Source organism: Osmerus eperlanus, chromosome 2 (genome assembly GCF_963692335.1).
Source record: "Osmerus eperlanus chromosome 2, fOsmEpe2.1, whole genome shotgun sequence".
Lineage (NCBI taxonomy): Eukaryota > Metazoa > Chordata > Actinopteri > Osmeriformes > Osmeridae > Osmerus > Osmerus eperlanus.
Genome location: NC_085019.1, coordinates 17,049,242 through 17,193,420, shown reverse-complemented (window position 1 = coordinate 17,193,420; position 144,179 = coordinate 17,049,242). Strand labels below are relative to the sequence as shown.

Genomic DNA, 144,179 nt, shown 5'->3' with positions numbered 1-144,179 from the left:
TTTTTGTGCTAAGTAGAATTTATTTTTATTTGAAAGGTTAAACTGCTAGCTAAACATGAGCCTTAACACATCTTTTTTGCGATTTCTCTGAATACATTTGGAGTGGTTGTTGTAAACTTGCACATATTGTAAAATACATACAATCAAATGACATTATAATGTACTAATAGGCGATATATTCCAATAAACTGCTATTCCAGACTGTCTATGAAAGTCATTTCTTACAACAATTCTCAGCCCTTAAATCTACAGTACTTTAGGGAAGTGGACAAGTGTGAGAAGTAAACAGTATTTTCAAGCTGGTGCTGGTGAGCGATCTCACTCTGAAAATAACCTGAGGACAATGCCGTCCTGTCACAGTGGACTGAATGAGGAATGCATGATGGGAACACCCGGCTGAGTATTGGGACATACTGCGCTTGATGTGTTCGGGACTTTTCGGAAAAGACAGGATTGTTACCTGTACAACAGTCTGAGTTTGCAGAAGGCGCTGCACAGTAGAAGACAAGGCCAGGAGAGTACAATTGTGTGGCTGGTGAGATGGCAGAATGGCTATGCAGTTGGTTGGTCCCTATAGACCATGTTTTTGTCAATGAAGCTTTAGACCGCAAGTTGATTTCACAGAAGTTGTGTATTTCTTACTTGCCAGTGTGCTGTGTCCCTCCAGCTTCTGCTTCCCATCTAGTGAGCTTGGGAGCAGGTAATGCATGTTTTTCCACCCATCTGCAGTCTGGTGCCTGGGCACAGATCCAGATGCAGAACATTTTATGAGAAGGCAGTACAAAGGGGTAATCCAGAATTGTGGTCAGAAACAGGTGAGGGTCAGTCTACGTACAACAGGTCTATAGGGGCCAGAAGAGTGGGGTTAGGGACAGGAGATGGAGTCATGGATGGAGATGGTATCAGACACGTGCAAATGTGAGTATAAGGGTAAGACAATGGTTGGGGTACACAGAAACAGTGTCAGAAACTGGAACACAGGGAGAAAGGACAGGGTATACACAGGAGGGAAAAGCAAGACTTCACAAGGTGGTAAGAAGGGATCTGTTAACATGGGATGATTGGAACTCAAAACGGGTGTGTGGAAAGTCCTTTAATAAACTATATAAGGTGTGGCTAGAGTTAAGGGAAGAGGGACCTCTGGTGGTGAACTGGGGAAGGGTCATGTGGTGCAGGTGTTCCAGACTAAGGGCCTCATTGGGGGACAAGCAGCAAAGCAACCTATTTTGTTTCTACCTTTTCTTATTAGGGTCCCTCCGATAGGAGGAAATCTATTGTTTTTGATGGTATTATTATTATTAGGGGTTCTCCAATAGGAGGACCCTATTGTTATTGCTAGCAGGGGCGCCGTATAGGGGGGAAAAGTTAGGACGATTCTAAGGGCCCCTGACTAACCCTAACCCCAAAAAATAGGCAAAAAGTAATATAAAATTATTTATTAAATATAAAATTATATAAACCATCATCGAGTATATAATACATTTAACATATAATAATACAATGAATGATCTTTGTTTTTACTTGTGTTTGGCAATAAAGGTTAAATATCCCTATTGACCAAAAAGTAAACATCCATATTGACCGACCATCCCCCTGTATCTGCATGAAATGGTTTGATCCTGCCTTAGCGCACTTATCGGTGACGGTGTTTAGTTGCAGTCAGTAGATGCGCTAGTCGCTAGAATGTCGGGTCGTAAACACAAATCAGGGTTTCGGAAAAGATCAGAGAAAAAAGAGAGGATAGACAATAGAGAGGGTTTCAATCAGTGACCCAGTTTTTTAACCTTTTCATGTTCCTGTTAAATTTGCCTGAAAACGCCTAAACAGCATACCCAAAGTAAATTGGAAGCTGTTCTTGAACCATTTGGAGTACATGCATGTAAATGATCTCTTTTGAAAGCTGACACTCTGAAGTTATGTCCCCTGTTGTCAGGACCCCTGTCAGTCCTTCTAGTGTTGAGTAATAGAAGCTTGAACACAAGGAAAGTGAAAATTTCTATTTCCGCCTAGATTTTGTTTTGAAAACAGAGGCCTGAAGAGGCCTAGAGGTGGTAGGTATTATCTGGAAGACTAAATTGGACCACAGGTTGAAGCCTTACCCAATTCAAATCAAAAGTCAAACATAATACCACAATATATTCATATTTGACACATGTTTTTATAAGAGTACATCCAAGAATTTTCTAAAAGGGTCTTTTGGAGACTCCAAAATGACCCTTTGTAACCAAGGTCAAGGTCAAATAAAAAGGTATTATTTTTCATAATTGTTATCTCTAATGAAAGGTGGTACTTAGAACTATCATATATAATAGCTAAATCCCTAATTAGTAATACTGAAACAAAAAAACTGAAGCATGAACACATTGGAGTGCTTTAACTGATTCCAAGGATTGGCGCACAAAGAACACTGATTCTGTCAACCATATTGCGCAATCGACTGTTATTTTGAAGGCTCCACAGACGCATACAAATGAGGTATTGGAATTTTCAGCTAGCTGTCAGCTACAAGGCTAACGAGCTAATTTCAGAGCCAGTCGAAGCCAGTTCGAGAAATTTGTTTAGAACGAGTGTGTGTGTGGGGGGGGGGGGGGGCAGGACGCACAGACCTAGTTGGCTTTAGAGGGCTGTCAACGGGGCATGGAAGCTCCTATTGGGTCGAACAAGGTGTCAATCAAAAGGGGAGGGTTCAACGGACATTTTGATACCTTCATGTTGTAAATACTCCGTTGCTAACAGACTTAACAACAGATGAGTCAGCAGCACCCCAATCTCCCCATAACAGCACCCCTCCTCCCTGTCCCATCATTATGAAATAAAAGTTTTTAAAAATATATACTGTCTGTACTGGATGCTGGACAGTTGGAAACAGTGAGTAGCTTACCTCAGCTATAATATTCAATATTAATATTCAAATAATTGGGTCAATGTTCTGTAGTGTTAATTAACCCTCCCGCACTACCAGCAGAGGGCGCCAACTGCGACACGTCATATGTCCGATTTGCGCCGCGCGCGTGGGGGGGGGGGGCACTTTGAATTGTTGCCATGGGGCCCGAAATTCCTGGCGGTGCCCCTGATTGTTAGTATTCCTATTATTAGGGTTCCTCTGGTAGGAGGCAGCCTATTGTTTTTTGTTAGTATTCCTATTATTTTTGATGGTATTCTTATTCTTATTATTTATCTTCTCCTTGCGCACCGATATCTCAAAAAGTCCCTGGTCATATATGTTCTAATTTGGCACATTTATACTACAGGCCAGTGAATAACCCCACACCAAATATGGGAGACGCACACACATCCAAAGCTTTCTGAAAAGGGTGGGCTGACAAAGCCCCCGCCCTCCCTCCTTGGCTTTTAGCAGAGCCCCTTGTGGATCTTGGTGTTATTGCAGTTTCCGATTTTGTATGCAATGGTAAAAAGTTCTCAAAATCCTGAAACATTTATAGTATAGGCCAGAAGAACACCACAAATGGCCCACCATTCCTCACAGGCCACGCCCCAATTGTCCATTTTCAAAGTGATGGAATTTCCACCCCATGAGTCTAAAATGTCTGAAACTTGGTCTACATGCCTTATATCTCATGGGAAAAAAGAATAGCTGTTAGAGCCATAAACAAGATGTGTATCATTTCTGGAATAATATTATTTTGTATCACCTTGTTATTATAATGAATATCTCTGTAAAGTAGAGACTTATTTTGACACGTTGTTTTGACCATGTGAAGAGAACACACTTAGTTGGAAGGAACAGAGAGGCACGGAGGTTCACAGTTATCTGACCGTGCTAGCTTAATTGAAATACGAATCATTTATTTAAAGACAGGGTTACTTGAACATTTATGAAGATAAAGAAATGTAAACTTTTAAGTTTTGCATGCGTCCATTACTTTCCCCGAGTGCTTCAAAGAATGTCACAGATATTGGATCTGCTGCCATAACAATAGCCATTGGTGTCCCATACAGTCCGGCATGTACGGTGAACATTTTGAAAGGCGTACAAATATCTTCTTAGGAATCATGACTCCAATTTACTTGAAATTTTGTATGTATGTGTAGGACACATATGTAGTTTTGCTAGTTTGAGACCACAATAGCTATGGAAATGCAATTTTCTTGTTGTTTGTTTATAATTTGAATATAAATGTGTAAACAACAGTTAGTTCCAACCAAGTAGGCCTACTTTGATTGGACAAGAGGCATTCTATGAGTGCTGACATTTGACGGCCTCAGACAGCTTGATTCTGCCACTGGGCTTTAAGAAAAGGCTCTTGTTTTAATTATTAATGCAGCTAGTGGAGGTTCTAGACCATGGGGGGCTAAGCTGGCGCCAGTTGTACTGTTAGAAAGGCCAGTTACATTAAACACGAGTGGCGAAAAAGAGAAGCAGAAAAGTGCAACACCCTCCCATTACCATTATCTCTAATTCACTCTCCTGAGTCTCATCTGTGTTGTATGTCTGCAAACTGCTATAGTATGTAAGTATAGTATAGTAAGTTATAAAGTCATTGTACTTGTGTGGGGAGGGTTCGACAAGTGTGTTGACTGTATTCCTCCACAGATACCATGGCCTTGGACCAGTTACTATTCACTTTAACTTGATGGGTGTGATCTTTGAAGAATGAATGGTACCATGCAATGGTGAAGGGCTATAACCCAGGGTTGATTGTAACTGGTGTTATATAGGATATTTACAATTGTAGTAGGCCAATAGATAGATAAAAAATTTGAGGGGTGTAATTAACACCAAACTTGGTATGTCACGTGGAAGACACTACAACATGTTACCATGTGCAAAGGCAACTTCATACCTCTAAAAATGATTGATATAAAGCAAATCGAATTTATCGCTAATGCTAAAATAATGCTTTACACATCCGCCGGCCAAAAACTGATACTCTGATCCAATCACAAGTTCATATGAAGACTCTTGAGAATGTTTAGTATACAAATCTGAGAAAAAGTTGACTGTAAGATGAAAAGTCGATTTTTAGTGAATATTTGAAACATGCATGCTTGGCTAATTGCTCGCCGCGCGTGCTCCAAATTCTCACACACTCAGCCTTCCCTTGACACACACAAGCTTTCTTGAAATTGTGTGCTGACCAAGCCCCCACCCTCGTTTTTTAGCCCCTGTTTCATTTCGCTTCCAATCGCAGCTCGCCGTTACGAATATAAATTCTTTTTCGGCGGCCATTGTTGTTTTCAACTGGAATCGCATGATAGCCGTGTTGGAGGCAGCCACTTTCGGTAAGTCCTATTTTTACACATTTTAAGCTAGAATTAATGATTGGGTTTGTGAAAGTACACTACTCTTGAATTATGGTGAAGGTTTGAGCACTTTTAGACCTTTTAGATCGTGAGTCTGAAGTGACGGAAAACCGAACTCGAATCATTTTGCATCTCGGCGAATTGTTCATCAAAAAGGTCGAGGAGGGCAGCCTTTAGGAGAAAAAGCAATTCCCCACAGACCTGTCGGCTCAGAATTTTGATTTGGGGCGTGAAAGTCTTTGTAATAAGCCTATGCGCCAGGGAGACCGCATAGGCGCTTACGGTGCGTTTACACTGCAGCGACGCAATGCGAGCGACAACATGTTTTCCATTCATTTTCAATGGAGCCAGGCGAATCGCTTGCGTGGTGCATTGTGGGTAGCGACGCGACGCGATCGAGTTGAGATTTTCTCAACTTTATGCAAATGAGGAGCGATTTTCGCTAGCGATGGCCAATGGCAGTGTTTTCTTGTTTCTCGTAACATAGCAACCATGGTAAACATTTCTAGCTTTCAGTTTTTAAGATGGAGGAGAAACTAATCACCTGTGTGGCTGCATATCCAGTCCTGTACGATACGTCTCTGTATTTGTACAAAGACATTAATAAAAATAATGAGGCCAGGCGCAGGTTTGCCGACGTTGTCGGTGCTCCTGGTGTTTTTTTTGTACTTTGTACTCTCGAACAAAGTTACGTTCCAGGGAGTTCCAGCCGGGCTACTACTATAAGCCCGGCTGGAACTCCCTGGTCGTATCGACAGATTAGCAGAGACTTTGAGTACTATAATAAAACGTTTTTACACATGTCAACGTGTATGTCTATTAAACAGTTTTGTATTTTGTATACAAGTTGTATTTTGATCGATGTTGCGAGTACGTAAACCCAAGTCTGCACACTTGGCCATGACAACTACAACAGTGACTTTAGAGAACTACAATTCTACATTAATCTGTTTGATACGCCCCCGCGCGTGGTGAACTGTGGGAAGGCGAGCGATGGCAAGCGATTCGCGTCGCTGCAGTGTAAACGCACTGTTAGGCGGCAGCCATGTTTTGGTCGCGTCATGTTCATAAGTTCACCATTTTACAGTTAGGTCTACACGAAAAATGTCGAGGAGGGAAGGCTTTAGGAGATGTGGGAATTGTGCTTTTAGCCAGATGCTCCGATTATTTTTGTGTTTTGTGGACTTGCAATTGGAGTGATACTGCGTCCCAGGGGTACATTGTTTTGACGTTAGCCTCAGTCAGGCTCGGCTCGCCCACTGGCGGTGTGTAAACAATTTTGTATTTCACTCAATTCTACTCCAAAAACGTCAGGGAGGACTGCTTTTTGTAGACAAGGGCCTGCTAAAGATAGCCAGTATATTTGATTTTTCAAGGCGAGCCTGTTTCATTCGTCATATGCCCTGAGAAAGCGACCTACGTTAGCCAGGCTAGTTTTGCCAATTTCAGTAAGTCAGGCTATTTAAAGGTCTCTGACAGTCAGAATCACTGTTTACAGGCAAAGGTCGAGCTGGTCTTTTGTCAGATGTGTATATATTGACCAGTTTAGAGGTAAATACTCTTGCCAGAGCCTGGAATCGAACCCGTGTTTTGAGTGACTTTGCATGGGTCTCCATGAGGTCAACACATTTGGATTCAAGTTCAAGTAATGCCACTGCATTTCACAGTCAAAACTGAAGTCTGTATCAAGTGTAGATGGGAAAAGCTTCATTTTTCACAACTGACATGCACCCTTTCTTCCCTTTGACAGGTCTGGAGGGTCATGCAGAGGCCTGCTCAACAGAGTTCAACAGGATGCTCAGCGTAACAGAGGATGCAACAGAGCAGTGGTTGTCAACCCTGGTCCTCAAGCACCCCCTGTCCTGCATGTTTTAGATATTTCCCTGTTCCAACACACCTGATTCAAATGAATGGTCGTTAACAGGCTTCTGCATAACTAGATAACGACCCATTCATTTGAATCAGGTGTGTTGGAGCAGGGAAACATCTAAAACATGCAGGACAGGGGGTACTTGAGGACCAGGGTTGACAACCACTGCAACAAAGGATGGTGAGATCCACACAGACCCCTTGCTGGACTACCCCTCTCTAGCTGGACAGCTTCTCTTCAGCCCTGACCCCAGGACAGCTTCATCCAGCTGGCCTGCCTGCAGGCCCTGCTTGCCCCTGCCTGCCAGCCCTCCAGAGACAGTCACCCCACAGACACAGTAACTCTGCAGCCTGCTTTTTTGAGGACATTGATGAAAAAGGACAAGCCAGCATTTTTTACTTTGATGAAAGTCTAAATGTTTAATCCTTTCCATGTCCCAGTATGCCAAGCTGCTGACTTTAAATGTCTTAAGTGATGAAACCAGTTCAAGTGATAGACTTTTAACCTGAATCCAATGATTATTCATCTGAATAAAAAGCACTCAAGAGAAGTACTGCTTCTTGGATCATTGCAGTGCTCCACATCAGTACATCTCACACATTTGCCTTTGTTTCCATGGGATTCGTGGAATTGTTAGTTTCTGCTCCACCATTTCCACCCTAGTGTAATAATAAGTCTAATTTAGGACAGCAATTACATTTTTGTGTTATCCTTTCGCATTACACACATTTAGTCAATGTTCTTAAACTCAACCGATTATTGTCATTTTACCATACTGTTCATATTGAACAGACATCAGTGTTTACTTGGAAAGATTACTGTATATTTCCACTTTTGATTTGTATTTCCATCGTAAGTTTGGTCTTTAATTTCATTTGGAAGTGGTATTAAAAGGTCTTACATTTAACTTGTTTATACCTGTAGACACCCTGTGAAGCCCCCACCCCCCACTCCAGAGACAGTTGGTGACAGAGAGGTGCAGACATTAAGTTAAACATGCCTTAAGAGTAGAGTAACAAATAGACTAAATGTGTAAATGGCTGTTGAAACTCAGTTCTCTGAGTTGGTGCATGTCAGTTTAGGCAAATGTAGCCTTTTAAACCTCTAGGTTTAAAACAAATTCAGATTTGATTGGAACTCTCTTTTATACATTTATAGTTGGATTTGACATTTAACAGACATTTCATTCATTTAGCAAGTTGTTTAACTCAAACAACCATAACACGGTACATATGGTATACAAAGCTGCAGTCAGATTTGGCGAAATTGTTAGCTTGGATGTTATCTTTACATATAGATGGGGTCTTGATGATGCGCACGCAGCTTCAAGGCAGAAAGACGCGTTCCATTTCACTTTTACTGTACCTACACCTTTAATGTTCCCGCCATCCCCCCATTTATGAATAAAGTTCGACTGATCTGATTTGTTGATTTCTGCTGCTATGAAAACCAGTTTTGCCAAGCTAACTAACATTGTTTTTAGCTAGCTTGCATTACCATTCAATTGCTAACAAAACATTAGTAAAAATAGCTTGCTAATCGGGCAGAACTTGAACTCGGGCAGGAGACTCTGAGACCTTAGCGCGCCACTAGCATCTCGTCATATCACACAGTCGGAGCACAGCTAGATAATCAGCGTCAGCGCTCTTGGGTACCCAGCATGCAGTGCGGCATGTAAAAAAACAACAGCTACGCAAGGGATTTCAGTTGTTGTGTTCGTTCAGTTAGATGTTTGTAATGTTATTGTTTGTTAGTTAATATAATCTTGTTGGTCACCTTGAGTGTGCATGCTGTGTAGTTTAATGGGAACAGAGTCGGACAATTTAACTATCACAGGCTATACTTGCAAGGAGCTGAACGTGGGCTATGCCCTAGACCAGACCAATTGCCTATGAGGCTAATCTTGATTCTGGATTGACTGAGATTCTGGAAAGAGATCTACTCAAGAAGAGAGTCAATATCTGTGGTTTTCAAGCCATCTTTGAGAAAGTTTGAAAACGGTTAATATGTTTTGATTGTGGGAGGCAACTTTTGGACTACACCTAAACCTCATGCGGCCACCGCACCACCTGCACTGGGAAAGAGGGAAACAGCATTGATGGGGAAAGTGTGTGGGCAGAGCAAGCAGTAGTAGTACATAACCTACACACTTCCTTTAGTGAAGTGTATCCTCACTTTCATAAAGTTATTGTTGTAATCAAAGCTTTTAAAGAATGGATCTCTGCTTGATGGGCCTGACCAGAGCACAGGTGGCCTGACAGAACACACTTTAAAGTTGTCACTTTCAAAAGGGTGGCATTTTGACCCCATCAGTCCAAGATGTCAGAAAGTTGGTATGCATGCCTTATTGCCAATGGGGAACAAAAAAGTCTCAAGAACCCATAATGTCAACAGCATGGCTATTTCTCGCGCGCAGCCACCTCAAGTGTTTCTACCTTTTCTTATAATTATTATTATTATTGGGTGTGCTTTGCCTTCGGCAAGGGCACAACCTTTGTTCTCTCACATATATATTATTATTTTTATTATTCTTTTTGCCCCCCTAAAACTCAGTCAATATTTGGCCTACATAGACAACCTAGGTGTCAAAAGTTTCGTCTTGGTAGCGATTGAGTTGCTTCTATTGGGATTTACGTTCCGATGCATGGTTTAAGTGGAAATTAAGTTTTTGTGGCGAAAAGTGAAGCTAACGGTGGCTAACTTGCTAGCCACAGTCAATGACGCTACTTACGTCACTAACGTCACGAAAACTCGCGTGACTACCTCTAGCAGAACATTAGTTTAGCAGCTCGTTAACTTCTGGGAGATAGCTAAGCTAACTGCTTTACTGCAAGGCAGCTGCAGAAACGCCAAAAGCAAAGACGCCAGGGTGATAACTATTTACTAATTTTACTTTGTGATATGACACACAATTGTGACGTGTAATGTACAATATAAGCTGATTTTATTAAGGAAGTACATCTACTTTCGGAAACAGTAGTCTACTATGTCACTGAAGTATTAGCATCATGACATTAGCCTCTGTTGCCCGGGCAACACATACTACAGTGGTCTATGATGCATCTGTTTTCAATCGTTAAAATAAACATTCCGCGAGACACTACAAAAACATCTACACAGCTGTAGGAAGTCAAACGGCGACAGAACATGTTCGGCACTCCCCTTACTTAAATCAAAAATCTATCTAACTACTAACCTTAACTTCATTGCCACAGCCTAAACTTTGTCAATCTGTTCATGAAAATAATTAATTTCAGCCTAAACCGTACAACGGAACGTTAAATCAAATTCAACCAACGCAATCGCTACCAAGACGAACACAGCAGCCCAGCTAACACATGACGTTGCGGCAACGTTGCCAGTAAGTGCTCAGTTGGTAACCCGCGACGTTACCTTCTGGCAACGTCGTAGCAACGTTATAAAGGGAATGTTGCCAGTTGGTCCCATGGACAACGTTGCCACGACGTCGTACCTTGGTTGGCTGGTTACGTTATTTTTAGACCCGTGGACAACGTTGCCGCGACGTCGTACCTTGGTCGGCTGGTTACGTAATTTTTTGGTCCCCTGGACAACGTTGCCGCGACATCGTACTTTGGTCGGCTGGTTACGTTATTTTTTGGTGCCATGGACAACGTTGCCGCGACGTCGTACCTTGGTCGGCTGGTTACGTATTTTTTTGGTCCCATGGACAACGTTGCCGCGACGTCGTACCTTGGTCGGCTGGTTACGTTATTTTTAGACCCGTGGACAACGTTGCCGCGACGTCGTACCTTGGTCGGCTGGTTACGTTATTTTTTGGTCCCATGGACAACGTTGCCGCGACGTTGTACCTTGGTCGGCTGGTTACCTTATTTTTAGACCCATGGACAACGTTGCCACGACGTCGTACCTTGGTCGGCTGGTTACGTTATTTTTAGACCCGTGGACAACGTTGCCGCGACGTCGTACCTTGGTCGGCTGGTTACGTTATTTTTTGGTCCCCTGGACAACGTTGCCGCGACATCGTACCTTGGTCGGCTGGTTACGTTTTTTTTTGGTGCCATGGACAACGTTGCCGCGACGTCGTACCTTGGTCGGCTGGTTACGTTTTTTTTTGGTCCCATGGACAACGTTGCCGCGACGTCGTACCTTGGTCGGCTGGTTACGTTATTTTTAGACCCGTGGACAACGTTGCCGCGACGTCATACCTTGGTCGGCTGGTTACGTTATTTTTTGGTCCCATGGACAACGTTGCCGCGACGTTGTACCTTGGTCGGCTGGTTACCTTATTTTTAGACCCGTGGACAACGTTGCCGCAACGTCGTACCTTGGTCGGCTGGTTACGTTATTTTTTGGTCCCGTGGACAACGTTGCCGTGACGTTGTACTTTGGTCGGCTGGATAGATTAATTTTGGTACCATGGGTTAAGTTGCGGTTAAGTCGCTCTTTGGTCGCAGGACAACGGATCTGGAGTGCATTATAAGTGGTTGTATATGTATAATGTATATGCATGCTTCATTGTTGCTGTTGGAACTTACTTGTTGGAATAATCTTCTTCACAAGGTAACTACGACTACTCTTACTTGTGTTATTGTCGTGTTGTGGTTTAATTGATCTGTGTTTGATTTAGTTTACAAATGATTTAACCTAACTTGTTAGGATTCCGGTTACCGGTAGCTAGTTAGCTAGCTTTAGTTAGCTTCCGGGCTAAGTTAGCTACCATGCTACTTGTTCGCCTTCTCCTAAGTACATTTTGAAGCCATACTAAAGCGTTTGTCGCAGTTTTTGTCTATTGAAAAATATTCAGTTGGAATGTTCGAAATAACATAATATATGCGACGTTACGCTGTGAGACTCGCATTCGAACAATCACATGTGCGACGCTACTCTTTAAAATCCAAGAAAAACGTGGGATTATTTTTCATTGATCAAACTTTTAATTAATTCAGTATATAGATTCTCTTAACAGAAGGAGTGAAGAGAAGCGAGCACGAGCAACTCAGTACATGCGATCATGGAGGTCAGCTAAACGTATCATAAAGACGATATCTGAGAGCAAGAAAGACCACTTGAATGATACCAGTGACTTTAGGGATCAAATTCCACTGTCTGGTGGTCCATTGTATGCCAATGTGGATGACCTCATGGAGGTAGAATTCGAAGATGACCAGGACTGCTTAGACAAAGACACCTTAGAAAATTACCTGGAAGACTCGTTGGGGGATGACCTGGAAGACTCCTTGGAGGATGACCTGGAGAAATCTGAACAGGAAGTCACCATGTGCAAATCACTCCCATCGGATCTGGCAACCTGGGCATCTCAGTTTCAGATCAAACACAACGCTATTGATGGCTTGTTAAACATTCTGAAAAGCTACGGCCATACTGAACTGCCATCCTCCTCTAGAACACTCTTAAAAACACCAAGGGAGGTGAAGACTGCACAGAAATCCGGCATGGAGTATTTGCATTTCCCTCTCAAAGAGAGATTGAGGGACAACCTGCTCAAGTACCCCTCAGAACAAGTTTCTGACTGTAACACCATTGACCTATCCTTTAACATTGATGGCCTGCCTTTATTTAAGAGCTCAAAGACAGCAATGTGGCCCGTCCTGTGTGCTGTCCACCTGAAGCCCACCTCAGTCTTTCCTATCACACTGACATATGGAGGTTCAAAGCCAGATGATCTTCACTTCCTGGATGATATGGTCACAGACATCAACAACCTGCTGTCCAGTGGTCTGCAATACAGAGACAAAACTGTGAACTTTAATATTCTCTGCATTGTGTGTGATGCTCCAGCAAAAGCTTTCGTGAAAAATGTGAAGTTGTGCTCGGGGTACTATGGATGTGATAGGTGTGACCAAAAGGGAGAATGGTACAATAGGGTCACCTATCAAGAAACAGAGGAACTCACCTTGCGTACAGACTCCTCCTTCAGACAGCAAGGGCAGAAAGAGCACCATCATGGCAGCACTCCACTGTTGGATTTGCCTATCGACATGGTCACAGCTTTCCCAGTGGACTACATGCACCAGGCATGCTTGGGGGTCATGAAGAAGCTACTCTTCATTTGGAGCAGAGGAGAAAAGGGTTGCAGAATGTCAGCATCACAAATCGATGAGGTCAGCAGTAGGCTTGCTAATCTCAAGCCATACATCCCCTCCATTTTTGCCAGAAAGCCAAGAGGTCTTCAGGAGCTGGAGAGGTGAAAAGCCACAGAGTTCAGGCAATTCATGCTATACACAGGCAAAATTGTCCTGAAGGGGATTCTAAGAGATGATCTCTATGGCCACTTTATGGCTTTCAGTGTGGCAATGTGTACTCTCATTAGTCCAATGCTTCTTAAGCGGTACTCACAGTATGCAGCTGACCTGCTGAAGTTCTTTGTTGAGAGAGGTAGGGAGCTGTATGGACACCATTTTCTGGTGTACAACACTCATTCAATGCTGCACATTGTGGAGGATGCTGTGTCTTTCAATGGCCTGGATAACTGCAGTGCTTTCAAGTTCGAAAACCACCTGAAAACAGTCAAAAGGATGGTGAGGAGTGGTAGATGCCCACTATCTCAAGTTGTATGTCGAATTGAGGAGCAGCGACTACAGCCGATAAAAATGTCAAGGCAAAACGCAACCCTCAAGAACTTCATTCTGAACAGCCAGGACTGTTGTGAGGTCATTGAGGACAAGGACGGAAGCCATCTGTGCCGTCTGTATCAATACCCAGAACCTCATTTTCTGGAGCCTTGTGACTCCACATTAATTGGAGTGCTTAACCCTTGTGTTATCTTCAGGTCATTCTGACCCATCAGTCATTGTGACCCACCGTCGTATTGCGACAATTTTACCGCATACAAAAACAAAGTGAAGCATTTCCTTTTAACCGTTGGGCTGTCTCAGACTCCCCACATTGCAAAGGTTAAAATACAATTTTTTTTATTTGTTTTTGTATTGGGTAAAATTGGGTAAACACAACGATGGTTTGTTATGAACCTTTGGGTCATGTGACCCGAAGGCAGCACAAGGGTTAAGTTTAAAAACACAGCGTTGAGATGGATCCCAAGCCAAAACTTGCACAGAGGTGCAATTCGAATTCCCATGGGTGGAAAAACTGTTTTCATGGCCATTCTTCATGAAATATGAGACATTTTTTGAGGAATACTGTTTACACCAGACCTGGGCATTGTACGGAAAAACAAAAGGTTGATACAGTTATCTGTTTTTAACATTTCCGGAGTTTTAATAAGGATCATTGGACTGACTGTGCGCTTCACTAGCGTGAACGTTCCACCTCCACTATTCCCTGTTTTTATTGTATCGTTGTAGCCTATGTATTATTGGCACTTGCAGGTGTACGGCCAGGGCCCTGATTGGATAGTTTGCATGTATGTCCAGCTATGCTTAGACCAGAGTGATTAATTGCCGTGAACCTCACTGCCGTTTTGGGTGTGTGTGCTCACTTATTGCATCGTCTTGACATTTTGTGTGTAATTGCAGTGCCTATTTCACCGCGTTGTTATTAGCTGTTATTACAACTGGCCTCCTTCTCTCACTGAGAAGAACTGAACTGAAACAACTAAATGAACCAGAACAAACATGTATTGCTTTTTGTATAAAGTTGATCAATTGCATATCTTTAACATACTGCAAAACAACTATTCATTGTTTGAAGATTAACTAGTTACAAATAAAATGAAACACTTATGGAATTGTTTTTGTTTTTACTGTTTATTACTTCTATGGTCTTTTACTATTTGACCTACACCACAATTTGATATATTTACAGAATATCCTTATTCTTCTGAACCTGTAGCAGCTAATCAACATATATACTTTTACAATGGGAGAAAATGAATAGTGAGCAGAATTAAATTCAAGTTATTGTTGATGTCGCCCTCCAACACATTTCAGGTTTCTCATGTGGCCCCTTGTAAAAATGAATTGCCCACCGCCGGTTTACACCGATGCAATACCAATTTACTGTAATAGCTTTACTTGCCTCTTATAACAGGATGTATAATATTGTGGAGTTTACTGAGGAAGGGCTGGTTGGGATTGTAGCCCAATCCTGGACATTTACAGACAATGGGGTATGTATACTTTAAATATGTAAGAGTATCATGTCACTAATTCTTCCAAGTTGTGCATGACATCTGTTTTTGGATTAAGTTTATTAGTTTTTATTTCAGGAGACATACAGTTATTGGCCCCCGGCCCATCCAACCAAGAGGGCCAGACATAATGAAATGCCCGATACGGCATTATGGATCTCCAGAAAAGTGCGGGTGTTTGCAACTACAGGTACATGATAACAGGCAATGTACTCACAAACAAAACAGAACACTAGAATGTATATTCAAATCTCTGAAAACGTTCACGACTAAATGTTAGTCTTATTTTGATTGAACCTATTTGCTATTATCATTTCGTACGTAGGAGACTTTGAGAAAGCCTTGTGGTGGAGCAAGACGGCTGAATATCAATCCACCGTTGAGACGGAAGACGAAGCTCCACAAAAACGAGTAGTCAAACGTCCGCACAAATATGTGGACAGTAGTGGAGGTATGTCAGAACCACCGTGTGTTGTATTTTGTGGTACATAAATGTGTGTAGCACTAAAACATCTACGTTAATAATTAAGTTTGTTTTAGTATAATATACAAATTAAATAATGGGCCTGTGCAACAAAGTGTTTCATCATTTGAGTTCTGTTTAGATGAGGAGCAGCCATGGGTCATGGAGAAGAGGCAAAAGAAAATTAAAGGTACATTTGTTATTGTCTACAAGACAGCTACAAAAAAACACACTAAGTGGCCAGCCGCTGTAATATAACATCATGTATTCTCTATACAAGGCCCGGTTCCAAATGTCCATGCCATGGTGGGCAACCAAAAGACCCATAAAGATTGGATCTTTTTTTAAATGTTTATGTCAAAGACTGTACTAGTATAAATGCCATAATTTCATCACAATGTCACTCATCGTAAACTGTGCAGAGATTACCTTACCTACTCCACCACAACCTACTTCACCACAACCAGCAACATCCCATTGTAGGTTGTTCAAGAATCTCAATAATCAACAGTAATTAAAGATTTTAACACAGTTGTACTATCAATATGCTAATACTTTGTACATAAACTACATTACACTTTCATTTCTCTATAGATTATCCTACCACCGTCACACGGCCTGGCGACGTGTCCCTGTTAAATAATGGTAAGGTGATGAATGACCGTATAATCGTATGAGCCATGGCAACCCTAAAGGCTATGTTTTGAAGCAAAAGCATGAACTTTTGCATCACCAGATGCCATACACCCAGGAGTGGTAGAGGAGAACCCATTGGAGGCCCAAGAAAACAGCTGGCAGCCCGGCAAGTTCAAATATAAGACACTCTAAAAAATACTAAAAGCTGTTCAATAGCATTGCCAACTCATTAAAAGGCATACCTAAGTTGTTCTGATCGTGGCGGGGGGAAACATATTTGTCAAACAACACGTTGTCATACTAATGCTTTTTATACCCCATTCAGCTGTACCATCTTGGGAGAAAACATTTCAGAAAATTCAAGGTAACATTTGTTAAATATATCAATGTTACAGCTAATCTAGAAGAATCACAGTGTATGCCAATCATGTAAAATCATTTACATGTCCTTGAGTAGACACGTTACAGGTTATTTTACAAAAAATGGAGACCTTGGAGGAGAACCAGAGAGAGGCTCTCCTCTTCAGGCGGTCACAGGGCGGACAGGACAGGACTGTTTTAGACATTCAGGTGTCCCAAACTTTGGCCGAACTCCAAGACCTGGAGGAGCGCCTTACAGTGCTGGAGTTCCGAAAGAGAGTGGTAGGTGTTTGGAGATGCCAGGAACTATGACTTACACGCAGAGTTCAACATCATTTGAATTCTAGTAAACAATTCAGCAATGTCTTGTAATATTGTACCTACCTTGTTGATATCCTAGATCCACCATCTGAGCCTTGTCAGTGGGTCCAGCCCTGGAGAGTGCGTGAGGAGGGTGATGCGGGCATTGGCCACCAATGCCGTATGGAGCAGCTACAGCCTCAGGGGAAAGAAGGGGAAGCTGCCACTCCTCGGCACAGCCCTGAGCACGACAATTAAACGTGAGTCTGACCACTCGTTTCTAAAAAGGATCTTTGTGATATCACATGTCCCATAACCACAAGCTACGTAAAAGTAATTAGATCACAGGCAAATAACTATCACGTCCATTACCAACTTGAATTCCGATTAGATTTGCTAGTGGTGAAGTAGGCCCGCAGTAGTTAACTACCTGTAATGTAGCTAGTTGGCTAGCTAATGCTGGTTGGTTATTGATGAAATCCATTTGTCATATTAGAATTGCAAAAAAGAATAGAAAATATGTATCTTACCTGGCTGGCAACAGCGTTCAACGTTCAAATTGGTGCTGACAATAAGTTCATGACTTCTAATTGCAGATGCTGTGATGAAGTGGCAGACCGGACTGGGGGAGAAGGCGGTAGAGCTCCTCATAGGGGACATGCTCAAACATGCCCCGGCAGCCCATTTGAAACGAGCCAGGTGAATGACTCATGATTGTAGCTTCCATATCCAACCTGTCACATGGCTATGTGACAAACTAGAATCACATATCTTTCTGAAGATGTATGTTATTTTAGATGTGATTTTTTAATGACTTGTGTAGCCCCTTTCACGTGTGCAATTATGTTGATGGGACACTAACTTATTTTGTGCTTCATTGTCGGGGCCAACAGACAGGACCTGTAGCGGATTGGGAGAAGATTTTAGTTTTGCACTTTGTTTGTTTTGCACTTTTGTTTTGCTGTGTTTGTTTGGCACTTTTGTTTTGCAGTGTTTGCACTTTTTATATCAAGTATGTATATATTTTGGCCATTTTAGTTTTTATTCTAAATGTTACATACTTAAGCCCCTTAGGGGTGAGAGTTTGTACATTGTCATTTTAGCAGACGCTCTTATCCAGAGCAACTTACAGTAAGTACAGGGACATTCCCTGGAGGCAAGTAGGGTGAAGTGCCTTGCCCAAGGATACAACATCATTTGGCAACCTTCTGATTAATAGCCTGATTCCGCTCAGCCATCTGACTCCCCTTTAGTATAGGTAGACCACATATTTAAGATTCCTATATGTTGAATGTATATACCTTCCTGCCAAAGTAAATTCCTTGTCTGTGCAAACTTTCATGGCGATTAAAACACTCTGATTCTGAAATGCTGCCTCGTTTATGATTTACCTCAAGTTAGGCTACACATCACACAAACATAGTCCTCCTAACGTTGGCTACCATGTAGCCTATTATACCAAAACAAGTAGCCTTTTGGGCAAATGAGGTCTGCATATGAAATATAGGTTACTTAATTAACGTCGCGGTTACGGACTGGCAACGTCACAAAACAACGTTGCAAGGAGGTCGCAGTTACGGACTAGCAACGTCACAAAATTACGTTGCTAGGAGGTCGCGGTTACGGACTGGCAACGTCACAAAACAACGTTGCTAGGAGGTCGCGGTTACAGACTGGCAACGTCGGAAAATAACGTTGCCACGACGTCGCGGTTACGGACTGGCAACGTCACAAAACAACGTTGCTAGGAGGTCGCGGTTACAGACTGGCAACGTCGGAAAATAACGTTGCCACGACGTCGCGGTTACGGACTGGCAACGTCACAAGATTACGTTCTGGCGTCCCACAGATGCACGGTCCCGCAACGTCGCCAAAGACGTTGCGGCAACGTATGTTTGGTCATCGAGTGACGTTGCGGCAACGTAAGGGCAACGTAACTGTGTTAGCTGGGAGTAGTCTAGTACTGTACCGTAGTAGTACAATTTACCGGGGCAGCTTCTCCACACAGGGCTATATCGCACTTGGCGTTGTTACTGACAATGATCGCTACCAGTGAGCTTTTTATGAAAGCGATTTTCCACTAAATAAATGTCAAGCTTATTTACGTTTTTGGGGGCATATTTTCAGTTAGCAGATGGTACTGTTTGAATCGCGATTCCATCTTCTACTGCCAGTAACGTCGTACAATAATCTTCAAAGGGGGTTCTTTATTCATGAATGAATGCAATGAGTAGGCTAAATTCCTTAAAATATCACGAGAAGGGAAAAACTTAAAAGGACGTTTAAGTCATAGAGATTAGGTCAATTTTTACACCGGTCTGCCAAATGTATTCGTTTTGATTCAACGATGAGGCTGCCTCTTGCAGGTGAAATGAGAAGACATCTATTTCATTCTACACTTCACTCGTATTTTCAGTTGTAAATGAGCAGCAAAAAAAAATGCTTTTAAATCTATGTAATCTTTATAAATAATAAGTATGCATTTTTATATAAAATATACAGAAATATCAGTTATAAAAATGTCATTCAAAAACGGACCCCTGTGCAACCGACGCAAGCAAGCACACCCTACAATTTCCCCAGAAATTGTACCCTCTCTAGTTGGGTGTGCTCAAGCCTTCGGCGAGAGCACAACCTTTGTTCTCTCACATATATATTTATTTATTATTATAATTTATTTTCGCCCCCCTAAGGATCAGTCAATATTTGGACTACATACACAACGGTGGTGTCAAAAGGTTCGTCTTGGTAGCGATTGCGTTGGTTGTATTTTTATTTACGTTCCGTTGCATGGTTTAAGTAGAAATTGCGTTTTTGTGGTGAAAAGTGAAGCTAACGGTGGCTAATTTGCTAGCCACAGTCACTGACGTTACTAACGTCACTACGTCACGAAAACACCCGTGACTACCTGTAGCAGAACATTCGTTTCACATCTGTTAACTTGGGGGATAGCTAGGCTAACTATAGCTTTACTGCAAGGCAGCTGCAGGAACGCCACAAGCAAAGAGGCCAGGGTGATAACTATTTACTCATTTTACTTTGTGATGTGAAACACAATTATGAAATGTAATGTACAATATTAGCTGATATTATTAAGGAAGTAGGACCACATCTACTTTTGGAAACGGTAGTCTACTATTTCACTGAAGCATTAGCATCATGACATTAGCCTCTGTTGCCCGGGCAACACATACTACAGTGGTCTATGATGCATCTGTTTTCAATCTTTAAAATAAACATTCCTCACAAATACATTTTCGTTGTAGGATTTATTATGACATTACATTACAAGTAAACGATTTGTGGGTGAAATTATCATTACCTGTGGTTTCAAACCAGTGTTGCTCACTGCAACGCTGTAGCCTACGCGAGACACTACAAAAACATCTACACAGATGTAGGAAGTCAAACGGCGACAGAACGTGTTTGGCACTCCCCTTACTTAAATCAAAAGTCTATCTAACTGCTAACCTTAACTTCATTGCCACAGCCTAAACTTTGTCAATCTGTTCATGAAAATGATTAATTTCAGCCTAAACCGTACAACGGAACGTTAAATCCAATTCAACCAACGCAATCGCTACCAAGACGAACACAGCAGTAGTCTACTGTACCGTAGTAGTACAATTTACCGGGGCAGCTTCTCCACACAGGGATAGCACACTTTGCGTTGTTACTGTTGTTACTTAATGATCGCTACCAGTGAGCTTTTCATGAAAGCGATTTTCCACTCTCTAGTTATTATTATTTATTTATTTTTTCTTTTTGCCCCCCTAAAACTCAATCAATATTTGGCCTACATAGACAACCTAGGTGTCAAAAGTTTCGTCTTGGTAGCGATTGAGTTGCTTCTATTGGGATTTACGATCCGTTGCATGGTTTAGGCTCAAGTTAAGTTTTTGTGGCGAAAAGTGAAGCTAACGGTGGCTAATTTGCTAGCCACAGTCACTGACGTTACTTACGTCACTAATGTCACGAAAACACGCGTGACTATCTTTGGCAGAACATTCGTTTTGCATCTGTTAACTTGGGGGATAGCTAGGCTAACTATAGCTTTACTGCAAGGCAGCTGCAGAAACGCCACAAGCAAAGAGGCCAAGGTGATAACTATTTACTCATTTTACTTTGTGATATGACACACAATTGTGATGTGTAATGTACAATATAAGCTTATATTATTAAGGAAGTACATCTACTTTCGGAAACAGTAGTCTACTATTTCACTGAAGTATTAGCATCATGACATTAGCCTGTGTTGCCCAGGCAACACATACTACAGTGGTCTATGATGTATCTGTTTTCAATCGTTAAAATAAACATTCCTCACATATACATTTTCGTTGTAGGATTTATTATGACATTAGATTACAAGTAAACGATTTGTGGGTGAAATTATCATTACCTGTGGTTTCAATCCAGTGTATCACTGCAACGCTGTAGCCTACGCGAGACACTACAAGCTACACAGCTGTTTAGGAAGTCAAACGGCGACAGAACATGTTCGGCACTCCCCTTACTTAAATCAAAAGTCTATCTAACTACTAACCTGAACTTCATTGCCACAGCCTAAACTTTGTCAATCTGTTCATGAAAATAATTAATTTCAGCCTAAACCGTACAACGGAACGTTAAATCCAATTCAACCAACGCAATCGCTACCAAGACGAACACAGCAGTAGTCTAGTACTGTACCGTAGTAGTACAATTTACCGGGGCAGCTTCTCCACACAGGGCTATATCGCATTTTGCGTTGTTACTGACAATGATCTCTACCAGCGAGCTTTTTATGAATGAGCGATTTTCCACTAAATAAATGTCAAGCTTATTTACGTTTTGGGGGGCATATTTTCAGTTAGCAGATGGTACTGTTTGAATCGCGATTCCATCTTCTACTGCCGGTAATGTCGTAGAATAATCTTCAAAGGGGGTTCTTTATTAATGAATGAATGCAATGAGTAGGCTAAATGCATGAAAATATCACGAGAAGGGAAAAACTTAAAAGGACGTTTAAGTCATAGAGATTAGGTCAATTTTTACACCGGTCTGCCAAATTTATTTGTTGATTCAACGATGAGGCTGACTCTTGCAGGGGAAATGAGAAGACATCTATTTCATTCTACGCTTCACTCGTATTTCCAGTTGTAAATGAGCAGCAAAAAAAAAAGCTTTTAAATCTATGTAATCTTTATAAATAATAAGTATGCATTTTTATATAAAATACAGAAATATCAGTTGTAAAAATGTCATTAAAAAACGGACCCCATGTGCAACCGACGCAAGCACACCCTACAATTTCCCCAGAAATTGTACCCTCTCTAGTTATTGGTGGCCAAGCCGCGAAGCGGCGAAGCCACCATCAGGGTTTCTACCTTTTCTTATAATTGGTGGCCAAGCCGCGAAGCGGCGAAGCCACCACAAGGGTTTCTACCTTTTCTTATAATTATTATTATTATTATACATCTGCCATGGGAGTCTATGGCAGCCCCTAGAACCACATGCTCAGAAGTTGTGAAATTTGGCACACTCTTTGGGACCTGTCCCCTCATCACTTTCACCAAGTTTCATGTCTCCCATTTCAACCCTCTAGCGCCACCAATGGGTCAAAGTTGAAGGTGTGTTTACACACGTTACCTTTGAACCATATGCCGCATTTTCCAAAATGAGGTATCATTGGATTCCCTGGATCAAGACAAGTTCAACGCACTCTATGACGTCATACCCAGTCATATAGAATCAGCAGAAGAGCCACCAAACAGGAAGTGAAGTCATATCTCAGCAGTTGTTTGAGGCAGTGAAACTAAATTTGGTACGCCGCCTCGGAAACTTATTCTGAGTTTACCAAGTACCAAATTTGGCAAAGATGATCTTTAGACCCAGTTTCACAAAAGCAATCAGAAGAATTTTCAATTTTCAAAAACGTTTGTTCGGTAGAGACGATCAAAAGCGGTGGCGAAGCCGCCAAACGAGGCGCAAGAGCATATCTCAGCAACCATTTGCGCGATTGTCACCAAACTTGGGTTCCATCGTTCCCATGAGGAGCAGAGGAGGCCTGCAGTGTTATACCAGAAAAATAACTTTGAACTATCAGTACTCTTGAACGCAAACATATATTTCAAGCAAACTTGGTGTGTTGCATGAGTGCAACAGGTTGTTGTGACTTAATTGTTGCACAAGTGCTATGGAGGCCATGTCCTGCTCTGGACTGCTTGGCCCCTCCATTGCTGCTTGCAGCTATATTTATTATTATACTTCTTAAGACTGGGTGTCTATGGCAGGCCCTAGAAGCGCTTGGTCGAAAGTTGTGAAATTTGGCACACTCATTGGGGACAGTCCCCTGGTCCAATTCACAAAGTTTCATGTCCCATACTCGGGCACTCTAGCGCCACCAATGGGTCAAAGTTGGACTTGTGTTTACACACGCAACTTTTGAACCGTATGACCCATTTTCAAAAATGAGGTACCATTGGATTCCCTGGACGAAGAAGAGTTCAACGCACCCTATGGGGTCAATTTCCGGTTATATAGATTTTCCGCTATTTCCGGTTTTATCAAAAACCTTTGAAAGCCTACTCCTCCTACAATCTTTGTCAAATCTTCTTCAAAATTACCAGATATGCTCTTCAGACCAAGCCGCACAAAAGTTATGGTAGAGCATTTTGATCCCCACAACCGTTTGTCCGTGACAGCCAATTAAAATCAGCAGAAAAGCCACCAAACAGGAAGTGAAGTCATATCTCAGCAGTTGTTTGAGGCAGTGAAACTAAATTTGGTACGCCGCCTCGGAACCTTATTCTGAGGATGTCCTCCAAAGATTGTGTCATGTGACTAAAAGGGGGCGTGGCCGGAAGCATAAACGTGTTTACGCTAATAACTGTTGAAGTGTTTACCTTAATAAAGTAATTTCTTTGTCTGTTGATGTCTTGTGAGATATCAAGCCTGACTATTAATAACTTTTCATAAAATTCGAACGGACGTGGCCGCCATTTTGGATTTCATGGAAAAGTGTAAAAACCTTTTGCACGCCACAATTTTTGTCCAATGTTTACCAAATTTGGCAAAGATGATCTTTAGACCCAGTTTCACAAAAGCAATCAGATGAATTTTCAATTTTCAAAAACGTTTGTTCGGTAGAGACGATCAAAAGCGGTGGCAAAGCCGCCAAACGAGGCGCAAGAGCATATCTCAGCAACCATTTGCGCGATTGTCACCAAACTTGGGTTTCATCGTTCCCATGAGGAGCAGAGGAGGCCTGCAGTGTTATACCAGAAAAATAACTTTGAACTCTCAGTACTCTTGAACACAAACATATATTTCAACCAAACTTGGTGTGTTGCATGAGTGCAACAGGTTGTTGTGACTTAATTGTTGCACAAGTGCTATGGAGGCCATGTCCTGCTCTGGACTGCTTGGCCCCTCCATTGCTGCTTGCAGCTATATTTAGGGTTCCTCCGGTAGGAGAACCCTATTGTTATTGGTGGTATTATTATTTTTTACCCATGGGAGTCAATGGCAGCCCCTAGACCAGTACCGTAAAAAGTTGTGAAATTTGGCATGTTGAAACTGCAGACCATTAGTAACTACCATACCAAACATGGGCCATGTGAGACAATAGGTGGCGCTACAGGCCACGCCCCAATATGTCAATTTTCAAATTGATGCCATTTGCAGGCCATAAGTCCCAAAATTCTGAAATTCATTACATATGCCTTATTTCTCATGAGGAATAAAAAAGCCTCAAGAAGCTATAACGGCCACCATATTGGATTTGTCTGTACAATAAAGATTAAGGAAACGCGTTTTTTCCCTACTCCTCCTACATTTTTGGTCGAATTTTCTTCAAAATTGCCATAGATGATATCCAGACTGAGCCTCACAAAAGTTATCGTAGGGATTTCTGATTTTCAAAACCGTTTGTCCGGTAGAGCCAATCAAAATCTGCAACAAAGCAACCAAACAGGACGTTTGGTCAAATCTCAGCAAATCTTTGAGATATCAACACCAAACTTGGTATGTCACGTGGAAGACACTACAACATGTTACCATGTGCAAAGGCAACTTCATACCTCTAAAAATGATTGATATAAAGCAAATTGAATTTATTGCTAATGCTAAAATAATGCTTTACACATCCGCCGGCCAAAAACTGATACTCTGATTCAATCACTAGTTCATATGAAGACTCTTGAGAATGTTGAGTACACAAATCTGAGAAAAAGTTGACTGTAACATGAAAACTCGATTTTTAGTGAATATTTGAAACATGCATGCTTGGCTAATTTCTAGGGCTGTTTCCCCAAATCCTCTCTCCCTTTGCTCCTGTGCGCGCGTGCTCCACATTCTCTCACACACAAGGGGCCAGAGCCCCTTGACACACGCATGCTTTCTTGAAAATGTGTGCTGACCAAGCCCCCACCCTCGTTTTTTAGCCCCTGTTTCATTTCGCTTCCAATCGCAGCTCGCTGTTACGAATACAAATTATTTTTCGGCGGCCATTGTTGTTTCCCGTGTCCCGTGAAAGTCGTCTCCCGTGAAAGCCGTGTTGGAGGCAGCCACTTTCGGTAAGTCCTGGTTTTACACATTTTAAGCTAGAATTAATGATTGGGTTTGTGAAAGTACACTACTCTTGAATTATGGTGAAGGTTTAGCACTTTTAGACCTTATAGATCGTGATTCTGAAGTGACGGAAAACCAAACTCGAAAAGTAGCTACTGTAGCTCTAGCTTTTTTCCTCTGTGTTTTTAATTAGTGAGTCATTTTGCATCTCGGCGAATTGTTCATCAAAAAGGTCGAGGAGAGCAGCCTTTAGGAGAAAAAGCAATTCCCCACAGACCTGTCAGCTCATAATGGTGATTTTTGGCGTGAAAGTCTTTGTAATAAGCCTATGCGGCAGGGAGACTTTTTCAAGGCGAGCCTGTTTCATTCGTCATATGCCCTGAGAAAGCGACCTACGTTAGCCAGGCTAGTTTTGCCAATTTCGGTAAGTCAGGCTATTTAAAGGTCTCTTACAGTCAGAATCACTGTTTACAAGCAAAGGTCGAGCTGGTCTTTTGTCAGATGTGTATATATTGACCAGTTTAGAGGTAAATACTCTTGCCAGAGCCTGGAATCGAACCTGTGTTTTGAGTGACTGCATGGGTCTCCATGACGTCAACACATTTGGATTCAAGTTCAAGTAATGACACTGCATTTCACAGTCAAAACTGAAGTCTGTATCAAGTGTAGATGGGAAAAGCTTCATTTTTCACAACTGACATGGACCCTTTCTTCACTTTGACAGGTCTGGAGGGTCATGCAGAGGCCTGCTCAACAGAGTTCAACAGAGGATGCAACAGACTCGAGGATGGTGAGATCCACACAGACCCCTTGCTGGACTACCCCTCTCTAGCTGGACAGCTTCTCTTCAGCCCTGACCCCAGAACAGCTTGATCCAGCTGGCCTGCCTGCCTGCCTGCCTGCAGGCCCTGCTTGCCCCTGCCTGCCAGCCCTCCAGAGACAGTCACCCCACAGACACAGTAGCTCTGCAGCCTGCTTTTTTGAGGACATTGATGAAAAAGGACAAGCCAGCATTACTTTGATGAAAGTCTAAATGTTTAATCCTTTCCATGTGCCAGTATGCCAAGCTGCTGACTTTGTGTCTTAAGTGATGAAACTAGTTCAAGTGATAGACTTTTGACCTGAATCCAATGATTATTCATCTGAATAAAAACCACTCAAGAGAAGTACTGCTTCTTGGAGCATTTGTGCTCCACATCAGTACATCTCACACATTTGCCTTTGTTTCCATGGGATTCATGGAATTGTTAGTTTCTGCTCCACCATTTCCACCCTAGTGTAATAATAAGTCTAATTTAGGACAGCAATTACATTTTTGTGTTATCCTTCCGCATTACACACATTTAGTCAATGTTCTTAAACTCAACCGATTATTGTCATTTTACCATACTGTTCATATTGAACAGACATCAGTGTTTACTTGGAAAGATGACTGTATATTTCCACTTTTGATTTGTATTTCCATCGTAAGTTTGGTCTTTAATTTCATTTGGAAGTGGTATTAAAAGGTCTTACATTTAACTTGTTTATACCTGTAGACACCCTGTGAAGCCCCCACTGCAGAGACAGTTGGTGACAGAGAGGTGCAGACATTAAGTTAAACATGCCTTAAGAATAGAGTAACAAATAGAGACTAAATGTGTAAATGGCTGTTGAAACTGAGTTGGTGCATGTCAGTTTAGGCAAAGGTAACCTTTTAAACCTCTAGGTTTAAAACAAATTCAGATTTGATTGGAACTCTCTTTTATACATTTATAGTTGGATTTGACATTTAATTCATTTAGCAAGTTGTTTAACTCAAACAACCATAACACGGTACATATGGTATACAATGCTGCAGTCAGATTTGGCGAAATTGTTAGCTTGGATGTTATCTTTACATATAGATGGGGTCTTGTTGATGCGCACGCAGCTTCAAGGCAGAAAGACGCGTTCCATTTCACTTTTACTGTACCTACACCTTTAATGTTCCCGCCATCCCCCCATTTCTGAATAAAGTTCGACTGATCTGATTTGTTGATTTCTGTTGCTATGAAAACCAGTTTAGCCAAGCTAACTAACATTGTTTTTAGCTAGCTTGCATTACCATTCAATTGCTAACAAAACATTAGTAAAAATAGCTTGCTAATCGGGCAGAACTTGAACTCGGGCAGGAGACTCTGAGACCTCAGCGCACCACTAGCATCTCGTCATATCACGCAGTCGGAGCACAGCTAGATAATCAGCGTCAGCGCTCTTGGGTACCAGCCATTGTTTGTTAGTTAATATAATCTTGTTGGTCACCTTGAGTGTGCATGCTGTGTAGTTTAATGGGAACAGAGAGTCGGACATTTTACTATCACAGGCTATACTTGCAAGGAGCTGAACGTGGGCTGTGCCCTAGACCAGACCAATTGCCTATGAGGCTAATCTTGATTCTGGATTGACTGAGATTCTGGAAAGAGATCTACTCAAGAAGAGAGTCAATATCTGTGGTTTTCAAGCCATCTTTGAGAAAGTTTGAAAACAATGTTGCGGTTAATATGTTTTGATTGTGGGAGGCAACTTTTGGACTACACCTAAACCTCATGCGGCCACCGCACCACCCGCACTGGCAAAGAGGGAAACAGCATGGATGGGGAAAGTGTGTGGGCAGAGCAAGCAGTAGTAGTACATAAACTACACACGTCCTTTACTAAAGTGTATTCTGACTTTCATAAAGTTATTGTTGTAATCAAAGCTTTTAAAGAATGGATCTCTGCATGATGGGCCTGACCAGAGCACAGGTGGCCTGACAGAACACGCTTCAAAGTTGTCACTTTCAAAAGGGTGGCATTTTAACCCTGTCAGTCCAAAATGTCTAAAAGTTGGTACGCATGCCTTATTGCCAATGGGGAACAAAGAAGTCTCAAGAACCCATAATGTCGGCAGCATGGATATTTCTCTACAGTGACAATTTGTGAAGAATTTCAAAAAATGACTTCAAATCAGCCATTGATCCAATTGTATTGAAATGTTGTGTACATGTATGAAATACATGTCTGTGTCATGTCAATTTTGTAATGGTTTGCAATGCTGAGGAGGAACCCGCCATTGCTGCCTGCAGCTATATTTATTATTATTATACTTCTTAAGACTGGGTGTCTATGGCAGGCCCTAGAAGCGCTTGGTCGAAAGTTGTGAAATTTGGCACACTCATTGGGGACAGTCCCCTGGTCCAATTCACAAAGTTTCATGTCCCATAATCGGGCACTCTAGAGCCACCAATGGGTCAAAGTTGGACTTGTGTTTACACACGCAACTTTTGAACCGTATGACCCATTTTGAAAAATTAGGTACCATTGGATTCCCTGGACCAAGTCGAGTACAACACACCCTATGGGGTCAATTTCCGGTTATATAGATTTTCCGCTATTTCCGGTTTTATCAAAAACCTTTGAAAGCCTACTTCTCCTACAATTCTTCTTTAATCTTCCCCAGAATTGGCACACATCATCGTCAGAGCAACCCTCACAGAAGTTATCCAAAGATTTTTGATTTTCAAAACCGTTTGTCCGGTACAGCCAATCAAAATCGGCAGCAAAGACACCAAACAGGAAGTTGGGTCATATCTCAGCCAATCCTTGAGAAATCAACACCAAACTTGGTATGATGACTCGGAACCCTCATCTGAGGATGTCCAAACAATTTGGTGTCATGTGATCACTGGGCGTGGCCGCAGGATGCAAAAATGTGTTTTGGCCAATAACTGTTGATTCGTTTGCCTTTATTAAGTGATTCCTTTGTCTCATGATATCTTGGGACATCCCGTGTGTGACACATGATAACTTGTGATAACAGCCGAATTGATGCGGCCGCCATTTTGAATTACTGAAAAAACGTTTTTTCTGTACTCCTCCTACAAATGTTTTCCAATCTTCACCAAATTTGGCAGAGATCATCTTCAGACCAAGCTTCACAAAAGCCATCATATGTTTTTGGGATTTTCAAAACCGTTTGCCCGGTACGGCCAATCAAAATGTGCCGTTAAGCCAGCAAACAGGAAGTTGGGTCGTATCTCAGCAAATCTTTGATGGATTCGCACCAAACTTGTTGCGTGTACTCGTAACCCTCTTCTGAGGATGTACAACATGTTTTATGGGTCATTCGATTGCTTGGCCACCTCATTGCTGCTTGCAGCTGTATTTGTATTTCCATTTTTGTATTTTGAAAAAAGTACGAATAATTGTAATGATACTATGACAATAGATGTAATGACTTCAACTGTTTCACCTGCAACGTTCCAGATGTTGAAAAGTGATGAGAGAGAAGTTGTAGATGAAATGGAATCGGAGATGAAGTTTAATTCTTGGTATAAGTTAGCTACATATTCTGTAAAACTAATTTTAGGCGAAGAACACCCACCATGTGTGTATTGCCAGCCACTTAAGGATGTTCCATTGATTATGCCAGCACCATTTAATTCAACTAGTTGTTATGATTTTACAGCGGTGCGTCCTATGCTTACTGGACCAATTGAGAACGAGGGGAAGGAAGATGTTCTGATTAATTTTGTTACAGTTCCAGGGCAGAAGTTTGAATGTTTTGAGAAAAGTTCCGATATTATTAAAACAGTATTCGTGGGGAACTTTAGTGAAGGGAAAGTAAAGATTGGAATTTGTGCCTCTGTGCCTTGAGCCTTGTTGCCCAGGGCACAGAAAATTGTTAATCCGGCCCTGGTGGTCTGCAAAAAGGTTCTGGCTAATGATAGCATGAGACCCTGCAAATTCCGCAGGCATCTGCCTATGTTGATCCCGTTTGCTCGACAACAGAAGTGGAAACAACTAACGTTATCATTTCAAATGATGTCTCGTCAATTTGTTGAAAACAGTGTTGTGCAGACACAATACGTTTATTTGTACGTTTTTATTTCAAGTCTCCACCTTCGATGTTTCAGTGAGTACTGTTGGCCATGTTGCGCTTTGCTCCGCAGCTTCACTCGTTGTAAACCAACCAATCAGCGCGCAGCTCATCTATATATTCATGAGCATACCATAGAAAGAAGAAACCCTCTCGTTTTATTCCAGGGCTATTTCACAGGGTGCATTAGGGCGCATAGAACAGCACCCGGGACATTTTCAGCCCAACCAATGTTACATACCCTATTCGGAGACCTTAAGGAACAGTGTGAAATACCCCCAAAAAAATCATTCTATGACCCCGTTAAAATGGGGGAGGCCCCGGTGACTTGATGTTCTCTCAAGGGAGGCTCACTGTCTTACACTTTGAAAACCCCTGCCTTAGAGGATTCTGACTGGGTTCCACCATTTCAGGATGAAGAGGCTAATGTGAGCGATATGTGATTCTCTTTTTATTTTGGGGGTTATGTTTTGATTAAAGGGGGTTATGTTATTTTCTTGCTTCCACATCTGTGTGGATGTTTTATATTACTTTTTGCATGATTATGTTGTTTTTAAAAAACAAAAGTGAGGAATGTGATGGCATTTTTTGACATAGTTACTAAGAGTGTATTTTTAATAGACTGAGGTTGTGTTTAAACAAATGGTAAGCTAAGGTATTTATGACTGATCTAATCAACAGCCAGCAAAGGCACTAAATTAGGGGAGGGGAGTTAGGATTAGGCAAGTTGACCCCTATGCCCTGAAGTTTTGTTTCCCTGAACCTTTTGGCCGAGGAGATTGTGTCCTGTGTCCTGTTTGTGTTTTATTAAAGATCCTGTAAAGTAAATTCCATGTTTTGCTTCTGAGTACATTATATACGTGTGAAATGAGTTCCTGAAAGCATGTTCAAAGCGCTAAAACTTTGTCGCACTGAAATGTGGAGTTAGACCGAAGAACAGTTTGTCTTCCGTTTTCAGATCAGGTTTTAATGGGCGGAGCCAAAAAATGCCCTATCTACGTCATTTCGACCCATCTACGTCAGATCACTGAATGGCTCCTCCTGCTGTACTGTTATTGTAGCTTACATCAGCTAGCTAGCTAGCTTCAGGATGTGAAGATTTTGTGAAGAGCCACACTCATGGAAAGCTTCGGATAGACTCCAACAGCCGCCTCTGCGCCACTGACCATTCCACAGCGGACAGTTTTAACATGGACCAGAGACAGACGGGGTTCACCAACACACGGATTCTCTTGCAGCGCGGAGCCATACCGAGCATCGCCCCCCCCGACCGTTCATCCTCCGGTCGCACCTGGACCATCCACCGCCGCCAGCAGTTCATCACTCAGTTCTGTGTGCTTGTTATAATTGTACTAGATAACTTTTCCAGAGGTATCTCTGCTATAATTATTGCAAACCGCTAACTTGATATTAGGCTACTCGATGTAGAATGATGTTATTTTGGTGAAATGGTAGCTAATGTGCTAGAAGTAGTTGGAGAGCTCACTGTCTGCTGTCTCTGCTGTAAATGTTTACTCCTGTGTTACAGCTCAGGGGAACATTTCATTTATATGCATCTGTATGTTTCACTCATTGAACAAATACATTCTAATTCTATACTGTTTTGTTCGGCTTGACATAGTGCCCATTATCTGGGTTGTAGGTAGCTTACTTGAGAGAGGCGGCGGCGCCTTCCAGCGAGGGGGCCGAGCTTCAGCTCCTTCAGGCGACACGCCCCCCTAGTCTCGAACAGAGAAGACTGCTGATTTTCTTACGATTTCAAAGCCTAATTGAACATACTTGTCGGGGGGGTTTTTTCATTCGAATTTGGATGGGTAGTTAATAACACATTATTCCGTGGTGTGGTGAACTTGAAACTCGTTTTTAATTCCACTTTACAGGCTCTTTAAGGGTATCTTTACTATCCTCATTTAGAGAAATAGCTGTGACATCAAAATACTTTGGTCACTTGACCTGGGGGGTTATATTGTCTTACACTGACCAGTGTTAGCCAATCACATAGACCACTGCATTGAGGAATTTATCATTTATTAGGACATTTGTTTTAAGTGTATAAAAAGCACAAGTTTATGATTGTTCTTCATCACTCTTGCGAACGATCTGTGGCTAGCACGTCGTTCGTAATGACTGATCACAAAGTACTTTGTTAAATCTTATGCTATTGTACAAGCTAAATAAATTGTATTTGAAAATATAGCTGCAAGCAGCAATGCGGGTTCCTCCACAAAATGGCAAAATATTACAAAAATGTACATTGTAGAAGGTCAAGAGTTGGACCACAAGAGAGCAAAACTACTTCATGTTTGGCCAACAACAATAGGCTGAATGGGGATTTGAACTCATGAACATGAGATTACAAGTCAGTCTCTCTATCCTCTCTGCCACACACCTACTGTTGAGATTTTATGAATAGAAAGGGCAGAGTATTAGCTTTGGTCAGCTTTGGGACAAGGGTTAAGAAACGGTTGACATTTCAAGGTAAAATTGCATAAAATTGCGCATGGTACATCAGAATGATGTCACCTGAAGCCAATAAGGTTTGAAAAACCATCAGTCAAAATTATATTTGATTTATTGACACAAAGATATTGAGGCAATGTGGACACTTACATAAATACACCCCTTTCAGACATTTTGTATTGCATTTCTCATTCCATTTCACCCTATATAAAGACACATCTGCCCGCACACTATCCCCATCCATGCTGTTTCCCTCTCTCCCAGCGCAGGTCAAAATGCCAAAAGCAGAAATGCTGCAGCAGCCGCATGAGGTTTAGATTCGTCCAAAAATTTCCTCCCACAATCAAAACAAATCAACCGCAACATTGATTTCTAACTTTCTCAAAGATGGCTTAAAAACCATGGATACTAAATTTCTTCTTGAGTAGATCTCAAGAATAGCCGACTGCGTGATATGACGAGATGCTAGTGACGCGCTACGGTCTCTGAGTCTCCTGCATTAACAAGTTCTGCTCGATTAATATAAGCTAGCTAAAAACAATATTACATCTAATATTTTCTGCCCATTCTGCACAGTTTTTGGGGACTTTCCACACCAGCACCCTTTGCCCAGTCCCTCTATTCTGCCATACTACATGTGTTTTCCAACACCAGTTACAATCAACCCTGGGCAGGGACGGCGCCAGAGAATTTTTAATACAGGTTCTGAGGAGGTGCTAGATCATTGACAGGGGGAGCTGTGCAATTATATATACATAAATACAATTAATAAAGAAGCAGTACTTCTCTTGAGTGGTTTTTATTCAGATGAATAATCATTGGATTCAGGTCAAAAGTCTATCACTTGAACTGGTTTCATCACTTCCCACTTCACTTTCAAGACACTCAAAGTCAGCAGCTTGGCATACTGGGACATGGAAAGGATTAAACATTTAGACTTTCATCAAAGCAAAAAATGCTGGTTTGTCCTTTTTCATCAATGTCCTCAAAAAAACAGTCTGCAGAGCTACTGTGTCTGTGGGGTGACTGTCTGTGTCTCTGGAGGGCGGGCAGGCAGGCAGGCAGGCAGGCAGGCAGGCAGGCCAGCTGAATGAAGCTCTCCAGCTAGAGAGGGATAGTCCAGCAAGGGGTCTGTGATGCTCTCAGCATTCTCTGTTGTTGCTCTCAGCATCCTCTATTGAACTCTGTTGAGCAGGCCTCTGCATAACCCTCCAGACCTGTAAAAGTGAATAAAGGATCCATTTCAGTTCAGTTACATCCATCTACACTTGACATAAACTACAGTTTTGACTGTGGAATGCAGTGGCATTACTTGAACTTGAATCCAAATGTGTTGACCTGATAGAGACCCATGCAAAGTCACTCAAAACACAGGTTCGATTCCAGGCTCTGGCAAGAGTATTTAGCTCTAAACTTGTCAATATATACACATCTGACAAAAGACCAGCTCGACCCTTGCCGGTTGTAACGGTAGACTCGTTCAGGGTACCGTCACATAATGAGGGACAAGACACAAGATGTTTCAATTTCAGAACTAGTGTTTATTTGTACCAGTATTGTCGAACGATCGTGTGGGGACTCGAGGGCGCTGACCAGGGTGCTGATCCCCCGCAAATATATATATATGTATATATTGTTACGCCTCGCTACGCCACCCAACTCACGCCCGGGGTCTCACGAATTTGCATAGGCTACGTGTGCGGAGAACACACGCTTGGCTACGAGTTAGTCGGAGGCTCCCTCTCGGGAAGGAATCTCCGCACCCAACCAAACCACGATGTCACAGACGTTCACCGGGCCTCCAAACACAACCTCAAGAGATCTTTTATAGCAGCAAATGTTTATAGGCCCTTTTTTGGGCAACACATCATAGTTTATCGATCACTTATTCCTTGGCTACGTTTCCCTCCCGGTTAAACGCCCTTCCCACCCGATAACAAAAAACGTTCAAGGGCTCTCGCCCGCCCTTATTCCCCCCCGTTAGTTTATCTGTGAGAAGCAACACCGCACCTATCGAGAGAGTATATGTGTCTGAACAGACGAACACTTCAAGACCCTGTTTCGCGTAAACACCAGCTGGGCAGTATTCGTGCCTAAATGACTGGTCGTGATTCCCGGGGAACTCACCTGAGTCTAGGCGTGGGGCGCTGAGTGGATCTCTTGGTCTCGAGCGAGGGGCGCACAGATGGGCGGTAGGGCAACGACTGTCTTTTCAAATTTTTATTTTTATTTTTAAAGAAAATAAGAAAACGCGGACCCTGGGTCACTAGTAAAACAGCAAGTAACAGATGGTCAGTACAACTGACAAAAAGAAACTCAGGCACAGGTGGACACTCAACAAAAAACAGACTCAGAAAAAAAAAACTTTGACTGCTCGACTCACGACTCAAGAAGTACAGACAGTGTTTCTTTTTTCACCCATAACTTTCATTCTTATATCTTTCAATACGGGATGGCCCTGTCTAGACTTTGGGCCATACATGACGCAGCTATCTGTCTATTACACACGTTTCCTGTATTCTCCAAAAAGTCAAATGTGGTTTTATCTATGCAAGCATTTCCTAACCACATCCTCTGCATCTGTCATACTGAAACATTCTGCCTTAAACTTCTACACATTAGCAATTCTACATATCTATTTTAAGATGCACATCTACAAAGTATTTAAAATTCAAAAAAGGTGAAAAAAGGTTCCAAAACATTTGCAAGCTATTTCTTAACATTCTTTAAAACATATGCAAGCACTTTCTTAAAAAACATTTGCCAATGCACATTCTTTCTAATAAAACACATGCGTATGCTAGAGATCAAAACTTCTCTTGAAAACACCAAACTTGGTATATGTATGCACGGAAAAATGCAAAACCTTTATATATGTATGCAAGCATCTACAACTTTTTAATGCACAACTTGGATATACGTATGCACAAAGTCAAACACATTTGCCAAATGCACACTTTTCATTAATAAGCAGTATTCTTTTTTTTTTTTTCAAAATTGTTTCTCCAAAGTCCATCAAAACGAAGGCTCCTTTAGGGGCGTTCGACAGTATCAATCAAACAAATAGGGGTATGAAAGAGGAATGTTCAAAGTCTAAATGGATGCATTCACAGTGGGTGAATGGATGCATCTAGATAAAGTCAAAGTGCATGTGTGCGCTTTTGGGGAGTCAGGTGGCTGAGCGGTGAGGGAGTCGGGCTAGTAATCTGAAGGTTGCCGGTTCGATTCCCCGGCCGTGCAAAATGACGTTGTGTCCTTGGGCAAGGCACTTCACCCTACTTGCTTCGGGGGGAATGTCCCTGTATTTACTGTAAGTCGCTCTGGATAAGAGCATCTGCTAAATGACTAAATGTAATGTGTGGGAGAACCTCAAGATATTCCCCCTGAGAGAGAGAGAGAAAAGCCCCTTTTATAGTCCCACCCTGAATACAGGTGCAGACAATAAAGCACTTAGGCTCAGGTTCCGCCCCTGCCCGTGCACTGGCAGGGCGAAGCCTGAAGGGGCACAGGTGGGTGTCACACCTCCCTCCCTAAGAGGTCTGCTGTAGGTAAACCTCAAACAAACAAACAGAATAAAAAAGAAAGACCCAAAAACACAAATAGTACACAGAGCATCCGTACCACAATGCATGACAACTAACCACAGCGAAGACAGGAAATAAAAACATTACTAAATCCTGGACAATGCATCTGCCACAATGTTGTCCTTGCCTTTGATATGCTTAATCCTCAAAGGGTACTGCTGAAGAATTAAGCTCCAACGCATAATGCGTTGATTTTGGTTTCGCATACGATCAATAAAGACCAATGGGTTGTGGTCAGTGAAAAGGTCTATTGGACACGGAGAGGAGCCCAAGTAGACCTCAAAATGCAGTACTTCCAGGATTAAGGCTAGCGCCTCTCTCTCCACTGTGGAGTAGACTTGCTGATGGCGATTGAATTTCCTTGAAAAGTATGCTACTGGGTACTCTACTCCATCTGATCCTTCCTATAACAGAACCGCTCCAGCACCACTCTCACTGGCATCTACAGCAACACTGAAAGGACGGTCAAAGTCCGGAGCAGATAGAACAGGGGAAGAAGCAAGCAACAGCTTAACATTGTCAAACGCTTCTTGACATCCAGGAGACCATTGGAATTGAACCTTAGGACTTAAGGTTTGTTAAAGGCGTAACCACAGAAGAAAAGTTCTTACAAAAAGCCCTATAGTAACCGGCCATACCAAGAAACCTCCGGAGTTCCCGGCGGTTCTCAGGTGTGGTGAAGTTACATATGGCTTCAATCTTTGCTCTTACAGGCCGAACTTGTCCTCCACCAACTATCTTGCCAAGATAAGCAACACTAGCTTTACCGAACTCACACTTGGCAAGGTTTATAGTTAGGTTAGCGTTAGCCAAAGAGTTCGTAGATCTGCTGTAAGTGATGAGTCCAGTTGGTACTATAAAGAACCACATCATCAAGGTATGCATCACAACCCTTCATACCTGCCAAGACCAGGTTGACGAGCCTCTGAAAGGTCGTGGGAGCATTTCTGACCCCAAACGGCATAACACGGTACTGCAGGAAATTATCAGATGTTACAAATGCAGATAACTCCTTAGCCCTGGCTGTCAAAGGAACCTGCCAGTACCCTTTTAGAAGGTCAAACTTACTCACGAATTTGGCTGAGCCAACACGGTCTATGCAGTCATCACATCGGGGTAATGGATAACAGTCTGGCTTGGTAACTGAATTCAGTCGACGATAGTCCGTGCAGAAACAAAAGGTCCCATCTGGTTTGTTCACTAGCAAACAGGGGGAACTCCATGCACTAAAACTAGGTTCAGCCACTTTATGGACTAACAGATAGTCCACCTCTTTTTGCAGCAATTCCTTCTTCCTAGGATTGACACAATAGGCGTGTTGTTTAATCGGTAAAGCTCCCCCAACGTCAATATCATGTTCAATCACAGATGTACATGTAGGAACATCAGGAAACAGAGCAGGAAAAGACTCAATCAAACCAATGATATCTGTCTTCTCCATATCACTCAAATGGGAAAGATGTACAGGTAACTCTGCTAGGAACTCAGAATTACGCAGACGACCTTCCACAATCGCCTGTGATGGACCTCTCACGCCCTCACTGGACTCCTGACTGACAAGATCCTGACCTACAGAACCGTTACCCACCCAAGAGACCACACAGTCTGGATCACCAGAGCCCCCTAGAGGTGCAGTGGCGATTAATCCAACAGGGGCAGCTGGTAAAGGTGAAAAATAAGGTTTCAAAAGGTTAATATGACAGACCTGAACCTTTTTCCGACGATCTGGCGTACTGATGACATAATTGTGATCATTGTAGCATTTCACGATTTCGTACGGGCCACTGAATCTAGCCTGGAAGGGATTACTCAGAATAGGCAACAAAGCCAAGACTTTATCCCCAAGTTGAAAACTACGTTGTTTCGCCCTGCGGTTGTAAAGACGTTGCATCTTAGACTGGGCTTTACCCAGCTTACGTCTAGCAGCAGCTCTAGCTTCGTACAAACGGTAGCGAAACCCGCTAACATAATCCAACACGTTAACAGGTGTCTCAGCAGTACACCACTCATCAGCTAAGACAGCGGTTGGCCCTCTCACAGCATGTCCAAAAACCAGTTCATTAGGGCTAAAGCCCGTGCTCTCCTGAACGACCTCCCTGATTGCTAGGAGAAGCCAAGGGAGACCCTCCTCCCAATCAGACCCAAGTTCTACACAGTAGGACTGTAACAGAGACTTGAGTGTCTGGTGGAAACGTTCGAGGGCACCCTGACTTTGGGGATGGTAAGCACTTGAGATGTTATGTTTGGTTTTAAGCTGACGTAAAGCCCTAGCAAACTGTTTTGACGTGAAATTAGTCCCTTGGTCACTTTGAAGGACTTTCAGAATACCAAAGGTTGACATGACATTGGTAAGAGCCTTCAACACAGACCTAGTTGTAATGGACCTAAGTGGATATGCCACAGGATAGCGCGTAGATTGACACATCGCCGTCAATAGATACAGATGTCCAGCCTTAGAGCGAGGCAATGGACCCACACAATCCACTATGAGGTGTTCAAAAGGATTGGACACTGCAGGAATGGGCTGCAATGGCGCGACAGGAATATGTTGGTTAGGTTTGCCGGTTAACTGGCACACATGGCATGATTTCAGATAGGAGGAAACATCCTTCCTTAACTTAGGCCAACAAAACCGACGCGCAATCCTGTCATATGTCTTCCGCACCCCAGTGTGTCCTGCTACTTCGTTGTGAGCTAGGTCTAGCACCGCTTTCCTGAACCTACAAGGAACTACTACCTGTACAAAAGAATTGGTAAAGGTCTCCTTCCGGAACACGTACCTTCTACACAACAAGCCATCTTGTACAAAGTAGGAGGACTCATCCTCAGGTTTCTCCTGAGATGCCAAAACAAATAAGGGTTTAAGAGAAGAGTCAACCAATTGCTCTTTGATCAATTCCTCACGTGAAACTCAATCCTGGTCCGAAGTCGCTGAATTAACTTCTGTCAGGGGCACGCTTCGTGAAGCTTGTCTGTGACGAGTTCAGCGTTATCCAGTCGCCGCAAGGCCGGCACGTCTCAGAAGAGCTAGCTAGGTTAGTTAGCTTCTTTGGGGAGGTTAGGACGCCAGTGGACTGCATCATTAGATACACCTTGTCAGTGGGACATAGCGCCGGCAATCACAACATTGGTAACGGACGATTCCACCTGGATGCATGGGAGTATTCTGGTTCGTGCTTGCGGTGGTGGTGAGTGTATGTTGCTTGTTTGAACTCTAACGTTCTTGGTGTTTAGCTAGTCCTAAATATTGCTAAACAGTTATTTGTTTGTGTGTACTGTGGAAGAAATTGCGATTTCCGGTGTGCTTACATTATTCACTAATCAATATAACTAGTCATTGGATACTAGTTAGTATGTTCTCATGTAAGCTTGCTATTAGTAAGAGTAGATGGTGTCTATGTGTCAGGGTTAATAGATGTTCGTGATCAGGAGAAAGTACTGGGTAAACGTCCTTGGTCATGACTACAAGGAGAGCGCCAACTATGATCTCTCTAGTCTGAGTGGTCATGTGTTGGGAGCTGTGAATCTCTTCCTCTGAGACTGTTGTAACGTCATTACTGCCTGACTGTCACTATGTATGTTTACATTCCTGTGCCCTATAAAAGATGGTCCTCCGGCTTTCAGAGCTGAGAGAGACATGATTGAGACCTAAGCCTGGTGTTGTGTGGTCATTTATTGTCAGAGGTCTGGTTTTCTCTCCCAATCTGCAGATTGATAATACTTATTAAAATCCAGAACTCAACTGAACTTAGTCACTCCGTTTATGAAGAGACGGACAAAACACTTTCTTCATCAATTGGCGTTGTCGAGCAGCAGGATTGCAGAACCAGATCCAGGAGAGACCCACGGCAGCACTAGTATAAAGCAGAACCCGTGGTGCACAAAACTAAATGGTAAGGGGATCCTTTTCCAAAACCCCATTCACGGACTGCTTTATGCTTGGTGCGCCTGCTGTCCCTCTGCGATGCTGGTAACGTAAACAATTTAAGAACCTTTTATTGTGACGTTCAGTTGGGAGCCTGGTCTTAGCAGACCAGAGTCTGCTAGGCCTCAACAGGAGGAAGATAATATTAGAGTTTTGGTTTAGTAAATTTGGGTCATTAATTGACTTGCTATTTTTACTTTGTCTTGGTCAGAGTTGGCAAACTCTGATAGCGTACAAGAACTCTGGTCGTGTGAAGTATTGAAAAAGTATGTAAAACAATCTGTGTTCTTGATCTGAGGCAAAGGATCTGTTAAGAGAATACGTCCCATACTCTTGATCTGGGGAAAAGGATCTGATAACAGAGAGTATGGTTTTACAGATGCAGACCAGGGGTGAACCAAACAAGGAAAGGTATGTCTTTCTTTTAAAATGCACGTTTACAGCTGAAAACTTTAGTTGAACAGACATCTTATGTTGGTTTGAATTGTATTAAGTTGAATTGTAACTGTATTAAGTTTTGTGTTGGGCTTTTCTCTTTTGAACAGAGATCTTAGTGGGACTTTTATTTTGGTTTGAATTGTAACTGTATTAAGTTTTGTTTTGGGCTTTTCTTAAGACCAAGCACAGTAGGTGGGCGGTCATAATGTATCAGGGTCACAGGCTTTATGCGAGAGACCAACTTTTAAGGGTAAAGTGGTTTTAAACAAGTTAGGGATACTTTGACAATGTAAAGGGGCAGTTAGGCTTTTAACTGACAAGCTTGGCATTTAATTATCAGCGAGGGACACAATCAAATACTAAGGGAAAGATATAGACTGGCAGTTTATGAATTAACTCGTCCCTTTTAAGCACGAATTGTGGTTATTTTGTTACTTATGGAGTTGAGGAAATTATTGTACGCGCGTTCCCAAAGAGTTGGGTCTTTGTAGGCGCGTCCCATGATCGAGCGCCGGAGGGCGAGGATAGTTTGGCTTGAAAAAGGCCATATTTGTAGTTCACTACCACATGATATTGTAGTTCTTTTATTCTTCAATATTGTGACCGTTTTACAGTGCTATGAGATTGTGCGACTGTTTTATAGTGCCATGTGATTTTGTGACTATATTCTAAAGTGCTGTGTGATTCTTGCTGCAGTAAATCATAAGAGCCTACCGTTATGAGATTTGTTACAGATACTTTATAATTCAGTATGGGTAATCTAGCTTTCAGTACAGGAGCGATAGAGACGTTGTTAGTCCAGCCCGATATATGATTTGATTTACATGGAATTCAAGCAGTGTCAAGCATTGAGAGATGGCATGCGTGGATTAATCATGACCCGAGACATTGTTTTCCGCTGGAGTGAACGTTTGATAAAAAATATATATAGGAGAGTTTAAAAGCGGTTTTGAAAGACAAGGAAACAAGTCGGACGTGTAAACAATTTGTCAGCTGGCCAATGTTTATGATATGGTTAACTGAAGCTACGAGACGACGTGGCATTGTCTATCTTGAGAAAATACAATCAGATCAAGCTAAAACGGATTCTGATAGAGAAGCAAGAAATGACCCGGAGCGTCTTGAGACAGAGAAAAGATGATCAGACTGAACAAAGTCATAAAGTGAGGGAACTCAAGACATTGCTCGAACATGTTAACATGAAGTTGCTTGAACAGACTAACAGTGCCAAAACTAATTGTGAGAAGTCAGTAGTTGTGAAACAGGCTGAAGGTAGCGCTAATTCTCAAGGGAAACAAGAGAGTCTACCAAAGATTTGTAGCCTATTTACCTACAATGAAGATGATGTTGTTGCTATAGCTGTGGCTATGCAGAGGAGAGCCAGAGACAGGGAAAATGCATTATTAGGGGAAGCAGCGGGTCAGGTGCAGCCAGAACAGAACCTAAAAGAGAAGGTTTATATCACAGCAAAACATGATGGGTGAGGTTAACCAGGAAGGCCTGTCAGTTGAACCCCCAGGTATCAATGAACCCTATGTGTGCATATCCAGGTCCTGATGTATGACAGCCTATGTACCTTTATCGCCCATGGTCAGTGACTGAGCTGAGGGAGCTAGGAAAGAGATTTCCTGACATGAGAGGACTCAGCAACATTTCTAAGAGATTTGCAAATATAGCTATCAATGCCAACATACCTACTTTTATTGATTTGAATCAAGGCTTAGAGGGTGAACTCCAGACCGGTATGTTGAGAAAACTTAAAGCATAGGTTTCTGATGGTGTTTAATGGCAGTACTACTGGAGGGGTGTTGCTTGACTGGAGCAAAGTGTATGATCGCAAACAGAAAAGATGAGGATCCTACAGATTATCTGGAAAGACTTACTAGGATTTTTGAAAAACATTCTGGTTTTACAGCAGCTGCATCCCCATGCCACTTTGTCATGTGTTCATATGTGGATTGCTTTCTGAACTCCAGGTAGAAGTTAAGAAACAGGTTCTACATTGGGAGAACAAAACTGTTGATATGATTATGGATTATGTCAAACATAATTGTACATTGATGCAGGAGAATGCAGAAAAGAAAGTTGAGAAATTAATGACATTGCAAATGAATGTCTTACAGAAAGAAAATAATATGTTTAAAGGAAAAAGGAGAGCCAGGGGCAGGCAGCAAGGGGAGTAAGAGATAGACAGGGATATGTGCATACTCTGTAAACAGATACGCCACAGGGCAGGCTATTGTCACAGTATACAGAAATAGTCAGTACCCTTCAGTCATATACTCCATACTACTGCACTCAACCCCTCCCGTTTTCTTCAGAACGAAGAGCTTGCTGTGGCCTGCTCAAGGACACTCAGACAGTAAACAGCCACCATCAAAAATAATAATAATCAAGAATAGGGGAGGCAGAGAGCTCCTCTTTTTTTCAAGTAAGACACAGAGCTACTAGGTTAGCCAGTTCAACAGTACACAGTACCCAAATCAATGAGATGATAGTGGTAGTTTCTGGGGTTCCTGTGGACACAACTGTCAGTTAGCTCTTATGGGTGGATAGATGGATCTTTGAAAGAGGAACATGTATTTCTTTCAACTATGTAAAAGTAAGTAACAAGTAAATCTGTTGGAAAGGAATTTGTTGTGCAAACTGAACCGAAATGAAATGCACTACTGACTTTTTCTTATCTATTCCTTAGGATAAAGAACACTTGGCCTAGCAATCCCATACACATCCCCCAGCAGTGGAATGCAGAGATTTTAGCGACCGCAGATGTGGCCTTGCTAGAAGCTGGGCCTGAGCTACTGTGGTCCACACACGCTTATCATATTGGGCGCATTAAGAATGCTACCCCAGTTGTTATCATTGTTTGTAGTACGACTCTTGAGAACCGTACCTCAGTATGCTAGTAATAGAGAAGTAGGGAAAGGTATTGTCCCAGTTATTAATGCTTTGTTGAAACAAGGAGTCATAGGTAGACTTTAGGTCAATTTGATCCTTTAATGCTAATAAAATACTTGGAAGTTTATTATGGGTTTATAAGCAGGTAATGCCTGTGTTATACATCCTGTTGTGCCTAACCCTGTTACTTAGCAAGTAACCCTGTTACTTTCTAGCTCTGTGAATGACTATTGTTTGCTTTCTTTTCTGTTACCATTGCAGAAGAGAGCCAGTATCTGTTTGCATTCACGTTTCGCCAGGTCCACTATACATTTCAGTTCTACCACAGGGGTACACCGAATCACCTACGTTGTTTAGTCAAGCATTACGAGAGGACCTCCAGGATGTCACCTTAGCAGCCGGCTCTACTCTGGTGCAGTATATTAATGACCTTTTTGATATGTTCTAAGAATCTTGCCTCCTGCCAACAGGACACTATTGCTGTGCTACAGGCACTGGCTGAGAAGGGCCACAGGGCCTCAAAGGCAAAACTGCAGTTATGGTCTTAGGAGGTCAAGTATCTGGGCCATACACTCAAAGGTACAGAGCATCTATTGACGCCTGATAGAGTGGAGGCCATCCGATGGATACTGAAGCCTAGAACACCAAAACAACTCAAGTCTTTTTCTAGGTTCAGCCGGGTATTGTCGTTAGTAGATCCTTGATTATGCTGTGTTGGCTAGACCTATCCTTGACTTAAGGAAGGAGACTGATACTCATTTGTTGTGGAAAACTGAAGCTGATAAATCATTTGTATCTCTCAAGCAGGCCTGGGCCCAGGCGCCAGCTCTCGGTCTGCCAGACTACACCAGGGTGTACTGACCCAGCAGTATGGTAATCTTAAGAGGCCTATTGCCTATGTGAGTTCTTCTTTAGATACTGTGGCAGCAGGTTTCCCCCCGTGCTTACGAGCAGTCTGTGCTGCGGCAACATGTGTGTAAGCAACTTCAGATATAGTGCTGGGGTCGCCCTTGGCAGTGATGGTTCCTCATGCAGTAAGTGCTTTTCTGTTACGCACCAAAACTCAACACCTGTCAGCCACTAGAGCTACAAAGTATGAACTGTAATTGTTGACTAAAAGTAACATTACAATCCATAGATGCTCCCCATTGAATCCAGCTTCATTGTTGCCCAACCCTGATGATGGTGAACCACATGACTGTGAGATGGTTGTCGATAAAGTGCTAACACCCAGACCTGATATGTTTGACAAACCTATGGATAATGCTGAACTTGTGTTGTACGTAGATGGATCTTTGTCCCGAGAATGGGATGGCTCTCTAAACTCCGGATATGCGGTCTGCACGGACAGGGAGACATTCAAATCTGGTAAACTGTCTCCACAATGCACTGCACAGCAGGCAGAGTTTTGCTTTGACAAGAGCATGTTGTTTGTCAGAAGGCAAGGTCGTAAATATTCACACTGACTCAAGGTATGGATTTGGAGTTACTTACGATTTTGGTGCCATATGGCGAAAAAGAGGTTTCATTAACTCCTCAGGTGGAGCAATCAAGAATGGAAAGATGATTGATAATTTGTTGTCTGCAATACTACTACAGAGAAAGCTAGCTATTGTTACTAAGTGTGAGGCTCATACTAACAATACAGATGATGTTTCAAGAGGAAATGCTAGAGCTGATTTAGCAGCAAAGGCTGCGGCCAACTCCTCTGATGTGTCCCAGGTCTCTATTTGTTTGTGTCTCAGCAACCGGAAACACGCACTCCCTCTCTTCATGTTGTGGCGGACCTTTGAGCCGCTGCTGATAACACTGAGAGGGATGATTGGTTATCTGTTGGCTGTGCGAAAGATTCCATGTGCATTGTTCCCTTGGTTGGCTTGCATGGCGCACGGATGTGCCCATACGAGGAAGGGGGGTATGGTCTCAATAGTAAATACAGATTGGTTTGCACCTGTTTTTTTTCCACAAAGGCTTAGCAACATTGTGCTCAGTGTCATATTTACCAGCAGCATAATCCCGAAAAGGGACCAAAGAGAAGATCCCACCCACCACCAAGTGGTCCTTTTATTAATTTACAAAATGTTGTACAACAACAAGTGTTGTAATTTTGAGTATGTACTTGTAATTGTTGACATGATCTCGAAATGGGTAGAAGCCTACCCATGTCGGAAAGTTGATGCTACCACGATAGCCAAGATTCTTATTATTAGAGATGTGATCTGTAGATATGGGATCCTCACAAGACTGTCCAGTGATAGAAGTTCACATTTCACGGGTCAAATTGTTCAGGAACTTTGTAAAGCGCTCCAGATCAACCAGCATTTTCACTGTCCCTACCACCCACAGTCTGCAGGGGCAGTGGAGAGGCAAAATGGAACTTTGAAAAACAAACTAGCCAAGATATGTGAAGAGACTGGCCTAAAATGGCCTGATGCACTCCCACTAGCTCATATGGCCATGAGCCCAGAGGAGGAATGGACTTTCCCCACACAAGATAGTTTTAGGGAGACCAATGAAATTGCCTGTCTCTCCCCCACTATCATTGAAACAGATGGATATCCACCAGATGGATGATACAATGTTAAACTTTTGTTTTGCCCTAACTAGAGCAACCAGGGTTGTGCATTCACAGGTGAAAGCTGCCCGCTGGGGAGCCATGTCATCCCTATCAACCGGGAGACTATGTGAAAGTGCACAAACGGAGGACTGCCCTCTCACCAAGATGGACCGGTCCATACCTGGTTTTCTCTTGGTGACTCACACAGCTGTAATTGGCGTTGTCGGCAGGATTGTGGTTTGCGCTTGGAAGATGTGTACTGCCTGCTGTGTACAGTGCTGTGCAGTAGGTTTTCGTAAGGCTGCCAGTAAGATTATGGTAGCCCAAATCAAGCCACAGACAAAAGCAAGCAAGACTGATGATAACTTTATTGCCCTGGGAATGACTGAAATGTCTGATATGTAATCTCAAGTACCAAGTGACTATTTTGCCAATGTAATAAAGATGGCCATTTGCCTCCTTCTATTTTCCAACTGATATACAATGCTGTATGCAATATGAATAGATCTGTCCTTGACCACAGATCAGTTAACAATAATTAAAGATGGTTACTTTATTACTTTTTATACTGTTTGAAATACTCTGAATTTAATGAACAGTGTTTGACCTATACCCTGATGTGTTGAGCTCACGAGAGCATGACCAGTGGGTATGTCCAGCAGAGAAATATGCCTATGTTTCTAGAACTATTGATAAACTAAGCAAAAAGCTATTCACTTCAATGACTTTGTACCTTTTCACCTGTGATTGGGTACTACCTAATATTTCTTCAAATCCTATAATCATGTATGCTGTGCTGAGTAGTTACAGATACTGTATTGTTTGATTGTTAAGGTTTTTAAATGGTATGAAACTTGTGAAATGTAAGGCACTACAGCAGGCCCCAGATAAACAGTTGATGAATGGTTGTTGTGTTGACGTTAAACGTCAAAAGGGGGGACTGTGGAAGAAATTGCGATTTCCGGTGTGCTTACATTATTCACTAATCAATATAACTAGTCATTGGATACTAGTTAGTATGTTCTCATGTAAGCTTGCTATTAGTAAGAGTAGATGGTGTCTATGTGTCAGGGTTAATAGATGTTCGTGATCAGGAGAAAGTACTGGGTAAACGTCCTTGGTCATGACTACAAGGAGAGCGCCAACTATGATCTCTCTAGTCTGAGTGGTCATGTGTTGGGAGCTGTGAATCTCTTCCTCTGAGACTAATGTAACGTCATTACTGCCTGACTGTCACTATCTATGTTTACATTCCTGTGCCCTATAAAAGATGGTCCTCCGGCTTTCAGAGCTGAGAGAGACATGATTGAGACCTAAGCCTGGTGTTGTGTGGTCATTTATTGTCAGAGGTCTGGTTTTCTCTCCCAATCTGCAGATTGATAATACTTATTAAAATCCAGAACTCAACTGAACTTAGTCACTCCGTTTATGAAGAGACGGACAAAACACTTTCTTCATCAGTACTTGGTTCTGGTTGTTGGTTACCAGTTCATTTGGGTGGTGCACTGCTTTGTGTATCACAGTGTTAGCCATTGAGTGTAGTTTACACGTGTGAAAGAGAACCAGTGGCTTAGTCTGTAATTTTCTTTGTGCCTCAAGTCCCGTTGCTGTGCACGGTAGCAGTGTGTGGACCTCAGCACCTAACTATACGTTTGTTTGTGGCTTTGAGTGGGTTAAAATGGCAACTCCTGAGGGTTTTATTGCCGAGCCGTCTGAGGAAGTGTTGTCTAGTCTAACCAAGGTGCAACTCTGTGCAGTGGCTGACCATTATCAACTTTTTTTAACTACTCCAGAGAAAAGCCTGAAGGAGACGTTGTTTACGTCTATAAAGAGCCAGCTTATACTCAAAGGAGTGTTGGAACCAGAGGCTGCTCCTTCAGACCAGTTTATGGTTCTTAGAGAGAAAGAGATGGACTCTAAAAGGGTCTTAGAGGTTCGCATACTCGAGTACGAGCTCGAGCTGAAGCAGATGGAGATGGAGGAGCGTGAGCATGAGCGAGAGCATGCTTTGAAGAGGCTTGAGCTGGAATTGAAACAATTGCCACCTCTGTCCACTTCCCCTGCCCATCCACAACCCGGTTTTTATGTCACAAAGAATATTCGCCTTGTTCCACCGACGTCGAGAAATACTTCTCCCACTTTGAGAGAGTAGCGACCACACTTGAATGGCCCGAGAATGTGTGGCCTTTGTTGCTTCAATGTGTTTTTACAGGAAAGGCACAGGAAGTGTTTTCTGCTCTAGGCTTGGAACAGGCTATGAGGTATGGGGATTTGAAAACGGCCATCCTTCAAGCTTACAAGCTTGTCCCTGAGGCTTATCGCCAAAAGTTTAGGAAGATCAGGAAGTCAGAACAGCAAACCTTTGTGGAATTCGCACGTGAGAAGGAGCGTCTGTTTGACAGGTGGTGCTGTTCACAGAACACAGATTCCAGGGAAGACCTACGACAACTTGTCCTCGTAGAGGATTTTATGAATTGTCTCCCTGAGGCTGTGGCTGTTCATCTGTCTGAACAGGGGGAGCAGAAGCTGAACGAGGCTGCTCTTCTTGCCGATAAGTTTGTGCTTACGCATAAGCGTGTACCTGGTAGCGGCTGGGTAAGCCATCAGGATGGAACACGACCCCATCTTAGGAGTCAACAACAGTATGGGGGTGGAAGTAATGCTCCGCGCTCATCTCCCCCTGCTAATGCTAGGCGTACTCCTTCTACCAACGCAGAAGTCACTTGCCACTATTGCAAGAAGGTGGGCCACATGAAATACGACTGTGTAGAACTTCGTAGAAGGAAGGGTATGGAGAAGGCCAAGGGTTTTGGCCTAGTGGCTTCCTGTGGAAGTGCCCTGTATTCTTTGAATGATACCTTGAGTAAGCCAAGGCCAACAGGACATAATGACTACAGACCCGTCGCCCTGACCTCTGTGGTAATGAAGTCTTTTGAGCGCCTTGTGCTGGCATACCTCAAAGCCATCACAGACCCTTTCCTGGACCCACTGCAGTTTGCCTACAGAGCCAACAGATCTGTGGATGACGCTGTTAACATGGCCCTCCACTTCACCCTACAGCACCTGGACTCCCCAGCATCCTATGCCAGGATCCTGTTTGTGGACTTCAGCTCTGCCTTCAACACCATCATCCCTGCCCTGCTTCAGGACAAGCTCTCCCAGCTGAACGTGCCTGACTCCACCTGCAGATGGATCACAGACTTCCTGTCTGACAGGAAGCAGTGCGTCAAGCTGGGAACACAAGTCTCTGACTCCCGGTCCATCAGCACCGGATCTCCTCAGGGCTGCGTCCTTTCCCCTCGCTCTTCTCCCTGTACACCAACAGCTGCACCTCCAGTCATCCGTCTGCCAAACTTCTGAAGTTTGCGGACGACACCACCCTCATTGGGCTCATCTCTGACGGGGATGAGTCTGACTATAGGTGGGAAGCTGACAACCTGGTGACCTGGTGCAGCCAGAACAACTTAGAGCTCAATGCTCTTAAGACAGTGGAGATGGTTGTGAACTTCAGGAAGAATACAGCCCCACTCACCCCCATCACCCTGTGCGACTCCCCAGTCAACACTGTTGAGTCCTTCCGCTTCCTGGGCACCATCCTCTCCCAGGACCTCAAGTGGGAACTGAACATCAGCTACCTCACCAAAAAAGCACAACAGAGGATGTACTTCCTACGGCAGCTGAAGAAATTCAACCTGCCAAAGACAATGATGGTGCACTTCTACACAGCCATCATTGAGTCCATCTTCACCTCTTCCATCACCATCTGGTACGCTGCTGCCACTGCCAAGGACAAGAGCAGACTGCAGCGTATCATCCGCACTGCTGAGAAGGTGATCGGCTGCAATCTGCCTACCCTCGAGGACCTGCACACCTCGAGGACCCTGAGGCGTGCAAGGAAGATTGTGGCCGACCCCTCCCACCCTGGTCACTCCCTGTTCCAGCTACTCCCCTCTGGCAGAAGGCTGCGGTCCATCAGGACCAAAACCTCACGCCATAAGAAAAGTTTCTTTCCATCTGCTACTGGTCTCTTCAACAAGGCCAAGGACTCCCATTGACATTCATTCACTTATTTAACTATTGCAAGTCCATCTAATGGCAATTACAGTATGCACAAGCCACCTTAACTCAGTATCCGTTTGCACTATGTTGACCACTCACGCTGCTCATTCTTATTGTTATATATATTTTATTTTATATTTAAATTGTTGTATTCTTAGATTGTTTAGTTCTTAGAAATAGTTAAACTTTTGTACTTTTACTTAATTTAAGATTTGTATATGTTTAGTGTTTTGCACCTCCCTGCCACAGTAAATTCCGTGTTTGTATAACATACATGGCGAATAAACCGAATTCTGATTCTGAACCTGTGGATGCTCCTAAGCAAGTTGGATGTGAAGTTGAGGCAGAGTACACTCCCTTTGTCACCAAAGGCTCTGTGTCTTTGCCTGATGGGCATTGTAGTGTGCCAGTACGCATAGAGATACTGGGGCAGCTCAGTCTTTTATGCCGTCTGGTGTTTTGCCTTTGTCTGACAGCACCTCCACTGGAACACATGTTCTGGTCAGGGGTTTTGAAATGACTCCTGTCCAGGTGCCGTTGCATCGAGTTCGTCTCGCCTCGAAACTGGTCAAAGGTGATGTGGTGGTGGGAGTTCGTCAATGTCTCCCTGTGCCAGGTATTTCATTTATCTTGGGCAATGATTTGGCAGGGGGGAAGGTTTGGGGTAACACCAAGGTCGTCTCGCCACTTGTTGTCTCTGAGTCGGTGCCTGAGGTACCTCCAAGGCCTGATCAGTGCACGCGGCGGCATCCTGATGTGTTCCGCTGTAGGTGGTGATGACTCAGATGGTGAGAGTACCGTTTAATGGTGATTCGGAAGTCACAAAGGCGGACGTCACGAATGAGCTTGAGCGCTGTTCTTTGCCTGACTTGTTTCGGGTTTTAAACAAACAAAGAGAAAACAATAACCAGTGCTCCGAAGGAAAGGCAAGGCCCAGCTGGAGCACTCTTCCTTAGCCAGACTGCACGAGATAATAGCGAATGCCAAGGCAACAACAGACGTTCTCACCTGGACGCACGGAAGTCTATGATCCGGATATTTCGACAGGAGATCCCCAAATTATGTAACGGTAGACTCGTTCAGGGTACCGTCACATAATGAGGGACAAGACACAAGATGTTTCAATTTCAGAAATAGTGTTTATTCGTACCAGTATCAATCAAACAAATAGGGGTATGAAAGAGGAATGTTCAAAGTCGTGCATGAGTTGGTGAATGGATGCATCTAGATAAAGTCAAAGCGCATGTGCGCGGGAGAACCTCAAGATAGTTCCCCTGAGAGAGAGAGAAAAGCCCCTTTTATAGTCCCACCCTGAATACAGGTGCAGACAATAAAGCACTTAGGCTCAGGTTCCGCCCCTGCCCGTGCACTGGCAGGGCGAAGCCTGAAGGGGCACAGGTGGGCGTCACACTGTAAACACTGATTCTGACTGTCAGAGCCTGACTTACTGAAATTGGCAAAACTAGCCTGGCTAACGTAGGTCGCTTTCTCAGGGCATATGACGAATGAAACAGGCTCGCCTTGAAAAATCAGATATACTGGCTATCTCTTACTGGCATGCCCTTGTCTACAAAAAGCAGTCCTCCCTGACGTTTTTGGAGTAGAATTGGGTGAAATACAAAATTGTTTACACACTGCCAGTGGGCGAACCAAGCCTGACTCTGAGGCTAACGTCAAAACAATGTACCCCCGGGACGCAGTATCACTCCAATTGCAAGTCCACAAATCACAAAAACAATCGGAGCATCTGGCTAAAAGCACAATTCCCACATCTCCTAAAGGCTGCCCTCCTCGACCTTTTTCGTGTAGACCTAACTGTAAAATGGTGAACTTATGAACATGACGCGACCAAAACATGGCTGCCGCCTAAGCCTATGCGGTCTCCCTGCCGCATAGGCTTAATACAAAGACTTTTCGCTTTTTCTCCTAAAGGCTGCCCTCCTCGACCTTTTTGATGAACAATTCGCCGAGATGCAAAATGGCTCACTAATTAAAAACACAGAGGAAAAAAGCTAGAGCTAGCTACTTTTCGAGTTCGGTTTACCGTCACTTCAGACTCAAGATCTAAAACTTGATCTAAAACTTGAATCCAAATGTGTTGACCTGATGGAGACCCATGCAAAGTCACTCAAAACACGGGTTCGATTCCAGGCTCTGGCAAGAGTATTTAGCTCTAAACTGGTCAATATATACACATCTGACCAAAGACCAGCTCGACCTTTGCCTGTAATCAGTGATTCTGACTGCCAGAGACCTTTAAATAGGCTGACCGAGTGAAACTAGCCTGGCTAACGTAGGTCGCTTTCTCGGGCAAATGACGAAGGAAACAGGATTGCTTTGAACAATCCTAGATACTGGCTATCTTCAACAGGCTCTTGTCTACTAAAAGCAGTCCTCCCTGACTTGGAGTAGAATTGAGTGAAATACAGTCACTGCCAGTGAGCGAACCAAGTCTAACTCTGAGGCTAACGTCAGAACAATGCACTCTCACTCAAATTTCAAGTTTTCCACAAATCACAAAAATAATAGGACTATCTGGCTAAAAGCACAATAACCACATCTCTTGAGGCTGCCCTGCCCTTTTCGGGGGTAGAATTTACAGAACTGTAAATAAAATGGTGAACATGATGCAACCAAAACATGGCTGCCGCCAAAGCCTATGCGGTCTCCCTCGCTTCCGAACTCACTCCAGTTACAAAGACTTTCACGACCCAAATCAAAATTCTGAGCCTACAGGTCCGTGGGGAATCGCCTTTGCTCCGGAAGGCTGCCCTCCTCAACCTTTTGGGTGAAGAATTCTCCAAGATGCAAAATGATTTACTAATTAAAAACACAGAGGAAAAAAGCTAGAGCTACAGTAGCTACTTTTCGAGTTCGGTTTTCCGTCACTTCAAACTCACGATATAAAGGTCTAAAAGTGCTCAGACCTTCACCATAATTCAAGGGTACTGTACTTTCACAAACCCAATCATTGATTCTATCTTAGAATGTGTAAAAATAGGACTTACCGAACGTGGCTGCCTCCAACACGGCTATCAGGCGACTCCATTTGAAAACAACAATGGCCGCCGAAAAAGAATTTATATTCGTAATGGCGAGATGCGATTTGAAGCAAAATGAAACAGGAGCTAAAAACCGAGGGTGGGGGCTTGGTCAGCACACAATTATCAGAAAGCATGTGTGTGTGTGTATCGCCATGCTCGCTCGTGTGTCAAGGGGCAGGATGAGTGTGCGTGTGCTGTGGAGCCATTCAATTGAATTCAATCATATATTGACATATCAAGGTGAAATTGCGTATGGTATTTCAGAATGATGTCAACTTGAAGGCACTAACGTTTGAAAAACCAGCAGTCAAAATGATATTTGATTTATTAACACACAGATATTTTGGCAATGTGGACATTTACATAAATACACTTCTTTCAGCCATTTTGTATTGCATTCCTTATTCAATTTGACCCTATAGAAAGACATGTATTCTACAAATCTGTAACAAATTTCAAGTCGATTGGATGTTCATGAGGAGAAGGGTTTTGAAGGTTGTACCAAATTTGGACAGTACAGCAAAATCTATCATGGCGGACCTTATGGGTCCTTGATGCTTTTTTGTTCCCCATGAGAAATAAGGCAAGTATACCAATTTTCAGCCATTTTGGAGTAATGGGGCGTTGGGGAAATCACGTAGACTTTGGGCGTGGCTTATAGCGCCACCTATGGGCATACATGGGCCACTAGCCGTCTGGGAGTAGTGAGTGACCTGTTGTATCATTGGGCCAAATTTGAAAAAATCGGGTCAAGGACTTTTTGAGCTATTGAGCCATTTACATTTACATTTAGCAGACGCTCTTATCCAGAGCGACTTACAGTAAGTACAGGGCCATCCCCCCCGAGGCAAGTAGGGTGAAGTGCCTTGCCCAAGGACACGTCGTTTTGCACGGCCGGGAATCGAACTGGCAACCTTCAGATTACTAGCCCGATTCCCAAACCGCTCAGCCACCTGACTCCCAGTTAGCGGAGAAGAGGAAAAATAATAATAATAGGAATACTAACAAAATCAATAGGTTCCCTCCTACCGGAGGAACCCTAATAATAAGAATACTAACAAAAACAATAGGTTTACTCCTACCGGAGGAACCCTAACTACATCTTTTGACTATTCAAATCTACACAGTGCCACTTGAATTCTTCCATTACAGTGCCAGCCAAATTTAGCCCCGCCCACAAAATCTTTTGGTCGAGAAGTTCGGTCTGGAGCCGCTTGGTTGGGGAAAAACTAAACCCGAACAAGAGCTGTTCGGACCAATCAAATTGTCAGGGCAGGCTTTATACGATGATGGACAGATGATCAACAGTAACGTAATCAACCACGTCACCAAAGAGCGCTTGGGTTGAATTTGTTTTCAACAAACATTGCTGCCGCTGGAGAGCTGAGATGTGTAGATTCTGCCATCGAGTCTGTTTTAGAAGACATCGACAGCGCATTAATTTTGAAAGGAACAGAGAAACGCGATCAAGGCATTTGTCGATCAAAAATATGTTTTTGCCGTCCTTCCTACGGGATTCGTCACATACTACGTTGCTCTGATTGGTTGTAGGTCTATCTAATTGAGCGAAGAGGCATTTTTTGTCCGGGTTCGGTTGAAACATGCCCCATACTCACAGCCCAACGGAGCGGTATCAGACTCATATTCTGACTAGAATTATGAGTATGACAACGTCATGCTAGCTAAAGAGTAGTAGGCCAACGTTACGTTTTGAGTGGATGGTGAGTGCGAGACGCCGAAATGGATGCCAAGAAGATTCTGAATGGAAAGTTTACTTTCAAAAAGTTGCCAAATGGTTCCATTGACAAGACCAAAGTGATCTGTGAGTTTTGTCGTTGTGAACTGAGCTATCATCGCAGCACATCCAGTCTGAAATACAACTTGATGGCCAAGCATACAGCTGATGCGAATTTTCCGCCCCCTCGTCAAAGCCAGGCGATTGCAATGTTTTTTTCAATTTAAAAAAACATTTGCACCAAGACTAAGCAATCCGATCCACTTTTCCATGTTGATAAGAGCATTAAAATGCCCCAAAAATTATGGGACAAAAATAATTTTTTAGGACATTTAGAATAGATAAAAATGTGCGATTAATTGCAATTAATCGCAAGTTAACTATGACATTAATGCAATTAATCTCGATTAAATATTTTAATCGTTTGACTGCACTAGTTATTAGTGGTGTAATGGATAAGATGCATGTATTCAAGTCAGAAAGTTGTAGGTTTGGTCCCTGGGTCTGCCATGTATTTTTTGTGTTTATACATTTATTATAAATAAAATGTATACCTTTAAACATGCATACAAGAGCAACTGACAACTGTTTTGACAACAACATCAATGTAATGTTAACTGTATGTACTTGGTATGTGCAACACTAAAAGAACACTACAGCAACAACACAGTAGCGGAGACACTTGGTTCCCAGTATGCCTTGCTGCAGGACTAAAAGGATACAGTTGGGGGATTTATGTAGTTTGAAAAAGCATTCTTTAATTGTGTATTGCTGAGATTGTGTTTATTTAGATTTGTGTGTTGGTGGTAGCTGTTAGCTTGGGTAAAGTTAGTCACTCTAAAGATGTAAGCTAGCAAACTAAATGGATTGCAAAATTGTTTTCTAAAACCTCAAAAGCTGATGCTGTTGGTACATTTATAAGAGCAGCTTTGCTTCTGCTCTGCTGGTTGCACTACAACTTAACATGTAAAAGAGAAATGTCAGGTACACCTAGAGATTGCTTCTGCCTGAACTTCTATGTGCAGAATCATTTTGGTGTATCGAATGATATATTTGGCCAAAACTAAGAAGCTAATAAAGTTACTGCATGTTGTAACTGCAGGACACAAGTAACTCCCACACCACAAATAGCGCAAATTCAACCATAGGTGGCGCTACAGGTCACAGCCAAATGTTTTTTTTTAATACTTTATTTTTTTATGATGGCATTTCCTGAACACAAATATATATATATATTTCAACCAAACTTGGTGTGTTGCAAGAGTACAATAGCGTGCTGTGATCTGCTGCTGCCAAACAGGAAGTTGGGTCGTATGTCAGCAAATCTTTGATGGATTCACACCAAACTTAAATCTAACATACCGTATCAAATATTCACATATCCCTGTGATCACCCAGATGGTTAAACATTAAGTTGTTGGTAACTTTAAAGTGTACTAATGACTCATAATTGTATGCTAATTTAGTTACTTGGTGTTTGGTAAAGAAGGGCCTACTTTGCATCAGTGACAAACAAGTAATTCATAAGAAGACAATTGATGGCACCATTATTATAAGCAACTCGTATCTGGCATCTTATTCTCCGACTGTATAACGGGCACTGTGATTTTTTTACTCATCTTTCCTAGGGGTGACAATAGTTCCGGAGGTGACTGTATACACACATATACATGTGTTTTTGCCTCTTATTTGTGGAGTTAATCGGCCTGAACCTCTGGAGACCAAATATGATAACCTTTAATCCTTGAACTAGCACAGATGCAATGATCACTTACATACTTATTATGTTTATATTGGACATTAAAGTGGCATGTATTAAAGTTCTACATCTAGCCTGTTAATATCAGATATTTAGGGTATATTGAAGAAGCAGGAACCCCTTTATTAATTACAATATAGACAGAGTACCTATCATGTCTGTTCACATGAGAAAACACAAAAACAAAACTTTAGGAGATGATGTGGGAGTTGCTTTTGAATCCTTTGAATCTATTCATCCGGCTTTTCTTCTTCTCCTCCTTTCCTTGTTCTTCTCCCCTTACTTGCCTTGGCCCTGCAGAGCTCCCAGCAAGCCATTGGCTGTGGTGAAGAGGTTGATGGGGGAGGAGCCATCTGTGATCAGCGTGGACTGGAGTCCCAGTGATTGCAGGAGTTTGACCTTGTGGAAGGAGAGAAGGGAAAGAGGAGAGTGTTCTCTTCAGCCATGACAGTCTAGCAATGTTGTGGTTCAGTTTCATTATTTTGGTTTAAGTAATAACATCAAGGTCACCACAATATTTGGGTGTGCTTTGCCTTCGGCAAGGGCACAACCTTTGTTCTCTCACATATATATTATTATTATTTATTTTCCCACCTCTAAATCTTCGTCAATATTTGGACTAAATAGACAACCTAGGTGTCAAAAGTTTCGTCTTGGTAGCGATTGAGTTGCTTGTATTTTTATTTACGTTCCGTTGCATGGTTTAGGCTCAAGTTAAGTTTTTGTGGTGAAAAGTGAAGCTAACGGTGGCTAATTTGCTAGCCACAGTCACTGACATTACTAACGTCACTACGTCACTAACGTCACGAAAACACGCGTGACTACCTGTAGCAGAACATTTGTTTCACATCTGTTAACTTTGGGGATAGCTAGGCTAACTATAGCTTTACTGCAAGGCAACTGCAGAAACACTGGTTTCAAACCAGTGTTGCTCACTGCAACGCTGTAGCCTACGCGAGACACACTACAAAAACATCTACACAGCTGTTTAGGAAGTCAAACAGCGACAGAACATGTTCGGCACTCCCCTTACTTAAATCAAAAGTCTTTCAATAGGTGAAACTATCTGACTACTAACCTAATCTTCATTGCAACTGTGGCGAAATTTTTGGGCATTCATTTGAGTGCAAAATAGTTTTTTGAGCTCTATGTAAAATAAACCGCCGCCGTTTCCAATTGGTAAAAACCTTGTCTATGAAGGTGATGTCTTTATCATTTCTGGCTCCAAATTGTCGACAGGGGAAGCAGAAACATGCATGTAGCTTGGCTGAGTTCTCTAACCAAGTTTGAGAGCGATGCCTAGGACCTTGGCTGAAAATGCGCATGGGGTACGTTTGCAGAACAGGCTGCATTGGATTGCTTTCATTCAAACCATGCTCGCCTTCACACACAGCAGCAGTAATGTTGGTACCGAAAGACAGGGAAGTGCTTCCACTAGGACCAGCACGCTCTGCCTGCTCTGGAGTATGAGTTTAATATCCCTTGTTGCAGGGGAAGTAGATGGTTTGGGGATCAGAAATCGATGCATGATAAAAGGTTTTTCTTTGTAGGTACAAACATGCACGCAAAGAACAATTGATGGCTAACGCTAAAAGACTACCGTCTTTAACCCGTGTATCTTCTATGAAAACAAATAAAGATTACAACTGAAACAGAAGTATGAAATTCCAGGGTCTAACATTAAACACCAATGCTACACTTTACTATTCGTCAAAAGCCCTCCACAAAAGACCGATATACAATAACTTCGAGAACAAGTGCGTGAGTGGCAAGAGATTCGAGGTTGATGTCACTTTTATCGGTAAACGTGGATGCGGAGCTCTAACCTACGTTGTAGTGATGTGTCGTTCGTGAACGATTCGTTCATTTTGAACGAATCCTTACAAGGACTCGAGAGTAACGAGTCCTCTCAAAGAGTGATTCGTTCATTTTCTCGTGGCCGCGCATCGGGACTGTTGCATAGGCTCGTCCAAGTAAACATAAATGATTCGTTAATTTCCCGACTCGGTCTTCGGGTACGAGTATTTGGATCATTTTTCACGTGACCTGCATAGGCTCTGTAGTGGTAGTTAGAGGAAACGCTAGAGGGAACGATTCGTTCATTTCCAGACTCGGTCTTTCTACGAGTCTTTGGATAATTTTTCACGTGACCTGCATAGGCTCTGTAGTGGTAGCTAGAGGAAACGAACGATTCGTTCATTTCCCGACTCGGTCTTTCTACGAGTCTTTGGATCATTTTTCATGTGACCTGCATAGGCTCTGTAGTGGTAGCTAGAGGAAACGAACGATTCGTTCATTTCCCGACTCGGTCTTTCTACGAGTCTTTGGATCATTTGTCACGTGACCTGCATAGGCTCTGTACTGGAGGAAACGAACGATTCGTTCATTTCCCGACTCGGTCTTTCTACGAGTCTTTGGATCCTTTTTTCACGTGACCCGCATTGTATTTTTTAGTAGAGGAAACATTTTCCTCATTCCCTTTCGTGTGGCCGCTGTTTTAGTAAGACGTGAATGATATTCGCTCCAGTCACCATACTGACTGGTTTTGTTATTTTCACTTTACATTTACACTTACAGTTTAGTGCAGTGTAATTGTTTGCCGTGATAATAAAATGCTAGTGTGATAATAAATGACCAAATCATACAAACTGTCATGATACATTATTTTAATGCAGCAATTTCTTTCAAAATAGTATCTGCTGGTGCACATGTCATGCACTAACCTACATTAAAATATGATACGTGTTTGCAGTGGACAGATAGCGCCCCCCCCCCTTTGAAATGAACGAATGACTCTAAAAATGATTCGTTCATTTTACTGAACGAGATTCAAAGAACCGAATCAGTAAAATTATCCGAACTTCCCATCACTACTACGTTGCCCATTATCAATGGGGGGGGGGGGGGGGGGGCGGCAGAAATCTGGGGGGGCGCGGCAGAAATCTGGGGGCCGACCCCAGCCCCCCCCCCTGGATCCGGCCCTGTTGCCACAGCCTAAACTTTGTCAATCTGTTCATGAAAATTATTAATTTCAGCCTAAACCGTACAACGGAACGTTGAATCGAATTCAACCAACGCAATCACTACCAAGACGAACACAGCAGTAGTCTTGTACTGTACTGTAGTAGTAGAATTTACCGGGGCAGCTTTTCCACACAGGGTTATATCGCATTTTGCGTTGTTACTCTCAATGATTGCTACCAGTGAGCTTTTAATGAATGAGCGATTTTCCACTAAATAAATGTCAAGCTTATTTATGTTTTTGGGGGCATATTTTCAGTTAGCAGATGGTGCTGTTTGAATCGCAATTCCATCTTCTACTGCCGGTAACGTCGTAGAATAATCTTCAAAGGGGGTTCTTTATTAATGAATGAATGCAATATGAGTAGGCTAAATGCCTGAAAATATCACGAGAAGGGAAAACTTAAAAGGACGTTTAAGTCATAGAGATTAGGTCAATTTTTACACCAGTCTGCCAAATGTATTCGTTTTGATTCAGCTATGAGGCTGCCTCTTGCAGGGGAAATGAGAAGACATCATATTTCATTCTACACTTCACTCGTATTTGGAGTTGTAAATGAGCAGCAAAAAAAAGATGCTTTTAAATCTATGTAATCTTTATAAATAATAAGTAGGCCCTATGCATTTTATATAAAATATACAGAAATATCAGTTGTAAAAATGTCATTAAAAAACGGATCCCTGTGCAACCGACGCAAGCAAGCACACCCTACAATTTCAGAAATTGTACCCTCTCTAGTTAGGATTCCTCCATCAGGGAGAAAGCTATTGTTATTATTAATTTGATTAGGATTCCTCAGTCAGGAGGATACCTATTGTTATTGTTAGTTTTATTATTATTATTAGGTTCCGCTAACACTTAAATAATGCTTTACATATTCACTCTCAAACACAATTGCCACACTTGCGTGAGCTTGAGGCTTTCTGGCAAGAGTGTCCTGTCTGTCTGTTAAGAAGACGTTCTGTTAATGCCACTGCTGAAACAAGTATTCTTCTCCAGAACCATGAAGTTGAATCAACCAAACACAGCTTGGTCTTTTTTTCTTCAGCTTTGGCACACAGATACTAAACGTTAGACTTACACTTATAAGAAAGCATGGGCCTGATAAGAGCATAGGTGGCGCTACATACCACACCTCAAAGTTGTCATTTTCTAAATGATGGCATTTTGACCCCATAAGGCCAAAAAATAAATCAAGTTGGTATGCATGCCTCATTGCTCATGAGAAACAAAAAAGTCTCAAGAACTCAATGTCCGCGTGATGTATTGTTCTGTACAATGATCATTTGTAAAAATAATTTTGAAATGGCCCACAATCTGGAGGAGGAATCCGCCATTGCTGCTATATTTGTAATTGGTATTGTGCTTTACTGATGGTTGTTTAACATGTGTCACCTGTAGCTCTGGCCCTGCTCTGGCCATGTCCGTGAGTGTGTCGCTTCCTATGCTCTCCACCAGCTGTTTGAAACGGAGGCTTTCAATCTCTGCTATCTTCTGCTGGCGTTCCACATCCAGGCGGTCTGTCTCCTTCTTATACTGCAGCTCCTGCTCACGCGCCTTAGCCAGCCGCAGCAGCTCCGCCTCCTACACATACACACATCAGTGGATGTGAAAACGCTACACACCTTTACAACACACAGCACTGTGTTGTAGAGCACACAAACAGAAGCATCCGCACAGATAGCTAAACACACACGCACACACTCAGGAGGGGTATATTACGGACAGCCTCAATACGTTGAGCTTCTGCCTTCAGTTTGGCTTCGCTGACGGCTGCCTCTCCCTGGATACGAGCGGCCTCGGCTCTCGACTGGGCCTCGGCCTTCGCTGCCCCAGTGCTCTCCACCGCCGCACTACATATTAGAGAACCACAAGTCAGTACTCAATGTCAAGTAGTACAAATAGTACAGGAACATCTTGTCAGCCTGGATAGTTTTGGTAGCACTAACATACGTATAATATATGATGTTTATACTAACCGAACGCACATACTGTGTTATACTAACCTGACATAGGTACTGTATGACAAGCTGTCATGTCTTGACGCTAATCTATGCTGACAGTCATAGTTCCAGTTGTGCAGTAGCATGTCTATAAGATCATTGCTTGAAGGCCATGACATTAGTAAGCCTATCCTCCTGCTCTTGGTCACCTGAGGGCTTCCAACTCTAGCAACTCCTTCCTGGCTTTCTCAGCCTCGGCCTGGTCCGTGATCTTCTGTCTCTCCAGGCGGCCCCGTGCCTCCTGCTCCAAACGCTCCGCCTCGTGGCTGCAGTCCATGAAAACACCTCCAGTGACTGATTTATTAGTCAAAATTACTTGATTACACAGACTTCTCAGGCCTGATGTTGTAGCTCTTACATTGTAAATCAGAGGAATTATAATTTATAGAGAATATCAAATAACTATTAAGATAGAATGCCAAATGTTTGAAATAATAGGGAGAACTAGAGAGGATACAATTTCCCCAGAAATTACGAGGTTGTGTTTGCGGCCGCTGCAGTGGGACAATTTATTTAACTATATCACCTCCAAACCTATTAATTAAACTAATATCAAACATCCAAACATTTGGAGAAGGACAAGAGTTTTCATAAGTTTACTTACATGTCTGTATATATATAAAAATACAAATAAAGTATGCATACTTACTATCGAAGATTGCATAGATTAAAAAGCATACATTTGTTGCTGCTTATTTACTCTTCAAAATACAAAGCGTGAAAGTGTTGAATGAAACAGTTATTTTGGGTACTCTATGTAGAAGCCTCACATAGCCTACTTGCAACAGTTGCATCAAAACTAATCTCTAGTGCACAGTGGAGACAAATACAATAAAATAATACATATCCGACAGAGCAAACCACCAAAGCTAAAGATATATGACTCTCTGACCGTGCAGCTGCCTCCTGAGAGTTGGTAGTGATCTCAATGGCCAGCTGGACACTCTTCTGCAGGGCATCACGGGTACGCTGGTCCACAGGCTCTACTGACTGAATGTCCACACTGCTGATCACCAGACCGTTCTGGCTGAAGCGGAGACTGGAGCGTACAGTCAGTTTGTCATCGAAGCCGAACACCGCCGAGCAGATGATGCGGTTAGAATTCTGTGTACACAGGAGCAGAATGTATTTTTTGGATTGCTGGATTTTTTTATTGACAGCCAATAACTGAGAGAAAGACTACGGCAGCATATTGCTGCCACACCATCAATATGGTGTGGCGTTATAACGGGATATTGATCCAAGCTGGGTATGTTGTGACCCAAAGTACAGTGAGGCATTTGTTAAAGTTTCTAGAACCCTGTGGTGTTGAGCAAAGACGGAGAAATCCCCGAAGGGGACGCATACAGTGAGGAAAATAATTATTTGATCCCCTGCTGATTTTGTACATTTGCCCACTGACAAAGAAATTATCAGTCTATAATTTTAATGGTTGGTTTATTTTAACAATGAGAGACAGAACAACAACAATAAAATCCAGAAAAACACGTCAACATTTTAATAAATTGATTTATAACATATAAAATTGATTTTAATGAGTGAAATAAGTATTTGACCCCTCTGCAAAACATGATTTACACTGTAAAAAAAAACTAGTAAAAAAACAGGAACAATCTGGCAGCTGGGACGCCAGATTAAACCCATTAAATTACAGTAAAAAAAAAAAATATATACATTAATTAACCGTAAAATGATTGTAATTTTCCTGTACCAAATTTACAAGATATATCTGTAATATTACATTACAGGCTGTTCTTTGCCGGTAAATATGACTTTTATTAATTGAACTTCTCTGTAAAAAAACAGCATTTCTAATTTTAAATGTGTACTATTATCCTGAATAAACCATATTTGCGGGGGGACAAACATATGTACGTTGTGTACGTTCACATTATAAACCCACAATATGACACGTTTCTTTTTTACTTCAATGTAAAAATACAGTATTTTCAATAAATAAAAATATTCAATAAAGGCAAAACAAGATATAACTAGAGAGGGTACAATTTCTGGGGAAATTGTAGGGTGTGCTTGCTTGCGTCGGTTGCACAGGGGTCCGTTTTTGAATGACATTTTTACAACTGATATTTCTGTATATTTTATATAAAAATGCATACTTATTATTTATAAAGATGACATAGATTTAAAAGCATTTTTTTTTGCTGCTCATTTACAACTGAAAATACGAGTGAAGTGTAGAATGAAATAGATGTCTTCTCATTTCCCCTGCAAAAGGCAGCCTCATCGTTGAAACAAAACGAATAAATTGGGCAGACCGGTGTAAAAATTGACCTAATCTCTATGATTTAAACGTCATTTTAAGTTTTTCCCTTCTCATGATATTTTCAGGCATTTAGCCTACTCATTGCATTCATTCATTAATAAAGAACCCCCTTTGAAGATTATTCTACGACGTTACCCGGCAGTAGAAGATGGAATCGCGATTCAAACAGTACCATCTGCTAACTGAAAATGTGCCCCCCAAAACGTAAATAAGCTTGACATTTATTTAGTGGAAAATCGCTCATTCATAAAAAGCTCACTGGTAGCGATCATTGTCAGTAACAACGCAAAATGCGATATAGCCCTGTGTGGAGAAGCTGCCCGGTAAATTGTACTACTACGGTACAGTACTAGACTACTGCTGTGTTCGTCTTGGTAGCGATTGCGTTGGTTGAATTGGATTTAACGTTCCGTTGTACGGTTTAAGCTGAAATTAATTATTTTCATGAACAGATTGACAACGTTTAGGCTGTGGCAATGAAGTTCAGGTTAGTAGTTAGATAGACTTTTGATTTAAGTAAGGGGAGTGCCGAACATGTTCTGTCGCCGTTTGACTTCCTACAGTTGTGTAAGCTAGATGTTTTTGTAGTGTGTCTCACGTAAGCTACAGCGTTGCAGTGAGCCACACTGGTTTGAAACCACAGGTAATGGTAATTTCACCAACAAATCGTTTACTAAAGTCAGAATAAACCCTACAACGAAAATGTATATGTGAGGAATGTTTATTTTAACGATTGAAAACAGATAACGCTACATCATAGACCACTGTAGTATGTGTTGCCCGGGCAACACAGGCTAATGTCATGATGCTAATACTTCAGTGAAATAGTAGACTACTGTTTCCGAAAGTAGATGTACTTCCTTAATAATATCAGCTTATATTGTACATTACACATCACAATTGTGTGTCATATCACAAAGTAAAATTAGTAAATAGTTATCACCTGGCCTCTTTGCTTGTGGGGTTTCTGCAGCTGCCTTGCAGTAAAGCTATAGTTAGCCTAGCTATCTCCCAGAAGTTATGGAGCTGCTAAACTAATATTCTGCTAGAGGTAGTCACGCGAGTTTTCGTGACGTTAGTGACGTAAGTAGCGTCATTGACTGTGGTTAGCAAGTTAGCCACCGTTAGCTTCACTTTTCGACACAAAAACGTAATTTCTACTTAAACCGTGCAACGGAACGTAAATCCCAATACAAGCAACTCAATCGCTACCAAGACGAAACTTTTGACACCTACGTTGTCTATGTAGGCCAAATATTGACTGAGTTTTAGGGGGGCAAAAAGAAATAAAAATAATAATAATAATAAATATAGCTGCAAGCAGCAATGAGGTGGCCAAGCAGTCGAATGACCCATAAAATATGTTGTAAATCCTCAGAAGAGGGTTACGAGTACACGCAACAAGTTTGGTGCGAATCCATCAAAGATTTGCTGAGATACGACCCAACTTCCTGTTTGCTGGCTTAACGGCACATTTTGATTGGCCGTACCGGGCAAACGGTTTTGAAAATCCAAAAAACATATGATGGCTTTTGTGAGGCTTGGTCTGAAGATGATCTCTGCCAAATTTGGTGAAGATTGGAAAACATTTGTAGGAGGAGTACAGAAAAAACGTTTTTTCAGTAATTCAAAATGGCGGCCGCATCAATTCGGCTGTTATCACAAGTTATCATGTGTCACACACGGGATGTCCCAAGATATCATGAGACAAAGGAATCACTTAATAAAGGCAAACGAATCAACAGTTATTGGCCAAAACACATTTTTGCATCCTGCGGCCACGCCCAGTGATCACATGACACCAAATTGTTTGGACATCCTCAGATGAGGGTTCCGAGTCATCATACCAAGTTTGGTGTTGATTTCTCAAGGATTGGCTGAGATATGACCCAACTTCCTGTTTGGTGTCTTTGCTGCCGATTTTGATTGGCTGTACCGGACAAACGGTTTTGAAAATCAAAAATCTTTGGATAACTTCTGTGAGGGTTGCTCTGACGATGATGTGTTCCAATTCTGGGGAAGATTGAAGAAAAATTGTAGGAGGAGTAGGCTTTCAAAGGTTTTTGCTAAAACCGGAAATGGCGGAAAATCTATATAACCGGAAATTGACGTCATAGGGTGTGTTGAACTCGTCTCGATCCAGGGAATCCAACGGTACCTCATTTTTGAAAATCGGTCATACGGTTCAAAAGTTACGTGTGTAAACACAAGTCCAACTTTGACCAGTTGGTGGCGCTAGAGTGCTCCAATGAGAGACATAAAACTTGGTGAATATAAAGAGGGGACTGTGCTTAATGAGTGTGCCAAAATTCACAACTTTTTACCATACGGTTCTAGGGGCTGCCATAGACTCCAATGGCAGAAGAAGTGTAATAATAAATATAGCTGCAAGCAGCAATGGAGGGGCCAAGCAGTCCAGAGCAGGACATGGCCTCCATAGCACTTGTGCAACAATTAAGTCACAACAACCTGTTGCACTCATGCAACACACCAAGTTTGGTTGAAATGTATGTTTGCGTTCAAGAGTACTGATAGTTCAAAGTTATTTTTCTGGTATAACACTGCAGGCCTCCTCTGCTCCTCATGTGAACGATGGAACCCAAGTTTGGTGACAATCGCGCAAATGGTTGCTGAGATATGCTCTTGCGCCTCGTTTGGCGGCTTCGCCACCGCTTTTGATCGTCTCTACCGAACAAACGTTTTTGAAAATTGAAAATTCTTCTGATTGCTTTTGTGAAACTGGGTCTAAAGATCATCTTTGCCAAATTTGGTAAACATTGGACAAAAATTGGGGCGTGCAAAAGGTTTTTATACTTTTCCATGAAATCCAAAATGGCGGCCACGTCCGTTCGAATTTTATGAAAAGTTATTAATAGTCAGGCTTGATATCTCACAAGACATCAACAGACAAAGAAATTACTTTATTAAGGTAAACACTTCAACAGTTATTAGCGTAAACACGTTTATGCTTCCGGCCACGCCCCCTTTTAGTCACATGACACAATCTTTGGAGGACATCCTCAGAATAAGCTTCCGAGGCGGCCTACCAAATTTAGTTTCACTGCCTCAAACAACTGCTGAGATATGACTTCACTTCCTGTTTGGTGGCTTTTCTGCTGATTTTGATTGGCTGTCACGGACAAACGGTTGTGGGTATCAAAAAGCTCTACCATAAATTTTGTGAGGCTTGGTCTGAAGAGCATATCTGGTAATTTTGAAGAAGATTTGACAAAGATTGTAGGAGGAGTAGGCTTTCAAAGGTTTTTGATAAAACCGGAAATAGCGGAAAATCTATAAACCGGAAATTGACGCCATGGTGTGCATTGAATTCGGCTTGATCCAGGGAATCCAATGGTACCTCATTTTTGAAAATGGGTCATACGGTTTAAAAGTTGCGTGTGTAAACACAACTCCAACTTTGACCCATTGGTGGCGCTAGAGTGCCCGAGTATGGGACATGAAACTTTGTGAATTGGACCAGGGGACTGTCCCCAATGAGTGTGCCAAATTTCACAACTTTCGACCAAGCGCTTCTAGGGCCTGCCATAGACACCCAATCTTAAGAAGTATAATAATAATAATAATAATAATAATAATAATAATAATACTAACAATAACAATAGGTGCCTCGCAGCTTCGCTGCTTGGCCCCTAATAAGAAAAGGTAGAAACACTTAAGTGGCTTCGCCGCTTCGCGGCTTGGCCACCAAATATAGCTGCAAGCAGCAATGAGGTGGCCAAGCAATCGAATGACCCATAAAACATGTTGTACATCCTCAGAAGAGGGTTACGAGTACACGCAACAAGTTTGGTGCGAATCCATCAAAGATTTGCTGAGATACGACCCAACTTCCTGTTTGCTGTCTTAACGGCACATTTTGATTGGCCGTACCGGGCAAACGGTTTTGAAAATCCAAAAAACATATGATGGCTTTTTTGAGGCTTGGTCTGAAGATGATCTCTGCCAAATTTGGTGAAGATTGGAAAACATTTGTAGGAGGAGTACAGAAAAAACGTTTTTTCAGTAATTCAAAATGGCGGCCGCATCAATTCGGCTGTTATCACAAGTTATCATGTGTCACACACGGGATGTCCCAAGATATCATGAGACAAAGGAATCACTTAATAAAGGCAAACGAATCAACAGTTATTGGCCAAAACACATTTTTGCATCCTGCGGCCACGCCCAGTGATCACATGACACCAAATTGTTTGGACATCCTCAGATGAGGGTTCCGAGTCATCATACCAAGTTTGGTGTTGATTTCTCAAGGATTGGCTGAGATATGACCCAACTTCCTGTTTGGTGTCTTTGCTGCCGATTTTGATTGGCTGTACCGGACAAACGGTTTTGAAAATCAAAAATCTTTGGATAACTTCTGTGAGGGTTGCTCTGACGATGATGTGTGCCAATTCTGGGGAAGATTAAAGAAAAATTGTAGGAGGAGTAGGCTTTCAAAGGTTTTCGATAAAACCGGAAATGGCGGAAAATCTATATAACCGGAAATTGACGTCATAGGGTGTGTTGAACTCGTCTTGACCCAGGGAATCCAATGGTACCTCATTTTTGAAAATCGGTCATACGGTTCCAAAGTTACGTGTGTAAACACAAGTCCAACTTTGACCCGTTGGTGGCGCTAGAGTGCTCCAATGGGAGACATGAAATTTGGTGAATATAAAGAGGGGACTGTGCTTAATGAGTGTGCCAAATTTCACAACTTTTTACCATACGGTTCTAGGGGCTGCCATAGACTCCAATGGCAGAAGAAGTGTAATAATAAATATAGCTGCAAGCAGCAATGAGGTGGCCAAGCAGTCGAATGACCCATAAAACATGTTGTACATCCTCAGAAGAGGGTTACGAGTACACGCAACAAGTTTGGTGTGAATACATCAAAGATTTGCTGAGATACGACCCAACTTCCTGTTTGCTGGCTTAACGGCACATTTTGATTGGCCGTACCGGGCAAACGGTTTCGAAAATCCCAAAAAAATATGATGGCTTTTGTGAGGCCTGGTCTGAAGATGATCTCTGCCAAATTTGGTGAAGATTGGAAAACATTTGTAGGAGGAGTACAGAAAAAACGTTTTTTTCAGTAATTCAAAATGGCGGCCGCATCAATTCGGCTGTTATCACAAGTTATCATGTGTCACACACGGAATGTCCCAAGATATCATGAGACAAAGGAATCACTTAATAAAGGCAAACGAATCAACAGTTATTGGCCAAAACACATTTTTGCATCCTGCGGCCACGCCCAGTGATCACATGACACCAAATTGTTTGGACATCCTCAGATGAGGGTTCCGAGTCATCATAGCAAGTTTGGTGTTGATTTCTCAAGGATTGGCTGAGATATGACCCAACTTCCTGTTTGGTGTCTTTGCTGCCGATTTTGATTGGCTGTACCGGACAAACGGTTTTGAAAATCAAAAATCTTTGGATAACTTCTGTGAGGGTTGCTCTGACGATGATGTGTTCCAATTATGGGGAAGATTGAAGAAAAATTGTAGGAGGAGTAGGCTTTCAAAGGTTTTTGCTAAAACCGGAAATGGCGGAAAATCTATATAACCGGAAATTGACCCCATAGGGTGTGTTGAACTCGTCTTGGTCCAGGGAATCCAATGGTACCTCATCTTTTAAAATTGGTTATACGGTTCAAAAGTTGCGTGTGTAAACACAAGTCCAACTTTGACCCATTGGTGGCGCTAGAGTGCCCGAGTATGGGACATGAAACTTTGTGAATTGGACCAGGGGACTGTCCCCAATGAGTGTGCCAAATTTCACAACTTTCGACCAAGCGCTTCTAGGGCCTGCCATAGACACCCAGTCTTAAGAAGTATAATAATAATAATAATAATACTAACAATAACAATAGGTGCCTCGCAGCTTCGCTGCTTGGCCCCTAATAATAATAATACTAACAATAACAATAGGTGCCTCGCAGCTTCGCTGCTTGGCCCCTAATAAGAAAAGGTAGAAACACTTAAGTGGCTTCGCCGCTTCGCGGCTTGGCCACCAATAAGAAAAGGTAGAAACACTTAAGTGGCTTCGCCGCTTCGCGGCTTGGCCACCAATAAGAAAAGGTAGAAACACTTAAGTGGCTTCGCCGCTTCGCGGCTTGGCCACCAATAAGAAAAGGTAGAAACACTTAAGTGGCTTCGCCGCTTCGCGGCCAATAATAATATATATGTGAGAGAACAAAGGTTGTGCTCTCGCCGAAGGCTTGAGCACACCCAATGATTTAACATGTTCATTCAAAACAAGTCATTTGCACAACATACATAACCAGTATCCAGATATTTACAACTGTAGCGTCAGCTAGCTGTATGAATGGGAGAGGAATATTGCTCGCCGCACGTTTATTTTATAAGACAGGTTAGATCGCAATCTAACTGGACAACAGTCACACCCAGGGTGAACACTTAATTTATCCAAACTACAGATCACATTACACATATCAAAACAGAACGAACACAACAACAAAACTCCAAACAATGCTTATCTAACTAAACTTAAACCTTTAACTACACAACTATCTAATAAACTTCCCTTCATCCTACTCTGGAGTCTTTACAATTATTCATTTAGCAGACACTTTTATCCAAAGCGACTTCCAAGAGAGAGTTTTACTAAAAGTGCATTGGTCAATAATCATAAACAACGAGATAGCCCCAAAAAGGCTTTTGCAGGCTTTTGTAGTCTTTGATATTGACTGGTGCATGCTGGGATTGCATGACGTCAACTACCTGAGCTCAGTTCACAATTCAAGGTTCCTATGTCTAAACCAAAAACTATGTTATTAAGAAGTTATTTGTCCGTGGGATTAAAGTAAATATCTGCAAAATAACTGTTAAAATAGCTAGTTTTGAAAATGTTATTATCATGAAATTATGTGTTTTAACAGAACATTTCCACCAAATTGTTCTGTTAATGTTCCTTGTGTAGGTCTACAATCTTGTCCCTGACATCCTTGGACAGCTCTTTTTTCCTGGCCATGGTGGAGGGATTGGAATCTGATTGCACCCGACTACATCATGTCAGCTTTTTTGGACTCCTTGGGTACATTGAGGGTCCTTGTTCCCCCTCCTCTGCGTTTTCTTACTTGTTTACCTTAATGAATCCACCCACCTCAACTTTTCTAGTCTTTTTTTCAGCCCATTTATAGTTTTTTGCTTAACTTTTCTTTTTTGAAGCAGAAGCTTCCTCATGATCAGATTTACTATCATCATTCTCATCGATACCCATCTATCTTTTTCTTAAGTTTTTCAAACAGTGAATGTTTTTTTGATTGTTTTGCACTTGGACCTTGTTTTTCCAAACAGAAGCGTCTTGCTGCTATTCGATCGCCATATGCAGTCATCGTCCAAACAGTCAATGATGGTCTCATCAATCTGTGAAGACAGACAATATTATTACAACTCAAGACAAAGCTGGGAACACCTGGGACACCCTCCCCCACCACACTATGCACACGCTCATGCACACACACCGAAAGGAAAGACAGAGGGGTAGGTGGTGTTCTGGCAGGGTTTGGCTGACTGTAATAACTTTACTGGAGCCTTGAGTTTCTGTGCACTTTGTAACTTCTTTTGATGATTATTATTTATCCGCAATGCAAAGCGACTCCCAATAGTCATGTATGGGAACAATAAATACAACTCTGCCTTCAGCGATTTGTGTGTTTGAAGCACCGGCTTATTTTCACTCTGGTGATGGCAGTACCCTAACCAACACTACGCAGCTGATCCAACTTAATTACATAGCCTATACTATAGGCTATGTAACCTTCTGCGTGACCTTCTCATTGAGCCAGCGCCAAGAAAAGAAAAAAGTGGACTGTGCCACTCAGGCTGGCTGGCTAGCTAACTTATGCTAACCATGCACAACATAACATTGGAATAAAATACAGGTTTTTACAAGAACTGGCCTAAGTAAAAATGTACTTACATGTTCTTGTTCCATGCGTGAGAGGTACTCTTCTGGTACACCGCGATTACGTAGAAATCTCAACAGTGGTGTGTCCGTATTTTGGGCCATGGTAATAGTAGTTCATTGCAAAAGGCCAATTAAGTGCCTATAATTAGTGCACAGTTCACAACCGGATACTGGGGGAAGGGATCTACCTCCCAGCACTTCTCGTTATAACATTAAACTATTCATGTTATTTCCAGTTGTTATTTTGTTATAATGTTCACGTTTGCAGCACGTTATAACATGAAAATAACTTGTTATAACGTGATGAACATCTTGTTATAACAAGAAACATGTAAGGGATAATGCCCGACGAGGTGTCCAATATCACCTGATAATGGACGATGCGGAGGCGTGAACGGTTGCTTCCGCGGAGTCCATTATCAGGTGATATTGGACACCTCGAAGGGCATTATCCCGCTTATACCATGGTCACTTGCCAACGATTTTTTTTTTACAAACATTAATTTATGTTTTCAGGCGTTTTGCAAAAGAAATCTAACGTTTTTTTACGTTAGCCAACTCTGATATTTTATAGTCCGCTCAGCTCATAGAACCAACACCGGGCTTTCCCTTGGCTGAGCTATTAGCCCGAAAGCTAACGTTATGCTAGCAAGATTCAGAGGCAATAACATTGTGTACGGTTGACAAACAGTAAATATAATTTTACAGTATGTTTGACAATAAGATTTGCTAGCTAACCAGCCATGTCACTGTCCCAAAATCAATATCAAGATTTTCACGAATAAAGTATCGGCCATACTAGTACTAGGCTACAGTACGGCCGCAGCCTGTGGAGCGAGTTGAATAGCAAATGGATGTGAGATGACCACATCAAAGTTTACATTTTCTCCAAACAGTCATTATAATTTGACAATATGTTTAACAACATGACTAGCCAGCTATCGAGCCATGTCATTGTCCCCAAATAAAATCAAGATTTTTAAGAAGAAAATAATCGGCCATGTGTAGAGTTGCTGCTACTGTCGTGTTGGCCGCAGCCTGTCTGCAGTAGATTGACTAGCGAGGTGAATAGCGAATGGGATGTGAGATGAGCGGTTATGTGACACTGACACACTACATTCAGAAAAGTAACATTTTTCAAATAGGTTAAAATAAATATTGAAGTCACTCTTTGTTGTAAATACAAGTTAGCTTGTTAAAGTCTTTCAAAATTGTAAATGGAGGCTTTGACTCCGTCCCTGTTATGGTTACTTATTTCAGAAACTTTGTACAGGCTCATATACCATGTAGCCAGCGGAATAATTTAGAACGGTGAAAATACAGTTTTGCTGCAATTACGTAGTGGGTGTCCGTTATCACCTGATAATGGACACCCCTGCAGCCAATCATAATCGAGTATTCACCCAGACCATGGTATAAATCACGTTATAACGTGATACTGATCCGATTTTTTCTTTTCTGGTGTGGCAGCAATACGCTGCCGTAAAAGACAGACCTAGAAAACAACCTAAATAAATTGTCAAGAAGGACTCGTTTAAACTGGCAACTATTAACTGTCAGACCTTGTGGAAGTCGTCAAACTGCACGGAGGCAACAGCCCCTCTGACACGGGAGGCGATTGCTTTGGATGCGTCACCAACAAAATCTGGCACAGAGAAAAGAGCAGCAGCCACCACCAGATCCTCTCGAGATTTGATATCAAAATGCCTGAAAGAGATTGAAAGAAAGGACAACATATATTTATAAGATGAACAGTTGTCTAAACAGTTGTCTACTTTCATGGGAAGGATATTAATTGGGTGAGCTGATGGGTCTAAAGCCTTTATATTGCCTACGGTGATTACAGTAATAGCCTTCCACGGCAGGCCGGCAGATTTTTAAGTACTAAAGCACTAAATATTGTTTGACTGCTACACATGTCATATATCGTTGGAAAGCTACAATTCTTGTGATTCTACTGATGTAAACCACCGACAAGATTGAGTCACAACAGCACAATCAACGTATTTGTTCGACCACGAACATGTAAACAAAGTGAAAGCAAACAGAGACTACTCACCTAACAAGGAGTTGTCGAATTATGCAAAACATCCCAACAAAAATGGTCTGGTTACATTCCCAAAGGTCAAAACAACCCAACCAAGTAAAGTATTTCCTCCAAAACAATGTATTACATCCATAAACAGCCATAAACTCTTTTTGCAACATTCTAAATTTGCAGACTGAAGCGTCCAGTCACTCACGTACACTTGGTCATAACTTTGATATTCCTGATATCTTGGTGTCAAAATGGCCACTGTACACTGACCTTTCGATTTGACCCAATAAAAGCTTCCATGTCCTGTCCATAGCCTTCTACAGCCAACCAGGTGGCTCCCAAAATCTGTGCGTTCTGCTCCCCCCTCCTCTAGCTCTTTCTTGGTTAACAAAATATACTGGTGTTGTTCACAGATGTTAAAAGTGTTCATATAAAATATGCACATACTGATACAGTATGTACACATTAAAATACACACACACAAATATAGGCTAAACACACACTTTCCCTCTGTTACCATAGATTAACACTCTTTTACCAGTTATATGAGAGCTGCAGCTGTAGGCGGGCATGGTCTGCTGTCTCAATGGTGATGATGTCCGTGAAGAAGTCAGGCCCCAGGAGCAGACAGATGGTCTTGATGACGTTAGCCCTCTTGGGCTTATCCCCCGACAGGGACAGCACTGTAAACTGCTCGTCTGGTCCCAGCATCACCATCTCTGGGCCAAACACCACCCTGACAGGAAATAGTTGGGCACATATTGGGAGGGAGTTTTGCAAGTGGCTTCATGGGTGTTCAGTCAAGCACTAGACCATTAATTAGGTGCATCTGTAGAATAACCCATATATAAGGTGAATCATCATACATGCCTAGTCTTTGACATGGATGGAAATGTTAGCAGTTTCAAGTTACATAACATGTAAGTACTAAGAACATAGACTACATCTTTGATAAGCTAAAATAGAATATAAATGAAATAATAATAAACTTCCTAAATATACAAAATAGTATGCAATATAAAATACAATATACTAGACCTCTAATACACATAATGACCTATACTGACCTTATAGACCTAACTAACCTAAGACAAGACCTATACTAACCTAAGACAAGTGGGGTAAGTTAGTGAAATCATGAACTGCAAGTGACAGTGTGTAAAGTGACTAGTGAGAAATGTATCAACGTAAAGTGACCAGTGAGTTCAATCTTGCACTTGTTTACTGTCTGTACAGCCCTGTAATGTGACAAATAGAAATACTTGAAATCCAGCCTCTACTCTGATTTATTTTGGTTATCCGTATAAAATTACAAACACAAGTGCACAGTGCCCTTGATGGAGTCAGTTATGTCAGTGAGATACACACACACACACACACAGATTTCTGGAATTATAAATAGATAGTACAGTGCCTGTGATGCAGTGGGTGATGACAGTTTTTTTTCATTGGCTTTGGAACCACAAAACATTTACCACAATTGAAATGCTTAAAAGTACTTTTTCAACCTCCAAATCATCGAGTCACTTATGCACATCATGAAAGCAATTCCTCATTCATTTAAAAAAAAAACACTAATGCTCTGGTACATTCATGCAAATGATTATTCAGACAACAAGGTCAGGCCGTCACTGTAAATAATAATTTGTTCTTAATGATCTTGCCTGGGCGAATAAAGGTTAAATAAAATAAAATACAAAAACAATTGTCTGCTGTTTCCTACATTATCAATCGCTTATGACATATTGATCAAAATGTATTATATATGCTCTTTGTCCAATTGTCTTACCCCCACAAACATAATAGCAGGCCTAATTCACCATACATGATGGATGGATAATAGTAGGCCTAATTCACCGCACAATGGTTTTTCCTGTACAGTGAACATTTGGGAAAACCTAAAGAATTCTTCTTCTCTCAAACCGTAAATCCAATTGACTTGAACTTAAGTACACAGGTGTAGACTTGATGTCTTTCCATTTTTTACTTAGGAAAAATGAATAAAACGCAAAATGGCTGAAAGGGGTGTATTTATGTCATTGTCCACATTGCCTCCAAATCTACGTGTCAATAAATCTAATGTCATTTTGACTGATGGTTTTTCAAACCAACAGGCTTCAAGATGGAGTACCATCTTCACTAGTATCACTCGGAAGTACCGTGCAACATTTCACCTTGATATTTCAAAAGATGACTGAATCATAGCTATTTGAACTTGGGACAAATCTAACAATGCCTGCCACAACAAACTTATTTGTTTAAACAGTCACTGAACGTAGCGGTTTCCGACACTGTGAATAGCTCACTAGGATAAAAGTTTTTGCTAATAAGCTACAGGTCTATGTCTAACATGCACTCTGAACATAAAACGTGACAATAACCGACAAATGACAAACACAAACTCACTCCTTAAATACATAAACATAATTGGCTACAGCCGAGGACAAACGGGTAAACAGGTGCGCGTCGTTACGCATCCCTAATATTCAGGAGAGAGGGAGCGTCGTGGCCCGGGTCTCCCAGTAGGCGTAACATAAATAGATAAATACATAAATATGGCTATGAAATAAACCCTGAAAAAAAAGATGGAAATAAATATATAAATATAGCATCATATAAATATATAGCTGAATCCATTTACCAAAATAAATAAATAAATTTACATATTTCAAAATTACGTTTTTGTACAGACGATGCCACATATATTTCCGAACACATTTATTTCTGTGCTGTATTTATTTCCAATCCCACATGCAAGCGAGAGGGGCGTGGTTATCTTCAGACCAAAGCAGCTGCACAAGATCAAAGGCAGATAGGGACACCTGGATTCGAGAGATGATGGAAGAAATAAGTGGTGTCAGAGATGGCATGCTGGCCTTACTAGATCAAATTGATCAGCATGGCTTGTCAGGGGACATAATTTTGGCACACACTGAAGATTTTGTAGAGGTACTTGGGCGGATAAGTGCAGAACCTAGACATTGATCACAAAGTCTTAAATAGTTTGAGACTTATCGAGCACCGTGTTTAAGTGCAAGATGTACAGGTAGTACAGGTAATATGGGTGGTGATTAGTGCCAGGTAATGTTAAAAAAGCTAGCAACTGTCGCTACACCTAACAAAGATCACATGGCCAATCACTGAAACCGATACGTCTGCAAAGCAGACAATCACTGCCACCGCTACGTCGCTACATCTGCCATTATGTGGATAGTTAGGTCGATAAGAAGGCAGCTAGCTATAACTATCTAGCCTCACCATTTGGCCATGCCGGTATTATCATCTAGTGAGACCGGAAGTGAAGCCAGACCATTCAAGACATTACCCATACCTTTGGATTTAATGCTTCAAATTGAAAAGTGAGGCAATCCTTAAGTTTCTTAACGCATTGTCAATATTGGCAATTTAAAGTTGCAACTAACCAAGACGTTTCCAGATCAAGACCCATTCAACACGGTACACAGTACCCAAACCCAGATATTTTAATTTATGTAATTCTTCAATATTAAATCAAACCACTATAACCAGTCAACTCATTTTAATGACCAGTCCGTGACAAAACGGGTTTGGCTGTTCAGGTCTCTGCCAATACAGCCCAACACTAGCTAAATGAAATAGCCACACTGATGATGTCCTTTTATATTTACCCATTGATAGTTAGCCAGCCATTTAGCCTACAGTTGCCGACTTGAGACCGGTTATAGCTAACATACCATCTAATGGAAGACTTAGCGACGTATCGGTGGCAGTGATTGTCTGCTTTGCAAACTGGTTACACGTTACACGAGCTAATGCAATGTTTACAAAGGTAACTTTAGTGCTACGTCGCAGCTATAAAAAGTCCCCACACGTACTATGTCACCGCCATCACTCCCATTGGGAACCAATGATAAAAAGGCAGAGACGACACAGACATTGTGGGCAAAGCTTGTCTACATTGTATGCTTTTTGGCCGTGTGAGGGTACTTGTCACCCCCATACAGGTAGCTCCCTGTAGCACAGGTGTGCGTTCACCTAACAGCAGCAGCTGCCATCTGCCTCTATCACCAGATTCGTCACAAATTCGCAAACATTGCTGGCGATTTCAAGTCGCATCTAATATATTTGCTGCTGTAGGCTAAGAAAATAAAACCTTTGCAAGCTTGCATGTAGTGGGATTCGATCGCACTAGAGCAAAAACACATAAAATCGTTAGTCCGCTGCTTTACAATGTGAGCTCATGGATCAAATATTCTTTCAGTCATGTATTTATTAACTACCTTGGCATTCAGGCAACATTTTGTTTTGGGTTCATCGAAAACAACTGGTTACCGTGGGCACACCAGACAATACCCGAATGTAGGCTAATCACGTATTTTGGGTTGTCTCGAGGCAATAGCCATATTTACCACAGTATTACATCCCCTTATGACATTACATATTACAAATTAATACTTAGATAGTTGCAGTTAACCCAGACAATGCGATCAAAATACGCTTAACCCTTTGATACACAGCAGCAAAAGGAATAATCTCTTTAGCCCCATGGTGGCTTTCTACACTTGCCGTCTACCCTTGCAAACTATTTAAGACGTCGTGATCAATGTCTATGTTCTGTAGAGCACTGTAGAGCCAAGTACCTCTACAAAATCTTCAATGTGTGCCAAAATTATGTCCCGTCTAGCCATGCTGATCAATTTGATCTAGTAAGGCCAGCATGCCATCTCTGACACCACTTATGTTTTTAATCATCTCTTGAATCCAGATGTCCCCATCTGCCTTCGATCTTGAGCAGCTGCTTTGGTCTGAAGATAACCATGCCCTTCTCGCTTGCATGAAGGATTGGAAATAAATACAGCACAGAAATAAATGTGGTGTTCAGAAATATATGTGGCATTAGGAAATAAAAGTCTCAATAAATAAATGTAGCATTCGGAAATAAAAGTCCCATGAAATAAATGTAATCTTTACAAAAATGTCATTTTGAAATAAGTAAATGTATTTATTTAGGTAAATGGATTGTTATATATTTATATGATGCTATATTTATATATTGATTGCCATCTTTTTTTTATTTCAGGGTTTATTTCATAGCCATATTTATTGATGTATTTATCTATTTATTTACCTATTTATTTAATTTTGACTAAAGGGTCTGAGATTCAAATTCAGCCACAACCTTAAATTATTGTGTTTTGGATTCTGACAAAGATCGGTTTCTGGACTTCAGGGCACTGTACTATGAAGCAAGTAAAACAACCCGGGACCAATTCTCGTTATCTTGCTTCACTAAGCCTAACAACCACAGTTCAACTCATTAACACAAGAAGATTTTGACCCAGTGAAGATATATATATTTTTGTATCTTTGCACTTGGTCAAATTCCAGGACCCTGCTTTCTTGACTTTTCATTGATGTGTGTTTTATCACACATCAATTTTTATTAAAATCTAAATCCCACCGGGAAAAGCAAATTTAAGGCTATTTCACTCCTGCTTACTGTTAAATAGCTGCCAGGTGCGCATTCAGACAATTTTTTTTCCTGCATTCCAAGTCTGCGATTCTCTTTCCTATCAGCAGATGTCGCAAGGGCTCCCGTATGCAAGTCTTCTGTTATTCAGACAAAGTTTAATATATAGTGTATAAATATACCTAATATGTAATTGCTACATATATATACTGTATATATATATATATGTGAAAAATGATAACAATAATTTAATTATACAAATTGCATTTGTTTCACATACATTTGTGTGTAGACAATGGTATAAGTGCTATTCTTACGGTGCATGTCTACTACAGCGACGCAAATCGCTTGCCTTCCCACAGTACACCATGCTTGGGGGCATGTCAGACAGATTAATGCAGAGTGGTAGTTCTCTAAAGTCACTGTTGTAGTTAGTATAACGTCATGGCAAAGTGTGCAGACTTGGGTTTACCCACTCGCAATATTGATCAAAATGCAACTTTTACAAACATTAAGCAAAAATCTGATACACTGGCTAAATGTAGCATGATGTTATCTACTATACACACTAGTTATGGCTCTTTTTTGCTTTTTAGTTGGAACTGACAAAATACAGCGAGCTACCGGAACCACGTGAAAAAAAGCTCTAGCTTTTTTCCTCTGTGGTTCACTGGCAGTGAGTGTTCACAATGTTGTATTTCACTCCATTCTACACCAAAAACGTCAGGGAGGACTGCTTTTTGTAGATACGAGTCTGCTGAATCTCGGATTTCTTTAACTGAGCCTGTTTCATTCGTCATTTGCCGTGTCGGCGAGATCAAAGCGTGTCGCAACTCTCTTTTTCTATGGCTCTGGGCAGGCCTATCAGAATGGAATGGTTGGAATGTTGGGTAACTGGAAATTGAGTAAGCTAGAGCTACACCGTTGAAAGGAACTGTAGAGACCAAATTCATTAGGGGGATGGGATCGCATCTTTGAAAGATGCATCCACGGGCTACCAGCTCAACAAAAAAAATAAGTCCTGTGCACAATGCAGTACCCAAGATTAGCCTATTTATTCTATTGTATCCATAGATGTAAAGGGAACAAAACGTAGGCTATTCTAAATCATCTGTCAGGCTAGTTGTAGTATATAGGCCGCCTACTTGATTTATAAAATGCAACTTTTGTTTTACATGCGCTACTACCCTTGCGTAACCCGCCATCTACACTTGAAACTGGAGTCCCATGGTACAGTAATAGTCTACTGTATTTTTTGGAAATAAAGCTGCGGTTTGTACCACGATTTTAAATTTTTCTTGTGGTGGTGCGGTTTATATTTCTATGTGGCTTATAAAACGTTTTTATAATAAAACAACAGTAGAAACACTTTTTTCGTGAATGCTATTTAACCCGTTAAGGAGTAGTGTGCACATGTGATTGTTCGAATGCGGGTCTCACAGCGTCACGTCGCATATATGCGATTTTGAACATTCCAACTGAATATTTTCTGATGGACAAAAACTATGCCACAAACGCTTTAGTATAGCTTCAAAATGTACTAATGAGAAGGCTACCAAGTAACACTAGCATGGTAGTAGCATTGCTACGAGTATTATGCTAGCTAACTTAGCCCGGAAGCTAACTAAAGGTAGCTAGCTACCGTTTCGGAAAAATAACTTACACTTTGGGGACTGTCTGAAATATTTAGAACTCACGCGTCTAAAGGTTAATTCCCGGGCAATAGAAAACATACATTACGCACTTACTTTCGTTTTCGAAGTGTGTTACACAACGGCATGCTGTAAAATAGCCTATAGTAGTGCATTGCTTGGTATCATTGTTCCTGTATCAAGTGTGGCATATATAGATTTATAAACACAAAGCTCCCATTCTGGTGGGGTGCGGTTTATAGAAAATGCAGCTTATTTTCTGAAAAATACGGTATATAAAACTAACGAATATATTGTGCTTAGTAAAGTTATGAATTGTGCTTATTAAAGTTCTGTCTTATGAACTGAGAAGTGTGCTCAGGCTTAAACATTGAGTTTCGACCACAGAGTGTGGGAAAAAGGCTGTATTTTGTGTCTATCTCTTCATTTTCAGAAACAACCTTGAAACCGGGTGGACCCGAGCAGGTGGGACGCGTAGGCAAGAACAACTCTGTGATGCACGAGAGAACAAGCTCAACCCTCTTTTCATCTTAGTGTTTTAATTGCCCTGTATAATATATGCTGGGGAGGGAAAGATAGCCAGTTGGACTTCGTGAACCAGCCCAAACTCTGTTGCGGGAAGGGAAACGTAGACAACCCCAGAGCTCTGTACTTGTTGATTTCCAACTGCTGCATTAAAGCTGATATTATGGGACCTCTGCGACTCCAGACCACTCTATCTAGAACACAGATTTGTGTCATTGAATACCATCATTACATATTAGAATAGACACAACAAAATTAAAATCCTTCAAATGGTGACCCCGACGTTGAAAAGAGGGAGTCCAGAGGGTTCCGGTCCGACCGACAGATCGGGAGAGAGACCCATACACCGGTACGAGGAGGCAGACGTAATCGTCGGGCGCGCCTCAATATAAAAAAGGTAAGCAGACACCTGTTAAAAAAGTACTGCTATTCGGAACTGAGAACCAAATTTAGACGATTACTATGTTTCATCGTACCTAATCAAACAGTGGTGGGAAATCAACCGTTTTTATGTTTCAAAAGGGTTAGAGTCCCTGAGGTTAAGTTTTCTCAAAATAATTAAAGTCCCTGAGGTTAAGTGTCCTCAAAAAGGTTACAGTCCCTGAAGTTAAGTGTCTTCAAAAAGGTTAAAGTCCCTGAGGTTAAGTGTCCTCAAAAGGGTTACAGTCCCTGAGGTTAAGTGTCCTCAAAAGGGTTAGAGTCCCTGAGGTTAAGTGTCCTCAAAAAGGGTTAAAGTCCCTGAGGTCAAGTGTCCTCAAAAAGGTTACAGTCCCTGAAGTTAAGTGTCCTCAAAAAGGTTAGAGTCCCTGAGGTTAAGTGTCCTCAAAAGGGTTAGAGTCCCTGAGGTTAAGTGTCCTCAAAAGGGTTAGAGTCCCTGAGGTTAAGTGTCCTCAAAAGGGTTAGAGTCCCTGAGGTTAAGTGTTTTCAAAATAGTTAAGGCCGATTTATACTTCTCCGTTTTTACGGAGACGGACACAGGGAACGCCCTCTCCGACCAGGAATTCCCTCGGAGAGCCCCTCGGAGAGCTCTACGTGCACCTCCTGATTTTCCTGACTATCCGTCTGTCCGTCCGTCATTTTACGGATACCCCATGGCTGTGATTGGTCCGTATTAAGAACCGCTTGCGTCAGGGGCGGGGGCGGGGTTGCCGTGATAAACAGGACGAACAGAATCCTTTGACCGCCATTGCTGTAAGTTTTTACAATTCATATTTCAGCTAAACAGTACATGTAAATCAGCATCTGAATTAAAATGTGACGAGAAATGGGCAGTGTAGTTGCTGAAAATGTGCGTATTTTATTGATGAAACGGCTAATTTGCTCCGACTTCTCGATAACCTAGGTAAATAAACACTCGACGACGACTTACAAAAAACCGTTGCGCCACCTACTCTTCTGGCGGTGAATTGTTTTGAGCACCCACAGCCTTCGGAGTACTATAAATTCAACCAATCCGTCCGACTCCGTCCGTCCGTCTGTCCGTAACGGAGTCGGAGAAGTATAATTCGGCCTTAAGAGTCGCGTTACGTTGAGATCTTACAAAGGCGATCCCAGAGGGTATACCCCTGGTTTATAAATTGGTTCTAATACAATTGGAAGAGTTATACTAGAGCAAAATTAAGTGAATAGACGGTAAACGCTAACCAGCTGTGTTGGTCAAAGAATGGTTTGAGGAAATGTATGTGAAAAATTATGAGGAAGCAATTGGAAAGTTACATAAAAGATTGGTTTAGAGAGGATCATGGAAGGTTATGAAATGAAACAAGAACGTTTTGTGTATGTGAAGAGATGATTGGTTTAAACACTGATGTTTTGAAGAGGAAACTATGAATATACTTTGAAGGTATATGGGATAACATTTCAAAATAGTAAATAGAAAAATTTAAAATAAAATAGAAAATAAAATCTACGGTTTTTAAGAGTTTTGATAAAGGTATTAGATGTAATTTGGTTAAAAATGAGCAAGAGAAAAAACTAAATGCATTTTTATTTGGAGTTTAATTGTAATTTGGTTTTAAGTTTTATTTGAGAGTTTTATCAGAGCCTGGCATACTGTTTGGGATAAACAGTTAGGCTGTGATAATGTTGTATTAATAAATGGTATTAGTGCATGAAGAGGGTTATTATAACATTCAGTTCTGAAATAATTTGGGAAGACTCATCAAGTCTGATAAATTGTGGTTATGATGGTTTGAGCTAATTGGCTCGTTTTGAACTGCAGCAAAACGAGTTATGAAGTTCTAGCTATCTGACCTTTATAGAAAATATAATAATGCTAATGGCCCATGTACGCCCATAGGTGGTGCTATAAGCCACGCCCAAAGTCTACGTGATTTCCCCAGCGCCCCATTATTCCAAAATGCCTGAAAATTGGTATACATGCCTTATTTCTCATGGGGAACAAAAAAGCCTCAAGAACCCATAAGGTCCGCCATGATAGATTTTGCTGTACTGTCCAAATTTGGTACAACCTTCAAAACCCTTCTCCTCATGAACCATAGATCCAATCGACTTGAAAATTGTTACAGATTTGTAGAATACATGTCTTTCTATAGGGTGAAATTGAATAAGGAATGCAATACAAAATGGCTGAAAGAAGTGTATTTATGTAAATGTCCACATTGCCACAATATCTTTGTGTTAATAAATCAAATATTATTTTGACTGATGGTTTTTCAAACCTTTGTGCATTCAAGATGACATCATTCTGAAGTACCATACGCAATTTCACCTTGATATGTCAATATATGATTGAATTCAATTGAATTGCTCCACAGCGCGCGTGCTCCAAATTCTCAGACTCATCCTGCCCCTTGACACTAGGGTGACCACCTGTCGCGCTTTGCGTTGTGTCGCACAGCATTTTCACCCCTTGTCCCGCACGTCCCATATTGAAAATGATGTGCCATACAGCGCAAAGCGGGACAGGTGGACACCCTACTTGACACACGCGCGAGCTTGGCGAGACGCACACACATCCTTTCTGGAAATTGTGTGCTGACCAAGCCCCCACCCTCTGTTTTTAGCTCCTGTTTCATTTCGCTTCCAATCGCAGCTCGCCGTTACGAATATAAATTATTTTTCGGCGGCCATTGTTGTTTTCAACTGAAATCGCCTGATAGTGTTGGAGGCAGCCACGTTCAGTAAGTCCTATTTTTACACATTTTAAGCTAGAATCAATGATTGGTTTCGTGAAACTACTATTGAATTATGGTGAAGGTTTTAGCACTTTTAGACCTTTAGATCGTGAGTCTGAAGTGACGGAAAACCGAATTCGAAAAGTAGCTATTGTAGCTCTAGCTTTTTTCCTCTGTGTTTTTAATTAGTGAGTCATTTTGCATCTGTTTCATTCGTCATATGCCCTGAGAAAGCGACCTACGTTAGCCAGGCTAGTTTTGCCAATTTCAGCAAGTCAGGCTATTTAAAGGTCTCTGCCAGTCAGAATCACTGTTTACAGGCAAGGGTCGACCTGGTCTTTTGTCAGATGTGTATATATTGACCAGTTTAGAGCTAAATACTCTTGCCAGAGCCTGGAATCGAACCCGTGTTTTGAGTGACTTTGCATGGGTCTCCATCGGGTCAACACATTTGGAATCAAGCTCAAGTAATGCCACTGCATTTCACAGTTTAAACTGTAGTTTATGTCAAGTGTAGATGGAAAAAGCTTAGTTTTGACTAAGTGAACTGACATGGATCCTTTCACTTTTACAGGTCTGGAGGGTCATGCAGAGGCCTGCTCAACAGAGTTCAATAGAGGATGCTGAGATTAACAACAGAGAATGCTGAGAGCATCACAGACCCCTTGCTGGACTATCCCTCTCTAGCTGGACAGCTTCATTCAGCTTGCCTGCCCTGCCTGTCTGCCTGCAGGCCCTACTTGCCCCTGCCTGCCAGCGCAGCCCGTTATCAGGCTTGGATAACGACCATTCATTTGAATCAGGTGTGTAACGACCATTCATTTGAATCAGGTGTGTTGGAGCAGTGAAACATCTAAAACATGCAGGGCAGGGGGTCCCGAGGACCAGGATTGAGAACCACTGCTCTAGAGCCCTGCATGGTGTTTAAGTTTGTTAATATGTCCAGCCTTACCTGGCCCTCTTCTCCCGGTAATCGTAGACTTGTACGGCTGCGTTGTGGGGTACCCTGTAGGAGACCACCATGGTCTTGTCCCTGACCTTCCTGTCTTCCACCTCATGGCGGTCCGATCGGTTGGCCAGGGGGTCCTTGCTGGAGCACAGCAGGGCCTCCACGTTTTGAGGCAGCTCCTTGGGCCACAGCTCCTCGTCCTGCGTCAGCATGTAGGTGTGGCCAATAACGGCACGAACCTGGGATCAAAGAAGCTTGATGTACGTGCTGGAGGAGTGATGACACACTCTTATTGCTACTGTGAACCACTGTCAAACTATCAGTGGATGGTCTACATACGCATAGGTACTTTATCAGTGTGAATAAATACATTCCCAATGAACAATGATCATGGAAACAGGGATTTGAAACACCAGTCACTCACCTTTCCAGTCTTAATGTCCCTGACATAGATTCCCTCGTTTTCATCCAATGGAATGGCCTGTCGCCGTAGGAACACTTCCACAGTTGCTGGAGGCACATACTCAACTGGGCCACGCAGCATCCAGCGGTCGCCCGGGCGACGGATGATCCCGGTCTTTCTTACCGGCATGGCCCTCTGCTCTCCCAGTCCATCTTCATCTTCTTCTTCCTCTTCCTCAAGCTGGCAGAGAGAATCAAGGATAAATAAAGAGGGAAAGCGGAAGGTGATACATTGAACTAAGGGGTGGGCTAAGCATGGATGCAAATGGGCAATGCACTGACAGAGGAAGAAAGAAAAAAGGGGATAAACAAGGCAGAATTGAATGGAAAACAGAAAGAAAGAAAGAGCGCACGCTGCAGATCTGGTTCAGTGAGTATGTAAGGGGAGTATGATGTAGAGCAGTGCTTCTCAATCTTTTTTCAATAATGTACCCCCTATCACATTTTTTCTCAGCCATACCCCCTGACCCAGTGGTGTAGTGGTAAAAATAGAGGTGGGTAAACTATGAATGTTATTATTTATTTATTTACCCCCCCCCACATGCATTGACCGGACCGTGAGACACACGCATTTCAGCCCCTTCACAGAGGCTTGACAACCCTGTTTATTTATTCATTTTTACGTTTCATTAGGCCTATTTGGATGGAACCGGTAAGGTTGGCTTGTATCTGCATCATCGTAATTAAAAGAACGTTAATAATAGTAGGCTAGCCGTTTGTCCCTGTCTTAATGCGATGTTGTGCAAACCAAAACAACGTTTACAAACGTGAATTGATCACTCTGTACTTGAGGCCTTTTGCGGGCATCTGTGGGAGTAGGAGCACTCGATGGTCTCTTCAAAAATCGCCTTATATCCATGGCTAATTAATCCATTCCGAACAGGTAAACTAATCCACAACGTGTGTGTACATACTTTGTGGATCCTGATTGGTGTCGCCGCCGCAGCTGCAACGCATTGATTGGAGGGTCACAGACCCTACAGCGCAGATGAAATGATTCAGACTACAGCGTTTATATGTTAAACAATATGAAATTTAGTCTTTGGTGTTTTAAAATTACACAAAATTTATTTTCGGATTATTCCAACAGCAGAATACGAGGCGCAGGGAACTTAGATGTGCGTAAACGTGCATAAACGCTATTTAGAGGTGGATAAACGCAATTTCGGCAATTTAGAGGTGGATAAACGCTATTTCCGAATTTCGGGAGGTGCGTAAACAGCGTTTACATGCGTTCAGCCCCCACTACATCCCTGACCTGACCGGCCCCAAACATTTGAGATAGAAATAAAGCCTATGACTAGTGATGTGCCATCAGTATGAGATTTATTAACCCTTGTGCTGCCTTCCGGTCACATGACCCAAAGGTTCATAACGAACCATCGTTGTGTTTACTCAATTTTACCCAATACAAAAACAAATACAAATAATTTTCTTTTAACCTTTGCAATGTGGGGGGTCTGAGACAGCCCAACGGTTAAAAGAAAATGATTCATTTTGTTTTTGTATGCGGTAAAGTTGTCGCAATACGACGGTGGGTCACATTGACTGATGGGTCAGAATGACCCGAAGATAACACAAGGGTTAAACATTGTAAATGAAAAACGTTAAATGTAATAACCGATCATGCAGTTCAAGTACCCCTCGACTGGCCCCGAACATGTTTGGTAAAAAAAAACGATATAAATTATATATAGTGATGCTTTTTTGCTTTAGCCACGAGCAGTGACACCGCATATGACGCCTGCAGTGCTTTGGCTGATGTTGTGAAGACTTTTCGCATTGTTTCCTGCGATGATCTAAACTGAGCAAGTTTTCTCCTGAAAAATTATGGTGGCTTACCAACATAACACTGATGTTATGCTGGTTTCATCGAGCTGTTAGCTAATTTCTCCCCACAGAAAAAACACAATGCCTGGGGAGGGTTGCTGTTTGTTGCCGTGAATCCCATCAAAACATACCCCTCCTGACATTGATGGTATTTTATTGGCTCCATTTTTGCTTTCTTTTTTCTCCATCCTCCCTGTTGTCCGCTGTAGTATTGCTACGTTTTAACCAGGATTTTATTTAAATGTCTGTTTGTTTCCAGTAAAGCAACTGGCTGCTTCCCGCTCTGCATGATTCATCATAAATCAAATTCTTCTTCTCTGATTTAGGTAGTTTACAATCACATTTAAAATAGAAACATTTTATATAAAATGTAGTTTACATAAACATTTTATTAAACTTATTGTAGTATAATTTTAGTAATCATGGATGATTTTGTATGTATTTTTAAATATATATATATATATATATATTTTTTTTTTATCAATCTCACTTACCCCCTACAGTACCGCAACGTACCCCTAGGGCATATGTGTCAAATTCAAGGCCCGCGGTACACATCTGGCCAGGCGTACAATTATATCTGGCCTGCGAGATCATTTTATCTATATTTTTTTAATGGCCCAGCGATATGAAGCACCAATAACACACAAACTACAAATCCCACAATGCAGCGCAACAGCTGCCTTATGATGCGCGCTGTGTGCGCTCGCATTAAAGATCCTGTAAAGCAAATTCCATGATTTGCTTCTCAGTAGTATATACATGTGAAATGAGTTCCTGAAAGCATGTGCAAAGCGCCAAAACTTTGTCGAACTGAAATGTGGAGTTATACCGTAGAACAGTTTCTCTTCTGTTTTCAGATCAGGTTTTAATGGGCGGAGCCAAAAAATTACTTATCTACGTAATTTTGACCCATCTACGTCAGATCACTGAATGGCTCCTCCTGCTGTACTGTCATTGTAGCCTACATCAGCTAGCTAGCTAGCTTCAGGATGTCTCCCTCCACCCGCAACTGCATCTTCCCTGGATGCAAGAACTTCAGCTGCGGTGCAACACTATTTAATTTCCCTATTGATGAGGAAAGGAAAAATAGGAGGATTGATTTGGTGAAGAGCCACGCTGATGGAAAGCTTCGGATAAACTCCAACAGCCGCCTCTGCAGTGACCATTTCACGGCGGATAATTTTAACATGGACCAGAGACAGACAGGGTTCAGGGATGCACGGCTTCTCTTGCAGCGCGAAGCCGTACCGAGCATCGCCCCCCCGGCCGTTCCTCCTCCGGTCGCACCTGGACCATCCACCGCCGCCAGCAGTTCATCACTCAGTTCTGTGTGCTTGTTATAATTGTACTAGATAACTTTTCCAGAGGTATCTCTGCTATAATTATTGCAAACCGCTAACTTGATATTAGGCTACTCGATGTAGAATGATGTTATTTTGGTGAAATGGTAGCTAATGTGCTAGAAGTAGTTGGAGAGCTCACTGTCTGCTGTCTCTGCTGTAAATGTTTACTCCTGTGTTACAGCTCAGGGGAACATTTCATTTATATGCATCTGTATGTTTCACTTATTGAACAAATAAATTCTAATTCTATACTGTTTTGTTCGGCTTGACGTGGCGTCCATTATCTGGGTCGTAGGTAGGCAGCGAGGGGCGGAGCTTCAGCTCCTTCAGGCGACACGCCCCCCCCAGTCTCAAGCAGAGAAGAGTGCTGATTTTCTCACGATTTCAAAGCTTAATTTAACATGTCTGTGTTTTTTTTCTCATTCGAATTTGGATGGGTAGTTAATAACAAATTCCTCTGTGGTGTGGTGAACTTAACTTTTTTTCAATTCCACTTTACAGGATCTTTAACTGTGGAAGTCACTATCTAGCATCACATCAAACCCAGAATACGTCCTAAATTTGGGCTAATCCCCGAATGTTTACAACGTCTGGCTCCACGCCTGATTAACACTTGGATCGATAAGCAGTCTTGAAAATTGTATCAATATAAAAAATGATACGATCCCTTTCCGTAATCATGATACCCCCAAAAATGTTCACTGCACCCCCATTCAAAGCAGGCTGCAATCTGGCCCTGGACAGGCTCGCCCATAAGGGGGAAAGGGGGGAGAACTTTCTGGGGCCCAGCCGCGGTGCCAGCAATAATCATGTTCATCCTAAATATTTCGCGAGCGCAGAATTCTGACAAAAACCCACTGAATTTCAAATAGAATGCATTGGTCTGAGGCAAAATGTAAATAATCTTGTCAACTCATATTACGTCTCTAATCTTTCTAAATATTTTACCTGTAAACAGAGCCCATTGCCATCAGTGTAGGTAGGTCTGTGATAGCAATCGAAGGAAGTCTGTCAAGCCATAAACTGATACAGTAACGTTCACGTTAGACTAGCTACTGTAGCCAATATTAAAATGTTAGTCAAAACCCGAAGATTCAGCCCTGAAGATAATTGACACAGAAACACTTATCAACCAAAATTACGGCAATAGACAGGGCCAGGGAGTTTTCAGGCGATCTTTATGAGGATAGATCAATACTTTTTTGCAAAGTCTGTCAACATTCAATCGACAATATTCTGTGTCAAACTGTTGTGGAACATCTTAGGTCGCTCCGACATAACAGGAAGGCTAGTGGAATTCTGCAGATGATGTGAAAACAATCTGCAGATTTTGTTTGGGCTTGCTCACTGCATCACTGAGTAAGTCTCTCTCGGTTAACATAATTTTTTATGTAGGAGAGAGAGAGCACACACGCACATGCGTCAATATAAGTAAAGCCCTATTTGGGGTGGGCCCATTCACTGGACCTTTTCAGGGTCCCAACAATTTCTATGGGCGGGCCCTGGATGGAAGGCAGTTTCAAGAAAGATGGGAAAGCGAATACATGTTTTCAAGGAGAAAAAACGGTATGTATTTTGTGTTATGAGGCGATGCCGGTCGTTAAAGAGTACAATCTCCGTCTGCATTTTGACACCAAACACAGAGATATGTAACCAACTTTAGCCTCCAAAAAAACAGCAGATTGTCCAAGAATTAAAAGGCGGACTGCAATCGCAGAATGTTAACAAAAGCTTAGTGTTAAAAAAAAAAAAAAAAAGCTTAAAGCATGAAGCATGAAGTGTTTACTGTTACCTACTGTTTTTTTATGGCAGCAAGAGTTGTGCATAAATGTTAAATTATGTGTAGTACTGTAGTTCATTCAGTAGGAGTGGTTTATCTGGGGTAGAGCCTATAAAAGCAGGGGCATGTCTAGAACATTTTGAACAGGGTGGCCAGGCAGGGGCACAGCCTCAGAGCAGGTTGGCCATCAACCACTTATGACTCAAGGTCACATTTTTTTATCTACCCTTTTTGTTGTTGGTAACACTGCGTGTTATCTCAATAAACTAATCATTTTCTATTAAACATCCTGTAAAGTGGAATTGAAAACGAGTTTCAAGTTCACCACACCACCGAATAATGTGTTATTAACTACCCATCCAAATTAGAATGAAAAAAAAAAACACCGACAAGTATGTTAAATTAGGCTTTGAAATCGTAAGAAAATTATCAGTCTTCTCTGTTCGAGACTGGGGGGGCGTGTCGCCTGAAGGAGCTGAAGCTCGGCCACCTCGCTGGAAGGCGCCGCCTCTCTCAAGTAAGCTACCTACGACCCAGATAATGGACGCTACGTCAAGCCGAACAAAACAGTATATAATTAGAATGTAGCATATTTCTTCAATGAGTGAAACATACATATGCATATGAAAATTAAATATTCCCCTGAGCTGTAACACAGGAGTAAACATTTACATGTATTCATTTAGCAGACGCTTTTATCCAAAGCGACTTCCAAGAGAGAGCTTTACAAAGTGCATAGGTCACTGATCATAACAACAAGATAGCCACAAATACATTGCGAGTAGCCAAAACATGAAGCACACATTGTGAACAACCAAAGTAAGTGCCAAAGGGAAGAACCATAAGAGCATGTAGTTAAACAAGTTACAATTAAACAACATGAACCGCTATAAGTGCAAGTGTACCTGTGGAAAAAACAAGCAACAATAATAAAAACAATATATCACAGCGAGTAATTTTTTTTAAAATCAGTTACCACTAACCACAAGAGCAACAAGACTCTAAGCAAGAGTCATTGTGATCCTTGAGGAAACTAACATCAGGTCAAGCGAACCATTCCTAAGTACCGTTGTACTCCCGGAACAAGTGCGTCTTGAGCCTTTTCTTGAAGGTGGAGAGACATTTACAGTAGAGACAGCAGACAGTGAGCTCTCCAACTACTTCTAGCACATTAGCTACCATTTCACCAAAATACCATCATTCTATACCGAGTAGTAGCGGTTTGCACTAATTATAGCAGAGATACCTCTGGAAAAGTTATCTAGTATAATTATAACAAGCACACAGAACTGAGTGATGATCTGCTGGCGGCGGTGGATGGTCCAGGTGCGACCGGAGGATGAACGGCCGGGGGGGGCGATGCTCGGTACGGCTCCGCGCTGCAAGAGAAGCCGTGTGTTGGTGAACCCCGTCTGTCTGGTCCATGTTAAAACTGTCCATCGTGAAATGGTCAGTGGCGCAGAGGCGGCTGTTGGAGTTTATCCGAAGCTTTCCATGAGCGTGGCTCTTCATAACATCTATCCACCTATTTTTCCTTTCATTATCAACAGGGAACTTAAATGGCGTTGCAGCGCAGCTGGAGTTCTTGCATCCAGGGAAGAGGCAGTTGCGGGTGGTGGGAGACATCCTGAAGCTAGCTAGCTAGCTAATGTAAGCTACAATAACAGTACAGCAGGAGGAGACATTCAGTGATCTGACGTAGATGGGGCAAAATGACGTAGATAGGGCATTTTTTGGCTCCACCCATTAAAACCTGATCTGAAAACGTAAGAGAAACTGTTCTTCGGTCTAACTCCACATTTCAGTGCGACAAAGTTTTAGCGCTTTGCACATGCTTTCAGGAACTCATTTCACACATATATAATGTACTTAGAAGCAAAACATTTAACATTTTCCTCCTGTGTGTAGTTGTTAGTAAATGGTCACATCCTTGATCTAAATTGAGCATCCCGCATATGGGATTTCCCTATTGCAAATTATGTTTATTCTAATAATTTTCAACAGTCTAGAAATTAGTCTACAGTTTCTTTGATGGATTCCGTAAGTTCTACCAGTCATACACGTCAGAAACATTCAAACTGCAAACTTGAAATGACAGACTTATTATTTGTAGGCCTACTCATACATTTAGAACCATTTATTCAGTAATTTTACCATTATTTATAGATTCCTAGAGTAATAAAAAACAAACAATATAACTGATATCATACCTTTACTGTATTACGTACTTATTCAATCTTACTGATGTTCAGAGGACATACCTTGATGAGCAGACACTGCATCAGGCACTGTTGAGGCCTGTGTCAGTCATTTCTTTGTTCTTCAGAAAGTTCACATTGTTCAATAATATTATGTTCACCTCACGTCAGCCGTATGTAGAATTCCAATTATCTTTTCTTTTGTATTGTATGTGGAAGTAGGCCAGACATTATTAGAATAATTTGGTGTATATTTGAGATTGTTTGACACAATTTTGAAAGTTATTAAGATTTGTGAGGATTAAGCTATTTTCAGACCCACCTGCAACCGACGCAAGCACACCCTACAATTTCCCCAGAATTTGAAACTTAATTGAAAAAGTAAAGGCTGAGGAAGTACACCAGACATTGTTAGAATACTCTGATGTCCGTTTTAGGTTTTATATTCATAAAAATATTATGTCATAATTTTTCAAAATTGTATGGTTAGTTTTTACCCGGTCCCTAACGCGACGCTGCAAAGTAGCGTCTTCCGAATGTGACTGTGAAACGAATGTCAAATGTCGAATATGAAACTAACTTCACCTCGGTCATTTTATGACAGAAGTAAGCCGGGATCATGATTTCCACTTAATATAGTAAGCTTGGCAGAATAACAATACAATGCATTGCATTACTTATGTTAACTACTCTTCAAACCAATTATCATGTGAAACACTTACAGACAAATGGCATGGGTATTTAACATCTTATAAATAAAATGTCTCAGATATCGTGAATGCTTGCTAGCTAGCCTTTCTACAGTCTGTAGAAACTTTACATCAGGCTATTTTTGGAATACCAACTGTATTCCATACACCGAAAGTAAAGGGGCTGCATGGTATTGAATAACGTCATACAAATTTCTAGCTCATGTTTAGTTTCTGAATGTTTATATCCTTACGAATATCTCCCAGCACACATGGAAAAATCGATGTTAGTATCATCAGCGTCTTCTCTCATGCTTCTCCAGTGTAGTTGTTGAACATGCCGCTCAGCCTGAACTCAAGCCCCTCATATTTCAGATTATTTTCCATTGGCCAGTATTCATGCATATGAACAAGTCAGCAAATAGCCGATCGCATGGTCACCCCTGGCCACTCCCTGGACACTCGGTCGGCCAACGCTGGACCTGGTCGCGAGTCTCCCGGTCCTGTCCTACAGCTATAAAGTTGAACAATGGATTTTGGTGTTTCAAAACCCATTGACACTGTATGACTATGTTTAGCCTGTGTTCTGCTCATCTCTCTCACCAACCGTCTCTGGAGGAGGGGATCCCTCTCTGAATTGCTCCTCCCAAGGTTTATTCCATTTTTTCTCCTGTTGGGAGTTTTTCCTTGTCTTCCTTGAGGGTTTAGGTTGGTTGAGGGGCAGTTCTATGGGCGTATGTGAAGCCCTCTGTGACATGCTTGCGTGTAAAAAGGGCTATACAAATACATTTGATTTGGACACGCCCCTGTATAAAAGGAGGGCACACTTCAGTTGGGGAACTGTATGAGCGTGAGCCATCCAGATTATGTCTGTCATCGATGCAGACTCATGTCAGTTCAACGTGTCTATGCATGTAATGTGTTTTGTCTCCATGTCCACGGGCTGCAGCCTACATTAAAGAGCACCTTTTGCATTTTTTATACTCTTTCATTCTAAATCTCATCTCTACTGGACCCTATGGTACATTACCCTACGACCATGCAAGGTGGTGTGGAGAGGCTCCGTCAAAAAGTCTAACTTTTATAAATTACCGAACTTCCAATGGTGTGCTTTTATTTTGAAAGGTGTGTAGGCTCACACCATGCCGCTCACATTCTAGAACACAAATGTCAAAGTATCAATCAAAACTGCAGCGCTGTTTGTTTCATGTTTTGAACATTACATATAGACATTGTGCTTATTGTACAAATTGTTTTGTGAAATAAATTATAATGTTTCAGAAATGAAATCATTTTTGGGTCGTGAGTTAATGAACAAGGACAAATGTGGGTCCTGAAGTTAGACCAGTTGAGAACCACCGCCCTACAACACACCAAAAAAAGACCCCTCCGGTTTTCACCTTCTCAGTGTCGTTGAAGGCCTCCACAGCCCTTAACACCAGCCCCTCCTCCTCTGAGAGCACATAGATGTCCTGGATGCCTGTCTCCAGATGCTCCCCTGGCTGTAGGAAGAAGGAGCGTTCACCCTGAGAGAGAAAGGAAGAGACAATGCAAAAAAGATGAGAAGATAGGTGTCGCACAATAAATGGCTGTATTTATAGTCAGTTTGGTCCCTTCTTGTCTTGAGAAGAGGGGCACGAGGTCTCACCTTGACAACCCTCTTCTGCCCCAGTTGGGGCTTGCCATCTGGTCCGACCGGGTCAAGGATTACACAGTACTGTCTACTGCTCAGAGTGGTCACGCCAACCACACCTACTACCTCCTCAGCCACGGAGGGAATATGTGCCTCCCGGTCTGCCATGGTCACCAGCCACTCCTCCCCTGTGCGTCGGTCTCGACCACCTGCATCCCGGAAGGCGCGAAGTGCACGCACATGCAGCGCTTTCTGAGAGAGGCATGGAAAAGAGAGCGTGTGATGGTTATTAACTTTCAGTATCATATTAAATAACATCCCATATCCAGTGCACTAGACATGACCAACGTTACAGTAATAAATAAGGAACAATTATTAAATCATTGACTAAATCATGTTTATCATGTTCAAGTTGAAAAAAGGGTATAGAAGTTTTAATGAACAACAGTGAGAGTTTTACGATGACAAGCTCATTTAAACACTCCTCCAGTCCAAGCATTTTTGTGCCATAAATGAATCATACGTAAAAATATATATTTGGTTTTGGCAGACTAGCTGGCCTACACAAAATAAAAACTTTTATAATGCTAATTTTATCTATGGTAAGAATAACACATGATCTTAATCCTAAAATAATTTGAGCCATAACCATATCATGTGTTGTAATTCTGCCACAACAGAGGCAGAAAGATGGATTACCTTGTCAGTGAGGATGAAAGCATTGACAATGTCCAGGACCTCCTCATGAACCCCAGGTAGATAAGCTCCCACCTTGCTCACCTGCCACTCCTCACCTGGGGAAAACAACACACAAACACACCCACTCATCCCTCATGTTTGTGTTTGGCGTGTGTTTGTACTGTATGTGTGGAGCATACCCTGTAGCAAACATTTGGAAGATCAAATCAGTATAATAACTCCTTCAGGACAAACTAAATACAAAATAAATGTCTCCTGTCTCCATTTATATTGTCCTAGATCTGGATTATTTATCAAACCTGGCATATATTTCATACTTTATAGTGGCATACATTGAAATAATGTATATACATGGCGAATGCTGCATGTTTGGGATTATTAATACAAAGTGTGATGGAACAATTTCATATATGACATTAGGTTTAATGTTAAACTTTGTGAAATGTCAAATGTATTCTGTGAAAAGGGTGTTAGCTAATGAGGGGGTTGTAAGTGAGGACTCTGTTAAGATAAAAGAATGTTTAGAACAGATGTGACCTTTGACTTGGAGATTGTGGAGAAGGTGTTTAGATTAGGAGAATCTTGTCTTTTCAGTGAAGAGTTCATTTGGAGGTTTCTGTTGGTCACACGCTGTCTAATGTGATCGATAATGCCTGAGACCAGGGGTCAAATGTATCAAAGTCATTGGTGGCCAAGCAGCGAAGCTGCGGAGCCACTGAAGTGTTTCTACCTTTTCTTATTATTGGGTGTGCTTTGCCTTCGGCAAGGGCACAACCTTTGTTCTCTCACATATATATTTATTGGGTGTGCTCAAGCCTTCGGCGAGAGCACAACCTTTGTTCTCTCACATATATATATATTTTCTTATTATTTTTATTTATTTTCCCCCTAATGATCTGTCAATATTTGGACTACATAGACAACGTCGGTGTCAAAAGTTTCATCTTGTTAGCGATTGAGTTTCTTGTATTGTCATTCATGTTCCGTTGCACGGTTTAGGAAGTTACAACGTTTTTGTGGCAAAAAGTGCCTTTTTTCAACAAAGGGAACTCAGTGCTAGCCTACGTCACAACGTCAGCATACGTTAGCAACAACGCATGGATACAACGTGCATAGATGTGCTGTTGCACAGCGAGTATCGTATTGTGCCGTGGTGAACTAGCAGCAAATGTACATTTAAGCAAATCAAGACTTGCATGTACAGTAAGTAATGTCACATTTAATAATGTATTTAAACTCAAGCTTGTGTGGTGCGTCGCTGTCTTCAATGCCACAGCCTAAACTTTATGTCAAAAGAAACATTCTAATTTCCGGCGCTTTAGCCATTTCCCCCTCAATAAATGTCAAGCTTATTTAAGTTTTTGCGGGCATATTTTCAGTTAGCAGATGGTACTGTTTGAATCGCGATTCCATCTGAAATACTGCCGGTGAAAACATTGTTACAGTAGCTTGTTTCAAAGGGGGTTCTTAATTATGCAATATGAGTAGGCTAAATGCTTGAAAAATGTCACTAGAAGGGAAAAACGTAAGGGGACGGACCCACCTGCAACCGACGCAAGCACACCCTACAATTTCCCAAGAAATTGTACCCTCTCTAGTTATTCTTAATGTTTCTTTTCCCAACCCTAAGCATCCGTCAATATTTAGACTACATAGAAAGCGTCGATGTCAAAAGTTTTGTCTTGGTAGCGATTGCGTTGCTTGTATTTTTATTTACGTTCCGTTGCATGTATTTTTATTTACGTTCCGTTGCATGGTTTAAGTTTAAATTACGTTTTTGTGGCGAAAAGTGAAGCTAACGGTGGCTAACTTGCTAGCCACAGTCACTGACGTGACGTTACTAACGTCATAATGTCACGAAAACACAAGCATTAGCATCATGACATTAGCCTCTGTTGCCCGGGCAACACATACTACGGCGGTCTATGATCCATCTGATCCATTCCTCACAAATACATTTTCGTTGTAGGATTTATTATGACATTAGATTACAAGTAAACGATTTGTTGGTGAAATTATCATTGTGGTTTCAAACCAGTGTAGCTCACTGCAACGCTGTAGCCTATGCAAGACACACTAGTACAGTAGCTAACAAAAACATCTCCACAGCTGTTTAAGAAGTCAAACGGCGACAGAACAGGGCACTCCCCTTCCTTAGCTTAAATAAAAAAGTATTTCAATAGGTGAAACTATCTGACTACTAACCTGAACTTCATTGCCACAGCAATAACTTTGTCAATCTGTCATGAAAATAATTAATATCAGCCTAAACCGTACAACGGAACGTTAAATCGAATTCAATCAACGCAATCGCTACCAAGACGAACACAACAGTAGTTTAGTACTGTACTCTGTAGTAGTACAATTTACTGGGGCAGCTTCTCCACACAGGACTACATCGCATTTTGCGTTGTTACTGACAATGATCGCTACCAGTGAGCTTTTTATGAATGAACGATTTTACACTAAATAAATGTCAAGCTTATTTACGTTTACGTTTTAGGCATATTTTCAGTTAGCAGATGGTACTGTTTGAATCGCGATTCCATCTGAGATAGCTACTGCCGGTAACGTCGTTGTTGGAATAGTCTTCAAAGGGGGTTCTTTATTAATGAATGAATGCAATATGACTAGGCCTAGGCTAAATGCCTGAAAATATCACGAGAAGGGAAAAACTTAAAAGGACGTTTAAGTCGCTGTGAAATATTTTTTACTGTTGATTGTTTTTCTACAGTTACACTTGCACTTTTGAGTTTCATGTTGTTTAATTGTAACTTGTTTAACTGCATGCTCTTATGGTTCTTCCCTTTGGCACATATTTGGTTTTCACAATGTATGCTTCATGTTTTGGCTGCTCGCAATGTTCGGGGCTATCTCATTGTTATGATCAGTGACCTATGCACTTTTGTAAAGCTCTATCTTGGAAGTCGCTTTGGATAAAAGCATCTGCTGAATGCATAAATGTAAATTCGTTTTGATTCAACTATGAATTAAAATGCTTGAAAATCTATGTAATCTTTATAAATAACTTATGCATTTTTATATAAAATATACTGAAATATCAGTTGTAAAAATGTCATTAAAAAACGGACCCCTCGAAAACCGTTTGTCCGGTACAGCCAATCAAAATCGTCAACATAGCAACCAAACAGGAAGTTTGATCAAATCTCAGGAATATCAACACCAAACTTGGTGTGTCACGTGGAAGACATTACAACATGTTACCATGTGCAAAGGCAACTTAATATCTTCAAAAATTATTGAAATAAAGGAAATCAAATTTTTCGCTAGCACTAAAATAATGCTTTACACATTCGCCGGTGCAAAACTGATACTCTGATACAATCACAAGTTTATATGAAGACTCTTGAGAATGTTTAGTACACAAATCTGAGAAAAAGTTGACTAAGATGAAAAATAGATTTTTAGTGAATATTTGAAAAATGCATGCTTGGCTAATTGCTAGGGATATTTCCAATGTAATGTCTCCCCTTGCTCCTCAGCGCGCGCGCTCAACATTCTCACACACTCTGCCTTTCCCTTGACACGCACGAGCTTGGCAAGATGCACACACAACATTTCGAGAGATTGTGGGCTGACCAAGCCCCCACTCATTCCTTGGCTTGAAGCAAAGGCCCTTGTGGATCTTGATGGTATTGCATTTCAGATTTGGTATCCCATTGGTAAGTCTGCAACATGGATTTTTCTATACAGTGACAATTTGTGAAGAATATACATTTTTCAATGGTTCGCAATGTTAGGAGGAATCCGCCATTGCTGCTTGCAGCTATATTTAGGGTTCATCCGGTAGGAGAACCCTATTGTTATTGGTGGTATTATTGGATGTGCTCACGCCTTCGACGTCAGCACACGTTAGCAACGACGCATAAATACGACGTGCATAGATGTAGTAAACCTGTTGCGCACAGTACTGGCAGCATCATACATTTAAGTAATTCAAGACTTGCACGTACAGTACAGTAAGTAATTTCACATTAAATAATGTATTTAAACTCAAGCTTGTGTGGTGTGTCGCTGTCTTCAATGCCACAGCCTAAACTTGATGTCAAAAGAAACGTTTTTCATTTCCTGCGCATTCAAACAATCCCCTTACTGTACTTTGGCTAGCAACAGCAGCTAGGCTAGCTTGCTCGTAGCACAATTTACCGAGGTCAGCTTTTCCACCGTGCAGGGCTCTCGTCTAAGATCAAATGGTCGTATTTGGCATTGTTACTGACAATGATCGCTTCCAGCAAACTTCTTTTGAATGAGCCTTTTCCCCCTTAATAAATGTCAAGCTTATTTACGTTTTTTGTGGGCATATTTTCTGTTAGCAGATGGTACTGTTTCAATCGTGATTCCAGTGCGTGTCCACTGCAGCGACGCGAATCGCTTGCCATCGCTTGCCTTCCCACAGTGCAACACGCTCGGGGGCGTGTCAGATAGATGAATATAGAGTTGTAGTTCTCTAGAGTCACTGTTGTAGTTCGTATAACGTCATGGCAAAGTGTGCAGACTTGGGTTTACGACGTACTCGCAATATCGATCAAAATACAACTTTTACACACGTTAAGCAAAAATCAGATACACTGGCTAGCTGTTGCACGATTTTGTCTACTGCACACAATACCGATATCATTTTTTCCCAGTAAGATTGTAAATAATTGTATGCATAGGCCTAGCTGGATTTTGATAACCACACCCTGTATTCAGAACCAACAAATTACATTCCCTCCCGCTCTTTTATATATTTTTGGAGGGAATACATTGGTATAAATATAGACGCAGTCCGATACTCTATCATTCATCATGAATAACATTCAGAGGATTGCTTTCATCGCCCTGCTCTACTGCCGGAGAGCTTATCACCGGCTGGTTCAGGAGCTGCGACTGGACGATGACATGTTTCAGCGGTATTTCAGGCCGAGTTCGATGACCTGCTGACCAGAGTGGGACCCCGGATAGCGAGGCTAAACACCTCGTTCCGCGAGGCGATCAGCCCAGCTGAACGCCTCGCTATTTGTCTACGGTAAGCTTTAATAGCATTTATAGTAAACAGTTAATATATCAGTGTTCTCGGACATAAATATAGTGTACTTATTTTCTATGCATTATTTTCTGTCTTTGTAGATACCTTGCCACGGGGGATTCGTTTATGTCAATCAGTTTCAACTATCGGGTGGGCTCATGCACTGTGGCACTGCCTGGTGGAGGAGTTCATGCCTGTGCCGACCAAGGACTGGAGGGACATTGCTGAAGGCTTCCTTCAGAGGTGGAACTTCCCAAACTGCATGGGCTCCATCGATGGCAACATTATTGTCATCCAGGCCCCTCACAACTAGGGGTCACTGTATCACAACTATAAGGGGACATTCTCCATCGTCCTCCTTGCGGTTGTGGACGCCGACTACATGTTCCGGGTCATCGATGTCGGTGGCTATGGACGGAACAGTGACGGTGGGACCCTGGGGAACTCTGCATTTGGTGAGGCCCTGAAGTATGGGACCCTGGACCTCCCAGAGAACTGCATCCTCCCTGGAGCAGAGCCACGTGGACCACTGCCACACGTCTTTGTGGGTGATGAGGCCTTTCCTCTGCGGAGCGACCTCATTGCGCCCCTTCCCTGGGACAAACCTCGCCAGGGAGAAGAGGATGTTCAACTACCGCCTCAGCCGTGCCAGGTTGACAGTAGAGTGTGCCTTTGGCATACTCTCCAGCCAGTGGAGAATGTATCGGCGCGTCATTGGTGTCAACCCGGCAAAAGCGGAGGCGTGTGTGAAGGCCACCTGCATCCTCCACAACTACATCCGGAGGTCCAGGAGAGGTGCCAGGGGATGTCCAGCAGCCAGTCCTGGCCAGGAGGGGTCAGCAGGTCTCCAGGAGGCTCCACGAGCGGGCAGCAACAACGCTGCACGTGCAGCAATTCGTGTGAGGGACGCATTCACTGCATATTTCAATGCAGAAGGTGCAGTGCCCTGGCAGCAATCTGTTGTATAGCCCGTCTCATTAAGAAACAAAGGCTCTTTTAAGAGCCACCCACATTAATCACAAAAAAGCATACAGTTCCAGAATGTTCTTTTCATAAAATATGAGCTTAAATCATTGTTTTTCTTATCATTATTAATTTTCACAACCAACAATTTATAGTAAATACCTAACAGCCCATTCAATAAAAGAAACACAAAGTTTTGTCAGTGACATTTTTTTAATTACATGTCACTCTGTGTGGCCTGCCTCTCTGCCTCAAAAAACATGCGGTGAATGTTGAACTTCAATTCAGACCGCGTAGCTGGTGGCAGTCTTTTGAGTGCAGGGAGAAGGCTTTTAAAAAAAGCTCATCCTCTGCTTGAGGTGGTGGAAGAGGAGCAGGTGTCTGGGCCTGCTCCATAGCACCAAGCATCCTCTCCTCGAATTCGGTCAGCCTCTGTTTGCGCACCCTCTTTCGGCCAGAGGATGCTGGGGGCTGGCTAGTGGTTGCAGCTGGGGAAGCTCTGGCCTCACTGGCAGGGGTTTCTGGCTCGCTGTCTGGCTGTGTGGCACTGGCTGCTGTCTGCTCTGCATCTTCACTGGCCTGGCTGACTGGGGATGTGGTGGCAGGCCTCTGGAAGTTGCTACTGGAGTCCCTGTACTCCATAAATGGAGCCAGGTACCCCATCACAGCAGCATACTTCCAAGTTTTGTGATTGGAAAGACCTGCTCCACTCCTGCTCAACTCTTTCTCCCTGTTCTTCTCCCTCTTGTAGCTGTCCCTCAAATTCTTCCACTTTTTTTTGCAAACCTCAGCTAGAAATAAATTATTTGAAAACTGTTTAATAGACCTACACGTTGACGTGTAAAAACGTTGTATTATTACTCGAAGTCTCTGCTAGTCTGTCGATACAACTAGCCGGGCTAACTAGGCTAGCTAGCTCTAGTTACCACAGAACGAAGTTACGTAATTTGACTAGACTGAATTTGAAAGTACAAAATACCCACCAGGAGCACCAACACCTTCGGCAACCTTGCGCCAAGCATCGTTTTTTTTTATTTACATCTCTGTACGGATACAGAGATGTGTCGTACAACACCGGGTAAGCAGCTACACAAGCAATTATTTTCTCCTCCATTCTGAAACTGAGAGCTAGAAATGTTTACCATGGTTGCTACGTTACGAGAAACAGGAAAACAATCCGATTGGCCATCGCTAGCGAAAATCGCTCCTCATTTGCATAAAGTTGAGAAAATCTCAACTCGAATCGCTTGAATTGCGTCGCGTCGCTACCCACAATGCACCACGCAAGCGATTCGCCCTGCTCCATTGAAAATGAATGGAAAACATGTTGTCGCTCGCATCGCGTCGCTGCAGTGGACACGCACTGTTATACTGACGGTGACAACGTTTTTACTTAGAATAGCTTGTTTCAAGGGGGTTCAGCTTGTTTCAAAGGGGGTTCTTAATGAATGAATGCAATATTATGAGTGGGCTAAATGCTTGAAAATATCACTACTGTAGAAGGGAAAAACTTAAGGTGACGTTTAAGTCATATAGGTTAGGTTCATTCTACATTTACATTGTCATTTAGAAGACGCCCGTATCCAGAGCGACTTACAGTAAGTACAGGGACATGCTACACTTCACTTTTTGTATTTTGAATTGTAGCTACATGAGCAGCAACAAATGTAGGCTATGCTTTTAAATCTATGCAATCTTCATAAATAATAAGTAGGCATTTTTATATAAAATATACAGAATTTACAGTTAATAAACGGACCCATCTGCAACCAACGCAAGCAAGCACACCCTACAATTTCCTCAGAAATTGTACCCTCTAGTTTAATTTGTAATTAATACATTTTGTTTGTCAATTAGGCATTAAATTATAAAATTAGTCATTTATTTAAGCTTTGTATTATATAATTATTTATTTATTCAAGTATTTAACCATTCAATTATTTATTTATTTCGTTTTGGCCCCTATAATCCTCCATAAATATGTATAGTTTATATATATATATATAGCCAGTGTTGTGCACGTTCATACCTCTCATGAACTAGTTCAAAGTTCAGTTCATACAAGTAAATATGAATCGTTCACGTTCATAGTTCACCATTTAAATTCTGAACTAGTTCATAGTTCAGTTCATTTCATAGTTTTAAGGTGTGTTTACTGTGTGTAAAAATCCCGCAAAAAATAAGGTGCATCAGATCAGATGTATTCACTGAGTCTGCGTCTCTGCTTTCACTTGGTGCAATTTGGACATGGTGCAAGCATTCGATTTAAACAGCGTCTCTCCTCAGGAGAAGGAAAACATTCCGTAACATTTTAGCTAGACCTCAAATAATATGAACGTGTTGTACCGTTCAAATTCATTATTTTTCATTAAGTTGTCTTATAAAAATGAACGGGTTCTTTTGAACTCGTTCATGCACAACACTGTATATAGCCTATATATAATTATGTGCAAAATGATTAATTATAGTAAGTGCATTTGTTTCACATACATTTGTGTGCAGACAATGGCATAAGCACAATTCTTATGTCCCATTATTTTAGAGCGACAACAATAATTTATGATTGCAAATAAGATATGTTTTGTAAAGCAGATAAACATAACTAATATTTTTTTGCAGGTATGCAAACATGGGTCAAATGAATCATTAGCCGATAAAATCTATGTATTTAAGGCGAATTACCGTATTTTTCGGAAATAAAACCGAGGTTTATAACCCGATTTAAAAATTCTCGTGGTGGTGCGGTTTATATTTCGAAGCGGCTTATAGAACGTTTTTATAACAAAACAACAGTATAAACACTTTTTTTGTGAAAGCTATTTAACCCGTTAAGGAGTAGCGTTGCACATATGTGATGCTTCGAATGTGGGTCTCACAGAGTAACGTCGCATATATGCGTAGCCGGTGAAGCCATCTCCCTCAAATTAGTTTTTGCAGGTTGGGATGTCTGCTAGCATGGGAGTACCCTTGCTACGAGTATTATGCTAGCTAACTTAGCCCGGAAGCTAACTAAAGCTAGCTAGCTACTGTTTCTGAAAAATAACTTAGCTACGCATTGGGGACCGTCGGATATATTTAGAACTCACGCTTCTCAAGCTAAATATTAGTTAATTCCCGGGCAGTAGAACACATACATTACACAGTGTTTCCTCTGGGGTTTTCTTTTAGCACCCGGACCCCTCGAAGAATACAAACAACGAAAATCACCAGTTAACTTAATTAAAATTTGCAAGAACTATAGACTAATACAAAAACAGGCTTAAAGGTCACATGACATGAAAACTTTACTTTAGGAAGTTTTTTAACATTAATATGAGTTCCCCTAGCCTGCCTTTGGTCCGCCAGTGGCTAGAATTTTTGATAGGTGTAAACCAAGCCCTGGGTGTTCTTCTCCGCCTTTGAGAAAATGAAGGCTCAATTGCTCTGTTTGAAAATCTCCTTGTGATATCACAAGGAGGAAGGTTACCTCCCCTCTCTCTGCTTTGCCCACCCAGATAATCTGGCCCGCCCATAAGAAACTGAGCTACGACCGTGCAAGGGCGAGTGCGCTATCGGTTTTTCCTGGAGAGACATCATGGCGAGCAAACGAACAAAGCATAACAGTTGCTCAGTGCTTGGATGTACAAATGAAGAAAAAAAATATTTTGTTAGTTCCTTCATCCGAGCCTCTGCACAACCAGTATCTGAATTTTATTTTCGCTGGAAATGCGCCGACACAACTTCCCAAAGTTTTGCATGTCTGCGCCAAACATTTCAGCGACAACTTTTTCCACAACTCGGGACAATACAAAGCTGGCCTTGCTGAAATTAAATTCTGGATCAGTACTAACTCTCCTTGGTCTAGCTACAAACCTCGGTAGTTAACTAAAAAAAGTAGTTAACTAACGCTATATCATTTTGTTTTTTTACTGTATATGGTTATCTAGCTTGCTACCCTTAGAATGTGGCTGTAACATTAGCTCTGCAGCTAACAGCTGAGTTACTGTCGCTAATGTAAAGGTAGATAGCATCAAGTATGTGTGTGAATACACATGCTGTAACACGAGTGTTGTACACTTCTTTGTTATTTGGATAACCGTTCTGCTTTTGGTGTTATGGCGCGCGCGATATCCGCCTTTCCCCTCATTGAAATGACTGAGTGTGCACCTCTGCAAACCAGGGTGATCAGATGAGAATGGGCAAATTCGAGGCATCTTACAGCAAAGGGGCTATGATACATCCATTGTAAACATTAGCGCATGGTGCCGCCCCTCTCCTTCTCATTAGCATTTAAAGCTACAGACACAGAAACGGCGCATCTTGAGGAAAGCTCATTGTGGGACTGCTCGTAGTGGCAGTAATTATGCACCAAGGCTTAATTTCGGGAAAGAGACTTCAGATACAGTATTAGGGGACCACTAAGGCCTATATAAAAGCATCCAAAAACAGCATGTCATGTGACCTTTAAATGAACTGATAACAAGTTATATGACTTACAGTTCTCAAGGACGCACACACGCAATCTCAACTGCGGTGTGAAGCACGTGCCCGTGCTATTCTCCGACATGCACTCTAACAATCACTGCTGATAGACGGCCTAACATTTTTTACAGCCCTATTCCTGATACCGTGGCGGCAGAAATGTAGCCGTGGCGGGCCGCTGTTACGCACACAACGGTGTGACACAACGGCATGCTGTACTGCCTATACTCGTCCATTGCTTGGGATCATTGTTCCCGTATAAAGTGCGGGATATATTCCAGTGCGGTTTATACTCAGATTTACAAACACAAAGCTCCCTTCTGGTGAGGTGCGGTTTCTAGAAAATGTGGCTTATTTTCCAAAAAATCTGTAGTCAATACTCAAACTATAGTTTGTGATCAGTAGGTCTATAGAAGGAGTTATTGAAATAGTCTCATAAACATTCAAGGGTCTGATAGATCCAGTTGTCCTGGCAAAACAGTTATTGTTCTTTATTTATTGTCAGGGCACGGTCCAAGTATTGCAAAAATGAGAGAAGTGTATGTTTGGAACTTCTAAGCTAGAAGCTACGATCTCTGCTTTCTCTCCCGTTTATCCTGCTCTCAAATGTTTGCTTCTGAACAATACATTATAATGTGGCTTGTGTGTTTATATCAACACAAAATGGTGCAAAAATGATATGCTAGTTTCTAATTAGGCTACTGCTTATTGCTGGTGGTGTTTAGTAGATTGTAGTAACTGGATTTGAGTAGACCATTGAATGTTTATGATGTCCCTGTGTTTGTTTATATTTTTGACTGGGGACAACAACGCAATCTTGTCAGCCAACTATAAAATGTTGATATGTCTGGTTACTATAGACCAACCGCAGTCTAGCCTAACCCGCAATGTGTTTGACATTCTTTAGCCAATAAATTACATTTTGATAAATGATTGATAATCACCGACTAACAACACGGAAATGAATGACAGATTGATGAAGGCACATTCATTTTAAGACCGTGCCTTTGCTCCGTGCAACAAGCGCCATCTAGCGATCATTACATGTCAGTAAACACCCGTCTGTAGACTCGTGGGTCAATTTGACCCCTAGCGGCGCTATAAGTAGGGGAAAATGGCTTGGCGCTCTATAATAATAATAACTAGAGAGGGTACAATTTCTGGGGAAATTGTGGAGTGTGCTCCTGTATTTTTGTACGCCCTTCGACTGGTTAGCACCTGCGATTCTCACGCATCAGAAGTCTAGTAGACTGGTTAGCTCCTGTGATTCCCACACAGCTGAAGTCTAGTAGTTAGCTAGCTCTACAATTTACCTGGGGCTAGGTCTGAATCTGGGAGCAAAATGGAGCACATCTGCCAGCTGTAGGTATATGCAGATAGCAACGCTAGTGCTAAATAACTATTGATATGGTTGGCTCCATGACGCCGGGTAAGTAGGGTTCGCGAGACTGCTCACCAAAAGAACTAAGGGAAACCTACTTGTCTAGCAGATTAAAATATTAAGAAGGTACCTAGCGAAAAGTACAAAGCGTGGCTCAAAAACTACCATGAAGAAAACTAACAATGGTGCTAACTTCTGTGCTAGACACGGCTTGTCCATAACGAACACCATGTTCAAGCATAAGGGTGTTCATATGTGCACTTGGCACCAGGACACCCGAGGTCTCAGTTCGATGATAGACTTTGTAGTCGTGTCGTCGGATCTGAGGCCGAATGTCTTGGACACTCGGGTGAGGAGAGGGGCGGAGCTGTCAACTGATCACCACCTGGTGGTGAGTTGGCTACGATGGTGGGGGAAGACGCCGGTCAGGCCTGGCAGGCCCAAACGTAATGTGAGGGTCTGCTGGGAACGGCTGGCAAAATCCCCTGTCAGAAGGAGCTTCAACTCCCACCTCCGGGAGAGCTTCGACCATGTCTCGGGGGAGTCCGGGGACATTGAGTCCGAATGGGCCATGTTCCGGGCCTCCATTGTTGAGGCGGCTGACCGGAGCTGCGGACGCAAGGCGGTCGGTGCATGTCGCGGCGGTAACCCTCGGACTCGGTGGTGGACGCCGGAGGTGAGGGAAGCCGTCAAGCTGAAGAAGGAGGCCTATCGGACTTTGTTGGCTGGTAGGACTCCAGAGGCAGCTGATGTGTACCGGCAGGCCAAGCGGAATGCGGCTTTGGCGGTCGCGGAGGCAAAAACCCGGGCGTGGGAGGAGTTCGGCGAGGCCATGGAGAATGACTTCCGAACGGCTTCGAAAAGGTTCTGGACCACCATCCGGCGACTCAGGAGGGGGAAGCAGTGCATTGTCAACGCTGTATATGGTGGGGATGGTGCGCTGCTGACCTCGATGGGGGACGTCCTGGATCGGTGGAAGGAATACTTTGAAGAACTCCTTAATCCCACCAACACGCGTTCCGACGTGGAGGCAGAGTCTGGGGACATTGGGGGGGGCCCTTCTATCTCTGGGGCTGAGGTCGCCGAGGTGGTTGAAAAGCTCCGCGGTGGCAAGGCCCCTGGGGTGGATGAGGTCCGCCCGGAGTTCCTTAAGGCTCTGGATGTTGTAGGGCTGTCTTGGTTGGCACGACTCTGCAACATCGCGTGGACATCAGGGACAGTGCCTCTGGACTGGCAGACCGGGGTGGTGGTTCCCCTCTTTAAAAAGGGGGACCGGAGGGTGTGCTCCAACTTTAGGGGGATCACACTCCTCAGCCTCCCTGGGAAAGTCTATTCAGGGGTGCTGGAGAGGAGGGTCCGTCGGATTGTCGAACCTTGGATTCAGGAGGAGCAATGTGGTTTTCGTCCTGGCCGTGGAACTGTGGACCAGCTCTATACCCTCGGCAGGGTTCTGGAGGGTGCATGGGAGTTCGCCCAACCAGTCTACACATGTTTTGTGGATTTGGAAAAGGCGTTCGACCGTGTCCCTCGGGGGCTCATGTGGGGGGTGCTCCGGGAGTACGGGGTACCGGACTCCCTGATCGGGGCTGTTCGGTCCCTGTACGACCGGTGCCAGAGTTTGGTCCGCATTGCCGGTAGTAAGTCGAACTTGTTCCCGGTGAGGGTTGGACTCCGCCAGGGCTGCCCTTTGTCACCGATTCTGTTCATAACTTATATGGACAGAATTTCTAGGCGCAGCCAGGGCGTTGAGGGGGTCCGGTTTGGGGACCTCAGGATCGGGTCGCTGCTTTTTGCGGATGATGTGGTCCTGTTGGCTTCATCGGGCCGTGACCTCCAGCTCTCACTGGAGCGGTTCGCAACCGAATGCGAAGCGGCTGGGATGGGAATCAGCACCTTCAAATCTGAGGCCATGGTTATCGACCGGAAAAAGGTGGAGTGCAATCTCCGGGTCGGGGAGGAGATCTTGACCCAAGCGGAGGAGTTCAAGTATCTCGGGGTCTTGTTCACGAGTGAGGGAAGGATGGAGCGCGAGATCGACAGGCGGATCGGTGCGGCGTCCGCAGTGATGCGGGCTCTGCATCGGCCCGTTGTGGTGAAGAAGGAGCTGAGTCGAAAGGCGAAGCTCTCTATTTACCAGTCGATCTACGTTCCTACCCTCACCTATGGTCACGAACTGTGGGTAGTGACCGAAAGAACGAGATCGCGAATACAAGCGGCCGAAATGAGTTTTCTCCGCAGGGTGTCCGGGCTCTCCCTTAGAGATAGGGTGAGAAGCTCGGTCATCCGGGAGGGGCTCAGAGTAGAACCGCTGCTCCTCCGCGTCGAGAGGGGCCAGTTGAGGTGGCTCGGGCATCTGATCAGGATGCCTCCTGGACGCCTCCCTGGTGAGGTGTTCTGGGCACGTCCCACTGGGAAGAGGCCCCGGGGAAGACCCAGGACACGCTGGAGGGACTATGTCTCTCGGCTGGCCTGGGAACGCCTCGGGGTCCCCCAGGAAGAGCTGGTGGAAGTGGCTGGGGAGAGGAAAGTCTGGGCCTCCCTGCTTAGGTTGCTGCCCCCGCGACCCGACCCCCGGACAAGCGGAAGATGATGGATGGACTAATGCTGAGGGCTTGCTGATATCGCTGTCTGTCTTACTAGAACGTCGTATCTATGCGTCCTTGCTAACGTCTGATGACGTTGTGACGTTAGGCTAGCACTTTTTGCCGCAAAAACGTTGTAAGCTCCTAAACCGTGCAACGGAACGTAAATAAAAATACAAGCAATGCAATCGCTAACAAGACAAACCTTTTGACACCAATGTAGTCCAAATATTGAGGGATTCTTAGGGATGGGAAAATCAATAATAAATAAAGAAATATATATGAGAGAGAACAATGGTTGTGCTCGCCGAAGGGCTTGAGCACACCCAATAATAATAAGACTTTATTTATATAGCACATTTCATACAAGAATTGCAGCTCAAGGTGCTTTACATAAAATCAATAAAAACAATATTAAGCGTTCTTAATACAGGCCGCAGTCTTTGCGGTAATCCAGTTATCCCAATATAAAATTTTGATAAAATGTAACAAAAACACAGGCCGCTTCTAGTGTTAAATATCAAAACTGAAGATAGGTTGGTCATCAGAATTTGGTGAGGTTCTTCTTTTAGGTGCATCATGATCATCATCTGATTCATGGCCAGATGGTTTTGTGTTATTGTCTGATGTATCAAGTGCGGGAGACAGGCGTAGACACTCTCCATGTAAGATACAATCTGCAGTTTGTCATGTGCTTATTGTCCAATGTTTGTGTTAAAGATGGATGTTTCTGTGTTAAATTGTTGTTAATAAATAAGTATTTGATAGAGATTTAAACGTTTTATTAAGATTGATTCTCAACATTTCCACCACAGAACTGATTAAAAAATATTGCTTATGGAAACAGGATTAGTGATCTTGCCCGTTAAACACTGAAGAGGTCTATCATCAACAACTGATAAATTTATAATAATTAAAGATTACAACTAAATTATTACTTTACTCTTATACAGTTTTGAATGTTCTGAATATAATAAACAATGTTTGATCTATACCCTGCTATATTAGCTAATGAGAACATGACCTTTGGTCATCTCCAGGAGAGAAATGTGGGATCTATGAATTAAGTTGCTTGTATCCTTGATAAACTGTCATTATGCTGTTTGCTAAAGCTTGCTAATGCCTGCATAGTCATAAGTTAGTTATTTGTAAGATGCAACTAGGGAATGTTTGAGACACTAGGTCACAATGTTACCATTTCTATGAACCATCTAAAGACTAAACAAACGCTATCTAGCACCATTAATGCAGCGCCTTCTGTCTGTGCTGTAACTTTATTCTGTATAAAATTATACTGTGTTCAGCATTCCTTGTGTGCAGAGAGGCCTACCCCCAAATCTGAACTCTGGGTAAACATACAAGCCCCTTATCTTGGGGCTAAGGACTAAGAAGACGGGGGTTTGTTTGTTTATTTAAAGGAGATACTGTTTGACAGAGCTAGAAGGAAGACTGAGGTCTGGTGACCATTAGCTTGTCACCTAGTGGGGGTAGGGTTGATGTTGTAAATGTCCATTGCAAGGGACGCACACGCGTAAACATGCACGCACACACGCGCGCCAGGTCTATGCAAGGGAGCCAATGAAGGGAGAGCCATGGGACATTTGCATGCATTGTTTTAACCAATGACTGTCATGAGCGGGTCTGTTTAAATAGGTAGCTAGCACAACATGCTAGCGAACAAACTTTGTAGCACAATGGCGTGTGATGTTTTGTCTCCTTGCGGCTGCAAGCAATAAAGCTGTCTTAACGTGTTCACCGACAGACTGTGCAATGCTTGATAGATTAATATTTCTGACAGCTTGCGAAGGCTATGTTGATGTCACCCCCTAATGTTTCTTGAGAGTAAAACTTCCCACATTGTGATACTATTTAACTGCCCTTCATTCCTGTATTCATTGTCCAGTCCTCTGAGATCCTCAACTTGAGCGTATCAGACAACTGCACCTTACAAATCTGTAATAAATACAGGGTTCGTATAGATACTGTACGAAGGACTTTTCAAGCACTATTTGTTTTTTTTTCAAGGACTACAATCAGAGATCTCATTTATCAAACATATACTTTACTTACCTTAAATTAATTCTTATTAAAGCTACAAATGTTATTCAATCAAGAGCAGCGAGAGATTTTCTTTTCTTTTGTTCTTTGATTAACATTAATGAGACGGACAGCAGTGGGTTTATTAGACGGCTGTCTCTTTAAGACCTGACGCACATGTCGTGGATCTGATAGAAATCGTTTTCTTCCAGCTCTTCACCTTCATTTAAGACTTTTAAAACTCATTTAAGACTGTGTTTACGAGGATACTCGCCAACATTTTTTATTTTGACAATTTTCTGTTTCGTCCTCAAGTAGGCCTAATCAATACGGTACTGGCGCGCACTGTCTGAGAAGAAGCAGATTTTCTCTCGGTGTGTGTGTGTGAGTCGGGTGTGTGTGCAAAGAATACTGCTTCAGACAGCGCTTCTTCAGAACCTAATTGATTTCTACTTTGGCTCTTATCGCGCTTGAAAAATACTTAAAGGAATTGAGAGTATGATCATATGCTATAACGCAAACCAAAGAATGCCAAAAAATTAAATTAAATTAGCAGGAGGGGGGGATGGGCTGAGGCATTCATTTTGAGCGAAAAGACTGTATTTATGTTTTATAATAAAAAGATTATCACTTCTAAATTACTTTGTAAATTCATATATATCGTCTTTAAATAATTCAAGCACTTTTCAAGTACCTCGTCATAATATGACTGTTTTAAAAGGTTTTCCAGGACTTAAATGTCAAAAAGTCAAATTTAAGTACTTCAAGAACCTTGTACGAACCCTGTAAATACTTAGATTTTGTCTTAAACTTGTACTTGGCAACTAACTTCATTGACTTGGTACTTGGAAATCTGGTTTCCACAAATGCCAGCTTGTGCATGGAAAGTTTACGGTTTATAAATGATGTCCCTGGTGTGCAGTAAATGTCTCTCACCAGTAACCCTGCGCACTCCTCCTCTGTCCACGCCTTCCTTGCGGGCGCGCAGGCGGATGGCTTGGTTCTCCCGAATGACTGTGGCCTTGATGGTCTCTAACACTGCCACCTCCTTCCTGGGAATGTAGGTCCCTGATAGAAGGGGTGGGGGGTTCAAACAAGCTTCATTTTGGCAGATGTTTCCAATGAACATTTAACTTATTTTAGAATATAAACTGTGACAAGGGTAATAATTAAGATGTGTTATGTCCTTATCAAGTTAGCTTTTGACAGAGTGTGAAAAGTTGTGGCTTACCAGGCCCTTCAAAGAGCCATTCATCTCCAGCCACCCTCTTCTCTCCTTCCTCAAAGTCCAGCAGTGCCTGCAGACGCAGCGCGGTGTCTGGATACACAATCTGCAATTCTGTCACGTCCTATGAAAGAGAGAGGCAGAGGTAGAAAGGAAGAAGGAGGTTGAGGTAGAGGCAGTGGGAGAGGTGGAGGTAAAATGAGAGATAGAGATAGGAGGTAGAGGTGTAGGTAGAGGGAGTGCGAACGATAGCGAGAGGAAAAAAGCAATGTAGTGTTCTGTATACTGTATTGTATGTATTAGGGAGGGGCAATTCCATATTCAAAAACTCTGAGATACAGTATGAGGAAATGTGGACAATCATTGAAAGATGCTTTTAGATTAGCCTAATTTGAATGTAAACTGTAAAATCTATACTATAGTAGAACGTTTAAATTGAATAACTGGCCCACATAAACCTATTTGCTACCACAGCTAAAAAGGGCCAACTGAGTGCCAAGAGTTTCAAGGTAACTTAGTTTAAGTCAAATAGCACAACAAGCATTACATGTAATTCAGTAGATTGCAAACTGTTGAGCTCAATAAGCAAGATGTTAACTGCTGTTAGTGTATTTTAATTCAATTTTGAATAGGTATTCAAAAAACTAAATGTGAATCAATATTTGAACAATGAAATGTTTAATATTCCTCATCTATTTATTTCCTTAATTGAAACTAGCATACCCTATCCACAACACCTATCCACTGCGTAGTGACGTATTGAACATTTATACTTGAACACCATAGGCCGGAAACCCCTTGACTGTGAGTGTACTGTGGCACCTGTTGAATCTCTTCCCCTGGATAGAGAGGGAAAGGGTCCTGAGTAAGGCGGATCTCCAGATCGGCATGGCGAAGTTTGGCCTGCCCAGATTGGTCAAAGAGCACCTGACCATTGTCGTCGCGGGCAACAGGGTTGATGACCACGCAGTAGTGCCGTGGAGGGACCATTGTCATGCGCACAGGAGAAAACAGTACCCTGCAGAGTCATGTAGATCAACATAACAGAAATGTGTGTTTGTGTTCTTTTTCTTTTCTTTTTTTAAATTCAGACAGGATGAAAGAGGAGTATGTTCAGAAACCCTGTCATGAAGGGAATGTGGATAAATACTGTATGTATTCAATTCCCAAATAAATGTCAGGACCTTATACTGAGTGATAGTCTTGCACAAACCTCATTAATAAATTACACACAGATACAATTCTTTATTAATTGAATGTTACAATAATCACTTTGAAAAAATAAGTATCTACACCATAATAAAGTTGAAAGTAACCAAGATATTACCATGCCCTCAACCACTAACCTCTCATTGTCCTGGCGGATGTAGGTGAGCGGTCCAATCTCCACTCGAGCAATATTTGTGTTCTGATCCAACACATGGATGTAGTGATGGGGTGGGATACGGATGATTGATGCATCCGACAAACTCTGAACTTCTACCCCTCTGCTTCCAAACGTCTTGGATGCCATCTGGGGGGCCGAGAGAGGATTAACCATGACCAGTGAATTTATAATGATTATACCAGTGTTTTCCCACAGATTAGAAAGCAATTTGTGGCGGGGGGGGAGGGTTCGTTACACAGAACTTTTTTTTAAAATTAAATATGTATTATGTTGAATGCTATCCTCTCCTACTCTTTCTTCAATGCCTAACGAATCTATCTCTTTCTCTCCCTGACCCTGTGTTTCTGCTTGAGCAGCACTGGTTGAAGCCTGAAAATATTGTAAACAATTTCTGCATATATGCAGGTAGCAACGCTAGTGCTAAATAACTATTTAGCTGGTCGGCTCCATGACGCCGGGTAAGTAGGGCTCGTGAGACAGCTCACTAAAAGAACGATGGGGAACCCACTTGTCTAGCAGATTAAGACATGTTCGTTGGTACCTAGGGAAAAGTAACCTCAACTTTCCTAGACTTTTAGCTACGGTACTAATGCTGAAGGCTCGCTGATATCGCATAGTGTCGTTGCTAACGTGTGCTGACGTTGTGACTGTGTGTGTGTGTGTATGTGAGAGACGCGTGAGTGACAGAGAGACGGAGGGAGAGCAGGGAAAGGAAATGCAGCTGAACTAATATGCTGCGTGTTTTAAATATCGTAAAAAATAATAATAACGAAACACAATATGTAGCGGGCGGTGATGATTCTGTGGCACTCTGCCACAAATTAGTCTGTGTGGGAAACACTGTCTACAGTAGGGCTGCATAAAACGATTATTTTGATAATCGACAAATCTAACAATTAGTAGAACGATTAATCGACTAATTGTCAAGAGACGTTTTCCCATGTCATTCACTATTTAATTAACAACATCCTCTGCCAGGAACCTTGGGGTGACCATGGATGACGAGCTCTCCCTCACAGCCCACATTGCTGTGGTCTTCCGGTCGTGTAGATTCACCCTCTACAACATCCGGAAGTTCAGGAGATACCTGTCTGAGCATTCCACCCAGCTGCTAGTCCAAGCACTTGTCCTCTTAAAGTTGGACTACTGCAAATCGCTGCTCGCCGATCTCCCAGCATGCGCAACCCGCCCTCTCCAGAGGATTCAGAACGCTGCAGCCCGTCTGGTCTTCAATCTACCCAGACGCTCCCATGTTACCCCGCTCCTCGTCTCCCTCCACTGGCTTCCCATCACGCCCCGTATCAGATTCAAGACCCTGGGAGTACGGGGTACCAGATTCCCTGATCGGGGCTGTCCGGTCCCTGTACGACCGGTGCCAGAGTTTGGTCCGCATTGCCGGCAGTAAGTCGAACTTGTTCCCGGTGAGGGTTGGACTCCGCCAGGGCTGCCCTTTGTCACCGATTCTGTTCATAACTTATATGGACAGAATTTCTAGGCGCAGCCAGGGCGTTGAGGGGTTCCGGTTTGGTGACCTCAGGATCGGGTCTTTGCTTTTTGCGGATGATGTGGTCCTGATGGCTTCATCGGGCCATGACATTCAGCTCTCACTGGAGCGGTTCGCAACCGAATGCGAAGCGGCTGGGATGGGAATCAGCATCTCCAAATCTGAGGCCATGGTTAGCGACCGGAAAAGGGTGGAGTGCAATCTCCGGGTCGGGGAGGAGATCTTGACCCAAGCGGAGGAGTTCAAGTATCTCGGGGTCTTGTTCACGAGTGAGGGAAGTATGGAGCACGAGATCGACAGGCGGATCGGTGTAGCGTCCGCAGTGATGCAGGCTCTGCATCGGTCCGTCGTGGTGAAGAAGGAGCTGAGTCGAAAGGCGAAGCTCTCTATTTACCAGTCGATCTACGTTCCTACCCTCACCTATGGTCACGAACTGTGGGTAGTGATTGAAAGAACGAGATCGCGAATACAAGCGGCCGAAATGAGTGTTCTCCGCAGGGTGTCCGGGCTCTCCCTTAGAGATAGGTTGAGAAGCTCGGTCATCCGGGAGGGGCTCAGAGTAGAACCGCTGCTCCTCCGCGTCGAGAGGGACCAGTTGAGGTGGCTCGGGCATCTGATAAGGATGCCTCCTGGACGCCTCCCTGGTGAGGTGTTCTGGGCATGTCCCACTGGGAAGAGGCCCCGGGGAAGACCCAGGACACGCTGGAGGGACTATGTCTCTCAGCTTGCCTGGGAACGCCTCGGGGTCCCCAAGGAAGAGCTGGTGGAAGTGGCCGGGGAGAGGGAAGTCTGGGAGTCAGGTGGCTGAGCGGTGAGGGAATCGGGCTAGTAATCCGAAGGTTGCCAGTTCGATTCCCGGTCATGCCAACTGACGTTGTGTCCTTGGGCAAGGCACTTCACCCTACTTGCCTCGGGGGAATGTCCCTGTACTTACTGTAAGTCGCTCTGGATAAGAGCGTCTGCTAAATGACTAAATGTAAATGTAAAGTCTGGGCCTCCCTGCTTAGGTTGCTGCCCCCGCGACCAGACCCCCGGAAAAGCGGAAGATGATGGATGGATGGTACTGAATTTACTGTGTCAGTGTCAAGTAACCGCTCATCTCACTTCCCATTCGCTATTCACCTCCCTAGTAAATCTACTTCAGACAGGCTGCGGCCAACACGACAGTAGCCGCTACTGTACTCTGTAGGCTACACATGGCCGATTATTTTATTCGTAAAAATCTTTGATTTGGGGACAAGGACATGGCTGGATAGCTGGCTAGTCAAACAACATACTGTCAAATTATAATTACTATTTGGAGAATATGTCAACTTTGATGTGAAGGGGTCTGTCCTTAAACCATTGATCAGTTAACAACAATTAAAGATAGTGATTACTTTTATTGGGTGTGCTCAAGCCTTCGGCGAGAGCACAACCTTTGTTTTCTCACATATATATTATTATTATTATTATTATTTTTATTTCTTTTTGCCCCCCTAAAACTCAGTCAATATTTGGCCTACATAGACAACGTAGGTGTCAAAAGTTTTGTCTTGGTAGCGATTGAGTTGCTTCTATTGGAATTTACGTTCCGTTGCATGGTTTAGGCTGAAGTTAAGTTTTTGTGGCGAAAAGTGAAGCTAACGGTGGCTAATTTGCTAGCCACAGTCACTGACGTTACTAACGTCACTACGTCACTAACGTCACGAAAACACGCGTGACTACCTTTGGCAGAACATTCGTTTCGCATCTGTTAACTTGGGGGATAGCTAGGCTAACTATAGCTTTACTGCAAGGCAGCTGCAGAAACGCCACAAGCAAAGAGGCCAGGGTGATAACTATTTACTCATTTTACTTTGTGATATGACACACAATTGTGATGTGTAATGTACAAGTACATCTACTTTCGGAAACAGTAGTCTACTATTTCACTGAAGTATTAGCATCATGACGTTAGCCTGTGTTGCCCAGGCAACACATACTACAGTGGTCTATGATGTATCTGTTTTCATTTCATTTCATTTTCGTTAAAATAAACATTCCTCACATATACATTTTCTTTGTAGGATTTATTATGACATTAGATTACAAGTAAACGATTTGTGGGTGAAATTATCATTACCTGTTGTTTCAATCCAGTGTATCACTGCAACGCTGTAGCCTACGCGAGACACTACAAAAACATCTACACAGCTGTAGGAAGTCAAACGGCGACAGAACATGTTCGGCACTCCCCTTACTTAAATCAAAAGTCTATCTAACTACTAACCTGAACTTCATTGCCACAGCCTAAACTTTGTCAATCTGTTCATGAAAATAATTAATTTCAGCCTAAACCGTACAACGGAACGTTAAATCCAATTCAACCAACGCAATCGCTACCGAGACGAACACAGCAGTAGTCTAGTACTGTACCGTAGTAGTACAATTTACCGGGGCAGCTTCTCCACACAGGGCTATATCGCATTTTGCGTTGTTACTGACAATGATCGCTACCATTGAGCTTTTTATGAATGAGCGGTTTTCCACTAAATAAATGTCAAGCTTATTTACGTTTTGGGGGGCATATTTTCAGTTAGCAGATGGTACTGTTTGAATCGCGATTCCATCTTCTACTGCCGGTAACGTCGTAGAATAATCTTCAAAGGGGATTATTTATTAATGAATGAATGCAATGAGTAGGCTAAATGCATGAAAATATCACGAGAAGGGAAAAACTTAAAAGGACGTTTAAATCATAGAGATTAGGTCAATTTGTACACCGGTCTGCCAAATTTATTCGTTTTGATTCAACGATGAGGCTGCCTCTTGCAGGGGAAATGAGAAGACATCCATTTCATTCTACACTTCACTCGTATTTTCAGTTGTAAATGAGCAGCAAAAAAAATGCTTTTAAATCTATGTAATCTTTATAAATAATAAGTATGCATTTTTATATAAAATACAGAAATATCAGTTGTAAAAATGTCATTCAAAAACGGACCCCTGTGCAACCGACGCAAGCAAGCACACCCTACAATTTCCCCAGAAATTGTACCCTCTCTAGTTATTTCTATACTGTTTGAAATGTTCTGAATATAATAAACAATGGTTGATCTATACCTTGCAATATTAAGCTCATGAGCACATAACCCTTGGTTATGTCCAGGAGAGAAATATGCCTATCTATTAATCATGTTTCTTGTATCATTGATGAACTGTTATTATTCTGTTTTAATATGCCTGCATAGCCATAAGTTGGGTCTTTGTAAGGTGTGACTAGGAAAGGCCTGTGTCGCTGAAGTAAGTCAGAGGTCACAAGTTTGCCAAAGTGTATAATGCCATGCAACTTTGAATGAGAAATAGAAGGAGCGACAAGGCCATTTCTAGGAGCCCTATCTAAAGACCTAAACAAAAGGTATCTAGCATACGGTGTCCTTTTTCAGTGCCCAGTGTTTCCCCTACCATTATATTAGGGGGGCGCCCCGCCCCCCAATGGCACCCCCCGCCACCCTGGAAGGTCAAATTCATAAAAAAATACATTTATTTTTTATTTTTTATATAGTGCCAGATCACAAAATAAGTCATTTAACCCTTGTGCTGCCTTCGGGTCACATGACCCAAAGGTTCATAACGAACCATCGTTGTGTTTACCCAATTTTACCCAACACTAAAACAAATAAAAATTATTTTCTTTTAACCTTTGCAATGTGGGGGGTTTGAGACAACCCAACGGTTAAAAGAAAAGGCTTCACTTTGTTTTGTATGTGGTCGATTTGTCGCAATACGACGGTGGGTCACAATGACTAATGGGTCAGAATGACCCGAAGATAACACAAGGGTTAAGGTTACCTTTCTTATAAACCCCCCCCCCTCCCCTCCAAAAGCTAGGGGAAACACTGGTGCCTGCAAAAGGCTGTGTTAATCATTTTGTATCCTCCCATATTGTGAAACTATATACTCTCTTGATTTCCTGTATTCATTGTCCAGTCTTCTGTGATACTCAACTTGAGTGTAACAGACACCTGCACCTCACATATGTGTAATAAATACATTGATTTGTCTTGATCTTGTCTTGAACTCATCTTAACTATTCTTTTCAATGACTTGGCACTTTCAGAGCAATTGGGTATTATCTAATACGTCTTCAGATGCGATAATCTCACATCCATTTGCTATTAAACTCGCTACACAGGCTGTGGCCGTAGCCTAGTACTAGTCTATACAGTATGGCCGACAGAGCCGGCCCAAGGCATAAGCGAAGTAAGCGGCTGCTTAGGGCCACCAGAGGGCCCCCAAGACCACATGAAATTAGTGCATTAGATTAATAGTGTGCGAATAATAAAGCATTAAGAATAATCAATTGTATTGGCGTCACTGAGGGGCCCCCAAATCAATTCTGCTTAAGGCCCCATAAAGGCTTGGGCCGGCCCTGATGGCCGATACTTTTGTAGCACAGTCAACAGACAAAGCACGGTACCATCACACCTTCTCCTACTCCCGACAACGAAAGGGTCTTCCCCCTTTTGTCCTTATCTCCCAGAGGAGAAGCTTCAAAGCTTCTGGCCCAGCATGGGGTCAGAAACAGAGGCCACATGGCCTCAGTATCAGACAAAGGATTTATAAGGAAGAATTTTCTTATATGGATTTACAAACATATTCTCAAGGACTACGTGGCTCATGGACACTATTTCAATGACAGTAGTTGATGTGTTATAATGTGTGCTTTTCTCATTTACTTAAAACGTTGTTTAATTGAGGTTTGATTATAACTTCCCTTCAGGTATAGTTAAGTCAGCCAATCTTGATATCAAAATGATTGTACCATACTAACAAAACCATTTATGAATGTTGTATTGTTATATTCTGAAGTTTAAGCATTCCATGGACAGGTGAAATAACGGAACTCAAAGCTAAAAGCCACTTCACACCTAGGCAGATCTTAGGACGACGCCCAGGTGGGGAGTAACTGACCAATGAAAGAGGTCACCTTCACGGGGACCCCTCCTGTTCTTTGGAGTATAAAACCCCCAAACGTACAATCACGCCCGCTTGTTCGTAGGATTAAACTGAGGTGAACGCGTCACTCTCTAACCTATTCCTCTCAACCTGCAAATTCACTGAGCGCCCAGGACTTTGACGAGAGATTCCGCTTTCTATTCGTTGGACATAACGAACCATTGACTCCTTTCTTCAAACCGACAAAAGTAACTGCGATTTGCAAAATTTCTTGTGACATATTGGCATGTTGTGATTAAATTGTTGATGTTTGATTGTATCTTACAAATGATTTAACCTAACCATCGTTAGGCCAGTTGCCCTTAATCCATTGTCATTAGAAAGGCCTACCTTTCTCTCTCTACCTCTCTCCCACTCTCTCTCTCCCTCCCCCTTCACACGCGCTCTACACAGCCATTGTGTTGCTCGCTCTCATTTAGAATCTAGCCACTGTACTACTTTAGCCAACTAACCCATACTCTGGTATTTGTTCATTATAATTAAATTTTCCTAAATAAATCATTGTGTATAATATTAGCGTATCTCTCACGTTATCTGATCTGCCTTACTTTCATAGAATCCACTACTTAAGATTAGACTGATTATTACAAAGGCTATTATTCAATAAGGTTTCCTCTGTCCCTTTAACAAATAAGAGGTGGTGCCCCCAAGAACTACATACTTTATTAGAAATTAAGTATTGCTAATCTTAAACGAGCAAACCCCGCTACACTTTGTTGGTGAAGTTCTTGACATTGATTTGGGGACAATGACATAGCTGACCAGCAAGATAGTCTTCTTGTCAAACATACTGTCAAATTATATTTACTGTTTGTCAACCGTACACAATGTTATTGCCTTTGAATCTTGCTAACATAACATTAGCTTTCAGGCCAATAGCTCAGCCAAAGGAAAGCCGGTGTTGGTTGGTTCTATGAGCTGAGTGGACTAGAAATATCAGGTATAACGTTGAAAAATGTTAAACATACATTAATGTTTGTAAAAAAAATAGTTGGCAAGTGACCATGGAATAAGCAGGATAATGCCCTTCGAGGTGTACATTATCACCTGATAATGGTGATATCTGCGCATCGGACGGTTCACGCCTCCTCATCGTCCATTATCAGGTGATAATGTACACCACGTCGGGCATTATGTTACTTATATGTCATATGAATATGAAACAGAACAAGGGTGCATGATAAGACGTTATATCTATACTAAATCACTTTAGTCTATGAAAACCAAATTATCACTTTACTGCAATAATGTTAATTTATTTATTATTTGCATGAACTAATAAAAAGGTTTAACACTAGGTGCGTTCCTACTCGGAAGTCGGAATGTCCGAGTGTTATTAAAATGGTTGTGCACTACTCTCAAACCGCTGTCTGTGGACATGTTTCTAGTAGGCCTATGCGTGAAATACAAGGACACATACAAATAACCCGTTTTAATCAACTGGTGTCGCTAACAACGGCCATCCTGGCAAGTTGAATGTGTCCTCTCGTACAGGGATGTTTCCGCTTCAAACGCTCTAATATTCACGTTGTGCTCCCATGAAAGACATGTTCCGCCCTGCATGTAGCCTGTGCATAGCAAAGCTCTGCTAGTTCGGCTTTGTTTGCACTCCGACATTCTCATTAGCACTGTGCAGAGCCATAGAAAAAGAGAGTTGCGACACTTCCATAGACTCCCATTGTTATCGAGGAATGAGGAAATAAAGCGTCTCACATGCGACCTATAGTTCCAAAGATTGCATTTTACACCGTTCAACCCCATTCATTTTCAGTGTCTCCGAAGCAAGTTAGCTGGTAAATTGATGAAAATTCTGCATTTTTTCATATTTCTACCACCACACATCAATTGTTATTAGTAGTATTTCATATAGCTAGCTTTAGATAAAGTTTATCGCAAGATTATAGCTTGTTAGATTCTTAATACAGTTAGAGCTAGACTGTAGGTCTAGTATCTAACGTAAGCAACACTTTTACTGAAGCTAGCTAGAGAGCACGTGTATCATAACCAGAAGTCAGTTGGTTTATAGTCTGTCAAATTAGTTCTAGTTATTGGTGTTTGTTGGCATACAAATTAACTCTTCTCTTATTAGCCTAGTTAGTAGAGCTAGCAACAATGAATTGCAGATTAAGGGGTCCAAAGCAAGTTAGCTGGTAAATTGATGAAAATCCCACATTTTTTCATATTTCAACCACCACATATCAATTGTTATTAGTAGTATTTTATATAGCCAGCTTAAGTTAAAGTTTATCGTAAGATATAGCTTGTTAGATTCTAAATGCAGTTAGAGCTAGACTGTAGGTCTAGTAGGCTATCTAACGTAAGCAACACTTACTGTAGCTAGCTAGAGAGTAGGCTACATGTATCATAGCCAGAAGATCGCCGGATCACTACAAACAAAAGGAGTGGAAGAACACTGGACATATTGTACAATAAAATGTTTTATTGAATGCAATTGGTTGCCTTGTGTATTCTGTTCTATTTACCAAACTCCTTTCTTGTCTTAAATTGAGCATTTGCTGGTGATAATGGTTATATTCAACTTGCGTCAAGTACTACAAATATAAGTGTTGTTAATGTGGTAAATTGTAAGTGGGCTGATGAATAAAAAAACTTTTAACAAGTCCTATTTACTTCAACAGTCGAAGGTTAAACGTTAAGTGGAACAATATAGTCCTCATTAGGCTACCGTTTGGTATGTACAGTATGGTAGAGTTGGTACAGTATGGTAGCTATAGCCATTTCTAGCTCTGCTTCACTATATTGCGTTATGTATTATAAGTTAATGTAATATACATAAATGTTAATAAAGTATCAGACATATACATGATACAACACACCAGTAACCAATTGATATGTGTTAATATACCGAAAATGTCCGTGACTTGAGATGGTGCTGCTGTCTGTCCAGTCGAAAAACATTCAAACAGGTTGACAGCAGTGGGGTTTTGGAACTACAGCGAGCAGCAGTGGGGTTTTTGGAACTACAGCGAGCTACCGGAACCTCTGTGTTTCACTGGCAGAGAGTGTTCACAATGTTGTATTTCACTCCATTCTACACCAAAAACGTCAGGGAGGACTGCTTTTTGTAGATACGAGTCTGCTGAAGATCGGATTTCTTTAACCAAGCCTGTTTCATTCGTCATTTGCCTGAGAAAGCGACTTCTGTTAGCCAGCTGCATTGAAAACCATTCAAACAGGTTGACAGCAGTGGGGTTTTTGGAACTACAGTGAGCTACTTGAACCACGTGATCATGTGTCGGCGAGATCAAAGCGTGTCGCAACTCTCTTTTTCTATGGCTCTGGCACTGTGTTGTCTCGTCTTTTATTGGATTGCATCTGGGAGGGTAGCGTTACAGTCTAGTGCTACACCACCGCCCTGATCAAATCGCGTTATTGCAAGCCATGAGTTATATGAGATCACACAACTAGTCATAAATATAGAAATATTTGTCCTTTTTTAAATGTATTATTATTATATTATTATAAAACTAGTAATGTTCAGACAATTTACTAATGCAGATTTTATGGCAACCATATTGCATAGTTAAGAAAAAGGTCAACCCAATCAACCACAAATGCGGACATACCCATTCTGCTAGGCCCACCCTGGCCAACCCTGCGGCTCCCGAGCCGCAAGCGGCTCTTTGCCTGGTTTCATGTGGCATTTACGTTCATATAAAATTTTTTGTATGTGTATGCGCGTTCGCTTGAGTTCAATATTTTGATCTCACACAAATGCACGTTTGACGCAAATTCACTTAGTATCGAAAATAGACGAAACGCGTTTGGTGTGGACTAACATAAAACTCCACTCTCAGCTTGGAGGGAGGGAAAACCTTATTGTTGAGTAAACAATTGGTGTCAAGTTCACTCTGACTCTAAATGGCAGGGAAAAAATGCTCAGCAAAACGAAAATATGAAGATGAACACAGGACGTTTTTAACAGAGTGGGAGAGTTTATATTTTTTTGTTGAACGTAATGGCAAGCCATTCTGGTTTATATGCCAGGCGTCGTTATCACATTTCAAGGCTTCAAATCTTCAGCACCACTTCAGCTCACACCATGCTAACATCGACCAGAGGCCTGTTCCATGAAGCGAGTTTACAGAATAAGCCAGACTTATGTCAGTTCGTCTGACTCATTTCTAGTTCATTCGGTTCCATAAAGCTAGCTCAACGTAGTTCGAACTCAGGTACTATGGTAATTTATGCTTCAAAACTAGCCTGGTCAGGGGCAGGCTAATTGTCAGGCTTAGACCGTGTTGTTGCTTAACCAGACATTCCTGTAACACAGACCCAACGGGAAAACAATGATTTACCACAGACATTCTCAATTTCTTATTCTCATCAGTTCAATATGTAGGCTACATTTATAGAAAATCAACTTAAATATCCTACATAGGCTACAACATTTAGCCTAATGCATTAAACAATTATGAACAATGATTTGATACACACCATAGCCAAGATAAATGTATGGCTATATGGTAGTTTGTGATTTCAAATGTTTAAGCATCAGGCATAGGCCTATATCTCAATCTAAATTATCCGAGTATAATTAGCATAGCCATATAATTGTTAACAGTAGCCTACAATTGCAAAACAAACCTAAATCCATACATCTATCCTCCATTTTCCCGACACAAAAACCATGTTAAAAAGTTCGGCTACTGGATAATGTATTTACTAATAGTAGGCTATTTATTTAAAACAATGTCAAAAAAGTAAATTTAGATGTGATTAGAGGGTGACTGTTTTTTAATCAACGAAGTAAAGGTCTAAAAAAGGCCCTCGACCTACGTAGCCTATCGTTCACGTCAATCATGGCGTGTCACTTTATTTTGATGAAGCGGTGGATGAGGGCAGGGGCGTGTCTAGAACATTTTGAACAGGGTGGCCAGGCAGGGGCACAGCCTCAGAGCAGGTTGGCCATCAACCACGTATCGAGACTCAAGTTAATATTTTTTATCTACCCTTTTAGTTGTAGGTAATGAAACATTGCGTGTTATATCTCAATAAACTAAGCATTTTCTATTAACATTTTCCTCCTGTGTGTAGTTGTTAGTAAATGGTCACATCCTTAATCTAAAATTGAGCATCCCGCATATGGGATTTCCCTATTGCAAATTATGATTTATTCAAATCATTTTCAACAGTCTAGAAATTAGTCTACAGTTTCTTCGATGGATTCCGTAAGTTCTACCAGTCATACACGTCAGAAACATTCAAACTGCAAACTTGAAATGACAGACTTATTATTTGTAGGCCTACTCATACATTTAGAACCATTTATTCAGTAATTTTAGCATTATTTATAGATTCCTAGAGACTGGGACAGGGTTGCTTCTTTCCCCACATATTAAATACACATCCACACCACTCCCTGTTACTGCCAAATCATTTGAACACCATCATGTGATGCTAACTGATCCTATCAAAGCATGCTTAATTGTTCTTTATCGCCCACCAGGCCCGCTAGCCGACTTTGTGGAGGAGCTGGACATGCTCCTCAGCGTCCTCCCGGATGATGGAACCCCCCTGATAGCCCCTGGGGACTTCAACATCCACCCCCAAGGAACGCAGGCCGTCGACTTCTTGTCTCTCCTGACCTCCTTCGACCTGACGCTGCTGAGCACACCGGCGACCCACAAGGCAGGCAAACAGCTAGACCTCATCCTGACACGTAACTGTATCACTGACTTAACCTCTGTAGACCCACTGCATATTTCTGATCACTACTTTATCCAATTCTCTGTCTCTCTCCCTCCAACTCCTCCTACCTCCCCTCCCCTTGTAACTTTCCGGCGCAACCTCCGCTCCCTATCCCCCTCCCATTTCTCCTCTATTGTAACATCCTCCCTCCCCCCCATTGACGAGTTCTCGTCACACCCCACTAACACTGCCACCGACACCTTGTTAACCACTTTAACTGCATCACTTGACTATCTGTCCCCTGTCAACCAGGCCTGCACGATCTTCTCCCTCCTGCCCGTGGCTTACGGATGTTATTCGTGAAGAACGGTCCACCCTTCGGGCAGCTGAGAGGAGATGGCGCAAGTCCAAAGGCGGTCTGGACCTTGATAAGTATCACTCCCTCCTCAAATCCTTCTCTTCTCACATAACTGGTGCTAAAACCCTCTACTTTCTGAACAAAATTAACTCCGCTTCAAACCCCCACAAACTTTTTTCTACCTTCTCCACCCTTCTTAACCCACCTCCCCCACCCCCTCCCTCCACCCTGACAGCAGACGACTTCTCCTCCTTCTTTGAGAAAAAAGTCGCCGACATTAGCAGTCAGTTCCCTAAACCCACCTTTCCTACCCTCTCACCCTCCATGACTGACCCAACTAAATGTCTAGACTCTTTTTCTCCCCTGTCTGAGGCAGAGATCTCTGACCTCATTCTCTCTCATCGCCCCACCTCCTGTCCCCTTGATCCTATCCCCTCCCCTCTCTTTCAAACCATCTCCCCCTCCATCATAACTTTTCTTCTCCATGTCCTAAACTCCTCTCTTACCTCCGGCACCTTCCCCTCTGCCTTCAAACAGGCTAGAGTTACCCCTCTACTCAAAAAACCCTCCCTTAACCCTGCCGTCCTCCAGAACTACAGACCGGTATCACTGTTACCCTTCTTTTCAAAAACAATTGAACGTGCTGTATATAACCAACTGTCAAACTTTCTCTCTCAGAACAATCTGCTTGACCCCAACCAATCAGGCTTCAAGACTGGCCACTCCACAGAGACTGCCCTCCTTTCAGTCACCACTGCCCTCCAGTCTGCCAGAGCGGCTTCCAGGTCATCCGTCATCATTCTGCTGGACCTTTCTGCAGCGTTTGATACGGTTAACCACCAGATCCTGCTCTCCAGACTTTCTGAGATGGGCATCACTGGAACTGCACTCCAGTGGATCTCATCCTACCTGTCGGGAAGATCCTACCAGGTCTCCTGGGGAGGCAAACTGTCAGGCCCTCGCCAGCTCTCCACTGGTGTCCCACAGGGCTCCGTCCTTGGACCCCTCCTCTTCTCTCTGTACACCACCTCACTTGGACCAATCATCACCTCCCATGGCTTCTCCTACCATTGCTACGCTGACGACACGCAGCTGTACCTGTCGTTCCCCCCGACCGATCCGGGGATCTCAGCTAGGATTGAGGCCTGCCTCACAGACATCTCCGCCTGGATGACCGAGCACCACCTACAGCTGAACCTCGCCAAAACAGAACTTCTCATCATCCCGGCTAAACCCTCCATCTCCCACGATCTCTCAATCACCCTGGGATCTGCGACGGTGACCCCTTCATCCTCTGCCAGGAACCTTGGGGTTACCATGGACGACGAGCTCTCCCTCACGGCCCACATTGCTGCAGTCTCCCGGTCGTGTAGATTCACCCTCTACAACATCCGGAAGATCAGTAGATACCTGTCTGAGCACTCCACCCAGCTGCTAGTCCAAGCACTTGTCCCCTCCAAGTTGGACTATTGCAACTCGCTGCTCGCTGGTCTCCCAACATGTGCAACCTGCCCCCTTCAGAGGATTCAGAACGCAGCGGCCCGCCTGGTCTACAATCTACCCAGACGCTCCCATGTTACCCCGCTCCTCATCTCTCTCCACTGGCTACCTATCATGGCCCGTATCAGATTTAAGACCCTGGTACTGACCTTCTGAGCAGTGAACGGGACTGCACCCGTCTACATCAAGTCTCTCCTGCAGCCTTACACCCCCACCCGTCACCTACGGTCTTCTTCAGACAACCGCCTGGTGGTCCCACCGCTCAAGACCGCCCGGTCCCAACACAAGCTCTTCTCCTGTCTGGCCCCCCAGTGGTGGAATCAACTCCCCACCTCCATCAGAGACACTGACTGTCTCTCCACCTTCAAGAAAAGGCTCAAGACGCACTTGTTCCGCGAGTACAACGGTACTTAGGAATGGTTCGCTTGACCCGATGTTAGTGTCCTCAAGGATCACAATGACTCTTGCTTAGAGACTTGTTGCTCTTGTGGTTAGTGGTAACTGATTTAACCCTTGTGCTGCCTTCAGGTCACATGACCCAAAGGTTCATAACGAACCATCGCTGTGTTTACCCAATTTTACCCAATACAAAAACAAATTTGTATTGGGTAAATTCGCAATGTGGGGGGTCTGAGACAGCCCGACGGTTAAAAGAAAATGCTTCACTTTGTTTTTGTATGCGGTAAAGTTGTCGCAATACGACGGTGGGTCATAACGACTGATGGGTCAGAATGACCCGAAGATAACACAAGGGTTAAAATGTTTGTACTCGCTGTGATATATTGTTTTTATTATTGTTGCTTGTTTTTTCCACAGGTACACTTGCACTTATAGCGGTTCATGCTGTTTAATTGTAACTTGTTTAACTACATGCTCTTATGGTTCTTCCCTTTGGCACTTACTTTGGTTGTTCACAATGTGTGCTTCATGTTTTGGCTACTCGCAATGTTTTTGTGGCTATCTTGTTGTTATGATCAGTGACCTATGCACTTTGTAAAGCTCTCTCTTGGAAGTCGCTTTGGATAAAAGCGTCTGCTAAATGAATAAATGTAAATGTAAATAACTGATATCATACCTTTACTGTATTACGTACTTATTCAATCTTTCTGATGTTCAGAGGACATACCTTGATGAGCAGACACTGCATCAGGCACTGTTGGTGGCTCATTGTTGCCTGTGTCAGTCATTTCTTTATCAAAACAAGAACACTCATGAATCAACAAGCAACATTTTAAAGTGAGGCTTAATCGGTGAACCCTAAGCAAAAACAACATGAAGGCCTACACATCCAACTACCCACATTTGAGTCCAATCTCAATCTTAAACATATCCCCATTATTATCTTCAATCAACTACCAGCCTTTAAGTTACAGTCCTTGCACCACGGCAAGACCTCAGAGCAGCTCCCTCCCCGAGGCTACAGGCACCAGGTCAGAGCATACTAGGCAGACAGTCACATGCCAAGTTTAGCTTGTGTTTGTAGGCCACACATAAGCCTACACCAACGTTTTTTTCCGATTAAGCCTCACTTTAAAAGGTTGCTTGTTGATTCATGAGTGTTCTTGTTTTGATGGCTGTGGCATTTATTGTGTGAGTATACAGTAATAGTTTTGTTTTCATGTAAAAGATTCATCAAAGGAATTAACCTGGTTAGACCCAGATTATATATTCATGAAAACCGAGTGACCAATGTCTCTCCAGTTTTCGGAGTACAGTATAGTGTGTGTAAGAAAGAAATGAGTTGCAATTCAGATGTAGAGATACAGTCTATTCATAGTAAATGTAGAATTTGATTAAAGTAACCCTAGTGGACTATACTAGGCCACACTGAAGAACTCAGGCTTAAGTGAATTTTAATTTCTATTTCTCATCAGCAATCATATGAATAATTTACACTGCTTAGATGCCAGGCTAAGGTTACCCACACATTTTCAGTCTTGGTCTGTGGACCCCCTGAAGTGTCCCTGGCCACCCCTTGGCCACCCCATATATACAAGTCTGGTTCCGCCACTGAATGTGAGATGAATGTCAAATATTAAACTAACTTCACCTCGGTCATCTTATGACTGAAGTAAGCCGGGATCATGATTTCCACTTAATATAGTAAGCTTGGCAGAATAACAATACAATGCATTGCGTTACTTATGTTAACTACTCTACAAACCAATTATCATGTGAAACACTTACAGACAAATGGCATGGCTATTTTACATTTTATAAATAAAATGTCATTTTATAAAACCGTTTTAGCCCGACGGTTAAAAGAAAATGCTTCACTTTGTTTTTGTATGCGGTAAAGTTGTCGCAATACGACGGTGGGTCATAACGACTGATGGGTCAGAATGACCCGAAGATAACACAAGGGTTAAAATGTTTGTACTCGCTGTGATATATTGTTTTTATTATTGTTGCTTGTTTTTTCCACAGGTACACTTGCACTTATAGCGGTTCATGCTGTTTAATTGTAACTTGTTTAACTACATGCTCTTATGGTTCTTCCCTTTGGCACTTACTTTGGTTGTTCACAATGTGTGCTTCATGTTTTGGCTACTCGCAATGTTTTTGTGGCTATCTTGTTGTTATGATCAGTGACCTATGCACTTTGTAAAGCTCTCTCTTGGAAGTCGCTTTGGATAAAAGCGTCTGCTAAATGAATAAATGTAAATGTAAATAACTGATATCATACCTTTACTGTATTACGTACTTATTCAATCTTTCTGATGTTCAGAGGACATACCTTGATGAGCAGACACTGCATCAGGCACTGTTGGTGGCTCATTGTTGCCTGTGTCAGTCATTTCTTTATCAAAACAAGAACACTCATGAATCAACAAGCAACATTTTAAAGTGAGGCTTAATCGGTGAACCCTAAGCAAAAACAACATGAAGGCCTACACATCCAACTACCCACATTTGAGTCCAATCTCAATCTTAAACATATCCCCATTATTATCTTCAATCAACTACCAGCCTTTAAGTTACAGTCCTTGCACCACGGCAAGACCTCAGAGCAGCTCCCTCCCCGAGGCTACAGGCACCAGGTCAGAGCATACTAGGCAGACAGTCACATGCCAAGTTTAGCTTGTGTTTGTAGGCCACACATAAGCCTACACCAACGTTTTTTTCCGATTAAGCCTCACTTTAAAAGGTTGCTTGTTGATTCATGAGTGTTCTTGTTTTGATGGCTGTGGCATTTATTGTGTGAGTATACAGTAATAGTTTTGTTTTCATGTAAAAGATTCATCAAAGGAATTAACCTGGTTAGACCCAGATTATATATTCATGAAAACCGAGTGACCAATGTCTCTCCAGTTTTCGGAGTACAGTATAGTGTGTGTAAGAAAGAAATGAGTTGCAATTCAGATGTAGAGATACAGTCTATTCATAGTAAATGTAGAATTTGATTAAAGTAACCCTAGTGGACTATACTAGGCCACACTGAAGAACTCAGGCTTAAGTGAATTTTAATTTCTATTTCTCATCAGCAATCATATGAATAATTTACACTGCTTAGATGCCAGGCTAAGGTTACCCACACATTTTCAGTCTTGGTCTGTGGACCCCCTGAAGTGTCCCTGGCCACCCCTTGGCCACCCCATATATACAAGTCTGGTTCCGCCACTGAATGTGAGATGAATGTCAAATATTAAACTAACTTCACCTCGGTCATCTTATGACTGAAGTAAGCCGGGATCATGATTTCCACTTAATATAGTAAGCTTGGCAGAATAACAATACAATGCATTGCGTTACTTATGTTAACTACTCTACAAACCAATTATCATGTGAAACACTTACAGACAAATGGCATGGCTATTTTACATTTTATAAATAAAATGTCAGATATCGTGAATGCTTGCTAGCTAGCATGCTATTTAGCAAAGCAAGCTACAGTCTGTAGAAACTTTACATCAGGCTATTTTTGGAATACGAACTGTATTTCATACACCGAAAGTAAAGGGGCTGCATGGTGTTGAATAACGTCATACAAATTTCTAGCTCATGTTTAGTTTCTGAATGTTTATATCCTTACGAATATCTCCCAGCACACATATGGAAAAATCGATGTTAGTATCATCAGCGTCTTCTCTCATGCTTCTCCAGTGTAGTTGTTGAACATGCCGCTCAGCCTGAACTCCCGCCCCTCACATTTTAGATTTTTTTTCATTGGCCAGTATTCATGCATATGGACAAGACTGTCAGCAAATAGCCGATCGCATGGTAGGGGTGGCACCAGTGGTGGCCAATCACTTTTCAGGGGTGGCCAGTGCCACCCCTGGCCACTCCCTGGACACACCCCTGGATCAGGGAGCTGTCATAGTACACGGCTTGAAGGGAACGTTCTTTCTGGAAGAAGTCACGTGGCCGTGTGCATTGCTTTTTGCCGTGGTGGATTGTATGATCCATGTTTTACCACTCGGGCTGCTTAAGAATAGGGTGCACGCGCAATTAGCTTGACTACTTAAATCTGACTTGAATTAGTAGGAGTGCGTGAGGTGAAATTGGCCTTTATGGAACCGCTTTAACCCCGCTTGACTAATTAAACTAATTCTAGTCAGGTTTTGAAGTCCAACTGTTTTGAGCGGCCTTTATGGAACAGGCCTCAGGAATTTCCAAAAGGGACTGAATTTGTGTGTGTGTGCGTGTATGTGTGGGCGTGAGAGAGTGAGGAAGGGATGGGTTGATGTTCATGTGTGCCCTTGTGTATGATGTGGCTCTTTGCAGTAACACGGTAAAATGATTTGCTATTACACCTGGGACACACCAGGGTCTCTGCAGGTTTCAGTAAGTCAAATTTAAGACCTTTTTAAGACCATAAAGATCGAAATTTAAGACCTACACAACGCATTACCAAAATTTAAATCAAATCAAAGAAATTCTGAAAAAATCATTTTAGTCATTGAAAAAGCATACATTTTACACATTGGTTAATCACATTAGTAACCTTCCACACCCAACAACGTGCCAAATCCCCAAAATGAAAATAGGGTAAAACAAACTTGCCCTCAAATAGAGAGAGAAAGTGTGTGAGTGTGTGACTAGGGATGCGTATTGATAAGATTTTAACGATTCCGACTCCTTATCAATTCCTGCTTATCGATTCGATTCCTTATCGATTCTCTTATCGATGTTCCCCTCTACAGCCAACTAGGTCTGTGCGTGCTGCACCCCCCCCCCACACACACACTCGTTCTAAACTAATTTCTCAAACTGGCTTTGACTGGCTCTGAAATGAGCTAATACCGACCACCTCTAGGCCTCTTCAGGCCTCTGTTTTCAAAACAAAATCTACTCGGAGATAGAAACTTTCAGTTTCCTTGTGTTCAAGCTTCTATTACTCAACACCAGTAGGACTTACAGGGGTCCTAACAACAGGGGAAATAACTTCAGTGTCACCTTTCAAAAGAGACCATTTACATGCATGTACTCCAAATGGTTCAACAACAGCTTTCAATGTACTTTGGGTATGTTGTTTAGGAGTTTTCAGGCACATTTAACAGGACTATTAAAAGGTTAAACAATTAAAATGCTAAGTTTAATAATGGATTAAAAATCGATATGCTCACTTTAATAATGCGATACGCGAACATTTGCTGATAACACACGCCGCCCCGATAACGTGAAATGATCAATAAGATCAATACTAATGGGAGACGAATGCCGGAGCTAAAATGTATGCTTCAAACGACGGGACAGAAGAGAACTAGATCGACTACACACAATAAAGGCAAATTGCTTCACACAGTAACAAGTGGTTGTGATCACTTTTGAGCAGTTTAGCTCTACCTTAGATAGTTAGAGATGAAGCGCGAACGTTAGCTGCGCTGCTGCATGCATCGAACACATGACGTTCCAGTAACTTCATTCCATGCTGTGTGTTCAAATGCTTCTTCATATTTGTAGTATTTCCTCCCTTCGACGAAATAGACTTTTTACACGTGTTACAAGTGGCGTTGTTGTCATTTTGTCGTGTGAAATACAACCAAACTTTAGAACGCTTCTTCCTAGTTGCCATGTTTGCTGCAGTCTGTCTTCGCGCATGCGTGCGCAAACTTTTATAGTTTATTCAGACAGACGTTCGCGTGTCCCATTATTAAACTGAGCATATCGATTTTTAATCCATTATTAAACTGAGCATATCGATTTTTAATGCATTATTAAACTTAGCATTTTAATTGTTTAACGGCACAGAGAATCGTTAACAGAATCGTTAAGGAATTTTGCTAACGATTCCAAGGAATCGATTCACTGGGAACCGGTTCTAAACAAGAACCGGTTCTCGATACCCATCCCTATGTGTGACTCCAGCGCCTTCACACCCAATTGAATATTTTTTTGGCAAAGTTTGCAGCGAGCCTCGTACCTGGAGCTGGGTACCGCTTGTACCCAACAGCGGAAATCGCTGTGATCTAGCCATGTCTCGTTGAAAGTACACTTTCCCATTTTCCACACGTAGACGAACTTTAACAAACTGTGAGGAGACGCAGACGTTTTTCGCAGGCAGGTATTGCATTTATCACAGGATTTGTAGTTTTATCACCGCATACGTACCAACACCAAGATCCAACAGAAAGAACTACAACACACCGAACCAACGTTCTGAGGGCAGCGTTCTGCTGGTTTTGCAGCAAAGACTCTCGAGCTCCGCTCTGTAGGCTAGGACTCAATTTTTTGCTACTTTATAATAACTTTCTGCAGCCAGCGTTTCTGGAAATGAACGAGGGTAAAACTTTTTTTAGACCTGACTAGATTAAATTTAAGACCTCGGATGAAAATCTAGCAGTTTTTAAGACTTTTTAAGGCCTTAAATTTTAAGTTCAGAATGTAAGACTTTTTAAAGATCCTGTAAAGTGGAATTGAAAACGAGTTTAAGTTCACCACACCACAGAAAAATGTGTTATTAACCACCCATCCAAATTCGAATGAAAAAAAACACAGACAAGTCTGTTAAATTAGGCTTTGAAATCGTGAGAAAATCAGCACTCTTCTCTGCTTGAGACTGGGGGGGGCGTGTCGCCTGAAGGAGCTGAAGCTCCGCCCCTCGCTGCCTACCTACGACCCAGATAATGGATGTTACGTCAAGCCGAACAAAACTGTATAGAATTCGAATTTATTTGTTCAATGCGCTGCAAGAGAAGCCCTGAACCCTGTCTGTCTCTGGTCCATGTTAAAACTATCCACCATGTAATGGTCACTGCAGAGGCGGCTGTTGAAGTTTATCCGAAGCTCTCCATCAGCGTGGCTCTTCACAAAATCAATCCACCTATTTTTCCTTTCCTCATCAATATGGAAATTAAATAGCATTGCAGCGCAGCCGAGGTTCTTTCATCCAGGGAAGATGCAGTTGCGGGTGGAGGGAGACATCCTGAAGCTAGCTAGCTAGCTGATGTAGGCTACAATAACAGTACAGTAAAGAATATATTGTGCTTATTAAAGTTATGCATTGTTCTTATTAATTATTTATTATTATTTTTCCTCTTCTCCGCTAAATGGCTCACAAAAGTCCTTGACACGATTTTTTCAAATTTGGCCCAATGATACACCAGGTCACTCACTACTCCCAGACCGCTAATGGCCCATTTAAGCCCATAGGTGGCGCTATAAGCCACGCCCAACGTCTACGTGATTTCCCCAGCGCCCCATTATTCCAAAATGCCTGAAAATTGGTATACATGCCTTATTTCTCATGGGGAACAAAAAAGCCTCAAGAACCCATAAGGTCCGCCATGATAGATTTTGCTGTACTGTCCAAATTTGGTACAACCTTCAAAACCCTTCTCCTCATGAACCTTGAAAATTGTTACAGATTTGTAGAATACATGTCTTTTTATATGGTGAAATTGAATAAGGAATGCAATACAAAATGGCTGAAAGAAGTGTATTTATGTAAATGTCCACATTGCCACAATATCTTTGTGTTAATAAATCAAATATAATTTTGACTGATGGTTTTTCAAACCTTTGTGCCTTCAAGATGACATCATTCTGAAGTACCATACGCAATTTCCCCTTGATATGTCAATATATGATTGAATTCAATTGAATTGCTCCACAGCGCGCGTGCTCCAAATTCTCACTCATCCTGCCCCTTGACACTAGGGTGACCACCTGTCGCGCTTTGCGTTGTGTCGCACAGCATTTTCACCCCTTGTCCCGCACGTCCCATATTGAAAATGCTGTGTGATACAGCGCAAAGCGGGACAGGTGGACACCCTACTTGACACACGCGTGAGCTTGGCGAGACGCACACACATCCTTTCTGGAAATTGTGTGCTGACCAAGCCCCCACCCTCTGTTTTTAGCTCCTGTTTCATTTTGCTTCCATCCAATCGCAGCTCGCCGTTACGAATATAAATTATTTTTCGGCGGCCATTGTTGTTTTCAACTGGAATCGCCTGATAGTGTTGGAGGCAGCCATGTTCGGTAAGTCCTATTTACACATTTTAAGCTAGAATCAATGATTGGGTTCGTGAAAGTACACTACTCTTAAATTATGGTGAAGGTTTTAGCACTTTTAGACCTTTAGATCGTGAGTCTGAAGTGACGGAAAACCGAACTCGAAAAGTAGCTACTGTAGCTATAGCTTTTTTCCTCTGTGTTTTTAATTAGTGAGTCATTTTGCATCTCTGCGAATTGTTCATCAAAAAGGTCGAGGAAGGCAGCCTTTAGGAGAAAAAGCAATTCCCCACAGACCTGTCGGCTCAGAATTTTGATTTGGGGTGTGAAAGTCTTTGTAATAAGCCTATGTGCCAGGGAGACCGCATAGGCTTAGGCGGCAGCCATGTTTTGGTCGCGTCATGTTCATAAATTCGCCATTTTACAGTTAGGTCTACACGAAAAAGGTCGAGGAGGGCAGCCTTTAGGAGATGTGGGAATTGTGCTTTTAGCCAGATGCTCCGATTGTTTTTGTGATTTGTGGACTTGCAATTGGAGTGATACTGCGTCCCGGGGGTACATTGTTTTGACGTTAGCCTCAGAGTCAGGTTCGGCTCGCCCACTGGCAGTGTGTAAACAATTTAGTATTTCACTCAATTCTACTCCAAAAACGTCAGTGAGGACTGCTTTTTGTAGACAAGGGCCTGCTAAAGATAGCCAGTATATCTGTTTTTTCAAGGCGAGCCTGTTTCCATTTAGACATTTAGCAGACGCTCTTATCCAGAGCGACTTACAGTAAGTACAGGGACATTCCCCCGAGGCAAGTAGGGTGAAGTGCCTTGCCCAAGGACACAACGTCGGTTGGCATGACCGGGAATCGAACTGGCAACCTTCGGATTACTAGCCCGATTCCCTCACCGCTCAGCCACCTGACTCCCCAGCCACCTGTTTCATTCGTCATATGCCCTGAGAAAGCGACCTACGTTAGCCAGGCTAGTTTTGCCAATTTCAGTAAGTCAGGCTATTTAAATGTCTCTGACAGTCAGAATCACTGTTTACAGGCAAGGGTCGACCTGGTCTTTTGTCAGATGTGTATATATTGACCAGTTTAGAGCTAAATACTCTTGCCAGAGCCTGGAATCGAACCCGTGTTTTGAGTGACTTTGCATGGGTCTGCATCGGGTCAACACATTTGGATTCAAGTTCAAAATTGTAGTGTATGTCAAGTGTAGATGGAAAAAGCTTCGTTTTTCACAACTGAACTGACATGGATCCTTTCTTCACTTTTACAGGTCTGGAGGGTCATGCAGAGGCCTGCTCAACAGAGTTCAAGAGGATGCTGAGAGCAACAACAGAGAATGCTGAGAGCATCACAGACCCCTTGCTGGACTATCCCTCTCTAGCTGGACAGCTTCATTCAGCTGGCCTGCCCTGCCTGCCTGCAGGCCCTGCTTGCCCCTGCCTCCCAGCCCTCCAGAGACAGACAGTCACCCCACAGACACAGTAGCTCTGCAGACTGCTTTTTTGAGGACATTAATGAAAAAGGACAAACCAGCATTTTTTACTTTGATGAAGTCTAAATGTTTAATCCTTTCCATGTCCCAGTATGCCAAGCTGCTGACTTTGAGTGTCTTAAGTGATGAAACCAGTTCAAGTGATAGACTTTTGACCTGAATCCAATGATTATTCATCTGAATAAAAACCACTCAAGAGAAGTACTGCTTCTTTATGAATAGTATTTATGTATATATAATTGCGCAGCTCCCCCTGTCAATGATCTAGCACCTCCTCAGCACCTGTATTACACAAATTCTCTGGCGCCGTCCCTGCCCAGGGTTGATTGTAACTGGTGTTGGAAAACACATGTATTAGGGCAGAATAGAGGGACTGGGCAAAGGGTGCTGTTGTGGAAAGTCCCCAAAAACTGTGCAGAATGGGCAGAAAATATTAGATGACATTGTATCGAGGCCCAATTGGAGAAGAAGCCATAGGATATTTACAATTGTAGTAGGCCATTAGATCTGTTTTAAAAGTTCAGGGTGTAATTTGTTGGATATGAAGCCCCCACCCTCCACTCCAGACAGTTGGTGACAGAGAGGTGCAGACATTAAGTTAAACATAGTCATGCGTTGAGAGTAGAGTAAAAAACAGACATCCCCCCTTTCTGAATAAAGTTCGACTGATCTGATTTGTTGATTTCTGTTGCTATGAAAACCAGTTTAGCCAAGCTAACTAACATTGTTTTTAGCTAGCTTGCATTACCATTCAATAGCTAACAAAACATTAGTAAAAATAGCTTGCTAATCGAGCAGAACTTGTTAATGCAGGAGACTCAGAGACCTTAGCGCGTCACTAGCATCTCGTCATATCACGCAGTCGGAGCACAGCTAGATAATCAGCTGTCAGCTCTCGAGTACCCAGCATGCAGTGCGGCATGTCAAAAAACGCAAAGACTTGTGGAAAATAGCTCGGTTACAACGGCCATGCGAGGGATTTCAGTTGTTGTGTTCGTTCAGTTAGTTGTTTGTAATGTTATTGTTTGTTAGTTAATATAATCTTGTTGTAGGGAGTCAGGTGGCTGAGCGGTGAGGGAATCGGGCTAGTAATCCGAAGGTTGCCAGTTCGATTCCCGGTCATGCCAACTGATGATGCCAACTGATGTTGTGTCCTTGGGCAAGGCACTTCACCCTACTTGCCTCAGGGGAATGTCCCTGTACTTACTGTAAGTCGCTCTGGATAAGAGCGTCTGCTAAATGACTAAATGTAAATGTTGTCACCCTGAGTGTGCATGTCGTGTAGTTTAATGGGAACAGAGAGTCAGCTACTTTACTAAATGTCAAAAAGGGGTGTATTCATGTAAGTGTCCACATTGCCTTTGTGTCAATAAATCAAATATAATTTTGACTGATGGTTTTTCAAACCTTATTGGCTTCAAGGTGACATCATTCTGATGTACCATGCGCAATTTCATGCAATTTTACCTTGAAATGTCAACCGTTTCTTAACCTTTGTCCCAAAGCTGACCAAAGCTCATTCTCGGCCCTTTCTACTCATACAAGTTCAACAGTTGGTGTGTAGCAGAGAGGATAGACAGACTGACTTGTGACCTTATGCTCATGAGTTCAAATCCCCATTCAGCCTATTGTTGTTGGCCAAACATGAAGTAGTTTTGCTCTCTTGTTGTCCAACTCTCCATCTTCAACAGTGTACATGTTTATAATATGTTGCCATTTTTCAAGGAACCAGCATCGCTGCTTGCAGCTATATTCATCGTTGTGTTTTAATTGCAATGTATAATATATGCTGGGGAGGGAAAGATAGCCAGTTGGACTTCGTGAACCAACCCAAACTCTGTTGCGGGTAGGGAAACGTAGACAACCCCAGAGCTCTGGACGTGTTGATTTCTAAATGCTGCATTAAAGCTGATATTATGGGACCTCTGCGACTCCAGACCACTCTTTCTCTAACACAGACTTGTGTCATTGAATACCATCATTACATATTGGAATAGCCACAAAGAATTTCAGTCCTTCAACAGCAGGAGGAACCATTCAGTGATCTGACGTAGATGGGTCAAAATGACGTAGATAGGTCATTTTTTGGTTCCGCCCATTAAAACCTGATCTGAAAACGGAAGAGAAACTGTTCTACGGTCTAACTCCACATTTCAGTGCGACAAAGATTTCGCGCTTTGCACATGCTTTCAGGAACTCATTTCACACGTATATGTGTATAAATGTACTGAGAAGCAAATCATGGAATTTGTTATACAGGATCTTTAAGACTTTTTAAGACCCCGCTGACACAATGGCTGCGCGGCGCTTCCAGGCGCTTCGCAGCCATTGTGTCAGGGTACACTACCACAGCACATCTAGCTCGGAGCGTTCAATGTCGGTTCTACAACTGTAAAACTTCAATTAATGTTAATAATATTTGTTTCAATCACTGAATGAAGCCTGCCATCTTTGGGACAAGAATCGCGACCTTAAATTGCTTGCACAAAACTCTTGATCAGCACTCAGCATTTTTTTATTGTTGTCGTTCATTTAAACCGCTATGCGCAGAGAGCGCGACAGTGAGAGAGAGAGAGAGAGAGAGAGAGAGAGAGAGAGAGAGAGAGAGAGAGAGAGAGAGAGAGAGAGAGAGAGAGAGAGAGAGAGAGAGAGAGAGAGAGAGAGAGAGAGAGAGAGAGAGAGAGAGAGAGAGAGAGAGAGAGAGAGAGAGAGAGAGAGAGAGAGAGAGAGCGCGTGTAGCGCGTGTGTGCGAGAGGCCAAGGTCTGCGGTCTTGGCCATTAGTTCATTTACTTATTTTTGTGTAGGTCATATGTTGTTAAATATGTTTAAACTTAAATAAATTACAAGTAGTTATGTCTTGTTGTATTAATTTGTCCTGTTATTGACGTGCCTAATGCGCAACCAGAAGTATATTCTAATATACGTGTTTTTTTAAAGGGAACATTCGAACGTCATTTTTGAGCAATTTTGACAGCCCTAATTGGCAATATGTTTCAAAGAATGACAAACTGCTTTTAAGATGTGCATAAGTGACTAGAGGATGTGGAGGTTAAAAAGGTACTTTTGAGAATTTCAATTGTGATTAGTACCAAAGCCGCTGAGAAAAACTGTAATCTCCCGCTGCATCACAGGCACTGCACTATATCTATCAATCATTCAAGAAAACTGTGCATGTCACTGACATCTTACTCATTGACTGCATCACGGGTACTGTGCACTATCAATCTATAGTTCCTGGAATATGTGTGTACGTGTGTCTCACCAACATCCCTGACCTATCCTTGTCCAGAAATTCCATGAGCGTATAGTCTGGGTGTGGCTCCATACATGAGGAAATGATCTTCTGAGGCCATAAATTGCTGCCTACTCTAGCTTGAAGAACAGCGATGTTTTTCAAAGTTGCTTTCAACTACCTATCTACATATTTGTGTAAATGTTTCACAAAACCATTTATTTCTAAAGAATGTTTATGCTGGAGATCACAGAAGCATAACTCAAGTGTAATCACATCCCTTGGCCTATAGAATAAGTTCATTCGAAATGCAAATAAGTTTGAAGGGTGCGTCATGGGCTGTTCTTGCACTTTTTTGAACACACATGCACTCCTACCACAAACAGAGCCTTGACTATACATAGATTCCAATATGTTTGTGTCGATTAGTTTAATTTGAGAATTGTGCTATTGCAGTGGTTTGATCTGACATGAGAGCAGAACAATGTAGGCATAGAACCTTTTACTTGAAGTAGGCTAAAGTCATCTTACCTTGAATTAGATGTCTTGATCCTTGCCTCCTGGATTTCACTGCTGCCTGCGATACATGTAGGCTTACAATACATAACCACAAACCAATAGTTTTGTTTGCTTGGGGGCGTGCCTGCCTGTGAAAATGCTAGGCAGTTTTCCGGAAGACGGGTAGTACATCACGTGCTTTACAGAACAGTAGGTGCGTTCGACATGGACTAACTTCATGCAGCGCCGCAGCCGGCTGCAGGCGGCTGACTTGAAACACTGAGTTCTGGTTTGACTTTTTGTCCGACTTTGATGGCTAGGTCACTGTGACGTAGCCATCAAAGTATCGTGAGATCGATTCGTGAACTGCCGGCTGTGTAGCCCATAGACATATGGTGTAGCCCATAGATATAGCTAAAGGGTAGATGTCTCGTCCGCGTTGCCGGACAACGGAGTCGAACGTCCGCACATGGCGGCCATTTTGCTACAGTCAACTCGCTCACCCATAACATTGTGTTGATGCTACATGTACTTTTTAAATGACCATAACTTGCTCAATTTTCAACCGATTTTGAAACGGTTTGGTTTGTTATCAACGTCAGAGATGTCGTTATGCCACTGCATACTTCTATTCTATAAAAAACAACGACATAATTATTCATAAGTATGAGTCACAGAGCCGTGTTTAACTCCTCCCCGACTGCAAGCGGCTACTCTCGCCGGTCGTTTCATGCAGCCGCAGTCCATGTCGAACGCACCTAGTGGGGACGGGGGGACGAGCACAAAAGGGAACATTAGGCGATTGCTGATTTACCTGAGCTGAATGAGAACAAGGTGAAAAGGGCTTGATAATCTACAGTTGCCTGCCTTTATTGTAGTAAGTTTTACAAATGGTTGCACACATACATGACGGTTGTTTAGAGTTTATTTCCGTTATTTTAAAGCAGATTTTACCATTTTGTAATGAACGTTATGTTCATGGCATGACAAAC

General features: G+C 42.3%; 3 protein-coding genes across 4 annotated transcripts in view; 2 read left to right on the top strand and 1 right to left on the bottom strand.

The window, feature by feature from the left end:
• tspan4b (tetraspanin 4b) overlaps positions 1 to 206 on the top strand; it is a 12,239-nt gene extending 12,033 nt beyond the window's left edge. For both annotated transcript variants that reach the window (XR_009928967.1, XM_062453113.1), the window contains one exon: positions 1 to 206. This exon is cut by the window's left edge. The gene's annotated coding sequence lies outside the window, so the exon portion shown is untranslated.
• Positions 207 to 13,279: 13,073 nt separating this feature from the next.
• On the top strand, positions 13,280 to 18,331 carry LOC134013584 (uncharacterized). The gene is made up of 11 exons (XM_062453100.1): positions 13,280 to 15,203; positions 15,303 to 15,414; positions 15,550 to 15,675; positions 15,830 to 15,877; positions 16,282 to 16,332; positions 16,424 to 16,489; positions 16,649 to 16,687; positions 16,781 to 16,965; positions 17,084 to 17,243; positions 17,580 to 17,682; positions 17,877 to 18,331. Exons 1-11 carry the CDS (start codon positions 15,078 to 15,080, stop codon positions 17,887 to 17,889), a joined length of 1,029 nt encoding a protein of 342 aa, XP_062309084.1. The 5' UTR covers positions 13,280 to 15,077; the 3' UTR covers positions 17,890 to 18,331.
• A 38,502-nt stretch (positions 18,332 to 56,833) lies between these two features.
• On the bottom strand, positions 56,834 to 143,378 carry mvp (major vault protein). Its single transcript, XM_062453534.1, has 17 exons — positions 143,221 to 143,378; positions 115,532 to 115,698; positions 115,008 to 115,203; positions 114,192 to 114,309; positions 113,897 to 114,028; positions 96,508 to 96,602; positions 95,824 to 96,060; positions 95,576 to 95,701; positions 86,295 to 86,513; positions 85,874 to 86,109; positions 74,697 to 74,894; positions 73,683 to 73,827; positions 62,791 to 63,002; positions 62,048 to 62,164; positions 61,622 to 61,748; positions 61,291 to 61,479; positions 56,834 to 57,272 (listed from the first exon to the last, which is right to left on the bottom strand). Exons 2-17 carry the CDS (start codon positions 115,696 to 115,698, stop codon positions 57,153 to 57,155), a joined length of 2,634 nt encoding a protein of 877 aa, XP_062309518.1. The 5' UTR covers positions 143,221 to 143,378; the 3' UTR covers positions 56,834 to 57,152.
• Positions 143,379 to 144,179: the final 801 nt, after the last annotated feature.

Bases quoted from the DNA above. Each gene is read 5' to 3' on its own strand.
- mvp (XM_062453534.1), bottom strand. From the start codon at position 115,698: ATGGCATCCAAGACGTTTGGAAGCAGAGGGGTAGAAGTTCAGAGTTTG. The intron at 115,204-115,531 runs GTTAGTGGTTGA...ATGACTCTGCAG, and splicing joins ATCCGCCAGGACAATGAGAG to GGTACTGTTTTCTCCTGTGC. The intron at 114,310-115,007 runs GTGCCACAGTAC...TCTCTTTCATAG, and splicing joins CAGGGGAAGAGATTCAACAG to GACGTGACAGAATTGCAGAT.
- LOC134013584 (XM_062453100.1), top strand. From the start codon at position 15,078: ATGCAATACCAATTTACTGTAATAGCTTTACTTGCCTCTTATAACAGG. The intron at 15,204-15,302 runs GTATGTATACTT...TTTTTATTTCAG, and splicing joins GGACATTTACAGACAATGGG to GAGACATACAGTTATTGGCC. The intron at 16,688-16,780 runs GTAACATTTGTT...GTCCTTGAGTAG, and splicing joins AACATTTCAGAAAATTCAAG to ACACGTTACAGGTTATTTTA.